This window comes from Dendropsophus ebraccatus, chromosome 1, assembly GCF_027789765.1.
Source record: "Dendropsophus ebraccatus isolate aDenEbr1 chromosome 1, aDenEbr1.pat, whole genome shotgun sequence".
NCBI lineage: Eukaryota > Metazoa > Chordata > Amphibia > Anura > Hylidae > Dendropsophus > Dendropsophus ebraccatus.
The window spans coordinates 81,985,805-82,118,191 of NC_091454.1; the positions used below are offsets into that span (position 1 = coordinate 81,985,805).

The 132,387-nt window shown below is 40.3% G+C and overlaps 1 protein-coding gene across 3 annotated transcripts; it reads left to right on the forward strand.

The window, feature by feature from the left end:
• Nucleotides 1-2,548: 2,548 nt before the first annotated feature.
• Nucleotides 2,549-115,511, forward strand: LRRIQ1 (leucine rich repeats and IQ motif containing 1). 3 transcript variants are annotated; one of them, XM_069974090.1, is made up of 26 exons: nucleotides 2,549-2,908; nucleotides 6,263-6,392; nucleotides 6,670-6,761; nucleotides 8,728-8,839; nucleotides 9,979-10,208; nucleotides 21,860-21,934; nucleotides 23,394-24,464; nucleotides 33,841-33,993; nucleotides 34,944-35,094; nucleotides 37,284-37,477; nucleotides 38,003-38,130; nucleotides 40,483-40,556; nucleotides 45,202-45,295; nucleotides 63,151-63,321; nucleotides 63,419-63,790; nucleotides 65,629-65,833; nucleotides 69,327-69,446; nucleotides 70,370-70,456; nucleotides 74,459-74,583; nucleotides 78,549-78,644; nucleotides 78,729-78,817; nucleotides 82,155-82,256; nucleotides 108,032-108,164; nucleotides 111,121-111,181; nucleotides 114,051-114,174; nucleotides 115,106-115,511. In XM_069974090.1, exons 1-26 carry the CDS (start codon nucleotides 2,777-2,779, stop codon nucleotides 115,237-115,239), a joined length of 4,455 nt encoding a protein of 1,484 aa, XP_069830191.1. In that variant the 5' UTR covers nucleotides 2,549-2,776; the 3' UTR covers nucleotides 115,240-115,511. The 3 variants fall into 3 exon arrangements, with proteins under 3 accessions (XP_069830191.1, XP_069830202.1, XP_069830208.1); XM_069974101.1 differs by having other exon boundaries at nucleotides 65,632-65,833; XM_069974107.1 differs by lacking the exon at nucleotides 6,263-6,392.
• Nucleotides 115,512-132,387: the final 16,876 nt, after the last annotated feature.

The following is a 132,387-nucleotide window of genomic DNA, read 5'->3' on the forward strand; positions in this document are numbered from 1 at the left end:
ACTGCTTTGCGGAAGCATGGAATAGTGTACAGATGGGGGAAGTCTGGTGGACTGGTGATCCAACGTGAAACGGGCTTATCTCTGCTACCTGATGTGGATGCCGGTATTCGATTTCTAAAAGACTGTCATATCCCTTGCTGACTGTACTGGTCGCAGCGACATCTCCCCGTGGAACTATCGCAACTCACTGAGAACTTATTCAACAAATGGACCTGAGCCTCGTCCCGTCCCTTGTGCAGGACCCACTATGGCGAATTTTTGTAATAATTTTTAGCATGTGTCCCTTTAGTTTAAACCGGACTACTTGCCCCTCCAGGTTTATTGCTGCGGAACCCCATTGCGTCGGATTAACCGCAGCATTATGTTCTTTTTGTGTTCTGCTCACTTGCATGGTTATTGCCTATTACTGCATTGAATTTGTTGACTGTTTGCAAAGTTGTATTGGTTTAATAGCTACACATTTGCTTATAACGACTGTTGATTCAGCAGACACATTTTGAATAAGCACCTTCACCTGCACGAACTCTAGGCAATGAAGCATATTGTTAGGGAATATTCTCAACTTAGCTACACTATATGTTAATTTTAGCAAATCAACATTGCACTTCATTCCTCATCCTTCTAAGCATTTTCACTCTGGACTACAACGCATTGCACCTTTCACGTTAGTTTCTCCAGCTTTACATATCTGTGTTAATGACAGCATGTTACAGCATTATGTTCCTGCAACTTAATTTTACCTTTATTGTTAAAATTATACTTTTAAAACTCAATAAAAACTATTGAAACATTAATTAGGCAAGAAAAGTAAAACACCGGAGTTCCTCTTTAGGGTATAAACCCACACACCGTATATGCAGCGTATTTACTGCTGCGATACGCAGCAAACTCGCAGCAAAATCGCAGCAAAATCGCAGCAGATTAGAACTAAATAACTGAACACAGCATCAAATCTTTACCAACAAATCTGCTGCATATTTGTTGCATATCTGCTGCATATACGGTGTGTGGGTTTATACCCTAAAGGTCAATCTCATTTCTAGGTCAAAAAGAGGGACATGTAAGGGGCAAAGAGCGACAGAGGGACTTGGGTTGAAAGAAGGGACTGTCCCCCCAAAACAGGGACACTTGGGAGGTATGCAGACATATAGCTTCAACATTAACCTATCATCAACCCTTCCCTTCTCTTACAGGTGTGAGCTCTGCTGCAGAGACCCCTAATAGTTACTAGAAGGATTGCACAGCCCCACATGAGGTCAGTCCAACCTCTGGCAGCTACATTCTAGCTTTACCACACCCACAAACCCCTGACCCTGCAGAACATTGCATAACAGTGCACCCACAAACCCCTGACCCTGCAGAACATTGCATAACAGTGCACCCACAAACCCCTGACCCTGCAGAACATTGCATAACAGTGCACCCACAGCCACCTGATACTGCAGAACATTGCATTACAGTACACCCAAACACCCTGACCCTGCAGAATATTGCATAACAGTGCACCCACAGCCACCTGATACTGCAGAACATTGCATAACATTGCAGCCACACACCCCTGACCCTGCAGAACATTGCATAACAGTGCACCGTGACCCACACACCCCTGACCCTGCAGAACATTGCATAACAATGCACCGTGACCCACACACCCCTGACCCTGCAGAACATTGCATAACAGTGCACCGTGACCCACACACCCCTGGCCCTGCAGAACATTGCATAACAGTGCACCCACACCCCTCACCCTGCAGAAAATTGCATAACAGTGCACCGTGACCCACACACACCCCTGACCCTGCAGAACATTGCATAACAGTGCAACCACACACCCCTCACCCTGCAGAACATTGCATAACAGTGCACCCACAGCCACCTGATACTGCAGAACATTGCATTACAGTACACCCAAACACCCTGACCCTGCAGAATATTGCATAACAGTGCACCCACAGCCACCTGATACTGCAGAACATTGCACCCACACACCCCTGACCCTGCAGAACATTTCATAACAGTGCACCGTGACCCACACACGCCTGACCCTGCAGAACATTGCATAACAGTGCACCATGACCCACACACACCTGACCCTGCAGAACATTGCATAACAGTGCACCCACACACCACTCACCCTGCAGAACATTGCATAACAGTGCACCCACACACCCCTGACCCTGCAGAACATCGCATAACAGTTCACCTACACACCCTGACCCTGCAGAACATTGTATAACTGAGCACCCACAGCCACCTGATACTGCAGAACATCGCATAACTGTGCACCTACACACCGCTCACCCTGCAGAGCATTGCACCCACAGACTCCTCACCCTGCAGTACAGTGCCCTCAATGAGGCTTAGTTCCTGCTGCTGGTATACACTGCACTCACTACACAGCTTCCTCATAGAAAGCCCAGCAGATGGGAGATAGCTGCCCCCACACATGAGACTGGTCACATGGGCATGACGTCATAGCATGTCCTTTACACCTCCTTTTGGCAACTACATTATAGCCTCCACCATTAGCCTAATGGCAGTAAGGAGGCAGTGTCTGTAAGCTCCGCCCCTTAGCAGCAGGACGCTGTCTCCTTGACATCCCATGACTCAGGAGGGTCACATGATCTGGGGGGCAGGGCTATGGCCAGTAAGCAGCAGGTGACAACTGTACAGTTCACAGCCTTTGACTTGTAGTCTCAGTTTTGCAGTGACGTCAGCACAGAGCCGCCCCCCTCACGCCTTCCTGCCCTGCGATCACGTGAGCGCAGTTGTGCCGATGGAAAACATGGAGGAAGATATTGAGCTTGAACTCAGTACACTGTCTTTACCGGAGAGTGCAGGGAGCGATTCACCAGGGGACAATGAGGAGGAAGAGGACGGCAGCTTCACAGAGTGCGACCAGGATGAGGTGAGACTGCTGGGGGTCAGGAGGGAGAGTGAGGCCGGTAACGGGGTGGGGGGAATGCTTCCTCCGTTGCTAGGAGACGGTGACTGCGCAGCCCTCACTGCGATACCAGCAGGTCGGCATTCCTCCAATCAGGAGGCAGCTATCAGGGCGGGCTGTAGGACGGGAACGGATGGTAATAACAAGAGGTCTCCATCTCCCTTGGTGCACAGTGTTCTATAGGCTGTGGCTCTCTTGCTGCTGCAAGACTACAACTCCCAGCATGGTCTGGCGTGGGCTGCCGGGCATTGTGGGAGATGCAGTTTTGCAGAAGCTGGAGAAGCACAGGCATTCATACTGAGCACTCAGAAAATATTCAACATTGTAGAAACTCTTACAGCCGACGCGTTTCGGGCAATCATGGCATCTGTACAGCATATATATAGAGACAGACAGTGTTAATACACAATAAGAATACATGGACAAAGTTAAAAACATATATATGTGTCACTGCAGATATGCAAATATAGCGAAAATATATAGCAAATAATGCACCATGGGATGACAACAAATCTGAACAGATGTATGTGTAGGTATCTCTTCTCTACATGGATCTAATATGAACAGGGACGTCACATAACTATGCCATAGATCAATCTTCTGGATAAGGAAAATTCATAAGGAGAGTCACATTCAGCAAAGGGGACAGACATATATGATAAAGCAGCAATGTAACGTAAACGTGCCCATAAGGTTTACCTGGGTCTAGGATGAATCACTGGGGAAAATGCAGCCTGTTGATTATCAAGACAAGAAATAGCTCTGTGGTATAGAGGTGGCAAATGATCTAATCATGTCCAATGGCACACGTAATATACAATATGTATGTCCATAAATCACAGGACATGTAGGAGCCCAGAAACCAAGACAGAGCAGGTATGAGAGTGTTAAAGGGGAACTCCGGATAAGAAAAACTTGTTTTCTATTAAAAGTACATTAAAAGTTATATAGATGTGTCTATACAATGTATTACTGTATCTGTACAGTTCTGCCACACTGGTGTCTCCTGCTCCTTCTACTATCCCCCCCCTAGGAGACAAATCTTCCATGCCTCTGTCTCACATTGTGTGTGTTTGCTGATGATGCATACAGGGGGCAGGGCGTGATCTCACAGGAGACTTGGCTGGATAACCCAATCCTCTGAGTGATTCACCATCTCTGACCTAACAGAAGCAGCTTCTGCACTAATTTTACTGATTGTAATGGGTGGGGGCTGTGATGATCACATGATGGAAAGCATTGCATTCTGGGAAATGCCAAACCAGGAAGAACAGAAACACAAAACAGAGCAAAACCCCCCAAACAAAAGGATTTTTGGTAGTTTCAAAACTGGGATAGACAGGTAAGTAATGCATTATGCTTCTGAATTTAATTTTAATTTTTTTTAACCTCTACATGGAGTTCCCCTTTAAGGTCAGGTATAAGGCTGTGAAGATGCAAGCCCAGAAGCCAGGTGAAATCCAGTGTAGGCATATAAATGCATATTTAGCTACTGACCTTTTGGAGCCATAATTGCAGGGGAACAAGAAGAATGTAGCGCCGTTGTAGCAAGCGGCGTCCATTCCCATTTGCGGTCAGGCCAGAACTAAATAGCGGCGAGACCGGAAGTGACATCGGCACTCGTGTCCGCTTAGTGGAAAGCATTATGCGTTCCACTGAGAACGTAAAGGCCGGGGAATCAGCTGATGCAGGACATATAGTAACGATGCGTTCCACCAAATAGGTCTGGTTTTCACTTTGCACCTTATACATACAGGGGGAGATTTATCAAAGGGTGTAAAATTTAGACTGGTGCCCACAGCAACCAATCAAAGCTCAGCTTCCAGCTCTGGTAAAATAAAAGCTGAGCTGTGATTGGCTGCTGTGGGCAGTTTGCCCCAGTCTAAATTTTACATCCTTTGATAAATCTCCCCCAAAGTGTACAGAAGTTTAGTAGCCACATGAAATGCCACTCAGTATAGCAGGGATGGGGAACCTTCAGCCCTCCAGCTGTTGCAAAGCTACAATTCCCATCATGCCTGGATAGTCAAAGTGTAAATCCCTGCAATATAAGGACGACCATGGAGGTTTTACCACTAATGTTGTAGAATGTCAGGTGACCATTGTAGAGGTAGCATCATTTATTTGGCACCACCTGCCAGGCATGGTACACACCTTCTGTAACCTCACGACTGATTCTACACCCCCAAAATTATGATTTATTCTTCTGAATAACATTTTAAACAAATGAAACACACATTCAAAAAACAGCAGAATATGTGATATTATAAGTTACTGTACAGTAATGGAGAGGATGGGAAACACAAGGGCTGACAGAGACTGCAGGAAGCATGAAGGAATGAGCAGGGCAGATGTGGGCACAGTATAGCAGCACTCTCTGTCTGGGGAGAAGGGGGTTACAGCTTGGAGAGATTATCCCACAGACCTGTCCTCTGATGTAAGCCCCAGCCTGAAGTGAATCTGCTATTATTTGGAAGGTGAGGGAGACTTCCTGGGTTAGAGTACAGGGCTGTAGACCCCGCTATGCAGACCATGTCTCCCCCCACTCGCGCTCCCACCCAGTACAGGGAGCTCTTAAACCAAGTCACAATTTTGAAAAACTGTGAGCTGATTACGGTTGTTTTGTATAATAGCTCATGTTTTAAATCGATCAGCTGACATGCATGATGCCGTCTGATCATTCATATTTAAAACATGACCTAAAATCTTGATAACGACTGCAACGGTCTGCTGGCTGTCACTCCATGTAATAGGAACAGTGGCGGCAGCAGACAGCCCCTCCAAAACTCCGAAACAGTTTTTTCAAAAGAGCCAGGGAGGAGGTGGCTGAACATAACAACATGCACCTACCTTCCTGGCTCCAGCGCAGGGGTCCGTTGTCCCCCGATTCGGTGCCCGGTTCAACCGCTTCGTTGTCTGAACAGGTACCTGGGTCATGACATGTCAGCCCCACTCAACCAGTCAGTGGCCGTAGCGGGGAGGTAGGTGCATGGTTCTATGTTCAGCCACCTCCTCCCAAACCCTTTTGAAAAAAATGGCTGACACGGGACTTCTCCTTTAGGGTGGGTTCACACATACAGGATCTCAAGGGATTTAACGCTGCTAGTTCTGCAGAAAAATCTGCTGCAATTCCTGGTACTGTCATTCTGTATAGCTTTACATATTCACAGCAGATTTTTCATTCATGTCAGTATGTTGGAGAACACAGCCCAGTCTTTACAAAAACTGATTTACCTTACTATATTGCTGTATAATTCAGATAGGCTGCAGTTGTTGGTCTATATCTACAGTTATGTTTAAGGTGATTTTTGTTTGCAGGTTATAGAGGAATTTCCAGAATCTGTTCTTTCATTTTTACAATTTGTTAAACAAAGGAGTGAAAATGCTGAGAAACTTATTCTACAAGACCTGGATTCTGCAGATACATGGACAAGTGAATATTTTCCAGGTAATGTATAAAAAAAATATATATATATATATATATACACACACACACACACACACACACTTCATTTCCTCTTATTTCTAACTGCAGACTGGATGCTCAACTGCAACTGGGGAAGAGATAACTTTCTGTTTGACTATATTTACTTACTATTTGCCTATATGTACCTACTATTTGCCTATATGTACGTATACGGAAAAATAGGTATATTATACATCTGATATTTTTGGGTGACAATATGAACATTTCGATGTGATGTTATTTCCTTTCTTTGACATAGCACAATATAAACATCAACCAACTGATGATTCTGATTATTTGGCTCGAATGGCTTCTGAGTACAATGAAGAACCAGAGACATTCAAGAAACGGGTATGCCACCATTTTCTTCTGAGGATTATTTATAAGAGACTTTTAAAACCTGTGTATAAATGTGTTTGTTGATATTCTTGTGCTGGGCTTAGAGGTTTCATAGCTTTCAGGTTCGGGGATGAGGCAGGACACTGCTGTGGCCGCTGAATGGCTAAGCGTACCGATGACATTATGTCCCAAACCTGACCAGAGCTCTGTAGTCTGTAGTACTGGTGCGGAATTTTTTTTTTTTTTGGTGGTGGTGGGGGGGGGGAGATCCATATCTATCTGTCTGTATTTTTGTCTATCTATCTATTCTGTATATTATATGTTATGTTCTTTAGAGTTATTTTGTCTATGACTCTGCAATCCTTACATCTTAGTTTCTGTTTTTTAGTTTTTTACAAACAGCACAGGACCTATTTCTCAGACATATTTATAAGCCAAAAAGTTATAGTTAATGGAATTTTGCAGGACTTCATCACTGATGGTTTATTGTCAGTATAGACTATCAATATGTTATTGTGGGGACCTGACACACAGCAGCACCTCCAATCAGTTGTTTGCCAGAGCCATGGTGTTTGTGACTGCTGGAGAGGATGATGGCAGGGGGACACTGAGGGACACAGGGCACTGGAGGGACACGGAGCATCCCCCTGCCATCATCCTCTCCAGCAGCCACAGCCCGCACAGCTCTGGAAGTCGGGCGTGACATCACCATGTTATCCAGGAAGGGAAGCCTTGATGCAGTAGAAAGTGCAGGGAAAAAAGCACTTTATGTGCATTTCCTGTGATAAGTGTATATTGGTGATTTTTATAACTTTTGGATGGTAATACAATACATTAATAAAAACTTTCACCGGACTTCTTCTTTAACAGTAACAGACTAAACACACCTGCCGCAGAGGAGAAGCTCAGATAGCAGTATCCAGCAGTGAAGAAAGAACCACACTTTATTTCTGACATGACACTACAGACAGAAAAACATACTAGTTTTGCAGACTATGCAGACTACTCTGATCAGCCATGACATTAAAACTACTGACCATTGTAGTAAATAACATTGATTATCTTAATAAGTCTTGCTGTTTTTGAAGTTGTTGTGTTGGAGGCAGATGAAGGGGGAGAGGGGAGAGAGGACTAGCCCATCTGGTTCAGTACTGCAGAAGAGCTATGGTACCACAAATTGCTGAAGAAGCTGATGCTTGCTAGGTTAGAAAGCTGTTAGAACTAGAACACACAGTGCATCACAGAGTGCCCATGCTGACTTATGCCAACTGCTGAAAGCACCTACAATGGGCACATAAACATCAGGCATAAACCACTGAGCATTAAATATTGGTTTGATGGATCACAATTTATGTAACATCATGTGGATTGTTGGGATGTTTGTGCATCACCTACCCAGGGAAGAGATGGCACCAGGTTGTACTATGGGAAGGAGGCAAGTTGGTGGAGGGAGTGTAATGCTTTGGGTAGAACTTTGGGTCTTGACATCCATGTGACAGGTACAACCTACCTATACATTGTTGCTGGCCAAGTACACCACCACTGGTCTGATCCATGGGACCCCAGCTCACCAGCCTACAGGGTTTGACTTGTTTACTGCTAACATCCTAATGGCAGATAACACAGGACACCTTCAGAGGTCCATTCTTCAGGGTTGTTTTTGCAACAGAAAGGGGGGGGGGGTTGGGTGCACTATACAATATTAGGCAGGAGTTTTTAACTCCACTGCAGATCAGTATATACGTAGTCACCTGTTGATGATGTATGCACTTTGGAATTGGATCTACACCTACTGTATGTGTGTTCCAATGACAATCCACTATGAGATTTCTCTTATTTGAGATTATAGATTACTTGATGGATCTTTGTATTTACAGTGCTTATATCTTTGGTGTTATCCAAAAAAGCTTTCTATTGCATTTCCTTCTCTACCCCTCAACACCTTGTCTTATTGTTACATTTTTTTTTCTCTTTTTAGGTTTTGGCTGACATAGAAGAAGATAACAGAAAAGTTCTGTTCAGTGGTGATAATGCTGAAATAGAAGACTTGAATGTCAGAAGAAAAGATCCTGAGCCTGCAGCTAAGTTAGGTGTGGATACCATATTGGATTGTCTTCCTGTTTTCTGCATTGAAATTAATGGCTGTCTCTTGAAGTTCAAGTGGTGAATGTGCTGTTTAGTATTGACGCTGTGTCAAGAAGCTGAGAGATGTATATTGTAACATACCCAGAGGGGTCTATTGTACTGTTTAAATATACTTTTGATGTTGGGCATAAATACATTTTCAATAGAACTGTTCTATTTCTCATGGTGGATATCCATCCTGTACATTATTACATCTCTATGGTCTTCTAGTTGCAAGAGTTTGTGTGGTTTAAGGTGATAGGGAGAGGATTTGAGTGAAGGAACCTGAATATGCTGTAACTGTGATAAAAGGTCGGCTGAGAGAAACTTTAAAGGGGTATTATGGAGAAAAAAAATTTTCTAATACATTGCCTTAAGAAAGTTATAATACTTTGTAATATAAATGTATTAAAAGGTATTGTTTTTTTTTTTTACATATTCACTTTTGACACACAGCCCCTCTTGCCACCGACATTTGTGTCTGGAATTACAGGGCTGTCATGTAGTTCCCAATCCTCTGCTCTGATCTAGTACTACTACACAGCCATATACAGTATAGTCTTGTTCCCCCGATGTGTTACATATTCTTATACAGTACCTGGAGGGAGGAGGCTGCCAGACATGATCACTGTGTATGGCAGCCCCTGCACAAGAGTGGTTGCTATCACCGCTCACTCCACTACTGGTTCTAACACAATCACCATTCACAGTGCGGAGGCTGCCGGACTTCTGGGTAGTTCCCCCTCCCCCTGGGTATTGTATATAGGAATATACAATACATGGGGGAGAATAGGACCATGCCCAGTATAGCGCTGTGCAGCAGCACAGGTGATTGTGAACTGCAGGGCTTAAATAGCCAGTCAACGAAAGGGAATTTGTAAAAAAAAGCTATACATTTATTCTTATAAAGTTATATTACATGTAAGCATCAGCAAAAAAAGGTGATTCTTCCTCTATAAAGATAAGTTTGTACAAGTGGTGTGCACCTGCATATTACGGTTTGCTGTCTTTTCCTTCCTTGTGGTGAATTGTAGCACATAGTTGAAGTAATTGTGGATGTTGGCCTCTCAGAATTGCAATGACTGTGCAGAGTATTGTCTTGCAGATGGCACAGATGAGGTCATAAACCTTAGTTACATTGAGGTTGAAGAAAGCTGTAGACAGAAACTGCAGCAGTGGGAAAAAGAACAAGAGAAGCACGAGGAAGTGAATAGAGCTGCAGTCAATGCTCAGAAAGCGGTCCTTGAGAAAGAAATCAAAGAACAAGATGAAAAGCAAGAGAATCGGAAGAAAGAGTTTGAGAAAGAGCTTTTGATGCTTAGTACCCTTCAGCAAGTAAGTCAGGATAAGTCTGAAATACTCTTGTATGAATGCCGAGAAAACTGCTTTAGGTCTTCACGAAAATATAGTGTATATATAGGCTGCTATAGAGTGAATTCTTGTCTTGCATTTTTTATGATAGTGTTTTGTTGGTTATCTAGAGCTGTGTTTTTGGATAAAATTAAAGGGGTTGTCTTCTTGGTACAAGTTTTACTTAATAAGTTGGGTTCAGATTGTATACTCAGCTCATCTGTGTTATAAGTTTGTATCCTGTCACAAAATTCCTACCACAGCATGTAGACAGAGTGTCCATTCAGTTTAAGGGCCCGAACATAGTCATCCAGTAGCACTTAAAACCATTTGCCACACATATAGGCTCCATTCACAATTTTAGTGATTTTTAAGCACTGTGATTTAAGTTCTCTAACTACCTCTGTAATTCGTGAAAAACTGCATTTAAAGCGACTCTGTGCCCACAATCTGACCGCCCAAACCACTTGTACCTTCAGATAGCTGCTTTTAATCCAAGATCTGTCCTGGGGTCCTTTCGGCAGGTGATGAAGTTATTGTCATAAAAACAACTTTTAATCCTTCAGCGCTGTGTCTAACGGCCAGGGCTTACATTTGTATATGCATTAGGCTGGCACACCCTCTCTGTCCTTCCTCCCCATCCTCCTCATCATTAGGAATGCCCCAGGCAGATTGCTTCCTATTCCCCACCTGTGGCAGCCCGGCACATGGGCTGGATCGTTAATACACCTGTGCAAAGCTCAAACAGCAGTAAATGTTCCTGGATCATTCCTAATAATGAGGAGGGTGGGGAGGAAGGACTTAGAGGTGGTGCCAGCCTAATGCATATACAAATGTAAGCCCCGGCCGTTAGACACAGCGCTTCAGGATTAAAAGTTGTTTTTATGACAATAACTGCATCCCCTGCCGAACGGACCCTAGGACAGATCTTGGATTAAAAGCAGCTATCCAAAGGTACAAGTGGTTTGGGGGGACAGATTGTGGATACAGAGTCGCTTTAATTTCATCAGTTTTTTTAACCCGTGTCCTTTTTTTAACCCCTTCCCCCAATATGACGTCCAGGGACATCATGAAAGCAGTGGCAGAACGCATCATGATGTCCCTGGACGTCATGCCTTTTCTGCCTCCCCCCACTCTCCCTATTTGAGATCGGGAAGCGGGAGGAGGCTGTGTAACACAGTCTCCTCCCGCTGCCACTGCCCGGAGGGGAGCCGTGCTCCCCCCAGGCAGTTAACCTCGTAGACGCCCCGGTCGTTGCGACCGCTGCGTCTGTGGGGAGATCTGATGCCTCCGGCTGATCAGGGTGGCAGGAGGAGGCTACAGACATTGCCTCCTCCTGCCACCTCTGCTGATGTCCTCCCCCAGCCTCTATCCCTCCCTCTCTGACCCCGTGCTGCTCCCCCCGCCCCAGTCCAGCTCCCTCTCCGTGCTGCTGCTCCCCCCGCCTCGATCCTGCTTCCTCCCCATGCGATCCGGCCCCCTCTCCCCATGCGATCCGGCCCCCTCTCCCCATGCGATCTGGCCCCCTCCCCTCTCCATGCGTTCCCTTTCCCCCCTCCCCATCCATGCGATTCGGCCCCCCCTCCCCATGCGATCCGGCCCCCCCTCCCCGTGCGCTTGTGCCCCCACCTCCCCCGATCCGGCTTCCCATTCACTCACATGTGCTCCCCCCCCTCGCTCCTGTTCCAGCTCACCCCTGCCCGTATTCGGCTCTGGCTCCCTCCCGGTACTCAGCTTTGAATGAGCTGTCAGCTGTGTGTATATGTGTATGTGTATGTGTATATGTATGTATATATATATATATATATATATATATATATATATATATATATATATATATATATATATCTGCAAAAGTAGAAGAAGAAAAAAACACACACAAATACATTAATTAATTAATAAATTAATTAAAAATTAATTAAATACATAAATAGGTAAAATAAATAAATATACACATTCACCAACCCTACCTTTATAAACAACCCCCTATAAATAAGATACACATATTTGGTATCGCCGTATATCCGTAATGACCCCGTCTATTAAACTGTTACATTAATCATAGCACCCGATGCTATTAAACGCCATTAAAAAAATAAATAAAAAACTAACCAAAATGACAATTTTTTGTTAATCACGCACCCTAAAAAATATAGATAAAAGCTATCCAAACGTCACATGTACCCAAAAGGTGTACCAATAAAAACGTCAGCTTATGCTGCAAAAAAAAATCTGTCAAATAACTCCATTGGCGAAAAAATAAAAATATTACTGGTCTTACAATATGCAAGACACAAACAGTTTGTATAGTATAAATGCCATAAACTATAACAAAAGCTATATAAAATGGATATCACTGTAATCGTACCGCCCTGTCGAATAACAATAACATGTCATATGTAACGTGTAGTACACGGCGTACAAATAAATCGTGGAAAACAGCTGCTAAATTGTGTTTTTTATTCATACCACCTTATAAAAAATTTAACTAAATATTGATCAGGGTGTCACATGTCCCCCAGAATGGTACCGATGGAAACGTCAACTTGTCTTACACAAATATTTTGGCACCACAAAGCCTCTGTGACATAATGGCTATAAAAAACCTGCGGCTTGTGATTGAGTCAGGTGACGCACTGGGGCCACATTTAGGGGATTTCTAGAAACATTGGAATAAGGGGGATATGTAGTGAGTTGTATTTCTCAGTTAGTATTTTTTGTGTTAGAGGAAAAAATTGATTAAAATTGAATATCTGCCAAAAAAATGAAAATTTAAAATTTTCCCTCCAACTTGCTTAAATTTCTGTGAAACACCTAAAGGGTTAATAAACTTGAAATGAAATGTTACTTTGAATACTTTGAGGGGTACAGTTTTTTACAATGGAGGGATTTATGGGGGTAACTAACATGCAAGCCCCACAAATCCACTTCAGAACTGAACTGGTGCCTACAAAAATCAGAATTTGAAATTTTCCTGAAAATATGAAAAATCGCTGCAAAATTTCGAAGCCCTCTAACATCCTAATAAGTAAAAAGACGTTCACCAAATGATGTCACCATAAAGTAGACATGTCGTAGATGTTGCAGTAATAATTAGTTTATGTGGCATGACTATTTTTCTTAGGAGAAGAGAATTTTGAATAGAAAGAAATGTAAATTTTTCTAATTTTTGTGCAAATGTTTTGTTGTTTACAAAAAACTACTGAGTGTATCAACCAAAGTGTACCACAAACATAAAGAGGAATATGTCACGAAAAAACTATCTCAGAATAACCGTTATTATTAAAAGCATCGCAGATTAATAACTTCATAAAGAGAGACAGGTCAGATTTGAAAAATAGGCCCTGGTCATTAAGGCCAAAACAGGCTGCGGAGGCAAGGGGTTAATCACTGACGTAGGCATCCCATCTCCCAGTATGCACTCCATCACATGTAGGCATCCCATCCCCCAGTATATTGTTCAAATCTATACACCCCACTCTAGGTTTCGGATGTTGGCCTTTTTCCCGCTCTGTGTGTGTGCACAAGTGACATCACTCGTACGCTACAGCACAGGAGGAGGGAGCAGCCTCTTGTGGCTGGAGGCAGAACATTTCTGACTTTGGCCTGGCCACAAGAATGATTGGCATGGCCGACCCCTTGGGTCAACTGTCCAACAAGCAGGCTCTCAATGTGGCTAACGACAGGAAGGTAAGGAGGGTGAGGAGGGACGTGGGAGCCGGGGAGTCACAGGCCGCCAATGGAGTTGAAATCTCAGTGGAGACTTCTGTGGGCCCCCTGCCTGGACTTGGGAGTGGATGCTGCCCCCCCGCACCTACCTACTTTCACTACTGGTGCTATTACATCAGTGTTTATCACGGGTTCCACGGATGTGACAATCATGGAATTCGTGAAAACAGATCCCATGGACTTCTGTTGGGAAATTCGTGCCGCGATCACACTCCGCACTAGGACATGTCCTATTTTTTCTGGGCATCGTCTGAATAGGAAAATTTTGGCAGCACATCTATGACTCTGTTCACACTGCAGGTTGCACGCTGCTTGTGGCTTAAGTACAGACAAAAAACAAAAGGTGCAACAGCAACCCACAGGTGCAAGGGCCTACCGTATACACTCCTCCCAGCGTACACATGGCAAACACCTGCTCTGTAGATATTAAAAATTAAAAATTTTTTTTTTTAGAAAAGTGAGGATCTTAGCAAACTATTTGATCAGAGTGTACCATGTCGCCACGTTAAGGCGTCCTCAGAGACACGGTCCCTGTTTTTTGTCTGTACTTAAGCCACAAGCAGCGTGCAAACTGCAGTGTGAACAGAGTCATAGATGTGCTGCCAAAATTTCCCTTTTTTTCTGTTGAGTGTGTGTGTGTGTGGGGGGGGGGGTGGCTACCTCCTGTTGGCTTGCACTCCACCCATGTCCCAAGGCTGCTATAAAAGAAATCATTTGGTTCCTATCTGCCCAGTTGTAGGCTTATTCAGCCCAGGAGAGACCAATCCAATTCAATGGGCCCTAAAGTTGTGATCAGGGCTATGTTCACACAACGTATATTTTCGTAAAATCATGTCCGTTGTACAGCGGCCGTGATTATTACGAAAATATACGTTACCTGGCCGTCTGTGGGATTCAGGCCGGAGCGTATACACAGGGTATACGCTCCGGCCAGGATCCCTAGGGGCAGCGCAAACAACTGACATGTCAGTTTTCTGCGGCCGCTATTCATTGAATAGCAACCGTAGAAAACCATGTCAGTGCACACTGTGCATAGCATGCAGCGGAGAGTTCTGATGCGGGTGCGCACGGATGTGCCCGCATCAGAACTCTGTGGCCATAAAGATCATCCGGCCTGCAGTACCGGCCGGGATGATCTTTTGAGAGACCGGCCATCCGACGTGTGAACATGGCCCAATAGTGTAAGTGAAGTAGACTGTATAGAAACATAGAAGATTATCTGCAGAAAAAGATAACTAGGCCTATCTAGTCTGCCTTTTTAGTATTTCCATTGTTATTATCTTAGGATAGATATATGTTTATCCCAAGCAGGTTTACATTTTGTTATTGTATATTTACCAACTGCTGGAAGTTTGTTCCAAGTATCTACTACTTTTTCAGTTAAGTAATATTTTCTCACATTGCTTCTGATCTTTCCTCCAACTAACCTCTCACTGTGTCCTCTTGTTCTAAAGTTTATTTTTTTACTTCCCCCCTGAACCTTATTTAGTCCTTTAAAGTGTCACTGTCACAGGCGATTTTAAGAAATTTTGTAATTGGGTTTATTAGCCAAAAAATGAATTTTTATCATGGAAAAGCAGTTTGAAGCTCTCCCCCCTGTCTTCATTGTTCTCCTATGGAGAGAGGGAAATGAGACACCAAGACAACAAAAAGTTAATTTACAAATACATGACACGGCTGTCTCCTCTGACAGTCAGAACTGACCTCTCTGACCTCTGAATACAGCTTCACCCAGCTGCTGCCTGTAATCCTTTGTTTTCCTCTCTGCTGCCGACTAATCTCCCTCCTTTCTCCTCCCCCCTCCCCTCTCTATAGAACAGACAGGGTTGTGTCTGAAGCAACAAGTTGCAATTTCCTGATTTTTTGCAGTTAATGGAAAAGAGGAGGGAGGGGGGACCTGGAAAAAGGAATAAACCCAATTACAAAGTTTCTTAAAATCGTCTGGACTATTGAATTCTGCAAAAAAAAAAAAAAAAAAAAACGTCGGTGACTCTTTAACATACTTAAAGGTTTTGATCATGTACCCCCTTTCCCTTCTTTCCTCCAGAGTATACAGATTCAAATCCTTAAGTCTTTCCTGATATGGTTTATGCCTGACACCTTCCACCATTTTTGTGACCCGTCTTTGGACCTGTTCTATTTGATCAATGTCCTTTTTTAGGTGAGGTCTCCAGAACTGGACACAGTATACCAGATGTGGTCTAACCAAAGCTCTATACTATCTATCCTCTTCCTACTGGTTATACATCTAGATATAGCCCAGCATACAATTTGCGTTCCCCACCACCTGGTTGCACTGGTGACTCATTTTAAGGCTGTCAGAAATCACTACTCCTAAATTCTTCTCTTCTAAAGTCTTTGCCAACACAGAACTGCCGATATGATACTCAGAGAATTCCTCCTCCCCAAGTGCAATATTTTACATTTGGAAACATTAAACTGCAATTTCCATTGTTTGGACTACTCATCTAGTAAAGCTAAATCTTTTTTCATATTACTGACACCCCCAGGAATTATAACCCTATTGCACACTTTTGTGTCATCAGCAAACAGACACCCCTTACCAACCAAACCTTCTCCTGTGTCACTTACAGACATATTAAAAAGAAGAGGACCCAGAATAGACCCTTGTGGCACACCACTAGTATATTTGACAAAATATATGTGCCATAAATGGCCAAATCATAGTCATGTGTATGTTTCCTTTTACGCCATGAAATATTATATTATACTATTAATTAAATAGTAATAATAATATATTAACCCTTAGGCGACCCTGGACGTACCTGTACGTCCAGGGCGCCCACAGGCGTTCAGAGCGGGGCCGCGCTCTGAACCGCTGCGGTCCCGGGTGCCGCATGTCACCCGGGACCGTGGCTATTAGCGGGCACGGTCCGATCGCCGTGCCCGTTAATTAGATAATCGGATGCAGCTGTCAAAGATGACAGCTGCATCCGATTACCTGATGCAGGTAATGGCGATCGGACCGTGCCCACTAATAGCCGCGGTCCCGGGCTACATGCGGCACCCGGGACCGCGGCGGTTCAGAGCGCGATTAACTAATGCCGTAATGGCGCTGATCACGGCTCAGCATTCGGTTGCTATCTCATCGATCTATGCTGTATATCTATACAGCATAGATCTGTATGAGAGATCAGTGTTCTTATACTAGAAGTCCCCCAGGTGGGCTTCTAGTATAAGTAAAAGTAAAAAAAAAAGTGTTATTATTAGTAAAAAGCTCCCTTCCCTAATCAAAGTGTGAATCACCCCCCTTTTCCCATGTTATAAATAAAAATAAACAAACATGTTTGGTATCACAGCGTGCGTAATCGCCCGAACTATTAATTAATCACATTCCCGATCTCGCACGGTAAATAGCGTAAGCGCAAAAAAATCCCAAAGTGCAAAATTGTGCATTTTTTGGTTGCATCAAATCCAGAAAAAATGTAATAAAAAGCGATCAAAAAGTCGCATATGCGCAATCAAGGTACCGATAGAAAGAACACATCATGGCGCAAAAAAATGACACCTCATACAGCCCCATAGACCAAAGGATAAAAGTGCTATAAGCCTGGGAATGGAGCGATTTTAAGGAACATATGTTTGTTAACAATGGTTTAAATTTTTTACAAGCCATCAGATTAATAAAAGTTATACATGTTACATATCGTTGTAATCGTAATGACTTGAGGAACATATATAACATGTCAGTTTTACCCCAGGGTGAATGGCGTAAAAAAATACCTCCCATATATTAAAAAAAAGCGTTGTTTTTTTTTTTTCAATTTCACCACACATTGAATTTTTTCATGGTTTCGCAGTGTACTTTATGAAAAAATTCAGCCTGTCACTGCAAAGTACAATTAGGGGCGCAAAAAATAAGGGCTCATGTGGGTTTCTAGGTGGAAAAATGCAAGTGCTATGGCCTTTTAAGCACAAGGAGGAAAAAACGAAAACGCTAAAATTTAAATTGGCCCGGTCCTCTAAGGGTTAATAGTTATATTAATTATTATATTTGTATGATGCATTTGTTTTACTGGTGATATGCACACATCTGTGACAGGTATGCAAAAAAGATATACTGTCATTTGAACTGGGGTAAGTCTCACATTTTAGATAGCTGTCAACCAAACATTCATTCAGCCATTAGCTGTCTCTGATACACATACAGTGTACTTTGTATGCCAAGAAGAGAGCTAGCCTCTGCCAGACACCTTTAATAGCAGCTTTTCTTCATGATGGTAAAAGTATTGGGCCCATTCAAATTTCACCATTCTGTCTTCTGAGATCTTTCGAGAGTCAGAATACACCCATACACATAGAAAGGTTGGCTGATCTTGCTGAAATAAGCTGGACCAGATGAATTTAAGATGAGCATGATGTAAACAATGAATACTATTACTAATGCCAGCGTTCTTCAAGACTTTCTATTGACACTTGATGCTTACATGTTGTTTTGTGTGCAGTTGAAAGAAGTACGGTTCATGAATGCCAAGTTTTATTTGCAGGCACTACAAGCGCTCGTTTCTTATAGGATGTACAGAGGATGTCTGAATTTAGATGGCAGCTCAACATGTTTACCATGTAGAAGAGCCCCGTAACATATTGCAAACACTGAAGACCAGTGATTCGTGCTAAAAGATTAGTCATAGTGTATAAAGAGGGACTGTTATCTGTGTGGGACTGAACCATCACTAGATATCCAGTCTGCAGCATATAGTCATCCATTCTTCATATTATTAACACAGTATTCTGACCGACACATACCAACCTGTTTTAGACTGCAATTACACTGTATTGCAGAGGTATAGATAGTGGAGATTTCCTGACCTATACATCTGAGAGATGCCACTGTGCAGGGATACAATGGCATCCATCACCCATCGGCTTCCATGTTTAAAATAAAGTATAGACATGCAAAGCTGTAGAAGCTTTTTACTGGATGCCTTTGTATGAAATGACACAGCCAACTGTGCTTTTTCACATAGAAGTTATACTGATGTATTTCAGCACATCAAAGGGTAATAGGGCAAACTTTTGTCCAGTCAAATTTATGGGTGCCTGTACATACTTTTACATGTGTTCTGGGAGCTTTCCCTATGTATACGACAGAGACACATACTGTGTAAGGGTGGGTTCATACTGAGGAATTCTCGCAGATAAACTCCGCATAATTCCGTCGGCTGTCCGCGAGCACGGCCGCGCGCCTTTCCGCCGGCTCCATAGACACCATTCTATGGGCTGGCGTATTCCGCTATCCGACATGTCACTTCTTTCGGCGGATAGCGGAATACGCCGGCCCATAGAATGGTGTCTATGGAGCCGGCGGAAAGTCGCACGGCCGTGGGCGCGGACATACTGTGGAATTCCGCTGACATTATCCGCGAAAATTTCTTAGTATGAACCCACCCTAAAGAAAGAAAGAAGCTCAGCGGCACCCAGTGTTGTAAATTCACTTTTTCTACAGAACAAGTACAATGATAGGATGTGATTAATAAAGAAGTGAATTCACAATGGTGGGCACTGCGGAGCTCTTTTCTTTGTTTATATAGGCATATTGGACTTTACTTTGTTGCGATTGTGCAGCACTATAAGGACTGTTTAACCAAGACCAAGGTGATCTCACACTGGGGGTGTTTGCTATATTGGCGGTGTCAGCTCTTTTTATATTATACTGCAAAGAGCACAACAAAACGTGAAAGAATCCTTGCCATATAGTAAAGTGCAGGCTTTGGGTCAGTTGAAAGATTAGTCTAAGCTGCTGATAAGGCCCTACTGCACAGGAGACGCCAAGGAGGAAGGTATGTCTCTTACTCCTCCGCTCTGTTCCGGTGCAGTTAATCGTGTGCTCCACAGTCCAGTAAGACCATTAGGAGCACTGGGGCACCTGTTAGGAGTACTGCCTGCCCCAATATCGCTGATCTGCCCCCCCCCCCCCCCATCATAATGAATAGAGCAGGCCGAATCAGTGCTATGGGGGCGGGCAGTGCTTCTCACGGGTGCCCCAGTGCTCCTAACTGTCTTTCTTACCGGACCAACTAACTGCATCCTAACGCCACTGAGGAGAAAAGTAAGAAACACACCTTCTTCCTCAGCGTCTACTGTGCAATAAGGACATATGATCAGGTTAGATTCGTCTACATTCCACACAGATTTTGCCACACAGACATCTCAAAAGTTTTGATCAGCCAGGATCTGGGTTCATACCCCCATGGATTGTTAGATAGAGTTGGGGGAAGCACACTGCTTAGTGCTTCACTCTCTGGTTCGTTGCTGTCCATGTTTTGCTGCAGAAGAATCCAACTCCAGCAACATTAAGGGGAAAACAGGGAGTTAGGCACTTAGCCATGCGCTTCTCCTGGCTCTAACTAGTGATTGGTGTGGGTCTGGACATTCAGATCAAAACTGTTTTCATGTCTGTGTGTCATCAAAAGTTTTTTTTTTTGACATGTCATTAATGCTTCTAAGATGCAATTCACTTTCCAAACTGCTGCCAGCATTAATACCTGTTAAGTCAATAAGATGCCAAGTACTTTTCATATATCTGTCTGTGCTTCCAGATTGTAGAGAAATGCTTTTATTCTCCAGTGTCAAAGATAGAGATTGAGATAGAAGCCAGGGCCCAACAGTATGTAACAGAGTCTGCATTTTGGAATGTAATTTACAGTTGACAGATTCCTTTTATACCCCCCCCCCCCCAAACCGATGTACCATTGTGTTGCCGCACACTTTCCACGTGTGGTCCCATGGTCAAAATAGCTCTTGGTGCTATCCTTTTCATAAAAATTATCTTTTGAACTGAAGAAGCAGTGTCACCTCCGGATGAAAATATAAATTTTCTTTTCACTCTTTATTTATTGAAGTTTTTTAGTTTTTACAACAATACTTTAGGGAATACAGAGAGAAAAAGGGGGGGGGGAGGGGTCGGGCCCTCATTATAGATTTAGTTCAAAACTGTACATACTATGATACATAATATAGATATAAGTTACAGAGTCATAACAGTCATAACAGTCTTTTCTAGATATAAAATATAGAGAGGGTCTTAGGTGAGAGGGAGGGAGGGGGGGGGGGAACCAACAGAACCATGGGAGGGGGGAGGGGGAAGTTGTATAGGAAACAGAGGAGAAGAGAGGGAAGTAAGAGGGGGGGGGAGGGAGTGCTGCGTCCCACCATATCAAAGACTCAAGAACAAACATTTAAATGTAAACATTTAAAGTAAAATATCCATATACAGATATGTATTGTATATTATAAAACATACTACTTAGGATTGTTTACGTTTCAATAGGGCTATCCAAGGATTCCACACCTTTAAGTAGGCATCATGTGAGAAGTTCTGCCAACTAATAATTTCCTCCAGCCTTCTGGTATCCTCTACCCTTTCAATCCAATGAGATATTGATGGGGGGTTGGTAGACCTCCAATGGAGTGGGATAAGCATTTTGGCTACAGCCACCAAGTGGGTAATAAGAGAACGTTTATTCGGACAAAGAGAGGGGGTTGGTGCCCATTAGAGTACATATTCCGGGGAAAGTAAAAATATTAATTTTATAAAAGGGCAACAGGAGCTATTTGGACCCTAGGACCGTGGATGGAATGACTGCGGAACACAGTGGTACCAGCAGTTTTGAGGGGAGGGGTGACTGAGGAGTGTGGCTCTTGTTGATTTGGTATACAGCTTTACTAGGAGATTGTATAGGTGTCTTAATGGGAGCTTTTGTTGTTCACGATATAAGGGACATACATAACTACAATAGATGTATTAATATTGTAATGATCCAGGCACATTTTTTACATTTAAGTCTTTTAGATCCTTAAAAGTTTTAGAACCATTGATATTTGCTTTACATGATAGTTATGCATGATAAATATTGAAAATAATCAGAATTGCATCTCTTTTAAAGAAGCAACAGGAAAAACTTGAATCAGATCTAAAGAGAAGCAATGAAGAACTTGAACAAGATTTACAGCATCACCAGGTAAATCGTTTTAGAGAAGTATAACATTGGAAGGTTTTATAGACTGGAACGCGGAGTGGCACAGTCAGTACCAAGACACACTCCTAGTACATTGAGTGACGCGCTGCAGACCATAGCTGATCTTTCAAAAATGTTGAAAGACCACGATCAGCTGATATAGTGCATGTTGGCTGATCCTTGCCTTTTAACATGTGCTATAACAATGATTATCGGCCTAAACGGTTGGTAATCGGCCAAGTAAGGCTAGTAATGGGTCAGTGTAATAGGTCCCTAAGGTATCATATTTTCTTTTTCCCTTAATCTTCACAAGGAGGATGTTATCATTTAGATGCCATGGTTGCAGGTACCCAGCATAGTTGATAATTGAAGGTCTTATTGCTGATGGTGGTATGGGCTAAAGACATGGCCATTACAAATCCAGGTTGGTGGTAAGCGGATGAGCCAGAAGGTTAGGTAAGAGGTCCAACAAAGCTGGTCAGGGAGAAATGAAAACTAGAGAGTGGAAGGTCTGGGAATTCCCACATTGCATCACATTTTGAAACTGCAGCCGAGTCGAACATCACTAGTACATAAATCTATGGTGTCTTTTCATTATTTAAAGTGTAACTATCATTTAAAAAAAACTTCTGACATGTCATAAGTTTGCATTTATCGAGTTCTGAGTGCTGAGACCCCCGCCGATCCCTAGAACAAGGGGCAGACTCATTCAGCAGCATGCCCTCGGCCCCTTCATCTCTGCTGTAACTGCTAATACGAGCAGTCTGAGAAATTATAATGGGGGCCTATGGAATTTCCGGCCATTCTGTATACCATTCTGTAAACTCCCATTATAAAGCAGATCACTTGTATTACAAGTTTATAGTAGAGATGAATGGGCTGCTGAGTGCATCTGCCCATTTGTTCTAGCGATCGGTGGGGTTCTCAGCTATGACATGTCAGAATTTTTTTTAAATGATAGTTACACTTTAAGCTATAGTTTCAACTTTGAGGAGTTGTGCAAGATATTTAGTTGTAATTGTTAAAGGAGGATTCTACTTAAGACAAACTGCTTCTATTATTCTTATTAGGAGCAAGGTGCTGGAGAAACCAGTTCATTAATGCCTATTGATTATGATGGGTTCAACATATGATTCTCAAGCCCCTTCCTCTAAAGCGGAATATCTGTACATGGCAGTGTCCTGTAGCACACTTTTTTTTTTTTAAGTGGAAGGAATCACTGCTACAGGGAATGCAGTTCTCCCATTTCTGTAGAAATAGAACAAAAGTCTCTGCACACGTGTATGCACATGTTATGCCCAGATATTATTATTTGTATGTACATATAGTCCTCAACTATGTATACCATGCAGTTTGCTTTTGTATGTACAGAAGTAAAACTTTTTATGCAATAATTTGTCTTCAACATTTCTATGTTATTTATCTTCATTTATTTATGTTGCTGGTAAACTTTGTTTTCTAGAATCAAATTAACAAAATTGAAGCAGATTTGATAGTTGAAAAAAAAACCTTTGAAGAACAGAAGGCCAATGCCAAAAAGCATTTGAAGGAACTGCAACACAAATCAGCTGTGATAATTCAGGCAGCATTCAGAGCACATCGGGTATATAAAGTGTACACACCTATACTTATGCAGAAAAAAGAAGACCTAAAAAGAAAGCTAGAACTACAGCAAAAAATGGACATGGAGAAGAAAGAGCTAGAGCAGAAAATCAAGATGAAACTTGAGGAGAAAAGACGAAAGGATGAAGAAAAGAAACATAATGAAGAAATTCAAAAGAAAAAAATGGAAGAGGCCAAAAGGAAAGAGTTTTTGGAACAGGAAATGAGACATCGGGAATATGAGAAAAAGAAGAATGAAGAAAAAATTAGATTGGAAAAATCTAAAGAAGAAAAGAGGAATCAAGAAATGAACAGTCCCATGTATTCTTCTGGGAATGGAAACCCAGCTGAAAACGATTGCCTGAAAATGGCAAAAAGGACTGATGAGAAAGAGGAAAGGCCGGAAAAGCACAGCGGAATCCCTCAAGAAATAGATGTCAGAAAAAAGGTTAATACCAATGAGAAACGTCGAGTTTTGGAATGTACATCTGACATGAAACCTGAAGTTGTCAACAAAGCCTCAGAGGTAGATGCTCGTAGCTCCTTATTGGAACACAGTGAAGATTATAAGGATGTACAGAAGATTATAGAAACTGAAAGGCCTTCTTCTACATTGACTGAACTGCCAGTTACATCTACCGAGGGACTAATTCCCACAGTAAGCCACATTGATAAACAAGACATGAGCCAGATTATTGGAAACTTACAATGTCAAAACGTAGCCATAAATGATGGGGTTCTGTCGGACCAAGCTGAAGCAAAGAGATTAACATGGATGAAATCCTGCAAACCTTGGGCCAAGATTTTGAGGGATAATCAAAAGGTTGTGGTTAAAAAAGCAAGAACAAGGAAAAGCTCTGCAGCAAAACAGCTGCCTCCACTGAAGGAAGCCCTCATCCTGCAGAACACTCCATGGCAGTACTTGGAACAGGTAATGTCAGCCATTACTTTTTGCCATGCTCATGTTTTTATCATAGTGGTGACAGTGGTTATTGTGCTGTTGGTTGGCTGGTTCAGATCAGGTGCTTCTGAACTAATAATTCAAAACAGCATTAAATATTTGTTATGTAAAGTAAATCTGTCAGAGTTGCTGTAGGTAGACTGTTGTGGTAGAAGACATGCAATACCTTTATAGTGGCTGCGTAAGGGGAAAATTACTGTCCACTATTCTTTGATGTTAAACTCCACTTAAGACAAACCTTCAGCATCTGCATAAAAACTAGGCTTACAGGATAAAAACAGTTATATCCATAAAAGTACTTTCATCAGAAAAATGGAATGTCACAAATGAGAAGACAGACACAGCTCAGTCCATAAGATATACCGAACATTGCAAATGTGGACATATGAAAAAGAGTAGTATAGGATCATTTTCACACATCACGTTTACTTTTTTTTTTGCCTGTTTTTGCATTTGAGTAATTTTTTTACCTCCCCTGCAACTTTTTTAGCCATATATATACAATATATATATATATATATATATATATATATATATAATAAGAGTAAACGCAGCACTCAAGTGGCTAGGTCAGTGCTTCCCAACCTTTTCCACCTCGGGGCACACCTTGGAAAAAAAATTTCCTCGGGGCACCCCTACTAAATAATGTTCTACAAAATAAGAAAACCGTCATACAGTGACTCACAGGTGACATCTTCTTTGATCTGAGGAGTCACTTTCCCTTTTCCTCTCCATCCGCAATGATGATTTCTTCCAGCTACTTTTCATCTCTTCAGAACCTGCAAGACAAACAATTTAGGCTCCCCACATTTCTAGCAACTTGCAAATCATTTCTTCCTCCTGTCGGCTCCCAAAGTAACTGCGCTGTTTGGTGTTATGTGCAGTAAAGCGATTAGGAATGTGGGATGCCCCTGTATGTAGGATCCCCTGCTGTGCCCCCTGTATGTAGGATCCCCTGCTGTGATGAACTAATAATGCCCCCAGAGGTGCCCCCATGAACTAATAATGCCCTCAGAGGTGCCCCCATGAACTAATAATGCCCCCAGAGGTGGCCCCCATATACTAATAATGCCCCCAGAGGTGCCCCCATGAACTAATAATGCCCCCAGAGGTGCCCCTATATACTAATAATGCCCCCAGAGGTGCCCCATGAGCTAATAATGCCCCCAGAGGTGCCCCCATGAGCTAATAATGCCCCCAGAGGTGCCCCCATGAACTAATAATGCCCCCAGAGGTGGCCCCCATATACTAATAATGCCCCCAGAGGTGCCCCCATGAACTAATAATGCCCCCAGAGGTGCCCCATGAACTAATAATGCCCCCAGAGGTGCCCCCATGAACTAATAATGCCCCCATAGGTGCCCCCATATACTAATAATGCCCACAGAGGTGGCCCCCATATACTAATAATGCCCCCAGAGGTGGCCCCCATATACTAATAATGCCCCCAGAGGTGGCCCCCATATACTAATAATGCCCCCAGAGGTGCCCCCATATACTAATAATGCCCCCAGAGGTGCCCCCATGAACTAATAATGCCCCCAGAGGTGCCCCCATGAACTAATAATGCCCCCAGAGGTGCCCCCATGAACTAATAATGCCCCCAGAGTTGCCCCCATATACTAATAATGCCCTCAGAGGTGCCCCCATATACTAATAATGCCCCCAGAGGTGCCCCCCATGAACTAATAATGCCCCCTGCTCTGCCCCTTAAAAAAAACCCATCCTACTCACCTAATCCAGGCTGTGGCTGCAGGAAGCAGCTCTCCTCCTCCTCTTCGGGCTCCTCTGCGAGCCGCGGGGACGGGACTTCCGGCAGGCGTGATGACGTCATATCATCACGCCTGCCGGAGAGGTCACGTCCCGGCCTCCCATAGGCTGCTGGCATGAAGTGCCGGCGGCCTATGGGAGTGAATATAGGAGCAGAACGCTGACACTTCCTGCTCCTATATTCTGATTACTTTAATGTGGGTGGAACATCAAAGCGCTCTGTGCATCCCGAGAAGCTGCGCGGCCGCAGCTTCTCTGGATGCTTAAAGAGACATCGTGCATTTCCCACCGGGATCCCGTGGCACCCCTGGCGGGTTCTCCCGGCACACCAGTGTGCCGCGGCACCCCGGTTGGGAAACGCTGGGCTAGGTGCTATGCAGTACATACCAGTGATCACCTGGTATAGGATAGTATCAAAAGTATAGAGATACCGCAGAACTCCAGGAGAGACTGCTTGAAAAAGCTCTCTGGAGCACGAAACGACCACAAAAGCTGCTGGAGAACGTAACGTTGCGGTTTGGGGAAATAAACACGTGTTGAATTCTACTCCTGGAGTGCTGCAGTATATATATATATATATATATATATATATATATATAGTACAGACCAAAAGTTTGGACACACCTTCTCATTCAAAGAGTTTTCTGTATTTTCATGACTATGAAAATTGTAGATTCACACTAAAGGCATCAAAACTACAAATTAAAACATGTGGAATTAGATACTTAACAAAAAAGTGTGAAACAACTGAAACTATGTTTTATATTCTAAGTTCTTCAAAGTAGCCACCTATTGCTATGATTACTGCTTTGCACTCTTGGCATTCTTTTGATGAGCTTCAAGCGGTAGTCACCGGACATGGTCTTCCAACAGTCTTGAAGGAGTTCCAAGAGATGCTTAGCACTTGTTGGCCCTTTTGCCTTCACTCTGCGGTCCAGCTTACCCCAAACCATCTTGTAGGACCCAATCACTCTCCTTCTTGGTCACATAACCCTTACACAGCCTGGAAATGTTTTTGGGGTCATTGTCCTGTTGAAAAATGAATAATGGTACTACTAAACGCAAACCGGGTGGAATAGCATGCTGCTGCAAGATGCTGTGATAGCTATGCTGGTTCAGTATGCCTTCAATTTTGAATAAATCCCCAACAGTGTCAACCAGCAAAGCACCCCGAAACCATTACACCTCCTACTCCATGCTTCACGGTGGCAACCAGGCATATAGAGTCCATGCGTTCACCTTTTCTGCGTCACACACAGACAAGGTGGTTGGAACCAAAGATCTCAAATTTGGACTCGTCGGACCAAAGCACAGATTTCCACTTGTATAATGTCCATTCCTTGTGTTCTTTTACCAAAACAAGTCTCTTCTGCTTGTTGCCTGTCCTTAGCAGTGGTTTCCTAGCAGCTATTTTACCATGAAGGCTGCTGCACACAGTCTCTTCTTACCAGTTGATGTAGAGATGTGTCTGCTGCTAGAACTCTGTGTGGCATTGACCTGGTCTCTAATCTGAGCCGCTGGTAACCTGTGATTTCTGAGGCTGGTGACTCGGATGAACTTCTCCTCCGCAGCAGAGGTGACTCTTGGTCTTCCTTTCCTGGGGTCCTCATGTCAGCCAGTTTCTTTGTAGCGCTTGATGGTTTTTGCAACTGCACTTGGGGAGACTTTCAAAGTTTTCCCAATTTTTCGGACTGACTGACCTTAATTTCCTAAAGTAATGATGGCCACTCATTTTTCTTTACTTAGCTGCTTTTTTCTTGCCATAATACAAATTCTAACAGTCTATTCAGTAGAACTATCAGCTGTGTATACACCTGACTTCTGCACAACACAACTGGTGGTCTCAACCCCATTTATAGGGCAAGAAATCCACTTATTACACCTGACAGGGCACATCTGTGAAGTGAAAACCATTTCGGATGACTACCTCTTGAAGCTCATCAAGAGAATGCCAAGAGTGTGCAAAGCGGTAATCAAAGCAAAAGGCTGCTACTTTGAAGAACCTAGAATATAAGACATATTTTCAGTTGTTTTACACGTTTTTGTTAAGTATCTAATTCCACATATGTGAATTCATAGTTTTGATGCCTTCAGTGTGAATCTCTCTTTTTCATAGTCATGAAAATACAGAGAAGGCGTGTCCAAACTTTTGGTCTGTACTGTGTGTGTGTGTATATATATATATATATATATATATATATATATATATATATATATATATATATTTATTTATTTTTTTATACAGTTTTTTTCAAGTAGGGTATTTTTGGGCATGTTTACTAGAGATGAGCCCAACTCTTGCAAGCTCAAGTCTGATTGTTTAGCATTTGAAAACCATTGGCTGCAGCCTTAGGGAGTCCAGGAAAAAATGGATACAGCCTATGGCAGTGTCCATGTTTTCCAGGACTTCCTAGGGCAGCAAACAACTTCTTTAGCCACTGGTATTAAAATGCTGAACGGTCGGACTTGAGCATGCAAGAGTTGCGCTAATCTCTAATGTTTACGAATTACTTACCAAATGTTGCTGTATTGGGGCACACACTTGCTCCAGATGTAAAATTAAGAACAGTTTTTCTATTACATAGTACAAGAACATTACTTAGATAATTCTGTTAGTCTGTTTGAGCAGAAAATACGTAATCTAACTTTTGTTTTGTTCAGCTTGCCTGCCTATGACCTGCATATCCAGTTGTGGAGCAGCAGTTTCCTGGTTCTCCCTGCTTGCATGACACATATGCATGTAGTTATGACAGGCTCATAGTGTTTCCACTCTCATGTTGGCCAAGGTTCCGAACATTAACTGTGACTGCACTGCCTTTATTACACAGTGTATTTGCTTAGATGAAATAGTAAATGTTTACTGATTTTAGCCTGAAAATAATTACAGACTGTAATGTCCAGAACATGTTTTTATACTTTATTCTACAAAATAGAAAGCACAGGAAATTGAAAGTTTTGTGGTTTTGCAGCAAGTAATATCCTAAGTGTGTATAATTTAGGTACATAATGTATTAAAAACACATATGGAGACACATTGTAAAAGTACCAATTGGCACTTTAGCCCGTGTTTAGATGAATCTGCAAAATTGTTTCCAGTTCTGTGCACTGTGCCCTTACAGTGATATGTGTGTTGCGGCAGTGAAATGAAAATGAGTTTTGTTCCATAACAATGTGACAGGTGTGATTACATAAGTATCTTATGCTTTATGATCTAGCTGTAACACAGATCTGCCATCTGTCTGAAGCAGCATTCAAAGACACATTCCCAAAAGATCTTTCTAAAAGGCTGTGTTTAGAAAAAAATCATTATTTTCTTCCTCTGCCAAGTTGCTAACCACTTGCTGACCGCCCATAGACTTTAAATGCCCAGGCAGTCACCCTTACAAAGTTTGCTGAGGCATAGGCATTGAGGAGCGCTGCATACACAGATCACCATGAGCCATACATAAGCCTTCCTGTTTCCGATCCTTACAATCATGTGAATGCTGGGTACCAGGTTGCTGCAGGAACTTCTGTGTATTAGCAGACCCAGCTCAGCAGTAAATGTCAGGGACTGCAATAAAACAAATGGATTACACTGTCAGAATGCCCCCACAAATATAGTAAAGAAATAAACATAAAACAACAACAAAAAAAGAGAATGGCTCAAACAAAAGATTCTGGCCAAACCTCCTATATACAAGTATTTTGGCGAAAAAATCGTAAAAGCTTCCAAATCTGGGCCTTCTAAAAAAAAGTGGGTTTCTGCATTTTTCTGGCACAAACAATAGAAATCTTACAGAGATGGCAGAGATGACTGGGGAAGTGGATTTGTTAAAGGGGTAGTGCGGTGCTACACATTTATTCACTGAATGACACACATTACAAAGTTATACAACTATGTAATATGTGTTATTTAAGTGAATGGACCCCTTCCCCGTGCTCCTCCTATAACTATGCTAAGCCAATCACGGCTGAGCAGCTGATGACGCGCTGGAGGAGGGCTGAAGCGGTCCGGCAGGCCTCCTGAAGATTAGGTCATTGTCCCAAGATGGCGGCCGGGGTCGACAGTAATTATGTGAGTATAATACACCACACTTCCGGGGGTAGGGGGAACACGGGAAAGGGGGCTATACATTTAAATAGCACACATTACATAGTTGTATAACTTTTTAATGTGTGTTATTTAGTGAATAAATGTGTAGCACCGCACTACCCCTTTAGGGTATGTGCACACTGAGGAATTCAGACGGAACCTCCATCACGGAATTCCCAGCTGCAGCGGGCGCTTGTCTCCGCTCATGTCATAGACTCCATTCTATGCACGGGCGGATTCCTTCCTCCTTCCAAAGAATGAACTTGATCATTCTTTGGACGGAGGAAGGGATCCGCCCGTGCATATAATGGATTCTATGACACGGGCGGAGATGCGCGCGCACGCTGCAGTCAGCGAGCGGGTGCGAGCTAGGATTTTCGCAACGGAGGTTCTGTCGGAATTTCTCAGTGTGCACATACCCTTAAGAAGCTAGGGGTAGAGCATTGCATATCTAGGCTGCTGTTGCAGAATAAACAGTGGAGGAGGTCTCCTTACAGCCAAAGAGCCCTAAAGTAAAGTTTGTGAGAAGGAGTCAGGCAATGGATGACCTTTTGGACACCTTTATACATTTCCCACAGTAGACTGAATATGATGACAGAATATCTGATCATGTCAAGTGAGAAGCTTTTGGGATTTCCTTATTCCTTGCATTTTCAGCTGGGAGAGAGTTGTGGATTTGCCAAGGGCAGGACTCTTAATAGATCATTGTCTTGGACACTTTGGATTTTTCATACAATAATTATTGCAATGTAAGACACAATGTGCATAATACTAAAGGGGTACGCCAGAAAAAAAAAAAAAATTCAACTGGTGTCAGAAAGTTATACAAATTTGTAAATTACTTTTGTTAAAAATCTCAATCCTGCAGGTAGCTATCAGCCGCTGTATGTCCTGCAGGAAGTGGTATATTTTTTCTAGTCTGACACAGTGCTCGCTGCCTTACAGCAACTGCCCAGAACAGTAGCAAATCCCCATAGAAAACCTCTTGTGATCTAGACAGTACCTATCACGGACAGAGTTGGCAGCAGAGAGCACTGTATCAGAGTGAAAAGAATACAGCAGTTCCTGCAGGACATACAGCAGCTGATAAGTACTTATTGGAAGTGATTTCCAAATTTGTATCACTTTCTGACACCTGTTGATTTAAAAATATTTTTTTTTCCCACTGGAGTAACCCTTTAAGTGGGAAACTCATTGGGATTTTGTATTCATATTGTTAGTGGGTTTTTTGTTTGTTTTTTTAGCAATTTAGTGAAATATAGCTATCTGGCATTATTTTGTTTCATCTCTTGCTTCTAGTAGATTGATGGACTTATTTTGGAAATATTGGTTTAGCATTTTAAATATTTGTATCCTTGTGTTTAGGAAACAATAGAGAGGCTGTAAAAGCCTTAGCTAATTCTACTGAGCCATAACCTCAACCAAGCAACTTCAATGAATAGAGTGAAGTCCTAAGAACACAGATGTTTGTGTTACACTGAATGTGGGCTGTTTCCACTATGCTATATGAATGATATACAGTTAGATAAAGCATTGCTTAAAGGGTATAATATACTTTGAAAAAAATGCTATAAATCTCTTTTCTAGATACTTCTATATATTCATTAAAAAGTAAATCATCCTGTCATTGCTTTTCCATGTGTCGCGTTTCATTAGAACATTTTCCATAGTATATAAGCTTTAGTTTTGCATATCAAAGGAGAAACATTTTATGTTGTGTAGAAAAACAGACACGTCTTTCAGCTTCAGTAATAAAAGAAATGATTCCAATATGTCATGATGTGTGTGGTTATAGTTCTTCATTTGAAGAAAATGATCATAGCCGGAATCTCTCTAAACAAGCTTATCCAAGCTCGCCATGCCATATGACACTATAACTAGCAACATCTTACTGATGCTTGGAAAAATATTAATACCTTCTCGAATTTATAGTGTTTTGGGATTGAACTTGAGCAAGACATTCAAGGAAACTTCCTTTTGATTAAAAATACCTGGGGGATAGAGTTGCTTCCTAAATCATAGAATGTGTAACTAAAGTCAAGGGAAAATATTGGATAAAGAACACTTCAGTTGTCGCAGGTTGGAGAGTAATAAAAAAAAAAAATTTGAGCCCATGTGCAACAAAGGCTATGAGTTGTTTGACAAATCTGTCGCACTTAAAGACTGTCTAGTTTTTTGGTGCAAAGTTTACACCATCCATTACTTGCCTTGAAGTCCACCTTAATTTTCAGCCCGTTGCATTTTTTTGGTGCAAAATAGACCACGCACCATTTTCGCATAAACCCCACCTCTTTTTGGGACCAGAAGGGAAAGTGTCTAAAATGCATAATGAATGCGGAGAAAAGTCCTGTGTGCCACTTTTTCTGGTGGAGTCACATTAGTAAATCTGTAGGCAAAAATTTAAAAAGAATAGTACTCACAAAATAGCGCTGTCCCAAGAATCCAAAAATAACCAGGAAATTAAATCAATGTTGAAATTTATTGTAAGAGCACAAAGTTTACGCGTTTCAGGAGTTTTAACATTCTCCCTTCATCAGAACAGTGCAGCAAGTTCTGATGAAGGGAGAATGTTAAAACTCCTGAAACGCGTAAACTTTGTGCTCTTACAATTTCAACATTGATTTAATTTCCTGGTTATTTTGGGATTCTTGGGACAGCGCTATTTTGTGAGTACTATTCTTTTTACATTTTTGCCTACTCTGTCACACGGGCCCCATTTTTTGGGAGAATCCCGTTCCTGGTACCTGTGGCTTGCAGTCCCTTATCCTGTCCATCACCAGACTCACACGGATTTTGAGCGACCCCATCGGGGTGATATGCACACAGCCCAAGGGGCTTAAAGGTGAGTGTAACCATTACACTCCTTTATTCCTGGTCCCATCACGGTTAGACACGAGGCCCCGGTGCCCTTGTTTTTTATTGTCTTTATTTAGTTTATTAGTAAATCTGGGCCTATGCGTTTCTGCTGCACATTGGAGGTACTCTATGGGGGACATTTATTAAAAGTCTAAAAGCCTTTTTAGGCGCAGATTAGCCGGATCGATCTTAAAATATTTGCAAATGGTGTTTTTGCGTATATATTTTGTTTGCATCGGGCCCATCTGCGTCTCTTGCGCCGGGGGGAGGGGCATAACATGGGGTGCAGCAGCATGCAGAGGGCAATACGCAAATTGACATTCCTCATGGTTTTTGTATGGATTGCTTTATCCGAATCAGCAATTGTTAAAAAAAAAAAAGGATACCCAAGGATACCCAAACTTCCGGATAAGGAGTCAGCCCTGCCGCTTTTCTAGCTCTGACAGGTATCCTTTAAGGGATATTCCAGCATGGCAAAATTTTGCTGCTGTAAAGCCTGTCTCTAAACACCACTGTTAAAAGCAGTTTAGGATGACTGATATTATTTAATTTTATGTTGCGAATATATGGAATGTATTTTATTTTACTGCTTGTTGCTATGAACCAACCCATCTCCCAGTCATGTATATTTTGTTTGATTTCTAGGTTACCACAGTGACTCTTCATGACTTGCCAGGCTGCAGTCTGTCTACATTATCAAAATGTGTAAACCTAAAATTTCTGTCATTGAGACGCTGTGGATTAACTGCACTTGATGGATTAAGTAACTGCAAAGCATTGCAGTACATAGATGCTCGGGTACGTCTTAACCCTTCTGTTTACATACCGTTTCTCTGTATCTGGTTTTTTTTTTGTTGTTTTTTTTTTTGCTCTTTCGCTGTAAAGGTTAGAATGTATTTTAGGTTCACCTACAAGTTTCACCTACAAGCCAAATATCCCTAATTTTTTGGGAGTAGTGTATATACAATAAATAGTATATTGATCTTTGTGTGTAATATCATAGTAAAAACTGAACAAATTTCTCTGAACACTTTAATAAAACTACTCATCACTACTGTTATAATATGATTGACATTGGTACTATCTCTTACAGAGCTGAGAATTTCCTCTATAGAGGGCCAATGTAAATTGGGGATATTGGAGGAAAAAAACAAAGAAATATAACAAAATAAATAAATATAGCAATGACAAAAACTGTAAGGTCTAGTTCACACTGAGCAAAAACGGCGGCATTCCTCAGCGGAGCTATCCCCCGTGCTCAGTGTACTGCAGTATCTGTATAGAAGCGCGCGCCTCCGCTTCCTCCCCTCTCCGCTCAAACACTTGACATGTCAATTCTTTGAGCGGAGATCGGCGGCAGCAGAGGCGCACAAGCGTTTCCATACAGATACTGCAGGACACTGAGCGCGGCTGAGAGGAATTCCGCCATCTTTGCTCAGTGTGAACTGGGTCTAAATGTGTGACTCTGTGTTTAGCTACAAAACCTCTGCATTTGTAAGGGTCCCTGTACACACACAGATTATCTGACAGATTTTTGCAGCCAAAGCCAGGAACAGACTATAAACAGGGAACAGGTCATAAAGGAAAAACTGAGCTTTCTCCTCTTTTCAAATCCATTCCAGGTTTTGGCTGCAAAAATCTGCCAGATAATCTGCCAGATATCTGTGTGTGTAAAGGCACGCTAAGACAATGGTTGCTGTTATAAGGGACCATTATTTCATAAATATCATTGAACCCTTTTTGCACAGGAAAACTCCATAAGCATTATTAATTGTGAAGGCTTGGAGAACCTAGCTGGGCTACTGTTGAGTAAGAACCAAATCACATCAATTCATGGAATAGAAGATTGCAAAAACCTTATGACTTTGGAACTGTCATTCAACTCAATAACCAGAATTGGTAATTTATTTACATTTGTTCTATAAACATTTAAATTTTAAAGTGTGCCTATTCTTTATTTTTTTATTTTCAAAATATCTCATGCCAGTTAATTAAGCTTTGTAACATATCTTGTTAAAAAGAATGTTTTCTTCGCTACATATGAGACTCATCTTTAACCATTTTTGGCTATTGCAATTTTTATTGGTGTATATTACAGATGAGCGAACCGGGTTCGGGTTCGAGTCCATCCGAACCCGAATGATCGGCATTTGATTAGCTGGGGCTGCTGAAGTTTGATAAAGCTCTAAGGTTGTCTGGAAAACATGGATACAGCCAATGACTATATCCATGTTTTCTACATAGCCTTTGGGCTTTACCCAACTTCAGCAGCCACCGCTAATCAAATGCCGAATGTTCGGGTTCGGATGGACTCGAGCATGCTCCAGGTTCGCTCATCTCTAGTGTATATATATAATAGGTTCACATTCATGATACTTGATGGTCAATGCTCAACCTGTCCCTGCATAATGACCTCTGCACAGGTCACAGAGCATGACTAGGAAACTCTCCCATACAAGTGCATAACGTCAGCCATGTCTACAGGCTTGCTGCATAGCAACTATCTAAATGCTGTTAAAATCAGCTCCAGAAATTTATATAGAAAAAAGAACACGTTTCAATATCTGTTGTTGGTGATCATTAAAAAAAAGGTGATGTATTTATTTTATGAAGTGTCAGAGCCTCTCACTGAGGGATTAGAGGATAGAGCCTGAGGAAGCATAGGATGAAGCAGGGGGAAAGGTACACACAAGCCCATGAATACACGAGACTCGCCTGCTGCACAGGTCATCTAGTGGTTATTAGACTTTCTCATACCAGTATGTGATTGTAAGCAGGTCTGTCTAGACTTTTTAGCGTTTGAAGTCCTAAACACTGTGCTGTGCATGTGTTCTCACATTTCAGATGGTTTTGTCAGTGATGTTGTACATGTAATGATACACCTACTACCAAACCTAAGAATCTTAAAGAAGAATTGCAGCTAAATGTAAAAAGTCCAAGTCAGGCAGGGGTGGGGGGTGGAGGTGGGAACATAATAAAGAACTAGTACTTACCTGTCTCCATGCCCCCACAGCCACAGCACCACCAGCTTACTGTCAGCCTCTGGTCTCTAGTTTTCTTTCAGTTCCTGTGTCATCATTACCCACAGGAACTACCTGCTCAGCCAGTCAGTGGCTGCTGTTGTGGTGTCCCGTCTCAGTCATTGTCTGGCTGTGTGGGCATTTCTGAGCCAAATTGTGACTTCACAGGACCAGGGGCATGAAGATAGTTAAGTTTAATTTCTTTATTATGTTCCCACCACCCCCTGCACAACCTTTTTTACATCTGTCTACCCCCTTTTTTAACATTGAGTTCTTCTTTAAAAGTCGGAGTTGTGTAACAATGTAAAGATCAAGACTGAGGACAATGATTAGGGTAAGAGTAATATTATTTCTTAAGGGTCCATTCACATGTACAGAATCATCTGCAGATTTGATACTTTGTCCAATCATTTAGTTATATTGATATCTGCAGCATAAAACCTGCTGCAGACCCTGTACATGTGAATGGACCCCAAAAGAAGGTTGTTCTGAAGAGACTGTGATGTTCTGCAGCCACAGGGATATGGCACGGTATAATATATACTGTAGCTGCTGGAGAACCTCTATGTTTCACGGTGTATTCCACATTGTCCATCACGGTATATAACTATGCCGGTGGACAGCCAAATCCAAACTCAGCTGTCTAGGCATGATGATAACCTTGGTTTTGCAACAGCTGGAGGCCACAGTTTGGAGACCCATGATCTATAGAATTAGTGCAGCTCCACAGAGCAATCCCAGTAACCACCCGAACAGAGGCCAAAGTGACACTCTTTTGGCCTTCATCAGGCAATGGGGTTCAGTGGATATGTTTACCATATATGTTGGGGCTTTCCTAAATGGTAAAGAGGTGCTGTTAGCATAGCTGTAGAGCAAAGATGAAGCACTATGTGTCAGTCAGCGGTGCGTACCTTGGCACAGGGCTTCCTGTGTCATGCAGAAGTAATCTGCCACATACTCCTTCTGTAGGAAGAAATAAGCAAGGCCTATGTAGAAAAGCACATCTCTGAAAATCTGAAATCATATATGTCTTTTACTAATGTTTTTTATATACTTATATTTTTTTAGCTGGACTAGAGTCTCTGAGAAAACTTCAGTGGCTAGTCTTGGATCATAACCAGCTGATATCCACTAAGACCCTTGAGACAACACCTCTTCTAACCTTTTTGGACTGTTCATACAATTATCTTACTGAACTTGAAGGAATTCAGAACTCTGGCCTCCTGCAGGTTCTAAAGTTACAAGGAAATAATTTGTCAGAGGTAAATCTTTTTGAATGCATAACATGAAATGTTACTATAAAGGGTTACATTTGCAGACTATGTTGGTCCACTGTATACATAATATCATTTTAATTTACATGGTTGTTACTATAAAGCTGGAGCTAATTTATTCTGCTGAAAAGGGTTTCCCAGGGCTCTTTTATTGATGGCTTATTCTCAGGATAATCTGATTGAGGGGCTGGTTATATAACTGGCACTTCCGCCTGCCTCAGTGTGTCATAGCATCTCAATGGGAGAGCGCCCGCTCCTCCGCAGCCACCGCTCTCCGCTTAAAGAAGTGACATGTCACCTCTTTGAGCAGAGAGCGGCAGCAGTGAAGAAGCGCGCACCCTCTCATTCACTCACAGCAGGACACTGAGTGGAAGAGCTCCGCCATTCTGCCGTATTTGCTCAGTGTGAACATATCTTAAGGCTCTGTTCAATTTCTATGCAGGTGCCACTGAGCAAAGTACAGATGTATCTTTAAATGCGCTTGACAGACCAAAAAAATCTTTTTGTTTCCAGATTCCTAGACTGGATAATCACGTTCTCATGAGAGAGTTGTACCTGGATGACAATAACCTAACAACGCTGACAGACTTGTCATTGTATTGGTTACCTTTGCTGCAAGTTTTGTCAGTATCACAAAACAGGTAAAAATTACCACATATATATAGTGTTGACCTCGTAAATGGAATCAGTCATCACATTTATGCTGTGCTTTCTCTGGGCAGCATGAAGTAGTGATGTATTGATGTACTGATTTCAGTGTCTGCTAGCTTTGAATAGCTGTCAGTCTGTTAATAGGAGTCTGAAATTGTAAGGAGGTATGGGCTTCCCCAAACCCGCCAATTATTGACTGGTTTCTCTCTATTCATTGCATAGGTAGAAAGCTGTCAATCAGCGATAGACAAATATGTGGTCCTGCAGCCAGTTAATTCATTAGACTAATGCACGACTAAAACACGAGGTGATTATTGGCCCGATCGTACGATTACCGATTTCAAAGTAACGATTTTTTTTTTATAACGATCAGCGTTTAGACGGTACGATATATCGTACGGAAAAATCGCTTTGCGATCGTTTTGCGCCCACAGCCCGCCCCCCCCTCAACCGCAGCCCCCTGTGCCGCCCCGATCGCCACCCCCGCCGCTCCGATCGCCACCCCCGCTGCTCCGATGCCCCCCCCCCGCCGCTGCTCCGATCGCCACCCCCACCGATCCGATGGCCCCCCCGCTCCGATCGCCCATCCCCCCTCCCGTCGCCGCTCCAATCGCCCCCCCCCCCCCGCGCTCCGATCGCTGCCGCTCCGATCGCCCCCACCGCCACGGCCAAGAGCATACTTTACCTTCTCCGCGCAGCCGGTCTTCGAGATCCCCGACTCCCCTCTTCAGCCAATCAGTGCTCCTCTTCAGCACTGAATGGCTGAAGGGATGCCGTTTGAAATTCCCGTCTCCCCTTTTTAGCCAATCAATGCAAGGCAGCACTGATTGGCTGAAGGGGAGCCGTTTGAAATTCCCGGCTCCCCTCTTCAGCCAATCAGTGCTGCCGTGCATTGATTGGCTGAAGAGGGGAGCCGGGAATTTCAAACGGCTCCCCTTCAGCCAATCAGTGCTGCCTTGCATTGATTGGCTGAAGAGGGGAGTCGGGAATTTCAAACGGCTCCCCTTCAGCCAATCAGGGCTGAAGAGGAGCACTGATTGGCTGAAGAGGAGCCGTCTGAAATTCCCGGCTCATCTCTTCAGCCAATCAATGCGCTGAAGAGGGGAGCCGGGGATCTCGAAGACCTGCTGCGCGGAGAAGGTAACGTATGCTCTTGACCGCGGCGGTGGGGGCGATCGGAGCGACAGGTGGGGGTGGGGCGATCGGAGTGGCGGCGGGTGGGGGTGGTGATCGGAGTGGTGGCGATCGGGGCGGCGGGGGTGGCGATCGGAGCGGCGGGGGCGGGTGGCGATCGAGCCGGCGCAGGGGGCTGCGGATGAGCGGGGGGCCGGGCTGCGAGCAGGGGGCCGGGCGGGGCGGCGGGCGGCCGGACTTATGCGCGTCGTCTGTTTACACGGAACGATCGGCGATTTTGCGAAATGAGAACGACGATTTATGAACATGTTAAAAGATCAAAATGAACGATTTTTTGATCGTTCGCCGCGTTTACGCGTACGATTATCGTTTGAATTCAAACATTATCGCAAAAATTCACCCGATAATCGCTCCGTGTAAACTTAGCATTATGGTGCGTTTACACAGACAGATTTATCTGACAGATCTTTGAAGCCAAAACAAGGAACAAACTATAAACAGGGATCAGGTCATAGAGGAAAGACTGGGATCTATCCTCTATTCAAATCCATTCCTGGCTTTGGCTTCCAAAATCTGTCAGATAAATCTTTCTGTGTAAACGCACCCTTATGCTACGTTTACACGGAACGATTATCGGGCGAATTTTCGAATTAATCGTACAGTGAACTTTACCGTTTACCGATTCTCTGACATGGCATTTACTCTTGTCATGAGCAATGGACCATTTATCACTGGCTACCAATCTTATTTCCCCGTTATATTGGAAGTATAATGTACATACATTTGGCAGACTGGTGACAGATTTAGCTGATTTATTTGTATTTTCTTTTTACAAATTATTGTTATATTTGTAAGATTTTTATTTTCCTACAGTAAACAGGCAATTAGATTTGGTATTAGAGACCGGGCGTATGAAAGTGAGCTATGCACACCCAGAGAGTATACACAACAGCCACCCTATGTACACTGGAAGCGTTTTATTGAGAAACAAATTAAATATTATTAAGATATTAATGTTTTGTTGCCTTTTAACAAGGGAAACTGAAACGCCCTGTTGTCAATTTATTCATACATATGGATTAAGAAAGGGACAACATTTAGATATAAGAAAATATGTACCAGAATATTTCCAGAAAATAGTATTTACTAAAATATTCAGGAAAGGCTAAATATTAAACTAAACAAAATATATATTCTCTTTATTGCAGCATAAATCATCTTGCACCATTTGCTACCTTTATTTCACTTGAAGACTTGAACCTAAGTAGCAATTGCTTATCAGGTATGTTAAGAGAGATTTCTTCGGACTGTAAGATACACCTGACTACAGGATGCATCCGGGTTTTAGACAACAGAAAACAGAAAAAAAATATTTCTTGCTGTTTAAAATTTCTCTGACAGGCTAAGTGGAGGGGTGAATGTCATTAACTGTGCATGGGGAGGAGAGTGTTCAATCTACATAAAAACAATGGGCGTCTACTGATAATGACTAGATATGAGCGAACCTTAATCACGCTCAGGTTTGTTCAAACCCAAGTTTGTGGCATCTGATTACTGGTGGCTGAAGAAGTTGGATCCATCTTCTTCAGCCCCCCCAGTCAGTGACTCTTCACTAAAACCAAATGTTTGAGAGGAGCCGACTAACCTGACCTACAACTCTATCACGAAGCACCTGTGCTTATACACATGCTGAATAGGGTACACAACAGCCAGATAAATTTATGGGTAGCACTAGAAGTGGTCTTCTCCCCCTCAGACCTCTTGATGGCATCTTTGCTCCAAAGTAGCGATAGGGTGGGCCTACCTCCTGGCCCTTTTTAGTCCCCCCCCCCCACCCTTAGTGTATGCGATAAATGGGTCCTCAGATATGGCTTCTCACGTCTTTTCTAAGGCCAATAAAAGGGGTGAATTGAAGCACCTCTTGACAACAGCAAGACAGACCTGATGGAATGGATCACAGAGCTTAGCTTAAAGGGGTACTGCGGCGGTAAACAATTATTCACAGAATAACACACATTACAAAGTTATACAACTTTGTAATGTATGTTATGTCTATGAATGGCCCCCTTCCCCGTGTCCCACCACCCCCACCCGTGTACCCGGAAGTGTGGTGCGCTATACATACCTGTCACGTGCCGACTCGTCTCCGATCTTCAGTCTGCGATGTTGTCTTCGGACGGCCCGGCCGAATCCCTCCGAGCGTCCTGAGTGCCGGCCGCCCTCTGCCGCGTCATCGCTCAGCCAATCGCGGGCGCGTCATCAGCTGCTCAGCCGCGATTGGCTGAGCCAAACTGTGCTCAGCCAATCGCGGCTGAGCATCTGATGGCGCTGAAGAGGGCGGCCGGCACTCAGGGCGCTCGGAGGGATTCGGCCGGGCCGTCCGAGGACGACATCGCAGACTGAAGATCGGAGACGAGTCGGCACGTGACAGGTATGTATAGCGCACCACACTTCCGGGTACACGGGTGGGGGTGGTGGGACACGGGGAAGGGGGCCATTCACAGACATAACATACATTACAAAGTTGTATAACTTTGTAATGTGTGTTATTCTGTGAATAATTGTTTACCGCCGCACTACCCCTTTAATTTATAGTTTAAGACCATAACAGCAATAAAACAATTTTAAAGCTCTGGAATGGCTGGACTATTTTTATGGATTCCCCATCTTTTCCACCTCTTGTACATTAATTTACTACCATTCATGTTCATGATTACCTGTCTTTCTTGCCAATGTCTTTTACTCCCTAACCCATGCTTAACCCCTCTTCTCTTCCTCTCCTCCTTTTCTTCCTCCTTCCCCTTCCATGCTTCATCACACAATTGAAAGTGAATTATTATCTGCAGCGGCCCAATCTTACCTAGACTTAAGGCCATATTCCACCAACAGATCTGACGACAGATTATCTGCCAAAGATTTGAAGCCAAACCCAGGGGTGGATTTGAAAAGAGGAGAAATCCAGTCTTTCATTTATGACCTAATCTCTGTTTATAGTCTGTTCCTGGGTTTGGCTTCAAATCTTTGGCAGATTATCTGTCGTCAGATCTGTTGGTGGAATAGGGCCTTTAATAGTCTTGCGTCCAAAATCTTTCCTGTACAGCATCGGCGAATAGCCAGACCAGTGTTATTGTTGTGTAATACCTTTTTGACTGTACCCTGGCAATGTTTTACTTTTTGTAATGTGCTTTTAACCTAAAATTAATAAACACAACAGGTCACAAAATATTGCCATACTACCACACATTACCACCACATTTTAACTAAATATTATTACCATACTCATAACACACAGCCACCCCACTCTATATCTGGAGACTCATATGTGATGTCTTCTCTGATGTGAATTCTTTCATTTTGTGTTCCATTCCCTACCGCAAAGAAATCTTGCAGCTATCACTCAACCCCAGAGAACCTGTCTGACCAACTTTTTAGGCTCCACACTTTTCCAAAGCTATATTCACCTTTTCTCCCACATAGTGTCCCAAATAATGTACCTATTGGTAGGAAGGTGCTCCACAATAAATAGAGTTACCCCACAGTAAGTAGAGAGTGTTGCCCCCCATAGGCAAAGCTGCATCCCAGTAGGTTTAGTTGTCCTCTCAGGTACAATGTGCACTCAGTAGGTAGAGTTGCTCCCCTGAGTATGTAAGTCTGCTCCCAGTAGGTATTGTGCCTACAATTGTAGATACACTGCCGATTTTCCCACCTACAAAGAATGGAGAGGTCTGTACTCTTCAACTCTGAGAAACAGAATCTATAAAAAAAATATTATAATAATAGGAGAACTCTGGGCTGTGGGATTTTTGGAGTGCTGGGGAGGGGAGGACATGCTAGACCAGAGCTGCGGGATACTGGCACCAGCACTGGAGCAGGGGGAGTGAGAGCATATTACTTTTTTCATCCTCCCCAGCTAAAAATCATTCCAGCCTGGAGTTCTCCTTTAAATAATTATTTTCCATTTTATTGCATGAAATCAGTATTTGGTAGAATATTTGGTACAGAAACCTTTGTCTGCAGGTCAGACATTTCCTGTAGACCCAGCCAAAACCCATCTTCAATACTCTTACTAAGGGAAGGTGGTTGTTGGCCAAAAGCTTGCAATAACATGGCTCCATCCATGCACCTTCCAATGCAGTGCAGTCATCCTGTCCCCTTTGCAGCAAAGCACCCTCAAAGTGTGATGTTTCCATCCCTATTCTTTACAATTGGGATAGAGTAGAGTTATTACCAAAAAGTTCTATTTTGGTCTCAACTTACCACATGACCTTCTCTTATTCCTCCTCTGGATCATCCAGATGGTCATTGGAGAACTTTAGACGGGCCTAGCCATGTGCTGGTGTGAGCAGGGGGACCTTGCATGCCCTGCAGGATTTTAATTTATGATTACGTAGTGTATTACTAATTGTAATCTTTGAGGCTGTGGTCCCAGCTCTCTTCAGGTCTTTGACCAGGTCCTCCCATGTAGTTCTTGACTGATTCCTGACCTTTTTCAGAATCATCTTCATCCCACAAAGTGGGGTTTTGCATGGAGCCCCAGACTGAGGAAGATTGACAGTCATCTTGTCTTTCTTCCATTTCCTTATAATTGTGCCAACAGTTGTTGCCTTCTCAGCTGCCCCCAATATAAAAAAATATATAAATGTACATACATACTGTACAGCGCAGGCAGTCTCTTCTTCTCCTATGCGGGGTGCAGGCTGAACTGACGTCATCTTGTGCATGCTGTGCCTCTTCCGCATTTAGTTAGGCTGGGTTTACATATATAAGTTTGCATCAGTTGCGTTTTTTGTCTAAATACTGACCACAACTGATGTCACAACTGATGCCAAAAATGCATTAGTTGCCATCAGTTTTTCTATCCTTCTTTTCATTAAAAACCATCAGTTTCCATCAGTTGTCATCAGTTCCCATCAGTTGTCACAAGTTGCTCTCATCAGTTGACATTTTTTTTTTCCAAGTATGTTTTCCTGTCATTTTCAATGGAATTTGCCGGGGAGCGCACGGGGGGCTATATACTAATTGGGGGAGCTCACAGGGGGCTATATACTACAAGGGCAGAGCGCACAGGGGGGCTATATGGGAGGGGGCGAGCACACAGGCGGGCTAATTGGGAGGGGGAGAGCGCACATGGGGGGCTATATACTACTGGGGGAGAGCACACAGGGAAGCTAAATATTACTGGGGGGGCAACAGGGGGGCTATATACTACTGGAGGAGCAACAGGGGGCGATATACTACTGGGAGACCAAGGGGGGACTATAGGGGAGGGGGAGAGCACACAGGGGGAGAGATATGTTTATTTTGTGCTGCTTTTTGCCTGAACGCCGGATGCCAGAGCCGAACGGCATGCGTCCTGCCCGGCGAGGCATCCGGCGCTCTATTCGATTGAATTGGTGCGGCGCCGCATCGCCGGAGCAGTGGTCAGTCAGGACGCTGCAAGATGCGTCCTAACGCACCAGCGATGCGGCGGCCACTAGTTCACCGCCGCACATTTTGAACAATCCCATTGAAAACAATGGGATCAGTTCAATGATGCGTTTCCCTCCGGCGCACCACACCGCCGGACATATGTAAACCCGGCCTTACACTAAGATCCCACACTAAGTAAGCCCCTGTCCCCTTAGGGACCCTACAACGCACCACTGATGCAGGATTCTCATTGGCACTACCTTCCACAGCAATGTACTCAGGATGTAGGTTTAAAATCCTCTTTTTCCATGTCCGACTCACACTTCTGACATCTGCCACAATTTTTAGTATGGAAAATGAAGGTCCACTTGAATAGTGGGCCCATCAAAAACAGGATGAACATACAAACTCAATGCAGATTACTGACACTGACAACCCGAGTCTTGCGGGGACAACAATGTTAACCATTGAACCTTTGTGCTTCCAATATTTACATGTTGACATTTATGATTTTTTAGAGTTAGAGGCTGTTACCCTGTGGCTGGAAGGATGTATGAATTTAACAAAACTTTCCATTAGCAAGAATCCATTTCTCCAAGAAATTAATTGGAGGTGAGCTGATCAATACATTGAGATCCTTTCTGTATTGTGTAAACCTATTTCTATGATACCATAGTAAGTTCATGATATTATTAATTGGTTCTAGATGTGTTGTGATTAACATAAGAAAAAAAACCACTGAAATTATTTCCTATTGGAATGTATGTTGTTAACCATTGCAGTAACTCTATTTTATAATTACTGAGAAAAATAAAAATTGCACAACGAATCCGAATAACTATACCAGTTCCATCAATAGAAGCCCTAGAATATTGTGCCATGATATATTTCATGTTTTAACCACCAGATGTCGCCAGAATCATCCTTTCCAGCATCTATTGCTTAAACAGCAGATGTCCCCATAATCCACTCTTTTCACCTAAAGTAGAACTGAAATAGCTGGAATTTCACTTGTTTGTATTTCTCCCTAATACCAGCAGATGGTGCTGTGTCGGCAGATTGTGGTATCTTTCAGCATCTTCTGAACCCATTTTTTTTTAATACTTCTTCCTATTACTACTAATTTGGCATTTCTCAGTGAATTTCAGATTAAACAATTAGTCAGGTAATGCCTTAAAGATTAGTAAAACATAAATCCATTTTTCCATTAATTTAAACATATGTTTTCATAGATGAATAAGTAGACAATCTATTTAAAGACTTCATATAATGTAAAACTAATAACCTGAAATAATGGTTAGGATTGCAATGTATAACACAAAGTTTTCTATGATTACTAACTGTAATTTCCACATCTAGGTAAATTTAATTCATTCAGTTATAGTTCTAAAGACTAGATCAGTCTTTAACCCTTTTACTCCTCAGCCATTTTGGAGTTAAACCGACATGTTATCTTTATTCTGCAGGCCAGTGCAATTACAGTGATACCCAGTTTATATAGCTTTTATTTTATTTTACTGCATAAAAATAAAGCTTAAAAAATGAATATGCTTATAATTGCTCTATACTTTTTCTTTATTTTTCCATCTGATAGCTAATTTCTTGTGCTGTGCTTTGGAGTTGGCTTTTTGAATAATATTTATTAAATAATGTTTTTTCTTTCTATGCTGTGAACAAAAATCTACCATGCGGTATTACAAACATTCTATTTTAATAGTTGGGACAATTTTGCACACAGTGGTCTTTATGAACCTGCTAACATTTCCCTGTAATTGCCTACCGCCTTATTTCGGCACCAGTGACTTTATCTTTGTAGGTACTGCCTTTTTGGAAAAAAATCCTTCCTAAAGAAATATGCAAATGAGTTCCTTTGGTGCATCGGGGACGTTCTTCAGCCCCTCAGTGCATCATTCAGCCCATCCACCAGCTCCGATGTTATGCATAAGCCTTTTTATGCATATTTAGCTATGCATAAGCAGGTAGGACTTGTTCGCGTGAAAGCGCAGGAATAGCCTCTGTGCAGGCACTGTTACTGCATAAGTGTGAGAACGAGACCTGCCTACTTATGTATAGCCCATTATACAGAAGTAGGGGTGAATGTCAGACTCGGGCGGGTGAGTGTAACTATGCATTGAGGGACTGAGGAACGCATTCATTAGCATATTTCTTTAGAACATTGGTGCCAGAACGAGAAGGTAGGTGGTTACAGGGACTTACCAGCAGGTTCATAAGGACAAACCTGTTGATAGTTTCTCTTTAAGTCCTGCAGGAGACTTCTATAAGCAATCTTTTGACTACTTATTCGGCTCACTGCAATGCTTTAAATACATTTTTCAGTGATCAGCTAGCCTATGTCACACTGTATAGGAAGATCAATCATGACAGCCACAGAGGACTTTAGGAGACCTCAGACTGCTGTGACAATGGATTGGCTCCACACAGTCTCACCGAGGGAAGCCAATCTGACCTGATAAGACCAATGATATGCAACACTCCTGTTTAAATGCCACTGTCAGTCAACATTTAAAGTGTACCTGTCAGGATTAAAAACGTTTCACATGTCACAGAGACATGTCAGACGTTTTGAGTCTGAGAGGTCAGGCCCCAAATTTTCAATAGAACAGCAGTGCATGTCTCTCTTCCCACTCTGTGTCTTTGTGCATGAGACGGCCCTACAGACGTTATTAGGCGCCCATCGATTGACATGGAGTTGGGAGACCATGTGCTGAGCATATTCTTCTCATGATCCTTTCTTCTGATTGGTCTGGGTCTAAATACTCACACTTCGACCAATAAGATCTTTCCATATGTACCTTTATCAATTAGTTTTTTTCTGGTAACAGTGTCCATTTGAATGCTTAAATGACCGATATCAGTATGATTGCTGATATCAGCCATTAACAGTGGGTGTCAGCTGCAGAAAGCACCTGGCCCTCACTGTGTATGGAGCAAGTTTATCTCCTAAGACTGCTCCATACAGTCCTTCACATTCACTGACGTTAAAAGGCAGTGCAGCAACACGAAGGGGTTAAAACAGTACTGTCACTTCAAAAAAACATCATACAGATGCGTCAAAAATTTTGATCAGTAGGTCACTTGGAGTCTGAAAGCTCTTATCAGGAGAAGTGTGCAGCTAAGCGATTCACTCTTTGGCTTGCCACTCTACCTGTCTTATTGGAGGAGTTGGCTTCTGTAGTAAGCTTTACGAGCTCAACTCATTGAGACAGGGAGAGAGTGAAGCATTCAGCTGCGTGCTGACTCACAATAGGTTCCCTAATTCCATTAGTGCTTTTTACTTTTTTATAGATTCACTCCCCTATTCCCAATAAATAGAGGTTTCACCATTTAAAACAAAAATAAAAGATGTTGTGCCGCGCTAGTTTGGCCATAAAAGAATCCCAGTATTTGTGTTTTTTTATTGCCCAACATCTTTCATTTTTGTTTTTAGTGGACACTTATTAGTGGAAGCAGTTAACCACTAGTTGTAGCACACAGCTTCTTGGATACTAATTTAACCCTCTATCAGGAGCACAGGTGTTTTACTATATTATAGGTTTCACCATTTGGTTGTCTATTAATTGGGTGTAAACTTTATTGTAAAACAGGGGGTAAATGTTCATGGAGTGTAAATATAGGGTTGAGGGGGTGTCAATTAGAATCACACCTTAGCTAAGAATTCATACTCTATTTTGCAATAATTTCCGCCCATCCTACTATTCAGTGAAATATATAGATGAAATAAAACATAAAATCCCTATATCTCAAGAACCAGTGGACATAGTTAAAAAAAAAAAAACACTCTTGAAATCTGGGTACCAGAAGATACATTCTTTGAACCCACGCATATGGACCACTTAAGGACAATTAATACATAACCTTTAATAATACTTTAAAAACAAGGTCCATACAACATGAACACACAAAAAAAAAAACATTGGTGCCCTATATATACAGTGTGGTATCCTCAAGAGCACTAGCAAAATAGAAGGAACAAATAACTAAATAGACACAACAGGAGTAATGGTCAAGGCTGTCACAGGGTACAATGATCAGTGCTATGGTAAAGGGGGGGGGGGGGGGTTGGTGCACCCTCAGCTGACCCTAAATAGCCTCTTACCCTGCCTTTTGGGGTACCCACCTCCTTAACAGGGTGGCCCCAACCACGGTGACAGTCCCTCTCCTGTTGTAAGTGCTCAGGAGAAAAAAACAAACAAAGAGACAAAAAGCAAAAAACAGTGCAACACATGTGACAACTTACAATCACCTAAACGTGTAATTGCAGCAGCACAATAGATACAGAAATTACTTGGAGTGTATATGAAATTTACAACACTCGTTCCAACGCGTTTCTACCGTCCCAATATGTGACGGTTTCATCAGGGAACAGTCCCAGCACTCCAAAATGGATGTGCCCTATAATATTAGCTGCTGTGAAGATCTCCTCTCAATAAAATGGACCTTTAATAATTAAATGCAATGATATATGATAAAAAGGGTTACTCGTAGTATATACTGTGGTGGGGAGCGCCAGTTATAGCGCTACCAGCTGTACCTCTACTACTACCAATACCCATGACACACTAGCAAAGATACTGTCATAATGTACATGTCTAGCCGTCACTTAGCTTAAGATGTGCTGAGTCAGGAAATAGTGATAGCCCTCTCACAAGGTCCCAGATGATTCCATGATCCCCCCACGATGAGATGGAGATGGCAATTGGCAGGATGACCGGACTTAAATACTGATGGTATGTACTACTTCCGGGTGCCGGTCACATGACATGTCAGGTCACGTGACCATCCACACTATAATGGAGCAAATGAAAAGCCTCTTGATAAAGGCGCTATAAGCTATAGGGGGCGTGTGGGGCAGGCTATATCCACATACCGCCTACATATGGGGGTCCTGGGTGAATTAGGAGCCCCAGAGAGGGAGCGACAATAGAGAGCCGGGCACTTCCGGTCCGTGGAACGCATATTCCAACCATCACCTATAGGCGGGGCAGGAATTTGGGCGACCGCCTGGTACACAGCCATTAGTCCGCACCTCCCACTCATATGTGGTTGAGACCCACTCGTAGGGTGGGGACATCCAGGTGTGGGTCCTGTAAAGCATGTAACTATATAATGGTCGCACAATCGTTCTCTGCAACGGATGGCAAGATGTACACGAATCGTGAGTTTTCTAATTGTAAATCTACCGGGGTGATTTATATGGCAAGTTGTCCTTGCCCCCTTAAATACGTTGGGAAGACCAAACGCGAATTGCGACGACGCATTTTGGAGCATATAGGGGACATTACACATAGCCGGGACAAACCACTTGCTGTACACATGCGACGAACTCACCCAGACAGCCCCTTCTCTGTGAAGTTTCAGGTCATTGAAGCAATCAGACCCTCACCGAGGGGTGGGGACCTGGATAGACGCCTCCAGCAAAAAGAGACCCAGTGGATCTACAGACTTGGTACTGTGAATCCACGGGGTCTAAATGAAGCACTTGTGTTCTCATCGTTTATTGCATAAATGCCCTTATCATTATTCTCGTGGTGGTGGGAGATGTAATTACCTGTACCTGTACCATTGGGATCAATTACACTTTCCAATACCCAAACACACTGTACATGTTATTTGATATACATTATTGATATGATTACCATCCCTTAATGAGATACACTATACATGCTATCTGATATATATGATTGATATGGATACCATTATCCTTATGATACGCCACTATCATGGCTACATGTACTTTTCTATTCTTATATATATATATGTGTGTATATATATATATATATATATATGTTTGTTTTTTGTTTTTTTTATATTAATTTCTCTTTAGCTCTGGTGCATCAATTATTATCACATTACGCCTATACATATCAATAGTTAGGCTACCAGGCACCTTATGGTTTTGTATTCCCTATTCCCTATCTTCTTGCCATCAATGAAGTGCATTGCAATCTCCAGTGGAACGCATATTGCGTTCCACGGCTTGCACATGCTGTTATCATCCATCTGGCTTTTTTGCAGCATTTCTCCGCCCACTTCCTCCCGGTGGAACGCATATGCGTTCCACGGACCGGAAGTGCCCGGCTCTCTATTGTCGCTCCCTCTCTGGGGCTCCTAATTCACCCAGGACCCCCATATGTAGGCGGTATGCGGATATAGCCTGCCCCACACGCCCCCTATAGCTTATAGCGCCTTTATCAAGAGGCTTTTCATTTGCTCCATTATAGTGTGGATGGTCACGTGACCTGACATGTCATGTGACCGACACCCGGAAGTAGTACATACCATCAGTATTTAAGTCCGGTCATCCTGCCAATTGCCATCTCCATCTCATCGTGGGGGGATCATGGAATCATCTGGGACCTTGTGAGAGGGCTATCACTATTTCCTGACTCAGCACATCTTAAGCTAAGTGACGGCTAGACATGTACATTATGACAGTATCTTTGCTAGTGTGTCATGGGTATTGGTAGTAGTAGAGGTACAGCTGGTAGCGCTATAACTGGCGCTCCCCACCACAGTATATACTACGAGTAACCCTTTTTATCATATATCATTGCATTTAATTATTAAAGGTCCATTTTATTGAGAGGAGATCTTCACAGCAGCTAATATTATAGGGCACATCCATTTTGGAGTGCTGGGACTGTTCCCTGATGAAACCGTCACATATTGGGATGGTAGAAACGCGTTGGAACGAGTGTTGTAAATTTCATATACACTCCAAGTAATTTCTGTATCTATTGTGCTGCTGCAATTACACGTTTAGGTGATTGTAAGTTGTCACATGTGTTGTACTGTTTTTTGCTTTTTGTCTCTTTGTTTGTTTTTTTCTCCTGAGCACTTACAACAGGAGAGGGACTGTCACCGTGGTTGGGGCCACCCTGTTAAGGAGGTGGGTACCCCAAAAGGCAGGGTAAGAGGCTATTTAGGGTCAGCTGAGGGTGCACCAACCCCCCCCCCCCCCCTTTACCATAGCACTGATCATTGTACCCTGTGACAGCCTTGACCATTACTCTTGTTGTGTCTATTTAGTTATTTGTTCCTTCTATTTTGCTAGTGCTCTTGAGGATACCACACTGTATATATAGGGCACCAATGGGTTTTTTTTGTGTATACATGTTGTATGGACCTTGTTTTTAAAGTATTATTAAAGGTTATGTATTAATTGTCCTTAAGTGGTCCATATGCGTCGGTGATTACATTGATATATACTGACCGCTGGGTTTTATTCCAATATTGGGAGGCGGCACCCTAATTTCCGCTAGTTTTTTGGAGAATTCTTTGAACCCAATAATATCAGCTATAAGGACCTCAATCTAAGAATGGGTTGTCAAGGTTCCTGGGATTAACACTTATTTGAGACTACATCATAAGCGCCTTTAATTTTACACTAGTATTAATGGATAACACAGACATGTATTCATTAACTATTTCATGGCATGGAGTAAGAGATTTATCAATAACAGTGTAATGAGTAGAAAAAGGATCAGCCCTCACCCGGTAAATGCGATGGCTTAGCATTTATTCCATTCACGGGATACGGGGAAAGAGGAGGGGGAGGTGCAGGTCGTGTCCTGCACCTCCCCTCCTTATATCCCGTGAATGGAATAAACGCTAAGTTTCCGCATTTACCACGTGAGTGCTGATCCTTTTTCTACTCTTTACACTATTCTATGCCTTGGTCTCCGGTCATTGCACCCCCATTCCGGCTGCTTAGTATTCACGGGGGGACTTGGTTGCTACAGTCCACGGAACCCGTACAGAAGGACTACAACCAAGTGTGGTGCGGGTTTGCTATACCTCATCTTCAACATTGTTATCAATAGCAGTAATGCAGGGAGGTGGTGTATTTAGTCTATCTTTGATAAAGAGCCCTGATAAGGTAATAATCTCATTACTGAGACTGGCCAATAGTTTATTTGACTGAATGGATTTAATGTTGCATCTTGTAGCTTTTGGTCTTGTTCCTATGTTATTATGGGATAAGGTTTGTGCTTGCAAATAATAGAGAAGTAGTGCTTGAGGCAAAGATTTACCAATCGATAGTGAAAATGTGAAGCATCCAGAAATGACACAAGTAGTAAAAATAGCTCTGCTATTATGTAAGTATTACAATGAATATACTTACTCAGGGAGTTTGGAAATTTTATTTGATTGAAAAGGATGTCTCCAGAATGGTAAAAAATACAAAGGAAACTTCAAGTTCTGTATGGGGTACATGTCAGGCTTCCTGTACCAAACTCTACTAAACAGCAGAAAACTGAGCTTTGGATGGTTTTTCCAGTGATCCTTGTCTGGGGATTGTTTTATCCTGCCAACTTTTTTTTTTTGATACCAACGTTTACAACGGCCACTGAAGTTTTTCCAGCACTCTTTTTTATAAAATATTCCAAAACAATTCTGCAGGACAATACTGAACCCTACTGCACAGAACAGTGCTGCTTAGGTTGTCAATACTGAAAAGGGGTATTTTTTAATTAACTAGTGTCAGATATGTAAATTACTTCTATTTAAAAATCTCAAGCCTTCATGTACTTATCTGCTGTTTGTCCTGCAGGAAGTGGTGTTTTTTTTCCAGTCTGACACTGACAGTGCTCTTTGCTGCCACCTTTGTCCATGTCAGGAACTGTCCAGAGCGGGTGAGGTTTTTTTCATGTGCTACTGCTCTGGACAGTTCCTGTCGCGGACAGAGGTGGCAGCGGAGAGTATAGTTTCAGACTGGAAAGAAAATACCATTTCCTGTAGGACGTACAGCAGCGGATAAGTACTGGAAGGCTTTATATTTTTAAATACTAATACTGAAAGTAATTTAGAAATTTGTATAACGTTCTAACACCAGTTGATTTAAAAACATTTTTTTTGTCTTGAGTACCCCCTTAACTAAGGCTGCATTAATATGTACAGCAGAGATATCAAAAGAAGACAAGAAGTACAAGACAGGGGGACCTCAGACTTTTTCATACCTCAGAGATGAGGTCTCGAGTAGAAGTAAGAGAATCTTTCATTCTCAAGTTCATCGAATATTGTTTATAGGATATTAGAAAAGTAAGAGATTGTGGGGGTCCGACCTCCATACCCCTGGCGATCTCCATGTTGGCCTCCGGCTCTTTTGTTTTGAATACAGCTGCGGGCACGACACATGATCCGCAGCTCTATTCATTCTCCATGGAGCCACCTGAAAGCAGGCACCATTTTAATACATTGGTGGGCCCGGTGCACAGCCCTTTAGAGTGGGCCCGCCCTTCCCTTTTAGCCCCAACCCAGCGTTATCAGAATGCAGTTACATCCATTTACTCACAGGGGGTGTCTTCTCTGATCAGAATCTTTCACCTTTTCTTTCACTCAATCCAGCGTGGGCCATCTTGAAGTCTTCCCCCGGCTGTGAATCCTCTCCAGAATCTGCCAGAGAAACATTTTAGGCTCCAACACATACAGTAGTTACCCCCTCTGTGCCCCTATATAGTAGTTACCCCCCTCTGTGCCCCTATATAGTAGTTACACCCCTCTGTGCCCCCACTTAATAATTAGGTATGCTCTGTGCCCCGATAAAGTAGTAAGGTCCCTATATAAGGCCCCTCCATGCTGCACCAATGTAGTATATAGACCCCCTATGTGCTGCCCCCAGTAGTATAGACCTCCTATGTGCTCCCCCAGTAGTATAGACCCCTGTTTGTTGCCCCCAGTAGTATAGATCCCTGTGTGCTACCCCCAGTACTATAGACCCCTGTACCATATAGCATATAACGCAAAAAACAAACACTTATACTCACCTTGGTTTGGGCGTCTCCTCTTCTCTTCACTCTTGTGGCCACAGGCAAAGCTTTGCCTGCGGTCACAAGATGCCACGCTCTCTTTGCAGTTCCAGCAATGGCGCTAGAGTGACGGCACCACAAGGAGAGCGTGGCCTCTTGTGACCACGGGCAAAGCACTGCCTGCGGCCATAAGAGTCACTGACAGGGAGGTAACAGATGGCTCCCGCTCTGTCAGTGCTGCTGCAGGTAACTATGAGTGCTCCTTGCGAGCACTTATAGCTACATTGCAGAGCGCAGCAGGGGACCCTGCAGGTGGCGCCGTCGGTATGGGTAAGTAGATTACTTACCCATCCTGATGGCACCCCCTCCCTGACAGGCTGCAGCTGGCGCCCTGTGCCGGCCTGCTCGGTGGGCCCTTTTACCAGTGGGCCCGGTGCACAGGCACCATTTGCCCTATGGTTAAAGCGGTCCTGCCTGAAAGAGTCAAGTGCTGTACTCGTCTCTTTCCGGCGGCTCCATAGAAGATGAATAGAGCAGCTGGTCGCGTGCCATACTTGCAGCTGGATTCAAAACAAAGGAGCCAGGGGCCAATATGGCGATCACCCAGGGGTATGGAGGTCGGACCCTCCTCGATCTCTTACTTGTCCACTTTCCTGTGGAAAGGAAACTAGTTAGTTTTAAGTTGGAATACCCCTTTAAATTGATGAGCCCTACAAGTTTTACTATATTAATTGAGATAATACCCCTTTGAAATAATACCGGTTTATTTATTTACCGGTCTACTATGAGGTTCTCAAACCTGACAGAATTTTCTAATAGCCATAGTGGCTGGTGAATGCAAACTGATTTAGAAACAACTTGCTTTCCTTTTCTCTTGGAGTTTGAATTAAAGTAAGTAATGGTTGGAAATCATAGGGAGCTTTCCTTCCCAGCCTGAGATATGTGGCTTAGTCGAAGGCCTGAACATGTCACTGCAGTCCTATGGTAACATTTACCCGAGCTGTAGGCGCTGTGGATTTGCTGCTTTGATTTAACAGCATGAAATCTGCAGCATATACAGTATATATGAATATAGGGGGAGATTTATCAAATATGGTGTAAAGTAAAACTGGCTCAGTTGTCCCGAGCAACCAATCAGATTCCACTTTTTCATTTTCCAAAGAGGCTGTGAGGAATGAAAGGTGGAATCTGATTGGTTGCTAGGGGCAACTGAGCCATTTTCACTTTACACCATGTTTGATAAATCTCCCTCATAGTGTTTACACACTACCTATGTACATGCAGTTGTTATACATGTACTAACCATGAATGCTATGTACTGTATAAAAAGGACTACAGTAGCAGAAAACATAATAGCTGGAACTGTAGCTGGCAATAATGGGTTACTCACATTCATTTTAAGTGCTTACAGATGTCCTGCAAGCCCATGTGTTTGCGTGCTATGGGTTTGCTAGCCCTATTGCCAATACATCTCCGCTATTACTGCTGGCTGATGATATTTGTTTGCAGAGATTGCCAAGATAGAACCCCCTAAATGATACATTTCTGAGTAACCTGCCTCTGTAATTCCAGTGGGTTCCCAGAGGAGCTATAAAAATGCACATATGTGTATATAAATTTTGTCATAAACTTTCCAGCTTCGCCGTGTTCAGTATATTCACATTTGTGTCTAAAAATAACAGTTCTCAATGGTTGTATGTGGAATTTTATAGAAGTAATCTAATCTTTACATAAAAAGTTATCTTTGGAAAATCACTGCGTTGACGCTACATAAAGTCATGAGGCGGATGGCTTCCTATAAATGTTTATACTGATTAATTGGGATGTCTGGCAGTAAAAGCTAAATCTTACACTATTTTCCTAAGCTGCTTTAATAGTTTGGGTATATAAATGTTACTTATATGTACCCATGTGTAAGATGCTGTTAATTTCCTTCCTTCATCTCACTTTGTTCCCTAGGGAAGAGTAATTTCACTTAACAGCCAATTTCCAGTAGATTGAGGGGAAATGCTCCTGTGTGGTTAATGTACAGAGCTTGTAATTCTGAAACTTGACTTCTGGAGACTTGCATCACAGTCCCACGTGTGCCTTAAAATTGAGAGGTTTTTCATTTGCAACAATTGTAGAGTAAACCCCATGTAAACTCCCAGGCTGGTTTCTTTTATGGTATCTTCATTCTTCATTGATCTCTTTACTGTGCTTGCCACAATTCTCACACATTATCCTTCGGATAAAGACATTCCATTGGTATGCACTGCATCTCCTTGTAGGATTATATAAGAGCTTTGCCATGAAAAAAAAAAGTGATCTCAGTCTCTTACATGCAATGTGACAATCATAGATGGGAACATGAAGTTCTATCTGAACAGCTAGATAGAACTAGCGACAATTTGTGATGGTTTAACAACTGTATGAGAACATTTCTTAAATGGTAGGACTTGTGCGGTGTGCCCAGGATGAAGTGGTTAGTGCCTACTGGACCATAAGTGGTCTAGACAAGGACAGCCAAAGCAGCAACATGACTGGGTGACCAGAGCTTATTAATGCACTTTGGGAGTAAAAGCTAGCCCATCATGTCCAATTACACCACATAACAACAACAACAAAACTTTTTGCCAAAGTCATAATTAAAAAGTGGGTTTGGGTACCACAATAGTCAGCATCAATCACTCTGTTTGTATGATAAACTTGTAAGTATACAGATATTTCACTCACCCATATGCTTCAGTTGCTATTCTTAGATTTGTAGTCCTTCATATTGGTGAGCGTTGAACGAGACTGTCCTGGTAGGTATCCCATGAGGATAGTTCAACTGGCTGCTATTCGCAAGGCGCGCTCCCCGGCCGGTGGCGTGTATTGCACTTGCAATGTAAGTCCCAAGCCTGAGTACTCTGTGACAAGAGCTATGGATCGCTGTATGAGGTAAACTTCCTCAACGCCTTTCAAAGGTTCCAACCTTCTTTCTCAAGGCTACAGAGCTAACCACTGAGCCACCATGCTGTAGATGCCACACACACATGCCATTTCGGTGCACAGGACTGGGACTGAATGTCTCTTCCAGCGTTATGCCTCTTTTTTTTTTTTTTTTAAGAGAAAAGACATGGAGGACACATGGACTGCAGTTTGAGAAAAAGTGAGACACCTGGTGGTCACGTGTTTAAGGTTGATTTTAACATAGAAATTGTTAAAAAATGTATATTACTAAGTTACTTGCAATCACAACAAATCCCTATTGATTTATTAAAAAAAAGAAGTTCATGACAGTGCCTCTTTAAAGGAGAATTGTGGCTATAACAAACTTTTGACTGGCAGCCGGGGAAGGGGAGAAAATAGCAAGAAAGCGTTGCTTACCTCTCCCCGTGCCCACAATGCACCACATGACTGGCGCCAGGATCCCCTCCAGAATGCATTTTCCCCCGTGTTGTGAGGACATCACGATTAGGGGGAGAATTCCCGTCCTGGCTTATTGAAAGTCTTCTCAGTCAATCAGTGACTGGGGCAGCATACCGTCCTAGTCAATGACTGGCTGAGCGGCCAGTCAGACATGTTAAAAGTTTGTTGACATGTCAATTCTTTGAGCGGACGGCGGAATTCACTGGCATATATCATTGAGTCTATGTAACAGGCGGAACTTCAATCGGAAGCCGCCCAGCAGAATCCGCTTAAAGTTTCCATAGAAATTCCATAGTGTGCACATACCCTTAGGCTTTGTTCACACAACAACATTTTGAATTAACCCCTTAAGGACCGCGGGCGTACATTTACGCCCCCGCTGCCTGGGCCTTAAGGCAGGAGGACGTAAATGTACGCCCTGGCACGGTCCTGGGCAGTGCAATGTATGTAAGTGATAGTTCCGTAAGGGAACTATAAAAGTGTAAAAAAATAAATCAATAAATGTTTTACAAAATGCCCCAAAGCCCCTCCCCCAATAAAAGTGCAAATTACCCCCCCTTCCCATTTCATATATTAAACACATAAAAAGTAATGGTTAATTAACATATTATATACCATAGCGTGCGTAATCGCCCGATCTATTAAAATAAAACAATACTATTCCCGCACGGTGAACGGTGTGAACAAAAAGCGGTAAAAAAACGCAGAGATTGCTTTTTTAATGACATTTTATGTATTATAAAATTAATAAAAAGCAATCAATACATTTGATCTAGAAAAACATTTTATTAATAAAAACTAGAGATTATGACATCATTTATTTTATGGAAAGTTGCCATTACAAAGTACACCAACTCCTGAAAAAAACAAGCCCTAACATGGCCCTGTAGGTGGAGAAATGAAAGAGTTATGGATCTTAGAAGGCCAGGAGGAAAAAACGAAAACGCAAAAGTGACACTTGGTCCTTAAGGACATTTCAGGCCCGGTCCTGAAGGGGTTAATCATGGCCGTCGTTGCAAATTGCAACACTGGCCGTGTTTAATTCAAAATATACATTGCAATAAAAATCAGTGGAATCCCAGCCGGAGTGTATACACATAGGGGGAAATTTATCAAGGGTTTTGCCACTATTTTAGGTGAATAATTGGATTTTTCGCCCATTTTTTGCCTAAGTTCAATACAGAACCAGTATTCGACGGGTGAATATTTTTTATTTTTTTTTAATCTGCCAGTTTTGACTATTCACCCAAAAGTTTACATAATCCAGAATAAGGGACCAATTTATCATTTGCGACTTTTTGGAAAGTCGAACAAACAGGTGCAGGCTTATGTGTGATCAGTACCAGGTGAATATAATTGCTTAATTTTTGCATTTTTTGCAACATTTTACTTAGATACATTCACTATGGCAGTGCTACATTTTAATGAATCAGTCACAAGCTATTGGAACAAAATACACACCAATCCCCATTAGAAAAGTTGCTTACATTAGACTCCTTAATAAATGTCCCCCACAGTATACACTCCGGCTGGGATTCCTAGTGGCCGCGCAAAAAACTGATATGTCAGGTTTTTGCGGCTGCTATTCATTGAATAACAGCCGCACAACACTGACAGCTCACACAATACTTTCCATTGTGTGCTTTGGTAAATTGGGACGCGGGCACACACAAATGCACCAGCATCCCAATTCAACAGAAATGAAGTTCATCCGACCGGTACTGAACTGACACCGGCCGTTCTGGGACACGGCTGGGTCACAGAACGGCCAGTGTCTTACTGTGTGTCAAAACTGCCTTACACTATGCTGAAGTAAAGAGTGCAGGATCCGTGGAAGAGACAGAGTGACATCACAACAAGCAAAGGATATATTTAAACCCAGAGAACAGAATCCTTTCAATCACTAGGGCAAGGCTTATGCAATTTTAGTCTTTACTTCTATACAGTGTTATATCATCATATATGGCAGCACACTGGTGGTACTAGACATGAGCGAACCGGGTTCAAGTCAATCCGAACCCGAACGTTCGGAATTTGATTAGCGGGGACTGCTGAACTTGGATAAAATTACATTATACTGGGTACCAAAAACTATATTTTACTTAAAAGGGTAGCTAGTTAACAACCCCCCCCCCCCAAAAAAAAAAAAAAATAAATAAAAATAAATAAAATAAACAAAATAAATTCTTTCAAATGAACTGGTGCCAGACATTTGTAATTTACTTCTATTAAAAAGTCTCAAGTGTCCCAGTACTTATCAGCTGCTGTATGTCCTAGTGGTGTATTCTTTCCAGTCTGTAGAGCAGGAGATTCTGGCATGGACAGAGGTGGCAGCAGAGAACACTGTGTCAAACTGCAAAAAAATACACCACTTCCTGTAGGGCATACAAGCTGATAAGTACTGGAAGACTAAAAATGTTTAAATAGATGTAAATTACAAATCTCTGGCACCAGTTGATTTAAAAGGATTTTTTTGTGAACTACCCCTTTAAAAAATATATATATATATATATATATATATATATATATATATATATATATGTGTGTGTTTTATGTGTTTGTCTACAATAATTTAATTATATATTAATGTTTTGTCAGTTGTCGACATGGATGGATCAATTCCACATCCTCATATTTTATTACTTAGACATGGGATTATTTCCTTGAGACACGTTTGACTAATGGGATATTAAAAATTATGAAGTTGTTGAATTCAGCTTTGGCTTTCTTCATGCAGCGCATACTAATGAACTTTATATAACCCCTTGGTACCTGCTAAGGAATTAACTGTAAAAGTTTCCAATCGACTGCCTACTTTCATGTGCAGCCAGCGATAACACCATCAAACCCAAGAACTAAGAGGTTGTGTTTAACAAATGAAACCCAAGGATCAGTTCTTGCACTCCTAGGGGAATGCGTTTCACTGCAGCCATGATTAATGCAGACTCTTAAGTGCCTAAATATTCACTAGGAAGTTTTCACTAAATGAAATATTGACTCAGGCATTCAACATGTGAGAAACAGCTGGAAAAAAACTACTGTTGAGATCCTCTAACTCCCAGATATATTTCTTAACACATTTATCAACTTGATTTGGCACCTATTTTACTTATAACTACTCAACACTAGCTTGTCCGGTATTTTTCTCAGTGGATGCATTGGCTTCACTCATCAACAAAGGCAAATTTGATATAATAAATTTCTTTTTTTAACATGATATGCATTATAATCCTGGTGGTAAAGGCCTCTGATCATTTTACAAACAAAATCGTGCTTTGCTAATAAATCCAGTTATGAGAACAGTCCTTCTTAGGCGAGTGATACTGTATTGCTGGCTCGTACAGGGAAAACGCCAGACAGTTAAAAGATACAATTCTTTAGTTATATCATTTAAAATCTGTCATGGAGATGGTGATGAAGGGGTTCCTTATTCCCCGCCTGGCAGCAAAGATGACAGGAGAACATAATCTGACAACTACTCGCCTTCTCCCCCTGTGGCGGCCAGGGTACACATGTTCACCATAAGTGACATGGACTAGGCTGGTTTGTGCTGGCACCAGGAGAAGAAGGCAATAAGGGACCATGCCGCTTCTGGTGAAAATGTGTAAGTCAGCCAGCACGGGGGAAGTGGGCGAGTAGTTGTCAGAATATGCGCTCCTGTCATCTCTGTAGCTGGACGGCCAGGGGGAAAGCACTAGTAGGGGGATCCGCGCCGTGATCCTCCTCCGCAGTAGGACATGCCCTACTTTTTTTTCGCACTGCGGATCACGTATCATGTGAATTAATTTATTTGAATGATTCCTAAAATTGTCTGTGGTTGCGGATCCAATGCAAAACAGGAGTCCGTGGAGCCTCGGTTGCGAGTCTCAAAACATGGGATAGCCAGATATCTCTCGCCTGTTGCCACGGGGTGCCTCCATGATAGGGAGAGCACCACACCACCCTGATAAATAGCCCCTTAAGTCCCACTCGGTTGCGAGTATTGGAACATAAATAGGGAAACACCAGGGTGGCCCCTTTTGTCAATGTCTAACTCAAGGTGCGAGTATTGCGATCATGACAAGGGCTTGCCAAGGCAGGCTTCCATCCACAGACAGCCGTTTCGGGGTTTTTGCCCCTCGTCAGTGTGGAGTAGGATTCTGGCTAGATGGGGCAATAGCAAATCGACCAACAAAACACAGTTATCACTGAACTCAAGGAGAACAGTGAAAAAAATTCCAATGAAGTACTCAATCAAGAGTCTCCGCTGATGGCATCAGTGGAGACTCTTGATTGAGTACTTCATTGGAATTTTTTTCACTGTTCTCCTTGAGTTCAGTGATAACTGTGTTTTGTTTGCGGATCCAATGCAGCCTTAGTCATGGTGCACAGGGGCAAGTGCAGTAAATGTTTAAATACATTCAAGCAACCAAAAGAGCTCCGTGAACACATGTTCAAGATGTGAGTAATGTTGGAAAATGCCAAGTATAGAAAAAAATCTAGGGGCAGTTAAGAGGTTGTAAATAATAAACATAAACATGTATCCAAATAAAAGATTAGTTATTTCTTTGGTACTAATACACTGAAATCAAGAAAACAATAAAGTACAATGATATAATGGAACCAACAATGAGGCAAAGAGGAGAAATAAGTCTTTCTTTTATAACCTGCCCTCAATTTCTAATCTGTTCTCAGCTTTGACTTCAGTAATTTGAAGCGCTTACTATGAGTACAACCATCATCAGATCCCAAAGAGAACCTGGATTCATTGCTAAAAATGATAACTAGTTTAGTTTTTTTTTTTTTTTTTTTTCCAAACAAGCTTTTATTAAATTTTCTCCCATAAAACAAAGCATGTCATTGTACAAGGTATATAACAGAGTCGGAGTACTTTATTTACAAACCCCCCAGTCCATCTCTTGAGGCTGAACATCCATCCATCGAAGAGCTGTAGTAGGCTAGAAAAGTAGTTAAGTTTCTTGATCACCAAACTTCAGCAAACATAGGAGATGGTGGAAGGCTGTCATAGATAGAACATGTAATGGGCATTATGACCCATTGAAAAATTTTACAGCGGACAGGAGCAAGGAGAAACATTAAAAAAAAACTCACCTCTCCCTATGCAGTAGCCCCACTGGATTGCTGCTCTGATAGACTGCCCGCTCAGCCAGTCAGTGACTGGGGAGAGACACCACTGAAGTCCTTAATTGAGGTGGTCTTTTTTAAGGACATAAGGGCTAAAATTTATGGAATTAAAAGAGATGTTCATTGTAGCATTGAAACAAAATAAATATATGCCATTGTAACACCTCCTATCCCTTTTAGATTCACTTTACAAAAATCTTTACCTGCATTGAGATTCCTGAATGATGAGGAAATAATGTCTGAAGACCCTGCACAATTCCGCAAAGCACCACCAGGAAGCTTCATTGCATTTTGTAAACACCAAATAGCCAATGTCAGTAAATGTTGGCATGAAGTAAATGGTGAGGAGAGGTACGTAGTAACATTTGTTGACCTTTTAGGAAAAATCATTAGTAATCATTGATGCTGTATATACAGTATGAATATTTTTGTCTCCTTTTTTCTATAGGGTACCATCATCTTTAGAAAAACTTGATATGCACTTTAGCTCACTGAAAGAAATATTACAGCTCAGTAATGTATATAGGTATGCTCATGAGTATGGTGACACAGATGTAGCTGAAAGAGAAGATCCAGAGATTTCTAGAACCCAGAAACACCTTGACAATAGTCAGCATAGTAGTCACATTATTGTTGGCCCTCATGAAGATAAAGGGAAAGACACAGAACAGATTACCCTCCAACATGCTCCATCTTTGCTTGAGAAATCTTTTGAAAGTGCTAAACAAAGTGATCAAATAAGTACAGGACGCATGAATATTCATCCTCGATCATCTAAGATTTCTGCAAGAAGAGGCATTGAAGAACATTCTAGAGAGGTGTAAGTAGCTCACCATTCCTTTTAAAGAATTCTACTCTGATGCTGCTTTACAACTTTGATGCTGTACACCAGATACTATTACATACATTAAAATATATGCTTGAGATATCTTTACATTCTTCTCCATGATTTCCGCCATCAGATAGCAATGCTCCTTATAGAGTAAAATAATTTTTCCTACTTAAAACAATTGTAATAGAGGGTGAAATAGTAGTCAGACTTGCATGAAAGTAGTATACATACTGGATGTAACCATTTTGGATAAAATATATATATATTTGAAAGTCTAAATAATAATGAAATAATTATAAAACCACAAAAACTTTTGAAATTACTTCTCTTTAGTTCTTCTGGGGGAAATTAATAAACAATGTATATTTACATTGCCTCTGTAGTGCTACCCCCAGATCCAGCTGACAGCTGCTGGCTGTCATTTTCTGCTGGAATCCAGGTATGTTATAGGCCGGCTGAGCAATTGTCCATAGTGACCGGTGTCCCGTCCCAGTCTTTGATTGGTTGAGCAGGAAATTGCTCAGCTGGGTATGTGATGTTGCAGCTGGAAGAGCTGCAGGAGGCCGCTGGCTATCAGCAGGATCCAAGAGCAGCACTACGGGGCACAAGGATAGGTAAGTTTATTTTGTTTATTATGTTCTCGCACCCCCATGCTTTTTAGTTTTTTTTTTTAATGTTAGGGGAGTTCTCCTTTAATTGCGTAAGCTGTAACGCAACAAGAACAAAGAAGTACTGTGGCCGCAGGGCCGAGAGGAAGCACACAGAGTGGCATGCAAAACGGCTATTGCCCATTAACTCGTCGGCGCCCTGAGACCATGGTTTTATTTCAATAAGCCACACTGTTTGAATACAGCATTGGGTGAGTGCCACAATACATCTTTGTTTTTGGACTATATATGAACTGCATACTGCCTAATCTTGAGCAACGCCAGCGGGATGGGTTATCCAGTGGCAGTTAAACTACTGAACCACCAGATGACGAGCTAATGCATTTCTGTAGTGCCCTGGCTATTCACTCTTATGTTGTTGCATTAGTAACACAACAACATATTACATTTGAGCAATAGTAGACACTCAAAAGCTTCCAAGATGTGCTGAAATCTTAAAAAGTTTTCCATTGCAGTTTATTTTATATTAATCTCTATACATCACAGTATAGGAGGCATTTGGCTCCTAGTTGTTGTCTTTGGTAACTACAAATCGACACTCATTTAAGTGAATGGGAGTTGAGCTGCAACAAACCGGCAAAGCGTCTATGCAGGGAATGGAGTCAACTGCTTTCGACTACATTCACAATGTAACGAGGGTGTCTCAGCTGTACCCATCTGTGATAAATGGCCTATCCTGAGGATAGGCCATGAATCAATCTAGCCCGGAAAAGCCATTTAAAGGGTTTGCCCCAACTGGACAATACAACCAGCATCATGAATGACACAGAAATATATCATCTACTCAGGACTAGGACTAGGACTATTAGCTAGGGGACATGTATTACATAGTCTCTTATTTATTTTAATGGGTGTCATGTAATATACTACATTTTATACTACTACTGCAGCTGCCGTAGGGGACATTTGTGTCCCTCAGAGGACCTGTGATGGACTGTTTATCATTGGGAAGCCCCGTTATGGAAGGGGGGCAGCCAGGAGGGGCAACCCTTTTTGGAAACTTGTTAAAATAGCAGGATGTTTTTCTGTCTTATATCTATAGAGTTTAATTGTAAAAAAGCAGACAAAGATCTATATTTCCAAATAAACATATACACCAGCTGTTAGATGAATTCATATTTGTGACTTATCTCCTTTTTCTTTTTTATTTTCCCCTAGCAGCCATGCTGCAGTTCTTATCCAGTCTCAGTGGAGAGGGTATGCAGTGCGGAGAGATATCCGTTATTATACAAAGCTCCATGAGGCTGCCTCTGTTATACAGTCAGCATGGCGCCATTATTACAGCAGAAGAAAGGCCTTACGCATGAAATGTGCAAATCCCAAGACATTAGAGGTCAAGCGACAGGCTGCCACAGTTATACAGGTAAATTCATACCAACCACCTTTTATAATTATTATGTGATCTTTTATCTTGTCTGATCACATATCTGGCCTTAATATAAGACATTTACAGAATTTACATTTAAAAGCTGGATATATACACAGCATTTTTACTGCAGTTATCAATGTCCTTTTTAAATCCAAAAGGACAGGAGTGGATTCATAAATGATGGAAACTATAAATGGACACATATACATCTGCTCCTTGCTGGATACACTTCTATACTACACTACTTGTTCACTCCTACCACAGTAAATGACGATAGGTAGAATTAGTTTTATGATTTTTGTTTATAGTATGATTTCATTTTACAGTAAAATTCCTTTAATCTGGTACCCAAAGTCAGAAATAGTCCCATGTTAGGTGATGCACTGCCGAAAAAATCATATGGATCCACATTACTGAGGATGTCTTTGATAAAAAAAAAATAAAGACTATGAGCCATAGAAGAAAGGCATAATGTATGAGCATTTTTAAGGGGCCATTCACATGTCCACAACATACTGGGGGAGATTTATCAAACTGGTGTAAAGTAAAACTGACTCAGTTGCCCCTAACAACCAATCAGATTCCACTTTTCATTCCTCACAGACTCTTTGAAAAATGAAAAGTGGAATCTGATTTTTTTGCTAGGGGCAACTGAGACAATTATACTTTACACCAAGTTTGATAAATCTCCCCCACTGTTTGTATTTTGCAGACATGTGAATGGTCCCTAACTCCAGTGAGCTACAGCCATCCATGGTTCCATGTAAAGCTTCACGTCATATCTTTTGCTGACCAGACAAGCAGGTTGTAAAAGAAAATGTAAATTTGTGTAATTACCATAAACTAGAAACCTTCTCCAGGCTGTACCCATCTCCTGGGTATAACTTTTGGGGGGCAATACAATAATTTAATAAAAATTTTCGCTGTACCTCTCCTTCTCCTTAATTATGCGTTTGTATACAGCAAAGTTAAAGAGTACCTGTCTTTAAAAAATACTTATATACTTATTATTGTTTTCCCTGTAAGTACAAGGAAAAAAGTATGTTATGTGCATATACCTTTAGGCTATGTTCACACTACGTAAGTTTCCGGCCGTAGCGCCTTCCGTGAATAAGCGGCCGGAGACTTACGTAGTTTGCGTATAATGGAAGGAATAAGATATACGGCTGCACAGTTCACACTAGGTACGAACTTACACCCAGATCGTACGCGCCGGCGTAAAAAATGAACCAGACCATTGTTTGCGGACGAAAATGCCGTAACTTACGCCCGTAGCGTTACATGCGGTCCCGTATGTAGTGGTGATTTCTTCATTTTTGCAGCTTTTTGTGCCGATCCAAAAGGTTCTGTGGGGTGTCCGGGGCTAGACGAAGATTTCCAAGTAAAAGACCGCTGTCAGATCGCTACGTAGGGCGCTCGGGAAGCGTAAGTAGACTTCAGGCGTAAGTTCACGCTCCGTACGTAGCCGGCCGCAAGTAGCGTAAATCCCCGGCCGGAGTTTACCGCGTATATGTCCGGCTGCGAAAATATGCGGCCGGACATATACGCAGTGTGAACATAGCCTAATATAGTAAGTGTAGGTTGGTAATTTGTATAACTTTTGGGGGGCAATACAATACTTTAATAAAAATTTTCGCCTGACTTCTCTTTTAATTGTGCATTTGTATACAGCAAAGTTAAAGAGTACCTGTCTTTGAAAAAATACTTTTGATATGTCAGAGATACATACATACATGCATAAATACTTACATACATATAAGCTTTTAAGTGTTCAGATTCTGGCTGATCAGTAAATCAAGCAGGGAGACAACCATTCTGTTGCACACTTCTCTTCCCACTCTGTGTCTGAAAACTAGACGACCCCCAAAGAGTTAAATTGAAAGTCTGTGTAGGTCATGGGAGACAGAAACTGGAGAGAGTGCACTGCACATGTACTTCTCCAGGCTCATTCTCCTAACTATTTGTGTATTCGACTGATCAAAATATGTCTCTCTTAAGGCCCTATTACACGGAACGATTATCGGCCGTACTTGGACGATATTGGCCGTTACGGCCGATAATCGTCCCGTGGAATAGAAGGCAACAATCAGCCAACATCGTTCATGTCGGCTGATTGTTGCAGTCAATTGTGTTTCACACATGTTGAAAAACAAACAACTGTGATAGCAACGATCTGCTGCCATTGCTCTATGGAATAGGAGCGGCAGCAGCAGACCGCCACTATTCTCTATAGGCTGCCCGAACAATCTAGCGATCACCCAGGCAGCCCCTCCCACACTCACCCGATCGCTGCTGCCGTGTGTTTGCTTCTCACTGTCGGCCTGTGGAATAGAGGCTTTATATATCAAAAGTTTCTTTAAGTAAAAGATTGAATAAAAGTTAGGTTGTAATAAATAAGGGAGGATTAAAGGGTGTTTTAGTGGGCTTTTGGCCCTGTTGTAGGTTTAGTGTTTGAAGTATTCAACACCATATATGTTCATGTAAACATAATGAAATGGGAACAGTAAAACAGTAACACAAAATGCAGTGTAAAGCCAGCCTTAGTTTTATGCAGAAAACAGAAAAAAAAGAATTTTTTTCGACATGTACATGCTCACAGCTTTCACTCCCCGAAAAGGTGGCTGTGGGTAAAGGGATGTACTTTTCCCAACTGATTAAAAAAAAAAAAAAAAAAAAGTACTAATTTCCGTCACAATTTTTGGCACAAGTTAGACAAAAGGGAATCTCTGGTTCATATAACAGTTCAGCCCATGAGTTTTGTTTTCCCATACACGAACCTTCCACTTTGCACACAGACTTCCATTGCTTATTTGTAACATGGTTCACAACATAGTCCCCATTGGTTCATTACTGTTTGTAGAATTGGACGGGAAACGTCTCATTCTTAGATGCTGTGTTTTTATTTCTTTGAGAAACACAATCATCCTATTTACAAGCAGCACGTTTCTTTCTTCACGGTATATTTTTAAAATATAAAAGGCTGCTTACTATGTATGCCTACCATATCCTCAGTGTAAGAATAGCTGAAATCTGCCCATGGCTCCTTTCTATAAATAGCCAGACACTCTAACCCTACAAGTTTTAAACAAGAGGTTGTTTGAGTCGCACTAATTCAGATGTTAAAGGTTGCAAGTACACACTTTGCTTTCTCTTTGTATCATCTTCTCCCTGAGGCCCTTAAACACCCTAAAGGAATTGTCAAATTATTAATTAGTTGACCCAGGCTGCATGCAGGGAGGGGAGTCTAAGAATTCCTTTCTGCTTACTTGAAGAGATCCTCTTGGGTATTCTTAGCTTCAGACACATGCAGGCATTTAATTTGTCTTGTAGTTTTAGATGTCACATAAAGTTCAAAAAACAGATCATTGAGCTATTAAACAAAGCTCAGAGATGTTTTATCTTCCTAATGGGATAACATTGGGGATCTGTATTCCGAGATGATCTATGCCTTCTATGACATCTGCTGATTTTTTTTTCTTTTTTATAGGCAGCTTGGAAAGGATTCTCCTTAAGAAAAAAGTTAGCTGCTGCTTTTGCTGGTATTGATAGAGAAGAGCTAGAAGATGAATTTGAAGAAGTAAATTTGGATGAATTTACAATTGATGATGTAAGAAATATCAATTTTTGTCCAGTATATTTTTCTTTTTCATATAACATATACAAATGTATAGTGTGTGCATGTATGTTTAATGGTTGTTTCATTCATGAAGTTATCCTTGGTCCACAGGCTAGGGAGTATCTTATCACAGTGGGGCCCCCTGCTATCTCAAGAATCGGGACCCAAAACTGTTAGTTTGAAACAGAATAAATAAGGGATACCTTATACAAGAATGGAAAAACCCTTCAATTATAACTTTGTGCAAGCTTCGTATGAAGCTAAATTATCTACTTTTGAATCCTGTTGTCTCCCCATAAGATGGTGACAGCCCAAGGACCACATGGAAAATATGGCCCTGTATTCATGTTTTCCAGGGGGTCCTTGGGCTGTCTCCACCTTCTCCATGGAGCGGGCAGACAGTGGGACTAGGAAAAACCGATTGTTTACCTTCACTCATCTCTAGCTATAACATCAGAGTTGTATAAATACATCATTACGTCATTATTAATGCATTGTATCATATATATCACTCAGACACAAGACTAAAACGACATATCAGTCATAGTCATAGAACATATACTGCACTAAAAATACTAACATTGGATAGGATTTACGACAAATGACAGATAATGCCACACACAACACTTAGGACAGATGCCACACATGCCACTCACACATATATATATTCACACACAATTGAACTGACCTACATGCCCAACCTGGAAAAAATCTGTCGGGAGCATACATGTGGGCCCGTCTGCAAACTTAAGGCCCTATTCCACGGAACGATTATCGGCCGTTACGGCCAATAATCGTCCCGTGGGAAAGAAGGCAACGATCGGTCATGCTTGGAAATGCTTGCCTGCACAACATATTGTCTTTGCCTTTCTACAAGTGTTTTACATTTAAATGGTATTTCTTGTTTTTTCAAGACTTTTTTTGAAAAAGGCTGGTCAGTGGACTCTATCCCTCCCCATTCTGGAGCACCGCATCTCCTCCGTAAACCAGTACAACCTAAGGTAACATGTCATTGGGATGGCTTAGCCTTTCATCATCTTATGAGGCTTTTAATTCCGTAGTGATTATTTTTTTGATTTATTGGTTTGTTTTAAGATGCCATTGACTTTCTAGTTTTCCCCAGATGCTATTTTTTCTTTTCTTTTATATTTCTGTCTTTATTTTGGACCTTTTTCAACACTGTTCACAGTAGCTTAATGTTAAGAAAGAGGGAAAATGAAAAAAAAAAAAACATATTTATGATATGCTGCAGCTGTATTTCTGGTGGCGGATGAGAAATGACTAGTTGATGTAGCACTTCCAAACAATGTAACAATCAACAGCTGAGTATCTTCAAGGTTACAGCAACATTCTAGCTTATGTTAATATTTTCTATTTTTATTATATATGTCTCAGTTCTTGGGTAAAATTGAACTATTGCCTTTCAATATGAGTTTTTCTACATGGTGATATAAAACAACTGCCAGCCTTGTATGTTTTGTTACACGCAAAAAGGTCTAAAGACTGTAATTCCAACACCAGTACTTGTACCCATCCAACAAATATTTCCCTGAATTTATAGCCCAATACCTCTAAAGAGTGGCAACAGAAATTACCATAGTCAGTGGCAGTAATATCAAGAACACTGTTTTACCTGTGTCTGTTGCTGTATTAGGCTATGTTCACACTGCGTATGAATGCGTCCGTAGTGTGAACCGCGAATATATGCACGTAGTTTTGAGGTTGATGCGTTCGCTTGAAAGTATCCGAAATACGGCCGCACAGTGCACACTACGTATGAGCTTATGGCCGGATCGTATACGGCGCCGTTCAGCCAAAATTGAACTTGATTTTTCGATCCAAAAGGTTCTGTGTGGTTTACGGGGCTGGGCAAAGATTTCCAAGTAAATGACCTGTTTCAGATCGCTTCGAAACAAGCTAGGGAAGCATAACTGTACTACGGGCGTATGTTCGCGGTGCGTACGCATCCGGCCACATGTCGATTTTTCGCACGCCCGTAGTTTCAGCCGCACATGTACGGCAGCGTAAGACCGACGTACGGATTTGTACGCAGTGTGAACATAGCCTTAGACAGAAGCACCATTCGCAGCAGCCATCACTGCTGTAACCTGTGTGTTTGTTTGCTGCTATGTTATAACATTTAAAGGTGGTTATTCAGGCTTAGATAAACATGGTTACTTTCTTACAGAAACGGCATCACTCTTGAGCTCAGTTTGAATGTGGTTTTGTAGCCCAGGTCTATTGACGTAAATGGAGCTGAATTGTAATACGAGCAGGGTGCACAGGATTGATAAGTAAAAGCTAATAAATGTAATTTCATATGCATGCTTACAAGTAGTTTATCCACTGTTTTAAAGGGATTTTCCCATTTTATACAAAATCTCCATGTCCATAGGAGTCTGTTGTCATGCAGAGGCAAAAAAGGTCATCTTTTGGCCTCCTTCTGGCTGATATTTGCTAATACAGTTTGTTGATGTGTTTTCTCCTTCCCAAAATATATGGGTTTATAGTATGCCAACTCGGTCAGTTATCAGATGGGTTTAAACTTAATTTTAGTAATAATAGTGATTATGAGGTGATAGGTGTGATTATGAAACCACACCTGATTGTATATTCAAACTATGAACCCACAAATCTCAGGAGCAGGAGTACAATAGTAATAATAGCAGGTTACTTTTATGGTTGGTTTTAAATTACGCCAATATTTTTGTTTTATTTTTCAAGTTGGAAACTTTTATCAAGCGATTTATCTTTTTTTTTTAAATCTGTTTGAAATGCAGCCTTTTTTAGCATTTTATGGTCATCAAACCATGTGTGAACAGGTGAAAACAGTGAACAGTTTTTTTTTTATTAAAAGTTGTAAATTATGAGCATGTTCATTATTTTTATATATGTGCTTAAAGAGGTTGGCCACTTTATAGTAAAATAGGTCAGTACAAAGTATTAGTAAGTGTGCTCAATGTATATACTGACAGCAGCTCCTTTACCTCATAGAGCTAAAATCAGACTTCCCTTCACCAGGCTGGGCTGCCCTGCTCTGTTTTGTTTCAGTCCACAAAATGGCTGACATGGAGGAGCATGTGACCATGCCCTGTCCACTGTGTTCTCCATAGACATATACAGGCTCAGTGGTAGACACTGGGGGACGGGGCCTGGTCACATGCTCCTCCATGTCTGCAATCCTATGGACCAAAACACCACAGAGCAGGGCAGCACAGCATGGAGGAGGGGAGTCTGATATTAGCTCTATGAGGTACATAGGGAGCCCCTGTCAGTAAGAGTTGTGAGTACACTTACTAATACTGTACACTGAGCAATTTTACTATAAAGTGGCCAACCCCTTTAATTACAGCTGTTTTTCTCTACTTAGTGTGCACTGATAACCAGTTCTGCATAGAGCACATAATACTACTGTATTTTTCACTCAATTTTACAGCCATATACAATGTTTCATTCATTGACATAAAATCTTAAAATTCGTACAGAATTTAAACGCAAAGCCATTTACAAAGTTGTATGGCTTTATATATGATGGAAGTATTTGCAAGTGAATGCCATTTGTTTGTTTGTTTCTTTTAAAAGTGCTGCAGAACCTGATAGTGCTATGCAAATAAATATTCTTATTAATATTAATATTATTATTTTTACATAATCAAGAAAGAATAGGGCTATGCATATTCAAGTATTATTTATTGAAACTCAAAAAACAAAACAAAAAAACACCTTTGACAGTTATTGTTTCACTGACAAAAGATAGGAATCTCCAATATATACAGAGATAACCGCAATCGTCTTGTTGTCACTGTCAGGGAATGTTTAGTCCAGAACAGTATCAGTCCAATCACAACCAGAGTTTTACTGCACCAAAACAAATTCTGCTTGAATTCTGCCTGAAAACTTTCTGCTTCAATTCCTCGAGAATTGCTCAGTGTGCACATACCCTAAGGCTATGTGCACACTGAGGAAAAGGCGAGGAATTCAGCTTGACATTCCTCCCGTAAAATATGTACAGAGCAAAGTCCCATTGTGTTCATTAGGTTTTCTGCTCTGTTGTTCACACTGCAGAATATCCGAGCAGAATTTTCTGCTGTAGATCTGCTAGAGGAACCCTATAGAAGTCAATGGGGGGCTTAAATTCTGCTTGAATTCTGGCTGACAACTTTCAGCTACAATTCCTCGAAAATTGCTCAGTGTGCACATAGCCACACTGAGAAATTCTCGAGGAATTGTAGAGGAAAGTTTTCTGCTTGAAATTCCTCACCTATTCAGCTCTGGCAGAATTTGAGCGGAATTCAAGTGGAATGTAAGCGGGATTCGAGCAGAATTTCAAGCAGAATTAAAGCCCCATTGACTCCCAAAGCGGATCCGCAGCGGAATTTTCAGCATGGGAATTCTGCTGTGTGAACAAATAAGCGGAAAGCCCATTAAAGCCAATGTACTGTACATTCACAATGTTCATTCTTTACGGGCGGAATTCCGTGCGGAATCCACCTGAAAATCCGCAAGAATTCCTCAGTGTGAACCCACCCTTAAACTTTTAAGCACCTGCAGATTTTTTTTTGTTTTTTTTTCATCTATAAAACATAGGGCTATATATTTATACTATTTTTACGCGACTTTTTTTTTGCTAACACAGTGTTTTAATTGCAGCCATTTTGATACAGAGGATAGCCCACATGTATAAATCTGCATGGGACACAAATATGTCTGCTTTGTTCATAGTAACCATTCACAGCTTAACTTTCATTGTTCAAAGCTGAGCTGTGCAATGGGAAAAGCAGACATATTTTTGTCTCATGCAGATTGATAATCTGGGTCGATGTGTAGTTTTCGTCACAGCTCAGCTTTCATTTCTTTAAATCGTCTCTGGCTCCTCAAGAACCTGTCTTCTCTATCAGTATGAATGATGACAAGCCTAATGCCTCGTTCTTTTGCAGATAATTTACTCTTACTGAGTTTACGGGAAATGTTTAAATTTTTTGGTTCATCTTTTTTGTCCACAGAACAATGTCCTTGAAGAAGACAGAGAATACTCATTACCATGGTACCCACAGGAAGCCTGGGCAATTTCTGAGGCTTGTGCCCTAGACAGGGGGCATAAATCTGAAAAAGACAATCTCAGTTGCAGGTAATATGGATCTACATCACTAATTATTTTCACAGGTTTATTGCAACTGGTTACAAAAGGAGACTTACCCCACCGAACTGTCTGCAGTAGGCAACCATGTTGGCGAAAGTCTCCCTCTTGATCAAACTTTCTTTATGCTGCAAAAAGTCTATTTGTTTCTGGTACATGCAGACTGAGAGACACCGTGAGAAAGTTACTTGTGCTTGCTTTTAATATTCATTGCTGAGTTAAATTTTTTATTAAACCTTTAACTAGAAGAAAATTGAATAACCAATGGAGAATACAATAGGATGTGCAGAATGTCAAGTTACATGGTACAAGACCCCTTAAAATAGAATTAACAGTTCTTGTTGTTGTGTTTTTTTATCAGTTTTGTTGATTGATGATGGTAGACTATGAATATTAGATGGGTGGGGATAAGACTTCTGGCACCCCAATGATCCGCTGATTGAAGGGGTTTCAGCGCTCATTTGAACACTGCGGCCACCTCATTACTTACAATTTGAATGGGACAAGCTGCAGTGCCAGGTATGGCCACTACCAAAGGTACAACAGTGTGTCTGGTTAGCTGCAGCACTCAACAATCTGTTGACTGGCAGGAGTTTGACCGCTACATGATCCTAAGGATATATCATCAGTAGAGATGAGCAAACCTCAAGCATGCTAAAGGTCATCCGAACCTGAGCGTTCGGCATTTGATTAGCAGTGGCTGCTGAAGTTGGATAAAGCTCTAAGGTTGTCTGGAAAACATGGATACAGCCAATGACTATATCCATGTTTTCCACATAGCCATAGGGCTTTATCCAACTTCAGCAGCCACCGCTAATCAAATGCCGAAAGTTCGGGTGCTCGAGGTTCGCTCATCTCTAATCATCAGTAAAATTGAAATAAAAAAATAATTTAACACTTGCCTATAAACTTGAAAACTTGACAAGGCAGTAACAAAACCACAAAGATACATGCCAGGAGGCCAAGAGTGAAGCACCAGATCGTGAATATTTCTGTTTTTAAAGGGGGTCACCTGACAGCTAAATTCAATAAACAGCTAATACTAATTTAATAAGTGGAAAGTTTCATTTGCAGACACAAATGGAACATTATAGCATTGCCAACAAGTTTATTTACTTGCTGTGTATCTGAAGTTGTGTATTTCTGAAGCACTTAAATGAAGGTTGTATGCAAGAATTTGGACTTGGGATTTCAAGACTTTATTACTAAGACTACATTACATACTGCTGAAGTAAAATCACTTATATGTCACATATATGTTTGAATATGTTGATGACAGATCCTATACTATCCTTCACCTGAATTAGGGAAAAACAAAAAGTTGGGAAAAAAGATTGTTAAAGAAGTCCAATTGTATTTTACCACATTTTCATGTGCTAAATGGAAACTAGCATTTTATTATATCAGTATGTTTTCTGAGAATTATGTTTTTTTTTATATCATTTGCATTATATTGGACTTCATTATAACCTAGCATGCAGTAAGCTCCAAAGCTCCTTTTAGAGTTTGCTGCAGGAAGCCACAAATGAATCATTTATCTCTGTAATTATGCAAGCTTAGAAAAGCAGATCTCTGACCACTTTAAAGGGATAGTAACATATCAAGTGCAGCCGGAAAAAAAAGGTACAACAGTCCGTCAAGTTCATGGGGCAGGAAGATGATATGGATGAAGGGGTGGGGTGTAGGTAACTTTGTGTGTTTCTCCTTTTCAGATGAAGGTAGGAAACCAAGAAGGCATGAGCCAAAATGCCCTAAAAAGAAAAAAAAATCATCTTGATCACAGCTGGTCATCGAACTGTATCACATTCAAAAAAAGAAGAATTCTATGATTTTACAAAAAAAATAGGGTCATTTTGCAAATTAATCATGTGCACTCTTAGATCTGTATTTATAAATGTGACTCTTTTATCTTAACCACCATTTAAAGAATTATGTTAGCACATACAGTGGGGAAAAAAAATGTTTAGTCAGTCACCAATAGTGCAAGTTCTCCCACTTAAAAAGATGAGAGGCGTCTGTAATTTACATAATAGGTAGACCTCAACTATGAGAGACAAAATAAGAAAACAAATCTCGAAAATCACATTGTCTGATTTTGTAAGAATTTATTTGCAAATTATGGTGGAAAATAAGTATTTGGTCACCCACAAACAATCAAGATTTCTGGCTCTCACAGACTGTAACTTCTTCTTTAAGAGTCTCCTCTTTCCTCCACTCATTACCTGTAGTAATGGCACCTGTTTAAACTTGTTATGAGTATAAAAAGACACCTGTGCACACCCTCAAACTGTCAGACTCCAAACTCCACTATGGTGAAGACCAAAGAGCTTTCAAAGGACACCAGAAACAAAATTTTAGCCCTGCACCAGGCTGGGAAGACTGAATCTGTAATAGGTAACCAGCTTGGAGTAAAGAAATCAACTGTGGTAGCAATAATTAGAAAATGGAAGATATACAAGACCACTGATAATCTCCCGATCGATCCGGGGCTCCATGCAAAATCTCACCCCTTGGGGTCAAACTGATCACAAGAGCGGTGAGCAAAAATCCCAGAACCACGCAGGGGGACCTAGTGAATAAACTGCAGAGAGCTGGGACCAATGTAACAACAATGCCTACCATCAGTAACACACTACGCCACCAGGGACTCAAATCTTGCAGTGCCAGACGTGTCCCACTGCTTAAGCCAGTACATGTCCGGGCCTGTCTGAAGTTTGCTAGAGAGCATTTGGATGATCCAGAAGAGTATTGGGAGAATGTCCTATGGTCTGATGAAACCAAAGTGGAACTGTTTGGTAGAAACACAACTTGTCGTGTTTGGAGAAACAACATGCTTTGGGGCTGTTTCTCTGCAAAGGGGCCAGGACGACTGATCCGGGTACATGAAAGAATGAATAGGGCCATGTATCGTGAGATTTTGAGTGCAAACCTCCTTCCATCAGCAAGGACATTGAAGATGAAACGCGGCTGGGTCTTTCAACATGACAATGATCCAAAGCACACCGCTAGGGCAACGAAGGAGTGGCTTCGTAAGAAGCATTTCAAGGTCCTGGAGTGGCCTAGCCAGTCTCCAGATCTCAACCCTATAGGAAACCTTTGGAGGGAGTTGAAAGTCTGTGTTGCCAAGCGACAGCCCCAAAACATCACTGCTCTAGAGGAGATCTGCATGGAGGAATGGGCCAACATACCAACAACAGTGTGTGCCAACCTTGTGAAGACTTACAGAAAACGTTCGACCTCTGTCATTGCCAACAAAGGATATATAACAAAGTATTGAGATTCAATTTTGTTACTGACCAAATACTTATTTTCCACCATAATTTACAGATAAATTCTTATAAAATCAGACAATGTGATTTTCTGGATTTGTTTTCTCATTTTGTCTCCCATAGTTGAGGTCTACATATGGTGTCAATTACAGGCCTCTCTCATCTTTTTAAGTGGTGGAACTTGCACTATTGGGGACTGACTAAATACTTTTTTTCCCCACTGTAGGTTATATAAAAAGGGCAAATCTTTAGTTTAAAGTATGTCACTGCAGTACAGGTAGATGTTTTTTTACACTATCCACACTCATGTTTGTGTTATCCGTGTCTTCCATGTCATCTAATTCTAGTTGTAGACTGTTCAGTTATGTAAAGTATCCAGTGCTTGTATTTAGAACAGGTTTTTTCTATCTAGATATAGATATACTGTAGATGTTTTTACTGTGCAGGTCAGGATTTGTATGCTGACGGTAAATTTTGAACTGTTCTTTAAGTAATTGAAATGTAAACATTTCCAAATGTTACCAGACATTTAGAACCTTTCACTATAAAGCTTTCCACCACTATTTAAAGTAGATTTTATTTTAGATTTTGGAATGCATAAACAGTTAGCTGGAGTAGCTTTAGACTACAAAGCCTTAGTACATCTCAGTTTTAACTGATTTGGCCTACTATTTCATCTGATGTCAGGTTGGAGAAACAAAATCTGTCACATGTGTATAGCATGAAGTCCAATACTGACATTTCCTTCAAATCGGAGAAAGAGGAAAAAATTTCCCAGGAGTGGTATGTAGAATACTTCCTTTTACTATATCTTGATGTGCAATAATGAGGCTTAGCTTATATGTATGTTCATATCTTTTCCTGTAGGGGGTTTAAAGAGGCATCTACTGTACAACTGATGCTGAAAAGAGCCCAGAAAATGAAATCTAAGCAAGCAAAACATAAAAAAATGTTGGGTGAGTAATTTGGAACCACAGATTTTCATGACTGATTTGTATTCTGATCAGAAAGCCATGCTGAAATCTATAAAGCCACTGGATGGAAGTAAATACATATGTGATGCTTACTGTTTTTTTGGTTGCAGGATTTTAATGCATTCCACTTCTTTAACTTTTGCGAGCAATTTTTTGGAGTTTTGTGTCTCTGAAGCACAGGATGTCCTTCTAGAGAACCTTAGAGGTTTTCAAACCTTGAAAGTACTATGTCATTGTATTACCGAACAATATAAAACATGTCTTTTCCATTATATTTCATCCCTTTGTGTTTTTTTTTCATTTGGGGGACAGGATTAGGATAAAGTGTTATGAAAACTGCACAAATTTAATCCTTAGCCTACCCTACATGAAAGGATATGAAGCCTCCTGCAAGGTCTGAAAGAAAACATTAGAATATTTTGTATTGATAGTGATGTAGAAATTTGAAGTATTTTTGTGTAATGTTGAATTTTTGATTTGACTTAATAGGTTGCTATGATTTGTAATAGGGATCAAAGGGTAAATATAGCCGGAACAGCCTCTTAATTGATTTATTATTTTTATTGCTAAGAAAGGTATTGATGTAAGCCTTAAACTATGCAAGGATGTCCCATCATATACCTAAGAACTTTGGCCTAATTTGTAGCCACCAAGGGTTTACTTATCCTGGAGGTAAATATTGTAAAGTGGAAAATGGGCATAAAATCATGATTATATTCGCTTTTGGTCTGTCAAGATGTATTTAATATTGCAGAAGACAGATGGAACGCATCAGAGTTTACAAACGACCTCACTTGAGCTCCATGGTTCCCATCACCTTTTTCAGCCTTCAATATAGACACTCTGGCGCAGATTTATCATAATTGTCTAAATGAAAAACTGTCTTCCATAGGAACCTATCAGAGTTGCTTTCATTTTACCAGAACAGTTTAAGAAATGAAAGCTAAGCTGTTATGGGCAATAAAAACAGTTTTTAACAAATTCCCAACTCTGATTGCCACTTCCACAAATAATTACTAAAGTATAACACAAAAAGTTAAGCACAATGAAGTATATGTTGTATGATTAGCAGTCCTCTCTTTCTTTTCTGTAATGTTAGGCAAAAAACAATCAATGGCTACAAGTTTGATAGCCGGCGTACCAAATATACCTATCTTGTCCACAACTGTAAGCTATCAGACGTCTGCTTTTTATATACCACCAACATATTCTGCTATACTATAACAAGAATGCATGTATGCACATGAGTCTGTGTCTTAAGTGGAGCTCACAATTAATTTTGCTATATTAGGCACACATGTTCACACAATGTCAAAACGTCCGTTTTTGGCACGATTTAACTGACTGCTATGGCAATGCATTGAAGTCAATAGAAAGACGGACGTCCAATGCACACAACGTATTAAATAAGGGACATTTTTACCGCGGACGTCAAAATAATGAACATGATCATTATTTTCAGATGTCTTTTGCTAACAGTGGACGTTTTTTATTAGTTGTTTACACACAGTTTTTCTTTACTCACCGTTCTTTCTCCGTTTTTACTATTAAATTCAAAGGACTTTTCAATTTAACCTCACCCAAAGGCCAATTAGTAACCCAAGCTAGAATAATGTACAAACACCAGTCATTGCACTGGGGAGGGGAGGCCAGGCTGCTAAATGACGTCCGTTATTTTACACTCAAAGTAATGGACGTCACTTTAAATGGAGCTGAAAAAAAATTGTGTGAACATAGCCTAATACATTTAGCTGCAAACAATTTGGTCTTAACAGGTATAGGTCACAGAGCAAAGTTTAAGCTTAACAATGTTTTCTTAGAATTTTTGGGTGTCAAGTACAGTGGTACCTTAGTTTAAGAGTAACTTGGTTTAAGAGCATTTTGGTTTAAGAGCTCACAGTTTTTTAAAACCGTGACTTGATTTAAGAGCATTGCTTTGGTTTAAGAGCTCCCTGTGCTGGGTGGGAGCGTGAGTGGAGGAGGGGCATGGTCTTCATAGTGGGGTCTACAGCACTGTGCTATGACCCAGGAAGTCTCCTTTACCTTCCAAATCATGGCAGATCCACTTCAGGCTGGGGCTTACATCAGGGGACATGACTGTGAAGGTAATCTCGCCATAGCTGTAACCCCTCTCTCCCCGGATAGAGAGCGCTGCATGTATGTGGCCACATCTGTCCGGCTCATTCCTTCATGCTCCCTGCAGTCTCTGTCAGCCCTTGTTTTTCCCATCCTCTCCATTATCTATATTAACTTATAATATCACATATTCTGCTGTTTCTGAATGTTTGTTTCATTAGTTTTACATGTTATTCAGAATAATACGTTTTTTTGTTGGGGGTGTGGAACCAATTGTCTGCATTTCTATGATTTCTTATGGGAAAATTTGCTTTTGTATAAGAGTGGATTTGGATTACAAGCACGGTCCTGGAACGAATTATGCTCGTAATTCAAGGCACCACTGTATTTAGTTATCTATTTTTTAGCTATTTTATTATCACACACGTACCAGTGACCATCACTTTATAATGAAATGTGTAGTACTTCTTACTAGCTTTGTATTTTACTAATAGTGGTATAATACAAAATGAATGTTACATTTCCGAGTAGAAAGATGCATTGATAGTAAGATGTACTGTTTATATTGCATCAAGTCTTATGTTCAAATTCCAGTGGTTTTCAAATGGAGTCTTTAAAAAATTAGGCTCTTCCTAACAAATGAGAAGCATCATAGCACAGACATGCTTTGAAGATGAAACTGTATTAGAAAAATTGATTCAAGGTTTTAGAATTCTTTGGGTAGAAGAATTCTTCATCTATTATGTCGATTCTTGATTGGAGACATGTAACTCTCTTTTAAATTTTTGTTAAGAAAAATTCTTATATAAAATACCTTGTTAGTAAAACTCTTTATTTTCTAGGTGTTAGGTTCCTCATTTGTGTATAATGTTTCTTCTGTACATTCCAGTTTTTCTCTGTATGCCTTATTTTCATTTCTGATGCAGAATTTCAAAACAAAAGAAAAGGATTTTTTTTAGTTTTAGCAGTTAAAACTTTGTTTCTATTTTTTTTTATTTTGCAACATATTTTGTATTACTTTTCTGATAATATTTAAAATTTAAGAATATTTGATTTGAAAGTAAACGTTTTTGTGTTCTCTAGCTGTGGAGTTTTTTTTTGTTGTTTTCTGGAAGACACCATATTTTGTTCTGAAGCTGCATGAAACCTTGTTGCCTTTTAGACCTTAGAAAGAGTAGCTTAACCTTTACAAGAGCAAAACAAATCATACCCTTTTAATTTTAACATGTACCTTTTCATCTAGACCCAGCTGTGCGCTTGGCGTTGTTCAAAAATAGTGAAAATAAACATGGTCCTGTAATGCCACCAAAGAAGGCACAGCCAACAAAAATAGAGTATTTTCAAGGTTAGTACACAAAATTAATTCTTATCTGTTTGCCTTTTTATATTTAAAAAAAAATTATTAGAAATGGACTTTTGTTTTTATTTATTGTTTTCAAGTTTGTTTTATTAACAGTTACCAATTGAGTGTATATGTATAATTATAAATATTCATAAACAGTGTAAATGACATTATCTGTCTGTCTCTCTATATCTATCTATCTATCTATTTAAATGTGTGTGTGTGTGTGTGTGTGTGTGTGTGTATATATATATATATATATATATATATATATATATAGTGTGTGTGTTTGCTTTGTATATTCCTCTTTATGTATCTGAAGCATTCTTCGTCTGATATTTATCACTGTCCATAAACCAGCTGAATAAATGAAATTCTTTTTCCTATTTATCTTCAATAATTATCTTACTATTAATCTAGAGTCACAGAATTGCAAGAATGTGGAGAGTAGTAGCACTGTGGGCTTTGTATTTAGGGAGTACACTAATATATGTAAAGAGATCATCCGCATGTTTCACAGTTTGACCCTGACACTGGCCCCTTCCAGAAAGATGTTCCTCATAAAATTGAGGTTTGCTGGCTAACTCTATTTGATCTTATTGTTCTGTGTATTGTGCTTGAAAAGTGTATGCTTAATTTTAGCTGGGTATGCCAAATAAAGCATTATTTAACCGTATAGATACGAACACCAATGCCAACTGTGAGCTGCAATGGAAAATCAGTTTACAATATTTTACTTTCTCCATCTTATCTGCTCAGGTAAATGTATCGGACATTGCCAAAGTACATAAAATATAGTCAACCGACATTTCGGCTTTACTTTTTGTTGCCATGTTTTATTTTTCTATAACATGATAAGCAAATGAGTCAAATGTAAACATTAGAATTCATTTAGCTAAGGAGTTTGTGAAGCAGTTTAGGGCTATGCCATAAAAAATAGCAGCAAGACAAGTTTAATTTTTCACACTATTTTTTAAGATTTTTTTTTTTAAATGTCTTTAAACAAAGCATGGTCTAAATAAAATGAGAGAAAATGAAAAAAAAAAAAAGCCTTGTGTGACTAAGCTTGGTTGCAGGTTACCATAGTTAGTACATTTTGTAGCTGTTACTCAAACACTGGGTAATAATTAGAAAATCTCTCCCACAGGGACATGGTGTTTATTCTGGCAGTCTTCCCCCTTAAATAAAACAATGACACAAAGGGCTCATGTACAGGGCTGTAATATGTAACAAGTTGTGTGGAGCCATAATTCGGCCTCTGGTTTCATGCAGAGGTTTTTTCTGTTAGATTGAGATTGTCATGTTGCATCAGATGCCAGATTACTTGGAGAATTTTCTTCTGTAGTAGTAACATTCCATTTAAGGCATGAGGCATAGTATCTCTGTAGTGTTCCATGGAGTCACTATGAAGAGGCCATTTGCCAACAGAGCTATATTTTTGTCCACATAGCCATATGAGGGCTTGTTCCTTTTTTGCACATTTTTTGTACTTTTAATGGTACCATTGTGGGCTAATGCTTTTATTTGTATAGCGCCAACTGATTCCACAGGACTTTTCATAGTTTGTCAATTTTGGTCCCTGTCCCTTGCAGGACAATCTGTATGCTTTGGGTGTGGAAGGAAACTGGAGTACCCAAAGGAAACTCACGCAAACACGGAGAGAACATACAAACATTTTGCCCTTGGTGGGATTTAACCCCAGGACGCCAGTGCTGAAAGGCTAAAGTGCTAACCATTGAGCCACTATGTTGCCCATTCCATATTAATTACTTATTGTAGGTAAAAATAACATAACAAAGTACTATTGTTCTTTGCCAAAAGAAAGCCCTCATATGACCTTTTTTTCAGTCCATAAAATCACAGGAACCACGTTTTTGGTCATGCATATGACATCTGTATGTCATTCGTATTTGCAAATCTGCAGAAATAAAAAGGAAAGGTGCCTAAATAAAATACTCAAAATTATGTCTTCAGTTTGTTCTGCAAATACGAACAGCATATGGATGATAAACTGTATGGCATCCATATTTTTCACAGACCCGTTGACTATATATAATACATATCTATATAGTACACTGCATTGCCAGTGTAATGCAGAGCATCATACCTGTCAGCATTAGGCTGGGTTCACACTACGTATATTTCAGTCAGTATTGTGGTCCTCATATTGCAACCAAAACCAGGAGTGGATTAAAAACACAGAAAGGATCTGTTCACACAATGTTGAAATTGAGTGGATGGCCGCCATATAACAGTAAATAACTGCCATTATTTCAATATAACAGCCGTTGTTTTAAAATAACAGCAAATATTTGCCACTAAATGGCGGCCATCCACTCAATTTCAACATTGTGCGAACAGAGCCTTTCTGTGTTTTCAATCCACTCCTGGTTTTGGTGGCAATATGAGGACACAATACTGACTGAAATATACGTAGTGTGAACCCAGCCTTATGCTGTATAACAGCACATACTTCAGAAGGCCCCCAGCTACCTTTAAAACTCATTGGCACCTGGCGATCATGTAATTGAGCTCCACAGTGGAATAGGAGAGCCACACAGACCCCTTTCATGCCACGGTCACACTAGGCTGCAGCTGTAAAAAGTTAGTGGCCTAGCCCAAGGCGCCTTATTCACCACTGTACAAATATGTAAGGGCAGTCATTAAGGGGTTAATTAACAAGTTATCCCCTAATCACTGGGGACTACCTTTTGGGGACTTCACTTTTGACTTTCTACAGAACATCAGATTTTGTGGTATCACATTAATAGGTCTAAAGAAAAGATTATGCATTTATGTATAATAATAATATGTACTGTATTTATCAATAGTTAACTAGGACCTGTCACAAAGGGGATCAGCATTTATTTTAATTGGCAAAAAATTATTCTTTAAACTTTGTACAAATAAAGCTTGAATCATCTCTTAAGTTAGTGCATAGCCTCTTGTCATGCTGTTTCCATTCCCAGCAACGACCATTGGCACAGAGTATAAATATAAAAGACTTAAAGGGGTACTCTGGGCGGAACAGCTTTTTCCTTTATAGCCGGGGAGGGGATGGGTGAAAGCTCAGAGTATCTCTTTAAGAAAGAGCTTCTCTTTATTAAGGGAGGTTGTGAGTTAATTATGAGAGCTCATGGTTTGTTTGTTTGTTTTATCTATGCTACCATCTCTGGGCATGATGAGAAGAGACAGCATAACATATATACCCTTTTTATTTTTTGACGAGTTTTTTTTTTTTTTGTTATATACAGAGAATTATATTTTATGTGACAATTAAATAAATGATAATGACAGGTCTTCTGTAACGCTATTGTTTTGTCTGGTTCAAATATCACATTTTGGGACAATTTTTATTATTTTTGGAATAATTGAGTAGTTCATTTTAATTTGTAGCAGTAAATTTTGTGTAGTGAAAATCAATTCCAAAGAAGTCATAACAAAAGATTTATAGTACATGATATTGGCATTACATAATCTATAGCTTATATACCATAGTCTTTATATCCTTTCTTATAATTGCATTTGTGTCCTTTTCTTTTAACATATTTCTTTGGCTATGATGATTTGTGCTGCATATCACTTTGAACCGTACACTCAAAAATCTAATAATGCTATCTCGCTATGTAAATATGACAGTCCAAGAGGATTTAAAAAAAAATAAGATAAGAGATCCTTTAATTGACTGCTGAAGCTTAGAACAATATCATTTACACCTAAAAGCAATGAGGCTCCAAAGGGCCAAAACAATAACAATTATTCATTGAATACAGATGACGGGTGGCAAGAAAGCCTATGGTAAAAAGAAAAAAAAAGATAATTCCATTACTCTTCAATGTCAGGGTTAGGAAAGCAATACAGACATAAAACCCTCACAACGGGAAAAATCAAAGCGAACACAGACAGTCCGGCCAGAAAACCAGGAAATGTGAAATCCTATATAAGATTCTAATTGTCTGTATAGGTCATCTCAGAAAGACCCTTGGAAAAGTTAAAAGTTGTGTCGCTCTTGTTTGCATGGAGCAAATTACTATTAAGGCTATGTTCACACAACATATCTTTTGTATTAATCACGGCGGTTGTTGCCGATCTGCAACAACGGCCGTGATTAATACAAAAGATATTTTGCAAAGAAGACAGAGGGAATCAAAGCCGAAGTGTATGCACATAGTATACACTCTGGCTGGGATTGCAACCGGACGCACAAAAAACTGACGTCAGTTTTGTACAGCCGCTATTCATTGAATAGTGACCGCACTGACCTGTCAGTTGACACAATGGAGCGTGCGGCTCTCTCCAATGGAGCGTGACGCACTCTCCATTGTGTGCTATGGTGACTTGGGATGCGGGTGTACATGGGTGTGCCCATATCCCAATTCAGCACAAATGAAGTTCATCCGGCCGATACTGCAGTACCGACCAGGATGAACTTCACTGACACCGTCCTGTGACACGGCCAGGTCACAGAACGGCCAGTGTCTTACGATGTGTGAACCCGGCCTAAGGCTATGTTCACACTACGTAAAACTACGGCCGAAAGTTTATTACTACCAGGTTTGATGCAAAAAGCAGACGAAAATAACCTATGTGCAGAGAGATTTAGGGTGTGTTCACACAAAGCGAGTTAGTGCAGATTTCACAATGCAAGTTTCACAGTAAATAATAAACAGCAAATGCTTACCTGCCTGTGGTCACTTATTGTGCTCGTGCCTCAGTCTTTGGGTTCTCCTGCTCCCTGACAGCCCACTGAGCCAATCAATGGCTGCAGAGGGACGGCTCAGTGATTACTGAGTGAACTGTCAATGTGCAGAGACCCGAAGATTGAACCAGGAGTGCAAGAATACAGGGCCATAGACTGTAATGTTACAAGTATCTCAGATAATCGCGGATTTGCTGGTATCGCTATGTGTGAATGCACCCTTAGGCTATGTTACCACACAGTATTTTTGCTTAGTATGTTGGTCAGTATTTTGCAACCAAAACCAGGAGTAGATTGAAAATACAGAAAGACAATGTTCACATACTGTTGAAATTTAGTGGATGGCCATCATTTAACCCTTTAAGGACGGAGCCAATTTTTGTTTTTGCGTTTTCGTTTTTTCCTCCTTGTGTTTAAAAGGCCACAGCACTTGCATTTTTCAACCTAGAAACCCACATGAGCCCTTATTTTTTGCGTCACTAATTGTACTTTGCAATGACAGGCTGAATTTTTGCATAAAGTACACTGCGAAACCAGAGAAAAATTCAAAGTGTGGTGAAATTGAAAAAAAAAAATGCATTTCTTTTATTTGGGGGGGGGGGGGGTATTTGTTTGTACATCATTTGCCCTGGGGTAAAACTTGTTATGCATGTTCCTCAAGTTGTTACGATTAAAACGATATGTAACATGTACAACTTTTCTTTTATCTGATGGCCTGTAAAAAAATTCAAACCATTGTTAACAAATATACGTTCCTTAAAATCGCTCCATTCCCATGCTTATAGCGCTTTTATCCTTTGGTCTATGGGGCTGTGTCAGGTGTCATTTTTTGCACCATGATGTGTTCTTTCTATCGGTACCTTGATAGCCGCGGTCCCGGGCTACACGCAGCTCCAGGGATCGTAACGATTCAGAGCGGGGTCGCCGCGCGGCCCCGCTCTGAACACCTCCTGGGGACATATGACACATTTTCACTCCACTCCTGGTTTTAGTTGAAAAATACTGACCATAATACTGAGCAAAAATACTATTTATTAAGACGTCAGTTTTTGCCTCGATTTAACTGACTTCAATGCAATGCATTGAAGTCAATGGGATGACGAATGTTCAATGCACACAATGTATTAAATGACGGACATTGTCTGCATGAACGTCAAAATAATGATGTCAATTATTTTTGGACGTCTATTGCAAACAGCCAATCACTGGCTGAGGCAGGATTGAGCAGTGATTGGTTATAAAAAATGCACATATGCATTGCATATTGCAACTACAGTGACTAAATAATATTATTCATAATTTCCCCCCCCCCCCCCCAATTGGGTAGAAAATTCCCCCATTAAGTAGACTTCCCCAGCGGGGGGATAATCACTAACAATAGGTAGATAATACACCCCAACAGCTCATACACACACAAGCACACTACACCACTGTTTAAAATGTTAACTTTGCAAAACTGTTTTTCAAAAAAACCTTCAGAAGAATTAGTTTTCAAGTCATATTTTTTCTACATTTAAGAATAAGAGTACATTAAAATATTTGGGTTTATTACCATTCAGAACCTAAGAGTGTATTATTAATTTTTGTTTTAAATTTGCTGTTTAAATCAGCATTATGCAAATGGACAAACTGTGGCCCTTGCGCCATCCGTGACGGTATTAGGTCTTTTCTCTGTTCAAGAAAGACCAAGCACAGATAATACCAGCCCTTTGTGTGCCCACACATAGGAAAGACATCTTGCAGGTTGTATATCAACTGAGGGCAAGTATAAGCACCTCCAGAATTCTCTGCTAATGAATCTGTAAGCGCAGCAGCTGTACACATGAAGAATTGCCCCACTCCATGCACACCATGTAATGAATAGCTGTCAATACCAAGCCATTTCTGTGAGTGTGCAAAGGACTTGGGCTTCCTGTGTTTGATCTTCTTTTTTTTTTTCTTTTTTTTTTTTTGAGCAGAGAAAAGACCAAATATTGCATGGAGGGAGCGTGGACCTTAGTTTCACAGGAAGGGAGACACCTAGTGGCCATATGTATAACTTGGCTTTAAACATAGAGAACTTGCAATCACAACCTCTGTTGTGACTGTCATCCTCCTGAGGCTGAAAACATACATGCAGTTTGTCTTGTAGTTTCTTACTCACTGCAAAAGTTGTTTCTTTATATTTCCCTCTTCTTTTAAGTGCATCAAAAACCACCAGAAAGTCACACAAAAGCTGCATGTATGATTTCATCCTATTTAAAAATCAAGCAGCTGCTCTATGTAATATTACAGTAGAAGTATCTGTTGGCTTACTTTTTTTCGTGCCTTTAGTTTATCACTCAATTGGCATGCAGTTGCTCCTTCTGCCGGATCTTCGGATATCCGTGGATATGACCGCACCGGATGGGTTCCTTTCACGAGCCCTATTTTGATTTAATAGGGCTTGTGCACGGAACTGACCAGGCATGGTCATATCCATAGTTATTCAAACTTCTGGTGCCAGGTGCAACTGCATGCTGACACTGATGCCTCTCGGCTACATTTAAAAACAAACGCCAGGATGTTGGTATATAATTTGATCGAACCATATAATTCATTATATCGCACGGCACACACTGTAAACATTTTTTTAAAGGAAAAGAAAAAAGGACCAGAATTTGTCATAAAAGAGATCAGAAAGTCCTATATATGTAAAACTTGGTAACAATAATAGAAACTATTAATGCTCGCTTCAGTGCCAGTGCCTTCTTTCTATTACATATACAGCTCATTTCTGCAGACCTAAATCTTTTATAATCCAACCTAAAGAAATGAAGTTTCAAAGAATTCATTTTTGCAGTTGCTATTGTAGCGGCTCATCAAACTAGACAATGATAAATGGACTACTGACTGACTTAAACTTGTATATAAGCTATAGCAAAATCGTTAGTTAAACCACAGCATGTTAACACATTTTAATAGCGTCCAGTATATCATAAGAATTCTGTTTCTGACTGGAGATTTTCTTGCCAAATTTCCCTTCCTTAAGATTATTTTCACACTAACGTTTGTTAAAACACTTAAAAGATCTGTTGAAGGATTGCATTTATTTCTGTGGAATTCAGACCAGAATGATGTCAATATGTTCATTTTGGCTTCAGTTTGCATCTTTTCTTCAGGACCTTCCTTTTTTTTCTTTTTTTCTTTTTTGATGCTGCGAAGAAAACCATTTTTTTTCCGAACAGCCAGAGTATGCATTTGGGAAATTGAAGTTTATGGACCAGTTGACAACACATTGATCAATACGTCTGTTTTACTTTTTGACAGGATGTGATGTATAGCGAGACATTATGCTATAAGTGTTGCATAAAATTGCTCCCTTTTTTCATTTTGAACATATTTAATATATATAAACTATATATATAATATATAAATTAACACACCTTTGTTAAGTAGAACAAAATGTTGGATCCATTGAAAGCAGTTTTTGCAGATATACAATTATAGGCCATATTCACATGGCGTAAGACACCGGTCAGTCTGTGACCCGGACGGATCACTGAACGGCCGGTGTCAGAGAAGATCATCCTGGCCGGTACTGCAGTACAGGCCGGATGATCTTCACTTCTGCTGAATTCGGATGCGGGCGCAAATCGGCAACAACAGCCGTGATTAATACTTTACTTACGTTGTGTGAACATGGCTATAATGTGTAAATATACTTATTACGTCAATGTAGCCTCAGAAGCTCAATTTGTCATTGGAAATTCCTTAACTTTTTGTAAAGTAAAATTCTAGTATTGTCTTATTATTGTGGATGCTCATAGATGTCACTGGATGAAGAAGCATACGTATCTGGTAAAAATAGAATCAGCAGGAGGGTTTTTTTTGGCCAATTTTTTTGTTTTGATCAATCAACTTTTAATTAAAGCAGTTCAGCTCTGACTCTGTATGTAGCGAGTAAAACTTAAACATATACATTTCTAAAAACATGTAAGATCTTTATCTTAGGATGTGATGAAACAGAGGAAGTTTGAGAATCAGAGCAAAGTATATTTCTTTGTTTCTTATTATCTAGTGTGAGCTCACACAACAATAGAGGCTTGCACATTGAAATATTTTCTCATTTGAAGAAATAAATGGCTCTCTACCAGCCCCTTAACATGTAAAATGAGTAGGTTAGTTATGTCCAATACATCCAAAAAGAGCCAGGATAAAATAAACATGAGGAGTTGGATATCTTGGAAAAAATCTGTCATGGGTTTGGGTTAATCATCTCCAGAAGAATTTCAACTTGATGCCTGAAATGTTAGACTTCTTGGAGAAAGTAGTATGGCCCGAGGCAGTGTTGATCTGAAGGAGTGCTCTCCATGGGTCAGATTTGCTCTGCCGACAGAGTGCAAACCCAGTTCACTGGAGCAGCCATATGAAAAATACTGCTTTGACCTTCTGTAGCATGCACTTGGGCTACATGGACATTGTTGTAATAGCCACGGTTTTGCAGTCTAGAATGAATTGAGAGATGAAACCTGTAAGTAATTTTGAATCTCACTGTCTTGCAACCAAAACATTCCATTAATCTTACATAGAGTCCTAGACATTACCCCATGTAATGAAAAATGGCCAGATGAATAAAATATATGTGAGTAATTGTTGCAAGTTTATGACAGAATTTTTTTTTTTAATTGTTGATTCGATTCCTGGTAAGACAGCTTCTTTTGAACACACTCCCACTAAGACAGGGTTAGGGCTATGTGCATTCTTTTTCATCTGACCAGTATATGACCTGATAACTATTTCCTGTGCCTAAACAAGGTTACGACCTAGGTCTGAGAGAGCAATATACAGATAATTTTAGAATCCATTTAAAACCTGAATGATTTTTTTTAATTGGGGGAGGAAATTCTGGATTAATTCCTTATTGAACCAAGTGTTCTCAACACTTGGATTTAATCGGAAAGGTTAAAAATAAACACAGTGCCTGTTGCCATGTGCTGAAGTTCATAAGGTTGACATTGTCTTTTAAATAAAATAACATAAAATGGAAGAGCAGTGTTTCCCTCCATGCCATTCATGCCAGATTTAAAGATGTGTTTAATTCACCTTGTAGAGTCTCTTCCTGCTTAGACATCCCCATTAAGAAGAACCTTTTTATCCAGAAAAGGAAAGTTTTAGAAGTCATTTAAACTGAAAGGCCAGAAAAAATATATGTAACACAGCCGTTTCTTCAGGATAAAGGTAGATAAATAAATACAAAAACATACAGTAAAAACAGAACAAATAATTGAAATTATCGAGTATTACAAATAGTCCAAGGGAAAACCATTGTGTGGCTAAAAAGTCAGTGAGCTTTAGATCTGTAGACACGCATGTATATTTTATCATTTTACCATTTTATTAAATCCACAACATGCTCTACCTGTCATTGATTTCTTCCAGATTTCACATACATTAACCCATTATTATGCAAAGGGTGAAATCTTTGGCACAGTCAGCATCAGAATCCACGTTATGTTCTGCTGTGTGAAAACTAAGGGTAGCTTTACACGTATCGGATTCGCTCCGGATTTCACACTGCGAGTTTTCAGCGATATCCTGGTAGCGTGAAGCTGAATGGGTCACATACACGCAGCAGAATTTTCATTCCACTGCCTTTATGTAACCCGGCCCCTTTAATCCCCCACATCCCGCCGCCCGCAGCATACATTACCTGCTCGGCATTGCGGCTGTGTGAAGCTCCTGGCTCCCCTCGCTCCTCATCAGCCAATAAGTGCTAGGCAGCACTGATTGGCTGATGAGGAGCGACGGGAGCCAGGAGCTTCACACAGCCGCTGCTCCAAGCAGGTAATGTATGCTCCGGGTTCGGGGGCAGCCCGTACATCCATACATCATCTGCTCCAGACTCCTGTTTGCTTTGGAGGCTCCCAGCATCCCCTGGCGGTCAGCCAATCAGTGTGCAGCGGCTGATTGGCTGACCGCCAGGAGATTCTGGGAGGCCTTGAAGCAAGCAGGAGCCTGGAGCTGATGATGTGTGCTCTGGAGCTGCGGGCGGCGGGGGTTAAAGGGACCGGGTTACATATCCGCAGTGGAATGAAAATTACACTGTGGGTATGTAGCCCCATAGACCTTCACAATACCAGGATCCGCAGCGGATGCTTTAGCATGAAATCCGCTGCAGATCCCGGTACGTGTGAAGGCACCCTAAAAGTGTATCTTTAAGGCCAGGTTCACACAGTAAAATAAAAGTAAAATAAAACTGAATAAAATAAGAAAAATATATGACAGGTTTTTTTTTTAATATAGTGCTATGCTAAAGTCTAAGGAAAAACAGTTGTCTTTTTACACATGGACATGGATGGCCAGACTCTAACCGATTGTTAGAAGGAGCAGCAAGAGAAGCGTGTGGCCCAGAGCTTCTCGCACTGCTTTTACACCAGCACAGCACCAGGCACTGTACTGCAGTACCACCACTCCCTTCAAAAGAAAAGAGTTGGGTGCCATTCTGCAGATCTCGAGAGGGCCCAATGATCTGACCCTCCTCAATCTTACACATCCTTTATTTTGTGGATCAGGAATTAAAAGGGTTACTTGCATAGAGGAAACATCATCTATAACGTTGCAAGTGTATTTAAAACAATAAAGAAGCTGTATGTCCAGTGATTGGCTGAGCGGGCTGATTATCTCCAGGGACACCAGAAACCTGCAGGAGGATAACAGGGGAGCACGCAGAGGTACAAAAAGCATCTTCATTGTTATATATATACTTGTAATGTTATAAATTATATTTTTTCTATCCGGTTAACCCCTTTAATTAGGTTAGGTTGAAAAACTCCTTTAAGGTCAATTACTGTGGGAATTATTGTGACTGGCCAGCTTGGCTATTCAGTAGGGGACACTGCTGCAGCCACTGACTTGCTGGGTATCTCTGTGACTTCATGCTCCTAAACCTAGGAGTGGCTGCACAGTGGGGCCAGAGCAGCATAATACCAGAAACAACGTACAAGTTAAGTGTATGTTAATTTTTACACACAAAAATGAGAAAAAGCATAAGCAACTCATAAGCAAACCTCTTTTAATGTGCACACCCTGTACACCTGATGGCCGGCCATAGATGCACAGCAAGGCGCAAAATGGGTGTGGCCACCTCCTGACCCCAGTTTACAGTGATTTATAGTGAAAAGCAATGCCACCTTAGCTAATCTCAATAGATCTGGTGTGGGAGATTGCTTAAGACTGGTGTACGTATAACTAATCTTCATAAGTCCCCTCTATAGTTTGTATGATATGCCTGTTTTTTGTGTGTTTTCCTGTAGATGAGTTTTTTAATACTTTTATCTAGACATACATAGGTTGAATTATTCTGCCTTTTTAAAAAAAATTAAATTGAAATACTTTTTATTTGAGGTACTTTCTATAGTCACAGGGCATCTACAGTAGTTTTCAGTACAGTACTAATGGGTGGGAATTTGAAACCTCCACTTATACCGAGTAAATTCTGCACATAAATCAAAACATGCTGCAGATTTTCATATCTGTAGCAAGTTTATTCTCTTTTGGAAACGTAGCAAATTTTCAGCGCAAATTTGACACCTTTAGGCTATGTTTCTACTAGGAGAACATAACAGGGAAGATGGCCGTCTTGTAATATTGTCGTCTGCTAATAATGATCATGATTTGCAGTGAAAGCCATAGGCTATGTATATAATTTAGCAGTCTCTAAGTTGCCAAGTTGACTTTATGATAAATAGGGTATATGCCTGTACAGGGCATGGAATGTTCTCATAATAATGTTTATCAGCTTGCACTAAATTAAATGCTTCCAATTAGAGGCAAGAACTACTAAGATTTAGGTGCATCCCCTGTGCTATTTCTTCAATTCAAACTGGATGTACAGTATTGGGCCATGTTCACATGGCGTAAGCCACCGGCCATTTCATTACCCGGTTGGGTCACAGAACGGCCTGTGTCAGAGAACATCATCCCGGCAATTACTGCAGTACCGGCCGAATGATCTTCACTGCTGCTGAATTCTGATGCAGGAGCATCAGTGTGCGCCCACATCCGAATTCCCCGCTGCACACAATGAAGCGTACAGCTGGAGACACACGCTCCATTGTGTGAACTGACAGGTTCTTTGTGGCCTCTATTCAATGAATAGCGGCCCCAGAAAACTGACGTCAGTTTTCGCGGCGCCGCCAGGGATCCCAGCCGGAGCGTATACCATGTGTATACACTCCGGCCGGGATTCCCTTAGCCTGCAGCACAATGTAGGTAAAGTATTAATCATGCCTGTGTTGCAAATTGACAACAACGGCCGTGATTAATAAATTACTTACAATGTGTGAACATAGCCTAGTAGTGTAAAATGCAGAGCAAGATTGGGATAACACACTTGTTGCATTTACATTGAATGGAAACTAAAACACTATAAGGCTATGTTCACACTACGTAAAACTACAATCACAAACTTTGTACAGGTGAACAAGGTCTATCGTTCTATGGGATCCCGGCCGGAGCGTATACACATCGTATGCGCTCCGGCCGGGATCCTGCACAGGGCCGCAAATAACTGACATTTCACTGTCAGTTTTCTGCGGCCGCAATTCGGTGAATTGCGGCCGTAGGAAACCCTGTCAGATAACACTGCAGCCGAAAGATCATTCGTCCGGGGTCACGGAACAGCTGGTCTCTCACGATGTGTGAACATAGCCTAAGAGACATTCAATAATGTTGCGCTCCTGACATACACCATGGAAAAGGTGCAGATTCTTTCATTCTTAATGGTGTACGCCAGAAATACCCCTGCTCACCTGATGGGCCATCAAAACACGGAGGAGGCAAGGCCTCGTCCTGCACTTCATTTATCAAGGTGTTAACCATGCTAAAATCTACACCTGCTCTGGAAAAGGGCGGCCGGCTTTATTTAAGACCATTGTTCGAGTGTATAAAGCATTTGATACCTTTTTACAGAGTTGTGCCCCTTTAGAGCAGGCATTATATGGAGTATTTGGGGGTCCATAATACAAATCATGGGCACTGTGTGCTTCCATAAAGGATTCATGCAAGGTTGTCCTGTGTGTATAAATTCAGGCTTCAGACATGGATTCAGTCATCTTGTGTTTTTGTTATTTCTTATTATTAGTGTATATAATCTCCTTTTCAGTATAATTTTGACTGTTCTTCTGTAGCTTTATTAACCTTTACAGTGTTTACGTTTGATAATGGAAACAAAGATAGCTAAATGTGTGATATTTTTGTTCCTGAAGGTTAATTTTTTTGTATAAATATCCAGTCATACATGATTTTAATGGATTTACCTTTAATCTGATAGGGAAAGCTTGTTTTTTGGAAGGCTGCCAGACTATGAAATAAAATACACTATCCTTCAGATCAGATCAGTCCTCTTCCTTGGCTTTTTGGGTCCAAATCCGACAGCATTTGCTTTCTAATGATGTAAACACTTGCAAAATCATCAGTTTATCTCTGTTCTGGCTGGGGTGGCAGCTTCAGCTCTAAGTAGTAATAATAAACAGAGAGGGAATGAGCAGCCACTTTCACATATGACATATCATAAGACAATTGAACTTGAAGTTAACTGGTTTACTCAGACTCTTTGGCAGTCATTTATGCTCAGGGCTTTTCTACCATTATGAAATCAAACATTTGGAATGCTGGTGAATATGCTTGTGTAATAGGTTTTCACAATTACAGATCACATTTTTTTCACACATCCTTACCTAGGGCTATATTCTTTGATGTATCAGATGTAATGAAGATTTTAGTAACTGCACATGAATGTTACCTGTAAACAGTGTTAAAAGAAAATACTTGTCCTGAAATATATTTCCAGGTATAGTTCTGTATCTATTTATTTTATTTTGCACCATCTCTGCGAAATGTATAGTAAAAAGGAGGATACATTGCAGATGTTTATTCATTTTTATTCAGTTTTCAGGGTCAGCAGTAGTAGCGTAGGGAATTTTGTACGTTTTCCACAATCAACTTTACAAGCATGATCCCTAAGGCCTTTGTTTCTACATGCTTTCCAAAACGGCTCTGCCCATGCACCCCGAGTTGCTGGAGATGAGTCCTGGACTCTTCTCTGGCAAAATAAATGTTCGTAAACTTAAAGTGGGAACAGATCTTGTTTTCTTAATGTGAAATACTTTAGTAAATCTACAACATATATAGTTAGATGTACAAACATTAAGACATCCAAAGTGCTCATGAATTGTAGGAGATTCCCCGTGTCCTGATTTAGCCTCACTCCATTTGAAGCAAACATCGCTTTTAATTTGTACATCGACTATATATATGGCGAATTTACTTAAAGTGTACCTGTCATTATAACTTTCAAAATCTAAATCAAACAGTAGATGTGAAATAAAGCAAGTTTGCAATATACATTCATTATTTTGTTTTTGTTGTTGTTGTTGTTGTTGTTGTTGTTGTTGTTATCATGCTGTAAAACAAAGCTGAACTTACCAGAAATCCAGGTCCAGTCTCCAGAAGGCAGATTTTCTAACTTGTGCTGGTTGAAAAAACAGACTTAACTCAGGAATTCTGTCCAGTACAGAGAGTCACAGCTCAATGAGCGCTCAGATGGCCTGGGACATACAGGACTTCCTGTTTTCTGACTGTTTCCTGATGAGAAAAAAAAAGTCAGAAAACAAGAAGTGCCGTGTTTTCCATGATAACTAAAAAAAAAATGTATACCACTGGTAAGAGTTGTGGAGCTACAGCACTATTTTCCCACCTCTCCGTAGTCGAATAGATCAGGCTTGCCTTGTTTTCTTTGTGCATTATCGTAATATGTATGGCATATTAAAAGTAAAGTAGATCGGAAGCGAGTGCCGCATCGTATCTTCTTGCAAATTTAGAAAAAAAATATATTGCAAACTTTCTTTATATCACATCTACTGTTGATTTAGATTTTGAAAGTTATAACGACAGTGACACTTTAAGTATTTTGCATTATGAAAGCAAGACATGGAAAGGTGATTTTTGTATGCCCCTCCCAGTTCATCCGAATTACATTATTCCATAGAGAGTACCAAACACCTAACATCCCCTTGCCCCATGTTGAATTATAATTTAGTCCCCCTACCACCTCGTTGAGATTATTCTCTAATGTCAGAAGGTACTTTGTGTGTCAGCTGAGAATTGGCTCATGTTTAAAAATTAGGTTCACAAGTGATAGTGACTGCAATGGTCCTTCATAAAAGTGAAAGCCACAGGCCTATATAAAGCAAAGATATTTCTCCAATTGTCAACCACAGCCCCAGAAAAATGGTAAAAATAGTTCCATAAACATTACCAGTCACAAATCCTTTTACATTCCTATATGTAAAGAAGATCATAATGGATAAAGGTAAGGCTATGTTTACATTGTATTCACAGAAGGGTCATCCATATAATCATGGGTCTCCAAACTGCAGCCCTCCAGCTGTTGTGAAACTACAACTCCCATCATGCCTGGACAGCTAAACCTTTGGATTTGGCTGTCCAGGCATGATGGGAAATGTAGTTTTGCAACAGGTGGAGGGCCGCAGTTTGGAGACCCATGCATATAACAAAACATGACTTTTAATGGTTCTATTAAAATGCAAAAACACACCATATAATCCATCAATTGAGTGGATTGTTTGCGTGCTGAGGGAATTGCTTGAACAGATTAGGTCTTGTTCATATGTATAATCAGGAGCACTTGACCCTAATGGTGCACCATACTATCCCTCCTTGCACAGGGAGTAGCGGAGTTATCGCCCTAAAAGTGGCGGCTCCTACCCCGAACTACCCTTTACACCACTATCCCTACACTGAAAAAAGCACTTTATAAGCATTTCCCGTAATAAGCATATATTGGTGATTTGTATAACTTTTGGGGGGGCAATACAATACTTAAATACAATAAAGATTTTTGCTGGACTTCTCCTTTAAGTAATTCCTTATCACCAAGGAATAAAAAACCAAAGCCTGGAAAAGTAAAGGGGACCTTAAAAATTCTCAAAATTCACAAAATGTTTTAACAAAGAAATTGTATGCACTGAAAAAAAAATTGCAAACACTGCTCAGTTTTTTTCCCCATAAGCGGTGCTATATAGCTTACTTAAATATTGTTAAAACTTTACTTTTTTAACAAAAAAATGTACATTATTTACAAAAATATAATTCTCTACTTTTTAAGTGAATTTTGTTTTCAACATTCATTGTACTCCCATATATACAATTTAGAGGTAGTAAACTATTGGATACTGCAATATTTTGGTAGAATTAATTGGTCTTAATATTTCTACAAATTTATTGAACCATTTAATGGATTGCCAGAAACTTTTACAAGGCAATAGTTTGATCTGATCTAATTTAACCTGCAGATGACCCTATGTTGTTTGTTCAGATGACATTTCTAAAAGTGTGCACGGAGCTGTTTTTTAATACAATTATGTGCCATAAGACCTGACCTTTCAGTCTGTCCAGGGGAGCCCTGAATTGGCCCATTCTCTGATATTGTGACATTGCTTCTGTTGCCTCGATTGTGACCTCAGATTACATGATACCCTTGAGAGCAGCAGATAATAGGCATGACTCCTGCTTTTTAGCTAAGTTTCCTTCTCTACCTCAAAAGATATTGGAAGTAGATTTTAACATTAAAAATAAACATATCTGAATGGGGATGAACAATGTGCCCAAAAGGAGCCTAAAAAGTGTAATATTTGTATTTTTATTGTGAATAAAAAAAACATACACAAAAACATATATATATATATATATATATGTTGGTGTATATATATATATATATATATATATATATATATATATTTATTTATTTATTTTTTGACACAATTGTTCAAAATAAAGTTCCACATTTGAGGAACATTTACTTGTAGAAATGTGGGACTGTGTATATTGCAATTCATACTTAATATACTGTTCTTCTGTTCTCCAAAACACTATCTTAGTAAGATAATAGTGGATTTCAGGGCAGGGATATTGACTTTTCTCACATCTGCTTCCTATGAGGAAATGTATTGTTTATGGCCACACTATTGTGAGAGTGGATAATGAAAGAAAGTTGTGTAGTTGTTTTCTCCAAATGGCAACAGGGAAAGCAGGTGCTATAATAAAGTAGCTTGCAACTTTGTTTTATATGAATAGCACACTACTCAACATTAAAATTCCAAGAGAGAAACACTGAAAGATGGAATTTATATTTATAGATTGTAAGCTCTTGCGAGCAGGGCCCTCACTCCTCATGTTCAACTTGACGGTTACATGTGTTAGGCTATGTTCACACAACATCAAAAAAATTTGTAAAGGCATCAGTCTTTTCTATTTAAAAAACATCTGTCATTGCCGCGATTTAACTGACTGCAATGCAATAGGATGACAGACGTCCAATGCACACAATGTATAAAAAAACGGACATTATCTGTGTGGACACCAAAATAATGATAATGACTATTATTTTTGGATGTCTTTTGCAAACAGTGGGCATTATTTTTTAGTTGTTGTAGTATGGAGAAGTTCCAGCTCACCACACCTGCATTATCTTTACCTGTCCGATGCTCGGCAGTGCAAGCTTTACCATGAATTAGTAATATTAAGCCAGCAATCCAGAATACCATCCAGGAAAATTTTATTTCAGTCTTCACATATAAACAGATTTAACAGCAGTAGCTGACGCGTTTCGGCCAAGAGGCCTTACTCATAGTTATGAGTAAGGCCTCTTGGTCGAAACGCATCTGCAGCTGTTGTTTTTTGGACTCAAAATGATGGGCAAGAAAAACCGTGCGAAGATAGCCCATCTCTGCAGTGTCTGATTTTGTCTTTATATGTAGCCTCCAGAATTGTAAAGTGCTGCAGAATATGTATTTATAATGAAGGTGTGATTCCTTAGGTAGGGGATATACTTTTATACATATTTTATTCGGAACATTTCATTTTCTAAAAAACAGTAGAATACAGGTATATCCACATACTTTTACTTCTGTATTTGTGTAACACATCCAAGGATGGTGCATATTTTTGATGCTTTTATGGGTCTGGATTTACTTTTATAGTGTTCTTTTCATTTTAGATATATTTTTACTTTTTATTTGTAATTTGCTTTAGGGGTTGGATCTCCATTAGCCTACTTGGACAACCTATATCCCTTAAAGTGTCACTGACTACGCATTAAGCTGGCACAACCTCTCTGTCCCTCCTCCCCGCCCTTTTTATCATTAGGAATGCTCCAGGCAGGTTTTTTCCTATTCATCAGCTATGTGAACATGGCACATGGGCTGGATCGTTAAGGCACCTGTGCAATGTTCACTGCAAAGGAATAGGAAAAATCCTGCCAATGGCTTTCCTAATGATGAGGAGGGTGGTGCGGAGGGGTGGTTCTGTATCATTTCTTTATGTAACTATATGTAACTTTATCTATCTTAGCAGTTGCAGCTTTAGCAGTGCACTTTATCTTCTGAGTACGGGTACGATTACGTAGCCATACCCAGAGAGGCTAGCGCATGTGTAGTGTGAATATAACAGGAACACTGCACATGCGATGGAAAGCTCTTCTATGTATGGGTCAAAGCTCTGCCCAGAAGCACTGACGTCACCGTACATCGAAGCAGACGGAAGATGTACGGGGGATTTTTGTATCAGAACCTGAGTTTGTAGGGTCCATTTTTTGTGTGAGAATGTGATCCTCTGCTATGCTTATGGTCCAGTCTTAATAGTAATAATATTAACATGTTCATATATTGTATTGAAATTATGGCCACATGGCCCCCTTACATCCCATTTCAGCTTTCTGTGGGAGATGTACATCTGGAGCACTGTAATAGACATGTTTGACAGAAAGCTACAATTTTTCCCAGTATACAGTGAGATAAATTGCTAGCCCCCAGAAAGAAGCCTCAGGAAAGCTTAGATGATGCAACTATGCATATACTGACAGTCTATATATGGTGATTATCTCGATATAGTAACTGTCCTTAAATGGAACTTTGAAGCTTGTCGTCTCCTCTGGTGATCTGATGGTACTGCCGGCTGCAGAGTAACACATAACTATGAATTAACCCTTTATGGACTATATAAAAGTAATCAGTGCCAGCTATTGAGCTATATATGCATTGGCTTTTCCATTTCTGCCTCGGGAAGCTCCAGTCATAGTTTCCATAAAGAGACAGTGAAAAAACATATGCTATTTCCAAAGTGTGAAATAGCATAGTCTCCTATGGTATTTCATGCTCCATTTTGCAGTAAACTGATGTGTACCAGCCAAGAGGCTTCTGCCTGATAATGGATCACTTTGTACATGATTAGCATGCATGTCTGAAGCTTTTCCGATGTACAAGCTAAACATAGGGGCAGAACGATGCAATAGGAAATGTAACAAAACGTATAACACTTAAATATGTGTATATACAATGTTTATAAATCTGTTATCTCTGATCTGTCATTTGACTTTCAGTTGCAAATTTAGGCCTTATTCACACATTCTATAAGTTTGTCAATAATTACAGACAACTTTAGAGCCCATTGATTTTGAATGGATTGTTTGTAGTTTTACGGAACCCCTAGTATGGCCATAGTTGTGGTACGGTTTCACCCATACATGTCTATGGGGGCTTATGTAATTTGCGGATGTTACAGAGGTAACATCAGTAACATCCAGGAAAATTATGTACTCTTATCATTTTGACCATTCCTACCTTTTTAACTATGACCTTTTAACTTTTTACGGACATTTGAAGGAGGTTTAAGGAAGATATTTTCTTATCCTAGTGTACAGTTATACCTTTTGCCTTTGTGGCTATTTGTATATTACCTGTTTTTAAGCTGGACCTTTATACAGGCATTACACCGCTGATGATCTTATACAAGACCTGTTGGGAGCCACACATTCACACACTTCCTTTTCTGAGAAGCCATGGAAAAATCCTTTAAGAAAAAATCAAATCAAATCTTTCAGAAATTGATGGAGATCAACCAATCTAATTTCTGACAAAATGAAGGGAGAGATCTGCATTAGACTTCACCAAGTTGCCTTGATGTTTTCATATACTTAATAACTAGTGTTTAGCAAGCACTAATACATAACACAAAATAACTAGTGTTGAGCAAGCACTAAAATGCTCAAGTGCTTGTTACCCAAGCCAAGCATTTTTAAATGCTCTAGTTACAAACCCCATTAAAAGTAATGGGAGACTCGAGCATTTAACCAGTTGCCCCCTTTATTTTCCTGCAGCAGGCAAGAGATTTAACTGACTGCCAAGTGGTTACAGAAAGTGTATGCAAGCAGGTGCTCCGTCGAGTATCAATCTCGATCAAGCATTAAGCTCTATGTTTGGCCAAGCATCAAACTCATCACTAATAATAGCCTATTATTGCTAGTATATGATTGCCATTACTTAATCCTTATTATTTTTTTCTTTACATTTCTGTAATATGGCCCAATAAATATGGTACCCCCCTACTAACAGTGACCCAGTTATAATGTTTTCTATTACTGAACCAGTTACCCCAGCCCAATCATTCTTTTTGCCCTAACCTTTTACGTGGCACAGTATCAAATACTTAAAAACAAAATCAAGATACAATACTGTTTATGTGTTCCTACAATTTACCCTATCCATGCTGGAACCTCTCTTAGAAAACTGTGTTTTTACAAACAATAGAGGTTAAACTTAAAGGACTATAGTTTTCAGGCTGGCACTTGTTAAATACAGTGGTACCTTGGTTTAAGAGTAACTTGGATTAAGAGTGTTTTGCAAGAAGAGATCACAGTTTTTCAAAATTGTGACTTGGTTTAAGAGCATTGCTTTGGTTTAAGAGCTCCCTGTACTGGGTGGGAGGGGGAGTGGGGAGGGGCATGGTCTGCATAGCAGGGTCTACAGCACTATACTTTGACCCAGGAAGTCTTCCTCACATTCCAAATCATAGCAGATCCACTTCAGGCTGGGGCTTGCATCAGGGGACAGGAGTGTGGAGGTAATCTCTCCCTAGCTGTAACCCCTCTCTCCCAGACAGAGGGTGCTGCATGCTCCCTGCAGCTTCTGTGTTTCCCATCCTCTCCATTCATGCACAGTAACTAATAATATCACATATTCTGCTGTTTCTAAATTTTTGTTTCATTTGTCTTACATGTTATTAAGAATAAATAATCATTATTTTTGGGGTGTGGAACCAATTGTCTGCATTTCAATGGTTTTTTATGGGACAATTTGTTTAGTTTAAGAGTGATTTGGATTACAAGCACGGTCCCGGAACGAATCATGCTCGTAATCCAAGGCACCACTGTATTAGAAATGTATGTTGGTCTACCTTATATGCTCATCTACCAGTCTCAGCACCAATAGTTGGCCCCTGCACATCATTGAGTAACCTAGGAAAATGTGTCACAGTATTGTGTCTCACCTTTTCTTCTTCACTTTCTTCTTCTTTCTTCTCCATCTGAAGCTGAGATGTGATATAGGCACTTGGCTTCTGGTGAACCCATAAAAGTGTTATGTTGGTTTCAGTTTGTAGTGTAATTATTAACTTATCCCACTATAATGGTTTTGGACACTTACACCATTCATTTGATGACTTCTTCTGACAAGTATGTTTATATGCTGAAATAATGACCATATGTCATAGGAAACAACTAGTATTGTGGATACTGGTTTGGTTTACTGCTTTGCAGCCAATCAGATAAGAGTATTTACACAAAATTCTTATAAGTGAACATACCATTTACTTTGATGTCCTGCTGGATGTAGCAGATGTGATATCACTTCATAATTAAGTTTCCATATTTATTATTGGCTCAGACCATCCTTCTCACATGTTTCTAAATACCCTGGCTCACTCCCTTGGAATTTTTCCTCTGTTATTGTCTGCAGATTGCAAACGTGCTATGAGATCTAGTAATCTTCATTCTGTGCAGCCACAGTCATGTGTTGTGACAATAATGAAATGGTATTGCGAACGATAGTTCTACTTCTGATTCTAATTTCACGTTACTGTCCATTCTTGATGAAACAGGATAGCATTCATGAGAAGCCCTCTATGGCAAATTACATATAAAAGCAAGTGCGTAATTATTTTTTAAAGGGTTGACATATGTGCTTAGCTCAATAACTGGCTCATATCTTAATCATATGTTGCATGCAATTAAGAATGGATTGTATATTCACATGCATCTCCCATTCCTCAACCTTACCAGATATGAGCCAGAATACACTAAACCAGGGTCCCAAGACTATTCGGCTATTCACATATTGGTTCATTGTTCATTGGTTCAGTTGTGTACATGGCTATCCTTACACTTTACATGTGAATTCATCCAAACGTCCTGATGGTATTGATTATCCATTGATGGAACACAGTCAAATTTAGTGAACTTTTCCATATAGTGTATTTCTGCCTTACTCTATTCTTGTCCTTGCATGTGATTGAAGAATATCTGGTGTGCATAAACATGGCCTGCGACCACCTCGAGAGCACAATAAACTTGCTACAAAATTCTGACTAGGTGATATAGAATGTTTGCATCTTTCTTTAGATGGTACAAAGAGGTGTAACACCGCAGAAGGCACTATGCTTTAAATTTGTTAGGGATGTCCACAACTTATACCCTACTGAAAAAACTGTGCTGCAGGGCATTTCTAAAGTAATAAAAGTGCTCATCCCCAACACGCCAGAATCATCCCTCTTATTTATGTTCCTAATGGCCCAGTTGAAATATAAGAAATCATGGGCGCACCACTTATTACAGGCTGCCAAAACTATCTTTCCAAGGCATTGGTTCTTTCATCTTTGGAAGAATGGTTTGCAGAAATTACCCATACCTAACACATGGAAGAACTTCTTGCTGCGACCCCCCAGTAGATATCCAAATACATATCTACTTGGTATTCCTGGCTAGCCTTTCTTACCCTCCCCACTTTTTCCCAGCCCCTTCACACTGTTCTGCTCTTTCATTTGTACAGTACCATCGCTGTCGCCCCAGGGCACCCAGGTTTCCTGCTTTGACGCCTTGCTTGCCTTTTAGGGCCCCTTGCGTTCATGTTCTTGTGGATCACAATTTCCCCCTCTCTTATTTTTCCCTTTTCCCACTGTCTTTCTTTCTTTTTTCTTTGCTTGTCACCTTGATTTTCTTTCTTTTTGGTTGAATAAGTGTGTATATTCTTAGCTATACTCTGGTTTTGGCATGTTTTTATTCATGGTCAAGCTAAAGCAAGTTGACATCCACTCAAGAACTCGCTTTGGTTTGTTACCATCTTCTATTGTCTTCAGAAGTTCCTAGTGGCATTGAGTTACAGTATCTAGTTTATTTGCAAATACATATGCTTACTTGACCATTTTAATAGGTCTTTAATGTGCACTGATTTAATGTGATGAATCACACTGGTAGCTCACACCATATTTTGTCTTCAAAATGACCACTCCTGGCCCCAGAAGATCACTTTTTAGTGTTGTTTGTTGATCTTTTTGAAGCAGTTCCCCTGTATATAGGCAAAATTATGATCAATATACAAAGAAGAGTGATTCTTTACACTGTTGTAAGACGCCTGTTTCCTTTTAGTATTAATTATTATAGTGGGAATTGTTTACATAAATTTGGTATTATAGGTCTTTTATAACATTTTATAGCTATTTATCAGCTTTCATAATTTATTATAAAAAGACAATAAAAGTGAAATAGTCTGGAATCTGTTCCTCATATAGACAAAAATATTATAGATATCTTAAGGATTAAGTTTCTTGCTAAACTTTTCTTTTGGAATATTAGCACTGAGACATTTGTTTATAATATTTTTCATGCCATTTCTTCTACCGACAACCTGATATTAGCGAACGCTACCATACAAACAGACTGGCTACTTGTATGTTTATAGCATACACTTTTCAACTAGCCAACATTTCTGGGAGCAATCTAGGAGATTGGCATTGGGTTGTAACACACACAAGATATCAATCTCTCTGTTTTTCTTTATCTGCCGATTGATCAATAAACAATAGCTTATTTTTTGCACTGGATAAAAGATTTTGTCATGGCAGCTGGTTTTGAGTAGCTACTTGCCCACAGGACAAATGCATTTACAAATCTTGGGAAGCGATTTCTCCATCTTAGAGGAGTTTGTTTTTCCGACTCTGCCTTTTAAATAACTTGATTCAGATCTTACCGTTTATTTACTGTGATTACTACCTAAATACTGCCTTTTTCCTATGTGGGTTTCTATTTCTGTGTTCAGCTATTCAGTCTCTCCTTAATGGCTAATGCTTCTAAAGCAATGGCCGTTAAAATTATTTTCCTAGGATGGGAAATGGTAAAAATAATATATTTCTTCATACTATGAAGCAGCAAGTAGAGCCTAATTTAACATTTTGTACACCTTTTTGGAATGCGTGCACACACAACAACCAGGTATAAAACTATCCTTGTCCATGCTTCATGGATTTAAAATATAAAAGTATTACAACTTATTTTTATACAAATTCAATACTATATCACAACATTCCAGCAAAACAGGCTGCCATTTGCATAGACTATTGGGTAGTGCCACATAGACACAATTAGCATTACATCTCCTTAAACAGTATCACAAAATGATGTGGGTTTTTTTTTATAAGATAGTCATTACTTAAATACTCTCTAGGTCTTTTAAAAGACACTCATAGGTCACCTAACAGTGCCATGCAGGGCTTTTTTTAGCTCTTACTGGGGCTTGCCCAAAACTTGTGTGACTTTTTACCCGGGGGCATGGCATTGTGCAAGGATAAGCTGGTCCTCCCTGTCTGTGGGTTGGGGAGTGTTGGGAATTTGATATTAGAGTGGTGTCTGAAATGCCATTCTTGATATATTCCCCTTGTTATACATGAGTCTTAGGGTTGTTGGTTAAGTTTACGTACACTTGAATTTCACCCAACATGCCGAACTTTTGAAAAGTTCACTTACACTAGATAACCAAGATCTGACATAGTCACCTACATTACTAATAAAGGGCTTTATTATGTTGACCATGTTTAAGATAGCCATGATTAGTTTTTTTATTGTTGTAATGTGTGATTTTATCTATCTATCTATCTATCTATCTATCTATCTATCTATCTATCTATCTTAATATGCTGTATAACTTTTCCTTAGGTAAAGAAGAGGAATTATACTATTTAAAGGAACTTCCCTCTGAAGCACTAGCAAGAAGCAGAGAGCTTACTTATCAGTGGCTTCATACACAGTGTGGAGATATAAATACAACCAATCCTGCAACAACCAAATGGTAATGGCCTCTATTTCTTAACTAAGTTGATAGTACAGAGTACAGATCCTTTTACAGTTTAGTTGCTTCATATTGGGGCTTTTTCGTCAGGTGACATACTCTTAGATAGACAAACCAAATAGCATTTATGTGTTATATAAGTAATTTTGTACATTGCCTAAAAAGTATAGTAGAACATAATTGGAAAAATACTGCACTGTGCAATTTGATGATAGCATATTAAATATCAGTAGAAAGAAGGTTCTGTTAACACCAACTCTTTTGACATGCTTCTTTTCTGACCCATTGATACACTGAATATCTAGACGTGAAAATTTTCTGCAACAGAAAGCAAGTCATATATACCAAGCATAGTGCACATATGACTTCTGCTGGAGAAATGCTAAAACAAAAAACTAAAAAATAGTCAACGGAGTAGTAATCATGCTGAAAGTTTTCCCAAGATGTACTTTTTAGCTTCTAGAAAACACCAGCACTATGTATGCCATGTACAAACTCACTCCAGCTCCTAGAAAGGTAACACTAAATAAAGACAATAGTTTAATCAACTATTGGAAGCCCATATTCTTTCCTTTTATTTCCTATTCCATTTAACCCCTTAAGGATAGAGACAATTTCCATTTTTGCGCTTTTGTTTTTTCCTCTTTTTTTTACATAGATACTCACATGAGCCCTTATTTTTGCACCACTAATTGTACTTGCCAGGCGTAATTGTTGCATAAAGTATGCTGAAAAACCAGAAAAAAATTATATGTGTGGTGAAATTGAAAATGAAACGCTTTTTTTTCTTTATTTGGGGGGGAGGGTGGTTGTGCTTACACCATTCGCCCAAGGGTAAAACTTACTTGTTATACATGTTCCTCAAGTTAGTACGATTACAACGATATGTAACTTGTGTAACTTTTATTTCATTTAATGGCGTTTAAAAAATTAAAACCTTTTAAAAAAAAAAAAATGTTCCTTAAAATTGCTCTATTACCATGCTTATAGTGCTTTTATTCTTTGGTCTATGGGGCTATGTGAGGTGTCATTTGTTGCGCCATGACCTGTACTTTCTATCGGTACCTTGTTTGCGAAAAATGCGACTTTTTGATCACTTTTTATTACAATTTTCCTGGATTTGATACTGATAACACTGAAAGAAGCTCAGAAAGGCTAGCAGAAAACCAGCGTACGGTATTAGTAAAAAAAATAAATACTGAAATTAATCCACTCCAGGTCTTTTAAAACAAATTTGTTCTTTATTTTTATGCTTTTTAAAACACCAACACATTTCAGACCATCTAGTCCTTAATCATGATTTTATACAACACATACACATGTATTTCTTGTTTTTGTACGGAAGCAACTTATGTTGAAGTTACAGTAATAGGCCATGTTCATACGCTGTATAGGACTGGCTGTTCCGTGACCCGGCCAGGCAGTACCGGCCGGATGATCTTTAGCACCGCAGAGTTCTGATGCGGTCGCATCCATGCGTGCCCACATCAGAACTCTCCACTGCACACTATGGAGCGTGCGGGTTTTCTGCGGCCGCTATTCACTTAATAGCGGCCGCGGAAAACTGACATGTCAGTTTTCTATGGCGCTGCTACGGATCCCGGACGGATTGTATACTATGGGGGAGATTTATGAAAGGGCGTGAATATACACCTGGTGTAAACTGCCCACAGCGACCAATCACAGTTCCTTTTATATTTTATCAGAGCTGAAAGCTAAGCTGTGATTGGTTGCTGTGGGCAGTTTACACCAGGTGTATATTTACACCCTTTCATAAATTTCACCCATGTGTATACACTCCGGATGGGATTCCCTCAAAAGGCAGCACTACGTAAGTTCCGTGGGAATCACGGCTGTTGTTACACTCCACTGCACGCTATGGAGCGAGCAGCCTGACGCCCTCACTCCACAGTGTGAACTGACATGGGTTCCATGAAAACTGACATGCCAGTTGTATGCGGAACCGCAAGAGATCCCAGCCGGAGCATATACTATGTGTATACGGGCCGGGGTCCCATAGAAAAATAGGCAACGTATCTTTTGGCAAAAAGTATGGCCGTTGTTGCTGATTTCAACAACGGACGTACTTTTTACAAAAATTTATGTTGTGTGAACATAGCCTAATACTGTACACTGAACAACTTTATTATAAAGTGGCCAACCACTTTAACTTTTCTTTACCCACTGTTTTAGCTGTTTAATTGTTGTGATAAGAATACCTTTTATGTTTGTAACAAAAGTATACATAGAAATTCATTATACTCCTACACTAACCACAACTAGGCTGGTCCCTCAGCCCACTACAATACCTCCTACAATAAGGACACTTATGTATTCAATATAAATAATCTTTATTCACAGAATTTCATAAAAACATAATTGCACATACAGGTAAAATAAGCCATATAGCCATGTACTAGAGACAAAAAATGATCCACAGGGAAATAAAGATAGTATTGCACAAGAATCAGTAAACAAGATAGGCAGTGATCTATAAGTAATGATTCATTGCACAATCCCCTTATTGAAAATTATTACACAAAAACCCAGTGGCCTATTATAGTAAACATAAGGAGAACAGAATCATATGTTGGTCATACTACCTGTGGCTTAGCAGTGTGTGCACGGGAGGGGAGCGTGCACACACTGCTAAGAAATTCATTATCACAAATAAAATCCTACTTCTGTCTACCTGGAGTAAGATAGATAGATAGATAGGTAGGTAGGTAAAGTAGCTTGGCGGCACTCCAGACGAGGTGAAAAAAAGGCTTTACATTTATTCACAAAGTGCCGCCAAGCTTTTTTACATATATACTGTAGACTCATGGTTGGAGTATTTGCCTGGCACCCGTATTTTTCCTGTGCTGCTGAAATTACTAAGGATAGATAGATAGATAGATAGATAGATAGATAGATAGATAAAAATTTGTATAATTTCATTTTCTTTTTTCTGCAGTAAGCCTTTCTTGCCTGAACTAAACCACAATGTTCTGAATGGAGGACGTGTCCAGCTTGTGGTAAGATATTATCCCTTATTGTTCCCCTAAGGATTGTTATCTGATGTTATATTAACCACTAAGTATTATGCATGCATTTACAAACAGTAAATGGCCATGTGTTAAACACACCACAGAACATTGTATGACAATACTAATTGTAGATGGCAAACCAGAAATAAGAGATCTATAATTGTATCAAGGTGTTTGTTAGTATGCTGTGTAGATGTGTAGATTGCTTACATGGTTTCCATCAGGAACCAGAAGGCAGAGGTAGTGTTTACATATTGATTATTTGTGCCTCCTGCATTATTGGGTTGTTACTTATCACATTGTTTTGCAGTTTTTTTTGTTCCTATATAGATCCGCCAATGTAAGGCTATGTTCACACAATGTTTTTTTCAGCTCCGTTTAAAATTACGTCCGTTATTTTGAGTCTAAAATAACGGATGTTTTTAGAAGCCTGGCATCCCCTTAGTGCAATGACAGGTGTTTGCACATTATCTTAGTTTGGGGTTACTAATTGCCCTTTGGTTGAGGCTTAATTGAAAAATCCATTGAATTTAATAGTAAAAACGGAGAAACAACGGTGACAATAGAAGAACTGTGTGTGAGCAACTAATACAAAACGCCCGAAAATAATGTTCATGTTTATTATTTTGACGTTCACGGCAAAAACGTCCGTTTTTCAATGCATTGTGTGCATAGGACGTCCGTCTTCCCATTGACTTCAATGCAATTGCATTGAAGTCAGTTAAATTTCTGCAAAAACGGACGTTTTTTTAAATAGCAATATCGGATGTTTTTTCTCCATTTTTGACGTTGTGTGAACATAGCCTAAGAGTAAAATCTCTTCTTTGGGCACATGTTTATGGGCTGGTCTGCAGCAGAGTTGCAGTTAGATTTTTAACCTCTTAAGGACATAGGACGTACCGGTACGTCCTATGTCCTCATTAGCACTTCAAAGCGGGGCCGCGCGGCGGCCCCGCTTTGAAGTGCCGCGATCCCGGGTGCCGCGTGTAGCCCGGGACCGCCGCTATTAGCGGGCACGGTCCGATCGCCGTGCCCGCTAATTAGCTAATCGGAGGCAGCTGTCAAAGTTGACAGCTGCCTCCGATTACCGGAGGCAACGTTTCCCTGGTGTCTAGTGGGGGAGATCGCTCCTCCGGGACCTTGTCCCGGAGGAGCGATCTCCGTTACTGATGCCGGCCGGGGACGCGTCCAAGATGGCGCCGTCCTCAGCTCGGCACTCGTTTGTTTCCGGCTGCAGCAGCCGAAAGCAAACGAGTGCCGATCTCATGGATCTCTGCAGCATATCTATGCTGCAGAGATCTCTATGAGAGATCCAAGTGTATATACTAGAAGTCCCCCAGGGGGGCTTCTAGTATATGTGTAAAAAAAAAAAAAAAAACGTGTTGTTAATAGTAAAAATCCCCCTCCCCTAATAAAAGTCTGAATCACCCCCCTTTTCCCAGGTTTTAAATAAAAGTAAACAAATAAATAAACATGTTTGGTATCGCCGCGTGCGTAATCGCCCGAACTATTAATTAATCACATTCCTGATCTCGTACGGTAAACGGCGTCAGCGCAAAAAAATCCCAAAGTGCAAAATTGCGCATTTTTGGTCGCATCAAATCCAGAAAAAATGTAATAAAAAGCGATCAAAAAGACGTATATGGGCAATCAAGGTACCGATAGAAAGATCACATCATGGCGCAAAAAATGACACCTCGCACAGCCCCATAGACCAAAGGATAAAAGCGCTATAAGCCTGGGAATGGAGCGATTTTAAGGAATGTATATTGGTTAACAACGGTTTGAATTTTTTACAGGCCATCCGATACAATATAAGTTATACATGTTATATATCGTTTTAATCGTAACGACTTGAGGAACATGCATAACAAGTCAGTTTTACCCCAGGGCGAATGGCGTAAAAACACATTTCCCCCAAATAAAAGAAATGCGTTTTTTTTTTCAATTTCACCACACTTTGAATTTTTTTCTGGTTTCGCAGTGTACTTTATGCAAAAATTCAGCCTGTAATTGCAAAGTACAATTAGTGACGCAAGAAATAAGGGGTCATGTGGGTTTCTAGGTGGAAAAATGCAAGTGCTATGACCTTTTAAACACAAGGAGGAAAAACCGAAAACGTAAAAACGAAAATGGGCCATGTCCTTAAAGGGTTAAATGTATCACTGGAAGACAACAATGGATTCCCACATTAGAAACTAGTGCAGACAGAATAGTCAGTGCCAGCTATAGCAACTAGTTAGATCGCATCTCTCATTATTAAACCTAAGTAGTAGAAATTGTATTTTCACCTGGTGGCGCAGTCTTTGGAAGAAATCAGATGTGGTATTTTATGCTTACTCTAGAGATTTCTATTCTGACATTGTAGAATTATCTTATACAGGAACACCTGCCTCTCTTACTGGACTCTAGAAGCTCAGTTGAGCCTTTAGTAATGTTCTGTACTATAAAATAGTAAAATTTAGAGCTAGATAAGTAATCTAATTCACTCTAATACAACTCTATATATGTATATAGCTGCAAAGTTGAGTTGTGAAGTGTGAATGTGTTGTTTAGATGTTAAAGTTATCCAGTGCTACAAAAACATGGCCTTTTTCTATCAGAGACAACACGACTCTTGTCTACAGTTCAGGTGCAGTTTGCAATTAAGCTCCATTCACTTCAATGGAACTGAGCAGCAAAACCCCGCCCAAGCTGGAGGCAAGAGTGGGGCTGTCTCTGGAAAAAATGGCCATGTTTTTGTAGTGCTGGATAGCCCCTTTAATTGGTCTATGCATGAACATGTGTTTTGTTACTGGTAATGTATGATCTATGCACTTGAAATAGTATGAACTGTTTGATTTGTCACACATTTTAGACTAAAAGACCTTTAAGCAAAGAAGCTGATGACATAGACCTCTTGTCTGTGAAATCTGGCAGCACATTATCTCACAACAGAGAGGAGAAAGTGAGAACTCAAAGAAGTTCTGAGACATCATCTAGTAAGTAATGTATTTAGATAGAATATATTCCTACTGCATCATATTTTAACCCTTCCAAGCATACCTTTCACTACAAATAACTTTTGACATGTCATCAGACATGTGAAAAGTTATTAATAACAGCGGGTGTCATTGCTCTTTGGTTTCTAAAAGCCATAATGCCTTCATTTTTCCATCTACTTTACATAGCCGAATTATGTTGGTCTATCTACAGAGCTTGTTTGCAGGACAAATTGTCCTTTGTAATGACACTCTTCAAGTTTCCCTCCAAAAATTGCAATTTTGCAACTATGGGGGGCATGGTATTTTTTTTACGCCATTCACTGTGTAATCTAAATTATATGTTATCTTGATTGAAGGGGGTGATATAAATTTTTAACGTGCTGTAGAAATAGATCAATCATGGCAGCCACAAAGGGCCTAATACAGCCATGACAACGGATCAGGAAGAAACAGATCCTTCCCACTATACTACCACCGATGTACATTTACTTGCTGATGGGAACTTTGACAGCTGCATTTAAATAGTTAATAACCAGAATAGAACAATCGCTTTGTGTGTGCTGTTAATTGCAGTGGGCAGCCACCAGTATAGAGCGGGCTTGATTCCCGCTCCCATTCCATTCGCCCTTAACAGCACAATGTACGTCTTGTTGAGTAAGGAGTTAAAGTGGAGCTGTCAGCTTTCCTAACATGTCTGTTATAGTAAACATTTGGATTCCCAATAAAATTACAATAAAGGGAGCCAATCACTGTTATAACACATATAACGCTGTTAACAGTTTCTAATAGATCTAAATGCCCAAAACAGTACTGTCTGGCTTAGAACCATCATCTAGAAGTGAACTGTTTGAGAAAACAATGCCAGTTTTATTACAATCTACTCTTTGTTTGTTTGTTAATCTGTTTGTATTTATTTTTTGTTCTTCAGAGAGAAACTTATTAGTACCAGTAAAAACGAATATCGGACCTCAACGAAAGGAACGCATCTCATTTCGAGACAATCCAGCTCAATTTAGTGGTGGTTGGGGAGGAGGGAAAAAGAAAGGAAAGGCTATTAAATAGTTTTGTTAATTTTTTTCAAGATGCAGAGATGTATCATTTAGTGTTTTTATTTAACATTCAAAGTATATGCTATCCTATGAATAGCTCAAGATTAATGTAAGTGCTATTGAAGAAAAGTAGGAAATCTGGTTCTATTATAACTGCTATGTAACATTTGTGTAATATGTTCTATGTTGTTATGTTCTCCATACTATCTATATATATTTTCTGGTTTCATTGCAGCATTATATTTACTTATATTTCTGTATTTACATGTGGGATTGGTTATTTCTTGTAGGGGATGTGAGAATAAAAAGTTATTTCCTATACTCTGTTTACTCTGTTATTCATGTATACATTTATCCCAAATAAATAGTAAACAAGAATAATTAAAGCATCTTTGTATCCACAATCTGCCCCCCAAAAACCGCTTGTACCGTCGGATAGCTGCTTTTAATCCAAGATCTGTCCTGGGGTCCGTTCGGCAGGTGATGCAGTTATTGTTGTAAAAAACAACTTTTAAACTTGCAGCCTAGCGTGGCCTAAAGTACCCATGCCCTAGGTTTGCAACATCCCTCCGTCCCTCCTCCCAGCCCTCTTCACCATTACGAACGTCCCAGGCAGGATTTCTCATAATCATCACTTGTCTGAACACTGCACTGCAGAAGAAATCCTGCCTGGGGCATTCCTAATGATGAGGAGGGTGGGGAGGAAGGACGGAGGGGCATCGCAGACCTAGGGCACAGGGACTCTAGGCCACGCCAGTTTGACACAGGGCTGCAGGTTTAAAAGTTGTTTTTTGTAGGAAAATAACTGCATCACCTGCCAAACGAACCCCAGGACAGATCTTGGATTAAAAGCAGTTATCCGACAGTACAAGCAGTTTGGCGGGGCAGATGGTGTGTACAGTCACTTTAAAATAATAAACTTGAGCTGGGTTTATGTATATCAGGCAGTTCACCTCCTTCGTTCTAGCAGAAACTGTTGATAACTGATGCCACAACTGATGGCAAAAATACACCAGTTGTCATCAGGCTTTTTATCTTTTTTTTTATAAGACATCAGTTATTGGACAGGATGAATGGCAGAACGATGCAAGATGTGTTCTCCTGTCCAACAATCCAGAGCTAGATTTAAAGTGAATGTAAAAATCAATGGGGCCGCATCACAGAGGGGAGATCGTCACACTGGGGGTGATCGGGCAGTACTTTAGTGCTCGGCTTTAAGCAACAGATATATTCAACTGGCCCATTCAAATGAATGTGATCAGTCAAAATGTCACTTTTCTTCTGGTGGTTTTCTACTGCACCAGAAAAACCAACCACTGCTCTGACAATAAAAGCTGTCAGCCCTTCATACCAATGTAGTGGAGATAACACAAACCATACATACCACACATTCCATATTTTTTCCAAAATAGGCTGGCATACTATTGGCTGGTACTGCAGAACTGCATAGAATAACATATGCACTTGGGAATTTCCTAGAAATTTGCCATGGTTATAAGCTAGTTTATTTATAAAATATACTATGTCCATATGGAAAACTACAAAAGATTGGAAATAGTTGTTGGAATAGCGGAAAGTAGAGATGAGTGAATTTACTGTAAAAATGAAGCAAATTGCTTTGTTTTCTCTGAATTCCACTTATCAGCCTGCGGATTGCAGAGATAAGGAAGAGCTTCGCTTTGTTATTACTGTAATTTTGCTCATCTCTAGTGCCACTCTAAATCGGCCCTGCTCAAATGTGTGGCTGTTTGGTGTGTATCCAGTCTAGACAATTCTAAGTGTAAAATCACGAGTCTCTAAACTGTTTTAGATTCCAGGCTGGTATTTTGTACCTGTGTGAATAGGATTAAGCTATGCCTAATATTCCCCACATTTTTATGTGTTTTTTTGTGTTGTTTTTTTCATCCTAATATTTTAATTAGGAAGACACTGTCATTCTACTTTTGGAAAAAAAAACACTAAATCATTGTAGATCGTTCTGTATAAAACAATGTTAACAAAATTTCATGCTGATTTCATTCTACACAAATAGCTATTGTACATTGAAGAGTTTTGTCTTGCTTATGTTTTATATTTTCTTCTGGAACAAATCTATATTCACACACATACATTTTTTATACATTAGATATTTATATCCAAGAACATACTAAACTTTTTTAAAGGGCAAGGCTCACCATTTTCTTCTCAGTAGGCAAATTTACCAATACTGTCGGATTTTGTTTCAGACACATTTATTAATGTAATGTAAAGTAATTGACTAAAAACACCACATTTGTTCTCCTGCACACATATGTATGCGGTGCACGTATGATTTTACCTGCTTTGCCACCACTCCTCTAACCTACCCCTTCAGTCCCCCCACTGCTTCTGCCATTTAAATTACTAGTAACAGTAGTGTTCCTGTAGATGTGACTTTTTTTTTATCTGCCTGTTATGAGTATTCACCCAAAATTTGCATAAGATATAAAATTCGTAGCGCCCAATTTATCATTTGCGAGTTTTTAAAAAGTCGCACAAACAGGCGCAGGCTTACGTCTGGTCAATACTAGGGGAATATAACTGCGCAATTTTTTTCATATTTGCAACTTTTTTTGCGACTTTTTACATTTACTATGGCAGCGCTACATGTTAATAAATCAGTCACAATATACTGGAACAAAATACACACCAATCCCCATTAGAATAGTTGCACACATTAGACTCCTTAGTAAATGTCTCACTTTGTGTTGAAAAAACCAGAGTAGTGAATTTTAGGTTACTTTTTCTGAATAAAGTTTTGAGATGGCAAAAAACATTACTTCCATGTTTGTTGAAAATATTTGCACAATTTTGTTTTGTGGGTAAGTTAAAAAAATTACTTGACCACTTTTAAGATATCTAAAGGCCAATATTGGACAGAAACCATTTTTCCTTTTTAAATAAAAAGTGTTCCCGGAAATTCAGCACACAGTCTGCTTTTTTGCCAAGTTACAGTTTTGGTTAAATTACTACCAAGTACTGAAGGACGCTTGTTTTAAAAACGGGCTTATTTAAAACTGGTCTTAGAGAAGACACCATGACACTATTTCTGGGTTAGCACATATAATATTATGGCAGGACAAACATTTTGAAAGCTGAAGAAAAAAGTTGAAGAAAATGATCTTTCACCATTACATTCAAGTAGCTGGTGCAATACAACAGTAGTGTAATTGATGAAGGAAAGTAATCATTTTAAAATAGAACCAGTAACACTTTTTTAAGGTTTTAAATTCTGCCCCAATAATAACAAACAAAAAAAAAATACCAGAAAAGAGACCATATTTAAAAGTAATTGATGGCGTTATCACTACTGTATTATACAACTGTATTATACTGTATAACGCCATTGATTTCTTTTATATGTGGTCTCTGAGCATACACATATATGGTACTTGGTCGGTGTGGATGTGGATCTACATTCGAGTATACTGAGCGCCTCCCTATGTGGATGGTTATGCTGGAACAGGGATACAGATATCATTTTAGCACACTTGGAATTCAGGTGGAGTGGGTGAGGGTTGTTAGCCCTCTACCCACAGAAACCAGGTGAGTTGTAACATAACTTTGTGATTCTCTCGATAAGCGCTGTCCTATACTTTTCTTGTCCCAGTATTAAAGGGAATCTATCGTAACCTGCTCATAGATTTTAACAGGGCAGGGCACAGTGAGGATGGTGCTGCTTTTATTATGTAAATTAGGGTGTTTAGTACACTGGGGCCTTAGCGCCTTATTGCACCAATGCAGCCACCCGCGGACTCCTGCAGAATGTGTACTAATGAACATTTATCCAGCCCTCTGCAGTCCAGGATTTTTTTTTATGATACCCTGTTATAAGAGAGTAATGTAGATGCTCTAATCTATGCCTTATGTATAGCTATTTTAGTTGATGCGCATGCATGGGTTTTCTGCCATCTTAGAGGAGTCTTCAGGGCAAAACACCTATCCATCTGTCATTGAATTGAGGGCAAGTAGTCCAGACACTCGGAATTCATGCTGATCAGCTGTTAAGTGCTTGCACTATGGGGCTCCATTCACTGTATAGTGATGAGACCCGGTTATTGCAACTCAGCTGCTGTTCACTTGAACAACATGTAATGCTGCGTTTACACGGAGCAATAATTCGCCCGATCGTACGATTAACGATTTCGAATTAACAATTTTTTTAAAATAACGATCAGCGTTTAGATGGAACGATATATCGTACGGAAAAAACGTTTTGTGATCGCTTAAGCCTTTCTCGCACATAGGTTACATCGGTGAACAACTGTTTACACGGAACGATCTGCAAATTTTTGGCGAACGACCAACGACGATTTGAAAACATGTTCAAAGATCAAGATTTCTCGCTTGTCGCTTGATTGTTCGCTGCGTTAACATGTACGATTATCATTCTAATTCAATCGGCGTGCAAATTCGCACGATAATCGTTCCGTGTAAACGCAGCATAAGAAGCATGAGTTTATTGCTTAGCCTAATGCTGCGTTTACACGGAACGAATATCGTTAGAATTTTCGCATAAACGATCGCATTTGAGCGATAATTGTACCATGTAAACACAGCAAACGATGAAACAACGAGCGAGAAATCGTTCATTTTGATCTTTAAACATGTTCTTAAATCGTTGTTCGCTGAAAATTCGCAGATCACTTCGTGTAAACAGTCTTTCACCGATTTACCCTATGTAAAAGATGGGCTTAAGCGATCTTAAAAATGATCGCAATAACGATTTTTCTTACGAATTTTCAAACGATTTTTCTAACGATTTATTCGTCTAAACGCTGATCGTTGCTTCAAAATCGTTAAACAATCGATTGGGCGAATTATCACTCCATGTAAACGCAGCATAACACTTTTATACAATGCAGCAGACGTTTGTTTTTTCCAGGGTATTCAATTAGAAATGTGGTCACATAATTTAGAACTGGAGAATAGTTGTTTCGTTTTCATTCGTAAACTATTTCAAACTTTAAATTGTCATTTGAAATAGCATGTGATAATAGATGCAAGAGAAATTAAATGAATCTACTTGTACATGTCATGAATATAAAATATTCTCCTTTCCTTTCATGAAGGGTACAAGTCATGAATGAAAAGTTCTTCCAACCTAATAATAATGCTCGCCACCAAGTTTCCAGGTTCTTCTAAATAGATGAAAAGAAAATCAGTAAAAATTAATGGCCTCAATAATTTTAGGCTAATTTCCAATTTCAGGCTAATTTGCAACAATCCCATATTGTACACTTAGGCTATGTTCACACTACATAAAACACGGCCGTTGTTGCCATCGGCAACAATGGCCATACGTTGTACGCCTGTAAACACTGCCTACGTTTCTATGGGATCCCAGCCGGAGCATACACACATCGTATATGCTCCGGCCGGGATCCCATGCGAACCCGCAAATAACTGACATGTCAGTTTTTTGCGGCCACAAATCAGTGAATTGCTGCCGCAGAAACCCATGTAAGTTCACAGAATTAAGCGAGCGGCCGGTAGTTCACATAGTGTAAATCTAGCCTTATTGTGGTTCTCAGTACTAGGAGCTATGCTGCAGATCATGTGGACATTGAGATCTATTGTTGTAATTTGGGAGGGAGTTGAGATCTATTTACTAATAAGTTGGAACAAGACCATGGGGTGGAGGTAAGTTATCAGGGCTGTTACAGTGCTCTTAAAAAAACACTTTTCCTGGATGGTTATTACTTTTTAAATTACATTCAGGACTACAAAACATAGAGGAGAATGTATCACCATCACAGTTACCATTAACAGTTACCTGCACTGACCATGAATACTTCTTCCAGCCACATGTTCTTTTCAGATGCTGTCCTCAATCAGTAATAGTGCCTACATAGTGCCCACAAAATAATTTTACCAATTAGAGTGATCCACCTTTTACTGGCGGGAAAAGAAGATACAGAAAGCAGAATTCTGCATCAATCCCTGTCCAAGCACAGCAAAATATGCTCAGTCATCTCCAGTACACCAGCCCTAAACAACTCTACAAAACGTCACCCTTATCCAGTACCCAAGCACTTCAAGTTAGAACTGCTTGCCCTGATAGCACATTGATATCACATAAAAAGAGTACATATAAAAAAAATGGCTTATCGTGCATGTTGGCTGATCGTTGTCTTCTATTACACAAAACAATTATCATCCGTAACAGTCGGTATCGGCTGAAAAGGGCTGATAATAGCTTCATTTAATAGGGACTTAAGACTGAGCTGCAGTACCAGACACTACCCAATAAAAAGTCAAGTAGAAAAACACAGAGGGGGGCATTTATTAAGTCCGGCGTTTTTTACGCCGGACTTAAAAATGCCCCCGCAGCTCCGGCGCTGCAGAGATTTATGTAGAGGCGGATTGCCTCTTCATAAATCCCGTGCGCGCTGGTGCGCACCGCCGAAAACCTACGCCAGCTGAGGACTGGAGTAGGTTTTCGGCGTATATTTGGGCGGAACGGATGGTAAATCGCGTGGACTCTGAGTCCGCGCCCTCCGTTCCGCCCACTACACGCCCCCTTTCCGCCCCCCTGGCGTACTCGGCGGAAAGTGCCGATTTGCGAATATGTTATTCGCAAATCGGCCATTTGCGTATAAAAAAATACGCAAATCGGCACTTTCCGCCAAAAATCATCCGTACGCCGGATGATACATGTGGCCCAGAGTATATTGTGTTTCCCCCAAAAAATGCCACTGACCCAAAAATATACCAAAACACCTTCTATGTGATTATTAATACTTTAATATCTTACTATACATGTTTACATTTGGCCACAGTGTTTTTAGCCTTTAAGAAAACGTACACCAAAACATGGAAAACAGAGTGTTAAACATGGAATTCAAACTGAATGTTACCTGCTGTTAAACTTAACTTAATCCAGTGTCATCTAAAAAGTTATTTAACAGTAGAGTAGAGATAAGCTAACCTCGACCACACTTAGGTTTGTCCAAAGCCGAGCATGTGGCATTTAATTACCGATGGCTGAAGAAGCTGGGTGCAGCCCTAAGGCTGCCTGGAAAACATGGATACAGCCATTGGCTGTATTAATATTTTCCAGGACTACCTTGGCCTGCATCCAACTTCTTCAGCCATCGGTAATCAAATGCCACATGCTCGGCTTTGGACAAACCTAAGTGTTCTCGAGGTTCACAAATCTCTAGCAAAGAGAACTATAATACTGTCTAATAGTCCAAGAAAATGGCAGCCCCATGATCCTACTTTATCTCTAAGAGTTCTAAGAACCTCCACATATATATGAATGACATTTCAGACTTGAGTTTTTATAACCTTGTAGGTTATCCTATGATTCGCACCACTGTTAGATGTCAATTCCTAGGCTATGCAAAGCTCCACTTGTATTCCAGATCTGAATCCTGATGATCCTTGTGATTTCAATATATATATTTTTTTAACCTGAAATGCTTAATTTACATATATTTCATAAAATTATGCATACAATATGTTTCTATTTCAGTAAAATGCCTCCATGAATCATTTATGGTTCAATAAATATTATTCAGTATAGGCAAGGTATACATGTTTGAATTACAAATTAAGAATATTTCCAAAAATGCCACTCACAACGACGACCACTTTGATGCATATGATTGCAGTATGAAAACAATGGCCTTTGTTTTAATGGAACCCAATGCCCGTTCTTTTTTTTCTTTTTTTTTTAAGAATAGTACGTTGTGTGAACATAGCCAAACTCTGAAAAATTGTAAACCGAGGGAGGGAGAAAGGAAAAAGAAATAGAAAAGACACAGAAACAGTTTTCAAGAAATGTGGAAAAGAGAGAACAATCAATACAATATATAAAAAAACCTGCAGTACCTGTGTATAAGGAGAACATATGTGAATATACTGTACATAGCATGACAGCTCATAAGATGCATCTCAGATTATCATCTATCTATGTGATCTAAACTCTTTGATGAACAGCATGTGGCCAATGCAGCATCAGAGGTGGTATGTCAATGAGACTGAACTGAAGCTGTTTCTGTACGCCATTGCAGTTATTAGAGTTTTCATGAAACAAAGATGGATTCTAAACAAAGTTCATTGGCATCTCTATGTTATCCGAGCACTTACACTGCACACAGGGCATTAAGGGGTTATTTACTAAGCCACATGTTAAGAAGCTGGTATCTCCTTTAATGATCGTTATTGAACATAATACCGTGGGGATTTTCCCACCTACAAAGAATGGAGAGGTATAACATTTTTATCGTAGGTACACTTAGGGTCCTATTCTACGTGCCGAGCAGGGCCCGATCAACGATGTAAACGAGCGCTGATCTGCTAGATCGGCGCTCGTTTACTGGGTCTATTCCACGGCCCGACAATCGTTAGCGAGGGCTGTAGGGACATCGTTACCGATGTCCTTGCAGCCCTTGCAGCATACATTACCTAGCAGGGCTTCTCCTCCACTCCGTCTTTCTCCCCGCGGCCCGCGGCCCCACGTATCACTGGTAAATTGAGAACAATGGTGCAATACATCAATAAATATTGATCACATAACTGTACTTTTTCTTGTTTAGGACAGTTTGATACATGAGTCCCTCCACAGATTTTTTTGCCCACATATGTCATGTCTTGCAAAACAAAGGTCACACCACTGCACCAGCATTGGACTGGACTTTTTTAGGCCTACAAGAGAAAATTATTTTAAGGGTCCATGCTGTAGTGCACTTTAAAATAGTCATTGCACATCTATTGTTTAGCAGGAGATTGGATTTAGGAATTAGTAGGAATTCTACTTGACCTTTGGAGACCCATTATTGGGTCACAACTTGCGCCCACTGGTGGATAATCTGGTATTCTAGCAAGTCATAGTAAACAACAGGAAATGCCAACCAACAACCCTTTAGGGTATATTCACACGGGCGGGCTCGCAGCGAGATTCTCGCTGCAAGCCCGGCAGGTCCTGGCAGTTCCCATACACTACATACTTGCTGCGGTCTAAACGACCGCAGCGAGTATGTAATTCTGCCGCCCTTAACCCCTTCTGCTCCCGCCCGGCTCCCCCGCTGTAAGCATACATTACCTCTCCTCGCAGCACGGGTTCGGCGTCCTGCTCTCCTGTCTGGCCAATTAGTGTGTTGCCCAGCCGCAGCCACTGATTGGCCGGGCGGGAGAGCAGGACGCCGGACCCGTGCAGCAAGGAGAGGTAAAGTATGCTTACAGCGGGGGAGCCGGGCGGGAGCAGAAGGGGTTAAGGGCGGTATAATTACATACTCGCTGCGGTTTAGACCGCAACAAGTATGTAGTGTATGGGAACTGCCAGGACCTGCCGGGCTCGCAGCGAGAATCTCGCTGCGAGCCCGCCCGTGTGAATATACCCTTAGAGTTTAATAGATAAATATTTGTCAAAAAGGTTTTCTTTTTACATACATTTTGCAAGGTTACATTAGGATTCTGCACTGTCAGTTATATGGTAAAATGTAATCTACTGTACTTTTCAATCAAACTATACATAAAAGTTAGCATATAGACTATAATGTATTTGTCCTTTGTATGGTTTATGTATGCAGCAGCATTTGGTAGCTGGAGATATAGGGGGACAATAATTAAGTCCAGCGTTTTTGTGTTGGCCTTAAACTGTCCCCACAGTGCCGGGTTTATGTAAAGGGGTAATGCTTCTACGTAAATCCTGTGTGCAGCAGTGTGCGCCCGCAGTAAAACCTCCACCAGCTCAGAGCTGTCATAGGTTTTCTTAACATTTTTCCAGGCTATGTTCATATATCTTTCTTGAGTCTCATTTGGAATTGTAAATGACCAAAGGACCAAAAGCAAAAACGTCTATTTTTACTGCCATACATATAGATACAGTGGTGCCTTGGATTACGAGCACAATTCGTTCCGGGACCGTGCTTGTAATCCAAATCCACTCTTAAACCAAAGCAAATTTCCCCATTAGAAATCATAGAAATGCAGACAATTGGTTGATTTATTATTCTGAATAACATGTAAAACAGATGAAACAAACATTCAGAAACAGCAGAATATGTGATATTATAAGTTACTGTACAGTAATGGAGAGGATTGGAAACACAAGGGCTGACAGAGACTGCAGGGAGGAATGAGCAGGGCAGATGTGGGCACAGTATAGCAGCACTCTCTGTCCGGGAAGAGAGGGGTTACAACTATGAAGAGATTACCTCCACAGTCCTGTCCCCTGATGTAAGCCCCAGCCTGAAGTGATCTGCTATGATTTGGAAGGTGTGGGAGACTTCCTGGGTCGGAGTACAGTGCTGTAGACCCCGCTATGCAGACTATGCCCCTCCCTCATTCCCCCTCCCACCCAGCACAGGGAGCTCTTAAACCAAAGCAATGTTCTTAAACCAAGTCACAATTTTGAAAAACTGTGAGCTTTTAAACCAAGTTACTCTTAAACCAAGGTACCACTGTATTTTGTAGTTTAATCAATATGCTAATAAGGTGGTTTGGTGCACTGGGGATGGGACTAACACATTCAGAAACAGCAGAATATGTGATATTATAAGTTACTGTACAGTAATTGAGAGGATAGGAAACACAAGGGCTGACAGAGACTGCAGGGAGCAGGAAGGAATTAGCAGGGCAGATGTGGGCACCTACAGGCAACACTCTCTGTCTGGGGAGAGAGGGGTTACAGCTATGGAGAGATTACCTCCACAGTCCTGTCCCCTGATGTAAGCCTCAGCCTGAAGTGGATCTGCTATGATTTGGAAGGTGAGGGCTTCCTGGGTGAGAGTACAGTGCTGTAGACCCCGCTATGCAGACCATGTCCCTCCCCCACTCACACCCCCACCCAGTACTGGGAGCTCTTAAACCAAAGCAATTCTCTTAAACCAAGTCACAAGTTTGAAAAAATGTAAGCTCTTAAAGCAAGTTACTCTTAAACCAAGTTACTTTTAAACCAAGGTACCACTGTATAACATTCTATAATACTGTACATCTCACATACAGACACACATTTAAATGGTCACTATATTGGAAACACGTTTCAACATCACACACCAGTGTTTCTACTTCTAATGGCATATAGGTTTACCAAGTTAGATCTGTGGCAGAGGTTTCCCTCTAGATAAGCTGCAACAAATTTATGACATGTCCCATGTTTGCAGATATCACTTTTCTAACAGATACAATATGTAAATGCCGCAATGGATTCCATCAAATATTGCTGTATATGCTTATATTTTACTATATGAAATAATGCATATAATAGTAGATATATTATTTTATTACATCTTAATTATATCATTATACATACATACATACATACTTACATACAACAAACATATGCCTATTAGATGGGTTTGTGGCCATGACAATTGGCATTTATTGTGTATATAAATCTTTATTAATGGAATGGCTATTGGCATATCTTTATTTTTCAAGTAGTAGTAAAATCACTGTTCCTATAAAGAATGCTGGATTCAAAAATTTAGTGATAACGTTACATATTCTGTCAACCAGCATTGAAGTACAGCACAAATAAGGATGCAATACTCAGGCTAATTTTCATCCCAAAGCAAATGTGGATAGCCAACATTGTAGTTATGTATTTTGCCATAAAAAAATAACTGAAAGAATTTTACCCTTTACATGCACAATCCTAGATTTTGGACACTGGTAAAGGAAGAAATCAAAAGGACAACATTTAAATATGCATTTGTTGTTTTAAATTTGAATATATATATATATATATATATATATATATATATATAATTTTTTTAATTATTTATTTTGAAAACAGGAAGACAAGAATCATTTGAAATATTCTATATATAATTATTTGTTTATACTATATATGAGATGAAAATTGATGCAAACACACCACACTGTAGCAACTGCTAAACCACCTATGCTGATGGATCCTGACAATTGAATGGAAGCAAACTGATATTATTTTAGACATTGGTTGAATGATCAGATTAGAACCACAAAATCTTACAGCAACAACATTTTTATGAATCCTACTCTACTACTATATAATTGATAGTATTATTTGGGATTCTGCGCTCATTAATACAAACTAGTGGCCCAGCTGATTCCATTGTTCCCTTTGTCTGGTATGAATGGCAGTTTTACCTTGATTTTAAAAAAATATTATTTATTATTTGGGCACTAAAAATGTATTCCTCATTTGAGGTTGTTTATGCAGCACATGCATTGGTTTTTACAAACATCAATCTGATATATGCAACAATGGCAAAAATCCCTGTAAGAAAATCTTCCTGTGGAAACATAACCATGAAGTCTACCTGCAGCAGTAAAAATTAGTCTGTACCACATACAGTATAAGTCCTTGGTCCCCTTCCAGCTGGCCTTTGTAAGTAGAGGGAACTGTGGATGGGCTCTAACAAGACAGAAACTTGTGTTAGTGATGCCACTTAAATGTCTAACCCTGTTTTTCCTTCCTTCCTAATTACCTTTCGGCTATGTTCACACAACTTTTTTCAGCTCTGTTTAAAATGACGTCCGTCATTTTCAGTCTAAAATAACGGAGGCAATTTAGCTGTCTGGCCTCCCCTTACTGCAATAACAGTTGCTGGTACATTATTCTAGTTTGGGATTAGGAATTGCCCTTTGGATGTATCTTAACTTAAAAGTCTATTTATTTTAATAGTAAAAACAGAGAAATAATAATAAAAAAGTCCGCTGTTTGCAAAAGATCATGTTCATTATTTTGACGTCCACGGTAAAAACATCCGGTATTCAATACACTGTATGCATTGGACATCCATTTTTCCATTGACTTCAATGTATTGCCACTGCAGTCAGTTAAATCGCGGCAATAACGGACATTTTTTTAAATATTAAAATCGTCCGCCTTTTCTCTATTTTTGACGTATATGAGGTATTTCTAAAAATGCTACTGTGGGCTTAGGCTATGTTAACACACCATATGGCCATTTTCAGCCATAAAGAAATATTTTTTTGTGGGTAATTTGACTGGAAAAAACTGCTGTTTTTCAGCTGTTCTAGAGAGGGGAAAGGGGCATTTTTAATGGTTGGAAATACTGGACACAAAAAGCTGCTCATTGTTAGCAATATCAGCTGCAATATGTCATTGAAATTGCAGCCAATATTTTACCTTTTGCGCACCTGACTACAATAGAAAACATTACAAGGAAATCAGCATTTTATGGTTAAAAATACAGGCAAAACTATTGTATGTGAATATACCCTACCTTCTAATCAGAATCATAGCTAAGAATTATATACAATATTTCATAATATTTCCTGTGTATCTAAGACCTCACTTCTTCCAAAGACACTGACTGATTTGTGACAGTGATTATTGTGTGTTCTACATAAGTACATGCCCAACAGGTTTGCAAAAACTGACTGTGATATCAATGTTTATAGATAGATAGATAGATAGATAGATAGATAGATAGATAGATAGATAGATAGATAGATGAACATATTTATTATTGAAACTGCCAACTGATGTCAGATCAGATGCAATAAGTACACATCTTTCTCTCTCTCTCCTGTCTGTTTGTCTGTCTATCTAGCTATCTTTCTGTCATCTATCTCCAGTCTGTTTATAATCTATGGCCAGTTTATCAATCAATATCAATCTATCTATCTATCTATCTATCTATCTATCTATCTATCTATCAATCATCTATTGATCTCCTATCTATCTATCTATCTATCTATCTATCTATCTATCTATCTATCTCCTATCTATCTATGATCTATCTATCTATCTATCTATCATCTATCTATCTATCTATCTATCTATCTCCTATCTATCTATCTATCTATCTATCTATCTCCTATCTATCTATCTCCTATTATCTATCTGTCTATCTATCTATCTATCTCCTATCTATCTCCTATCTATCTATCTATCTATCTATCTCCTATCTATCTATCTATCTATCTATCTCCTGTCTATCTATCTATCTATCTATCTATCTATCTATCTATCTATCTCCTATCTATCTATCTATCTATCTATCTATCTATCTCCTATCTATCTATCTATCTATCTCCTATCTATCTATCTATCTATCTATCTCCTATCTATCTATCTATCTATCTATCTATCTCACTATCTATCTCCTATCTATCTATCTATCTATCTATCTATCTATCTATCTCCTATCTATCCCCTATCTATCTTCTATCTATCTATCTATCTATCTATCTATCTATCTATCTTCTATCTATCTATCTATCTATCTATTTCCTATCTATCTATCTATCTATCTATCTATCTATCTATCTATCTATTTCCTATCTATCTATCTATCTATTTCCTATCTATCTATCTATCTATCTATCTCCTATCTATCTATCTATCTATTTCCTATCTATCTATCTATCTATCTATATATCTATCTATCTCCTATCTATCTCCTGTCTATCTATCTATCTATCTATCTATCTATCTATCTATCTATCTATCTATCTATCCTGTATATATCCCGTACATTCTTACTCCGCAAAACGTGATTCCGTTACTTTGTTATTACAAATATGTAAAGCCAGCACCAGATTTCACCGGAAACACCCCCATAACGGCAGAATACAAAGGAAACTGTTCCCTGTTCTGCTTATACCATCAATTGTTGTATAGGAACAGAAAACATGAGTTCTGCTCAGATATTCCCCATGAATGGTCGTGTATGTAGAGAAGCCAGACATTATCCCAGCCAGTCCTGCACAAGTGGGTGAGAGATGACGGAGGGAGAAATGGACCTGGCAGCAGGAGAGTCACTATATACTGTACCTACCTATTATACATATATACATACATATATATATATACTCCTTCTCTATGCACATAGGTAGAAATACATACCGAGCCCTTTCTTATTTACATAGAGTATATATTAATAGGAAGTTGTCGCAATTGTAAGTGCCACAGATTATATACTATATAGCAAAAACATGTTGTCCATTACTGATTTTTATGTCACAGTATTCTATAGGATGATAAATGTATATATAAATATATATATATATATATATATATATATATATATATATATATATATATATTACGAATAGAGGGAAGGTGAGCTGTTATAATACAATGATAGTTATTGCTATAAATTCAGACTGAGCGGACATACATAGTTAACTATAAGTATTAGAATATAGTTCTAGAAAAGAGGAATGCTGTCACTATCTATCTCCTATCTATCTATCTATCTATCTATCTATCTATCTCCTATCTATCTATCTATTATCTATCTATCTATCTATCTATCTATCTATCTATCTCCTATCTATCTATCTATCTATCTATCTATCTATCTATCTACCACCACTCATTGGGCACTTGTTGGTTGAATGCGATAAGAGGAGATGTGGCTGGCATGGATTTGTAGTTCAGCTGTAGTAAGCCTTGTATACAGATATGTTTCTCATTTTCTTCCATCTTTCTTTCATATTAATGTACAGCGCTTCTGCCACTTCCAATGAAGAGCCCAATCTTTTTAATGCCCCACTCATATAAGACCACATTGTCATAGTTAGTATAGCTAATGTTTATGTAGCCTTTTAATATATATATATATATATATATATATATATATATATATATATATATATATATATTTTTTTTTTTTTTTTTTTTTTTTTTTTTTTTTACTTTAATGGCACTTTTTATATTTTATTAAATAAACACAAGTTCCTATGCTGAAGCCATCTCGTAGACAGCCCAAAATCTAGAGAATCCCTACGATTTATGAAGATGAAGAATCCTTCTGTATGGGCACATGCAGTGTGTAACCCAGCAGACCCAGACTCCATGGAGCTGTAGAGTCGGTGGGTGCCCTCCCCAGCAACCTCCAGATGGCCACTCACCCGGTAATGGTTGTCTATGAGAAAACCGACTATTTACAGAGGGAACTGAGTTTTTAGCAAATGAATCCAGGGACTTCTCTTATTTGCCAACATCAATATTTGTATGGAAAAGTGAAAATCTGTTGTTGTTTTTTTTGTTTTTTTTCACGAGCCCAGAAACAACAGTGTGGAGGTAACTGGAGCTGCAGATAGGTTATTACAGTGTGGAGGTAACTGGAGCTGCAGATAGGTTATTACAGTGTGGAGGTAAGTGGAGCTGCAGATAGGATATTACAGTATGGAGGTAAGTGGAGCTGCAGATAGGATATTACAGTGTGGAGGTAACTGGAGCTGCAGATAGGTTATTACAGTGTGGAGGTAACTGGAGCTGCAGATAGGTTATTACAGTGTGGAGGTAAGTGGAGCTGCAGATAGGATATTACAGTATGGAGGTAAGTGGAGCTGCAGATAGGATATTACAGTGTGGAGGTAACTGGAGCTGCAGATAGGTTATTACAGTGTGGAGGTAACTGGAGCTGCAGATAGGATATTACAGTGTGGAGGTAACTGGAGCTGCAGATAGGTTATTATAGTGTGGAGGTAACTGGAGCTGCAGATGGGTTATTACAGTGTGGAGGTACAGTAACTGGATGCACAGATAGGATATTACAGTGTGGAGGTAACTGGAGCTGCAGATAGGATATTACAGTGTGGAGGTAACTGGAGCTGCAGATAGGTTATTACAGTGTGGAGGTAAGTGGAGCTGCATATAGGTTATTACAGTGTGGAGGTAACTGGAGCTGCAGATAGGTTATTACAGTGTGGAGGTAACTGGAGCTGCAGATAGGTTATTACAGTGTGGAGGTACAGTTAACTGGATGCACAGATAGGTTATTACAGTGTGGAGGTAACTGGAGCTGCAGATAGGTTATTACAGTGTGAAGGTAACTGGAGCTGCAGATAGGTTATTACAGTATGGAGGTAACTGGAGCTGCAGATAGGTTATTACAGTGTGGAGGTAACTGGAGCTGCAAATAGGTTATTACAGTGTTAAGACCAGCAATGAGAGGACATGAAGAATTATACTCACCTGTCCCATTCAGAACATCCTCCTTGTCCATATGGTGGTGGGGGGCTAATCCTGGGTCTGCACACAGATGCACAGGGGGATAGAGTCCATCTCCAGCATCCATCACATAGGAAGCACCTAGCAGAAGTGAAAGCCCCTCGGTGACAGCAGCATTACCGCCTACAGATAAATAGCTCCAGTAATGGGAGCTGGGTGGTTACAATTAGGGCAATGGCTTTTTACCTGCTCCTTATTTACAGCAGCAAATTG

Excerpts from the sequence above, each read along its gene's own strand:
- LRRIQ1 (XM_069974090.1), top strand. The coding sequence starts at position 2,777 with ATGGAAAACATGGAGGAAGATATTGAGCTTGAACTCAGTACACTGTCT. Across the intron at positions 8,840-9,978 it reads TGAGCCTGCAGCTAAGTTAG|ATGGCACAGATGAGGTCATA; the intron begins GTGTGGATACCA and ends ATTGTCTTGCAG. Across the intron at positions 69,447-70,369 it reads ATGAATTTACAATTGATGAT|ACTTTTTTTGAAAAAGGCTG; the intron begins GTAAGAAATATC and ends TGTTTTTTCAAG.